This window comes from Cyanistes caeruleus, chromosome 8 (genome assembly GCF_971803275.1).
Source record: "Cyanistes caeruleus chromosome 8, bCyaCae1.hap1.1, whole genome shotgun sequence".
Classification (NCBI taxonomy): domain Eukaryota; kingdom Metazoa; phylum Chordata; class Aves; order Passeriformes; family Paridae; genus Cyanistes; species Cyanistes caeruleus.
The window spans coordinates 14,998,289-15,142,467 of NC_141708.1; the positions used below are offsets into that span (position 1 = coordinate 14,998,289).

A 144,179-nucleotide genomic window follows, 5' to 3' on the forward strand; every position below is an offset into this window, starting at 1 on the left:
ACCCCAGATGAAATATTCCCAGGCATACCAGTGAGAGAAATCTACCATTTGTCCTTAGAAGTCTTGTAGAGCCCACATGAGAAGAGCACTGGGTCCTGACAGCCGCCGTATCTGTAATTATCACATCCTGCCATGAATCACTGCACTGACATTCAGGGTGTCACACCGAGCTACAAGAGTGCCTAAGTTTTCAGTACATTTCTTGAAGCAGCAAGTATGTTTCTTATGGTTGTAAGGCTTACATACAAAGGCAGAACAATAAATATTTTGAAATGTGATTTGGAGAAATGGGTCCACTATGTTCTTAATACAAAACATGTCAGAAAAATCCATCCATTTTTCAATATAATACAACATACTGTGATTCTGAGTATAGTGAATTCTATAGAAAAAGACATCATTTCCCCTGAGAATTTAGATTTATTTTTCATCAGGTTTAGCTATCACGTCAATTGAATGCTGTAAAAATTTAATGTGATAGAAAAGAATTGAATGGAAGTAAAGTTGTGTCTCATATGAGCCCCATCTTACTGCAAGGTGAGGGGAAGATTTAACTGCAGATGCAGCACCTCTGCCCACCCAGGGTCGTTAAAGTTTTCAAGTTTCTCAAGCTGCCACCTCTTGCTAATGGGAACTACAATAGCCACATAACACCTTCCACACTTTTCCCATCTGTTCCAGGGTTTTGTGGTCCACAGATGCAGCTACTTTCATCTGAAGGGGGGAGGGGGTGGTGGTGCTAGTGCTGGGTTTAAATATCTCGCTAAACAGGTAATTCAGATTGGAGTCCAATAAAATAAGAAATCAGTTTTCATTGACTTTCAGCAAATAGTGGGGCATGCCAGCTGCTTCCCTGCATTCCCAGCCAAAGGAGAGGGAGAAAATGGCAGCAGCTCTTCAGGGTTAACAATAGTGCCCTTCTATAAGACACATAATGTATCTATGCAAACGCTGGTCTCTTTTGGCACAGCACTGAGTGGTCATCTCGTGCCTGGTTCAGTTTTGGTAGCTGGGGGTGAAGTGTCTCTCCTAGGGGGTAGTCCCGGGGTGTTTCCGTGTGCCTGGATGAGGGGCCTGCGGGGCATGGGGGACCCAAGGCTGCCTGCCTCGGCACAGATTTCTTCTTCTGGAGAAACGGTGGAGGAGGCTGCCCTGCTTCCAGCAGGGCACACGCTGCTTGCTGGGTAGGGATGTGCTCAGTTTAGGAGCTCCTGAATATCAGTGGCTTTCGTGTATTGTCTCTAAAGTTCTTTTTGGGAAGGTAGTCAGGCTCTGCAGACAGCACTCACTGCTTTACCGAGGACAACTTGCTGTGAATGAGTTTCTGCGTGGCAGAACATGAGTTTTTCTGCTTGGATTTGTCCACACATGGGTTTATTCAGAAATTGCCGTTCTAAAATAAGATCAGAGATAACACGTGCGGTTCCACACCTGATGAGTTTGCTTCAGAAAAAGAGGGACCGAACATAAGTGGGATAGCTCAGGAACAGTTATTAAATCCTAAAGTTATTATAATTAGTATGCTGGCTCTTAGTTTATTTGAGGAGCAGTGAGCGACCCATCCCTGCTTGACTGAAATGTGTCTAGGCTTTAAGTATTCGTGTTACAGTTGTTTTGGTTGGGTCAGGGGCACTCACAGGTATGCGGTTCTGATCCAGGGTGGGATCCAGCTGTATTCAGCTGAACATTTACATTGGCTCGTGCCTATCAGCCGAAATGACAGTCTTGTGGCAGCAGTAAGCCAAACTCCTTCAGTGGCTGTGCCTAGTACCCCTCATAGAGCAGGGCAATTTCTCTGTCGGGGCTGTGCCGAGGCAACAAGAGCCTTTCCCATCCCCGCCCTGAGGGGATGGTGTTGCAAGCAAAGATTCAGGAGGCATCCAGCTCTTGGGCTCTGTGGGCTGGGCAAGGTGTTTGCCTTGCTCAGGTGCCTGGGCTTTATCCCTCCCCAGGGCCAGTGTGGGGATAAGACTTGGTGGGATCGGGAGGGGTCGATAACCCTCTATCCATTCCCGATCCACGGAGTTACGGGAACACCTGAGACAATGAGAAATGAATAGCACGAATATGAGGGGGTTCTTCCAAATGATTTTTGTAATAAACTGGTGCGGTGGTTTAGTTTGGGTTAGGGTTTTGGTTTGGGGGTTAGGTTTTCTCTTTTAAGAGAAAAAAACCAACAAAACCCTCACACTGCCCATGTGTGTGGGAACCTAGATTACTGCTTTATTTTAGAAAGAAACAGGCCCTGTTAGACTCAGGTTTATGGTGTACACTCCTTGCAGTGATGCATGCGAGCAGTAACTGAGGATTTTGGAATCGTCGTTGAAATTGAGGTCCTATCAGTGCATTTATCCAGTTTGAGGGATCGGCTCTCTCTTCCATTCTCCTTTAAGAGAGGGTTAGAATGTGAGTTATTCAAATATCGCTACTGCCGGTGTGCTCGTGGTCGGTGTCGTATTTTTTAGTGGCATGACCAAAAGCCCGGTGAAGTTGAACAAAAGAAGAACCTGGAGACGGGCTGAGCTGCCGAGATGCCCCTTTCCCCCAGCCAAGCTGTGATGGGAGATGTCTTGGTATCCTCCGTGCATTACAAGGGCAGCGAGCGTCCTTCTCGGGAACAGGCATACGGATTGGGGTAGTATGAAGCTGATGAGGTGCGAGCTCCGCTGCTCACTCAGTGCTTTGATCACTAAACGATTGGGGAGATGGGTTTTCTGGCTAGACAGACGGCGCCAAGTTCAAGCTGAGACGGCCCGAGGCCCTGCTCACCCCAGCCCGGCTGTGGCCCGGGGAGTGCGGGCTGAGCCTCGTGGATGGGGACTTCTGGACATTGGCTCCCCATGGCTTTTCCCAGGGAGGGAAAAAGACGGCGGGGCTGGCAGGCTCTACCAGAGGTTCTTTAACCCTCATCCCGGCCCCGTGGGTGTGGGTTTCGGGCATCTGTGCAGTGTGGGACCCCGCGACTGAACAGGGAGCCAGGTGTCTTTAGAGCCCCGTTTGCGGGGCTGGGGCTGCCCGTGCCCTGCCCTCCAGGGGAGAGGGGCAGCTTTGCACTTCAAGGGGGTCTCCCCGGCCCCGCAGACGCGCTGGAGCCAAGGGCTGTAGACATTTGCCAGACGTGTGAACTCTCCTCCTCGCTGGTAGCTGTTATCTCTGCTCGATTCCCACTTTGATGTGCGTTCGCACTTACAAACGATCCCTCCCGGGACGGAGCGCCCATATAAGAGCGGCCGCGGCCCAGGGTCGCCCAGCCCCTCTCCGCCATGAATCGGACCGAGATCCCTTCGGCAGAGACCAAGCCCCACGGGGTCAGGCCCCACATCTGCTGTGCGCCCCCTCCCCGCGCCCCCACCTCTCTGGGCAGTCCCACGCTCCTGGTCAGAGCCAAGCCCCGACGGGGCAGCCCCGGGCCGGGCCGGGCCGCCGACAGCGAGCCCTGCGCGGAGGAGCGGAGCGGAGCGGATCCCCGGGACATCACCGACCCCTGCCCGTCGGAGCCAGGTGGGTGAGGAGGGAACAGGCACAGAGAAGAGGGGAGCGGGCTGGGCGCACGCCGCTACTCGGCCTTCCGCCTCTGCACCGGCCTGGCAGGGCTGAGGGGCGGCGGAGGCACTGCCCCGGCCGGGCGGGGGTCTCACCGCCGCTCCTCCTCCCCTGCAGCCCCCGACGGCGGCTGGCTCAGCGCAGACGAGTCCTCGGGCTACGAGAGCGAGAGCGCAGGAGGGGAGCGCGGCGGGGGCCGCGGGCGGCAGCGGCGGGCGCGCACCGCCTTCACCTCGGAGCAGGTCTGCCGCCTGGAGAAAACCTTCCAGCGCCACAAGTACCTGGGCGCCACGGAGAGGAGGAAGCTGGCGGCTGCCTTGCAGCTCTCGGAGATCCAGGTTAGTCCCGCGGGAAGCGGATCCTTCCCGGCCCCGTTTGGCAGGAGCAGCCAGGGTCGGAGGTTCCGCACCTGTCTTTCCTACGGTGAACAGACTCTTTAGTCTCGTAGGGGATGTGGGATCCCTCGGGGATTAATGAGTTACCACTCAGGGAAATTTGCGGCACTTTCTATCGCGAAGCTATCAAGGGTTTTTTATTTCTTAGTGAGATAAACTATCCTGCATATAGGGTGATCTGGGTGTAGACCTCGCAGAGCTCATATATGCTCTTAAAGACTCTGATTATTGTAAAATCCCCGAACACACCTACTATTCCCTCTACACCCCTCAGGTCCTCTGCCTTCTGCTAAGTAGGGCAAAAGAACCAGTCCAGCTGTGCCAATTCCATCTGAAGCGAAATGGCCAAAGCAGCTGAGATACGGCTGTTCACAGTTTGCACTTTATCTTTAGGCAAAGTCTCTGATTTGTCTCCTTCATTCCCCGCTTCTTCTTTTGTTGCTTAGATTAAGACCTGGTTTCAGAACCGGAGGATGAAACTGAAGAGACAGATACAGGACCACCAGCACAGCCTCGTGTCCCCTGTTCCAGTCCTCAGCTACGGCGCGGGGACCTCACCAGCTCTGTTTCAGGATGGTCTCCACTACCCCTTTGCTGCCCAGCACCAGAGACTCCTGCCTTTTACCCCGATGCCTGCTGTGCAGTTCAGCTTCTCCTTTCCCAGATATGACGCACCACAAAGCACCTACCACTTTATGGCAAATGAACTGCCCTACTACCATCAACACCTTCTTCCTCATCCTTCTTTCCATCCAGTTATGCAGAACAAAATGGACAGGCAATGCCACCCTGTATATGCATTATAGTGAAAAAAACAGTGTTTTATGCTCTAATGCAATTCATGCTCAGAATCTGTTGACCGATTTGGAAGAATATCTTTATTATTTAAAGTTAAATGTGGCCATTAATAATTTTATATTTGATAATTAATATTAAAATATTAATAAATCTAGTCTTAAAATGTGTTATGTTAATGGTTTTCACTGCCTCCCCCCAGTTTTTTCATAAACGTGTATACATATATATATATATAAAATATCAACAGTTATATGTGTATATGTGATAACATATGTATATGTTATCAACTCTATAAAAGGCTGCACTTATGCAATGCAAACTTCTGTGGTCACCTGTCCCCCCGTAGTGTATTTAATAGGCAGATACATTTTGTCTGACTTTCCTACCCTCCCACCGAGATTGTCTGTCTGTTGTTGAGCGTTTGGTAGCCTGGACAGAGGTGGCTGCATTCGGTTGCCCTGTGCTGTGCTTTGAGCTAAGTACATCCTCCAGAGGAAAGATAAGCTGTCAGTGAGTTTCTCTTCTGGATATAAATCAATAAATCTCATCTTCCATGTGAAAGCTGTAGAGATAATATTTATTAAGTCAGCATGCATTTAAACAGGAATTAACGGATCAGACCTTCATTATGGAATTTGAAAATTTACAATAACCAAAACAAATGCTAGGCAAAAAATTTTTTGGCATAATTGTTTCTGGTATTGTAATCTGAAAATCTGGCTTTTCTTTCGCCACTAGAAAACAATTATAATTGCGTACTTTGATCTATTCCCTTTAAACATGTAAAGTTTTGTTGTAGTAATCCTGAACAGTGTTAGGTTTTTTTAATTCCTCCTGGGATTGGCGTTCACTCCTAAATGCACTTAGTTAATGCTTATTTGTTAGTCTAGATTTTAATGGTTTCGTTAATTCACCTTTAAGGCCTTCTAAATACATTATCTGATTATTGCATTGTAGTCTGAATTTCCACCCTCCACCCTCTAATTCAGTGAGTCATCAAGAGTTTCGATGTAATAGCCTAAGGGCTCCTCACTTATAAAAAAATACCAGGAAGGTGTAAAGGGAATTTTCTTTAGAGTGTGCTCAAAGTGACCTAGAAAAGCACAGGATGTGGCTGCGGCTGCCTGGCAGTGTCAGGGATCAATGCTGCTCTGGTGGAGCACAGAGAAGGGGTGTGCTGCGGGAAATTCCTGCGGGTGTGTCCCAACTTCCCCTCCTCCCTGTTTCTACCAAACGGGACGGAGGGGGGAGCTGGGGGGAGGGTACCCGGACATGGAGGGAGAAGAGGGGAAAAGGAACAAAATCCATGGCACAAAGCTGTAGCAGGCCCCTTTTCTTGCCTTGTGAGCAGAGGAAGGGAGGGCTTGGGTTTTTTTCTTGGTGGTGATGGTGGTTTTTTATTTTGTTTTGTGTGAATTTTCACTCTCTTTACAACTGCAGAGTAGCCCAACCATCACCTAGCAAGCAAATTAGAGTGGTCTGGATTGGGGAAGGAGATGTAATCACACCTGGTGCAGCTGCTTCATCCTGATGGAAGGTCTTCTGGTTTCCCATTGTCTAAAGGCTTGGCTTTCCCACTTCCCATACAACTGGCTTTGTGACTCTTAGGAACAGCCCTAAGTGTTCCTAAGATCAAGCCCATAATAATTCTGCAGTTTAAAAATTAGGGAGGCTATCAAGTTACAGCTGCAACTTTTGGAAGTAAAAAGCAGAATATTTTCTTTTTGAATGTCCCATGAGACTTGAGTTGGTGAAAAATTCATTTTCATGAGCAGATTTAAATTTAAATTAAAATATGCTGGACATTGGCATGAACGTATATGCTTGCCAGTTAATTCCTTAGCTTTATCTATCTTTTAGTGCATAAATGCAACATGTCCATCAAAAAACAGGTGAGATCATTTGAATAATGGTACAGAGGATACACAAAAGGGAATACTGGGCATCATGCTCAGTTTTGTTTATAGCGTTTTTACCTTTAATAACATTTTGATTTAAATGCGCTTGGCTGTAGCTTACAAATCCTTCCTTAAAACCCCCCACTCAGGTAGAATGGACAAAGTTTTTGACAGCATTACCTATAAAGTAACATAGTTACTACACAAATTTCAGTGTAAACAGTACTCTACTTCTTTAGTGGAGATCTCCACACGATTAGAGGTTATTTTCTGAAAACTTTTAGATAAGAAAATTTATATAGAAATTTCCACACAACACGGTAAAGACTGTCAGACTAAAGAGAGGTTTCATGTCCTTCACTTCCACTCTCAGTATAACTTCTCAAATATGGGTAAATTATTTTCTCCTCTAATCAAACTTTTTTATGTTAAAGAAAATAATCCCAAGAATATTTAATATAACAAAATAAGTTAAATAGTTAGTCTTAAAAAGTTTGGTACTTTTTTTTAGGATTACACATAACCGTTTTGATTTTTAACACGAAGGAAGATCTTGTTGGAACCTCAGTGTTTTATGAATTCAGTGGTTAGAGTCACTGCTGGAAGCACAGAAGAGTAACAAGATAATCCTGGCCCGGGAGGCAATAGTAAAGCTGGACTTGGCAAAACTGGCTGAAGAGACTGAGCTGGAACAGAAGGTAACAAGGCAGGGTTTGGCACAGCTGGGTGAAGGGAAACAGCAGCGGTAGCAGAGACATTGACATCCACCCCATGAGGATAGCTGGATGTGGCCGTGTCTGAGTAATGATAGGGCAGAAACAAGCCCGAGAAAAGAGCTTCGATCCTGGCATCTTGAGTCTGGCGTTTGAACTTCATACGACGATTCTGAAACCATGTTTTTATCTGAGGACAAGAAAAAAGAGTCAAGAACCAAACCCTTTATCTCTTTTCAATATAGTAATACACCCTGAAGATAGACTTATTGTCAAAGTGACAAAATGCATTGACAGTAAAAGAGTGGGGCTAATAACGTTGCTCTGTATTTAATGCAGAGTAATTGTCTTGGCGTGATGAGGAGCAAAAGTGAGAACACACCACGATGCATGGCAAGCCAGTGCTCAGAAACGGGCCAGGGCTGTAACACAAGGCTTCTTCAGGGGGGCTAAAAGGGCCGGGTGGAGGTAGTTCTGTACAGAAATCCTGCGATGCACCTGCCAAACAGGTACATAGCTGTAATAAAGAATTAGCCTGAAAATGAGGTTCTGGAGACTGCAGAAGTACTTTTATTCCCGTTGAAGTTTCAGCTTTTGAACTTGCATGCACCATTTTCCATTTGCACCTTGTCCCTGGGGCTCTCGGGGCTGCGGGGGCCCGGCAGGGCTGGCAGTTCTCTCAAGCGCGCTTTGCTGCCAGCGGCCCGGGCCCGCACCTGCCGGAGCTGTCACCGTCCCTGTCCCTGTCACCGTCCCTGTCACTGTCCCTGTCACCGTCCCTGTCCCTGTCCCTGCCGCGTCCCCCGGTGACAGAGAGGTGCCTCCCATCCCCGCGGGGCCCGTGTCCCGCTCGGGGGAGGGCCAGGCCAAGCTCACCTGGCTCTGGGAGAGGTTCAGCACGGCGGCCAAGCGCCGTTTCTCCCCGGCTCCGATGTAGCGCTGCTCGCGGAAGCTGCGCTCCAGCTCCTGCAGCTGCGCTGCCGAGAACTTGGTGCGGGACCGCCCGGGCGCGGCCCCCGCCGCCCCCGCTCCGTGCCCGGGGCTGCGGAGCTCCGGCTCCCGGGGCAGCTCTGCGGGGACACATGGGGACGTCTGAAGTGGGGACCCTGCGGGGGACCCTTCCCTCGGCGGGCCCCGGGCCCCGCGGGCGGTGACACGGGGGTGGCCGCGCCCCGCCCGCGGTGACCGAAAGCGTGCGGGGGGACCCAGAGGGCACGGCCGGGACTCACCGGGCAGCTCCCTGGCTCCGCCGAGGCTGCTCTGGGCCAGCCACTCCACCGAGAAGGGTCCCTTCTCCATGTCCCCAGCCCTGCCGGCCCTCACTGGAGCCGCCCCGGCCGCCGGGGCAAACATTTAAAGCGCCTTCCCCGGCGGGGTTTGAAAAGTCCCAAAGCATCAAATGAGGCCCGGGACAAAGGACCTCATTGAGAGGCGCTTTAATCTCCCCTTTCGGGTGATTGTTACATCCGCCTAATCTCCGAGAGCAGTGGTTTGCAGAACTCCAGGCTGCCTGACCTGGCGCCGAGTTCAGCGCGGCCCCGTCTCACCACGCAGGTGCCGGGAGCTGCAGCACGGCCTGGGCTTCCCCGCGCTGCCAGAGCCCCCTCCGCCCCCGGGCTTTCCAATCTTTATCTCCTGCTATGAAGGACGAGGATTCAGAACGGACTGATAGCAAAGAAGGACAGGGAGAAGCCTCTTTTATGAGTCTTATACCCAAATTTTGAGCCCTTCTTGCCTGTTTGATGCAAGGCTTGAAAGAGTTCCCTTGCGTTTCTATCAGCAGAGAAAGTAGGGACGTGAGGTAGGAACAAGTAAGTCGTCCTCGTCAGATAGAAATCTTGAAGAAACACTTATACATATCTTATCAATATTCCTGTGAGGAACTCCGTGCTCTTTACTAAGTCTGGGTGGATAGAGGTTGTTTGAGCTTGGAGTTCTTTGGAAAGCACAGGGTTAAATATTTTTGGTGCTGTCCATGAGGCAGAGTGCTGCAGTCAGGACTCTTCTTCCTCTCAAGTCTTAGGTACACTCGTTGACTTCGGTTTATGTAGTATCAGAGATTTTAAGAAGTCTTCAGGGAGAGAGTGGTTGAAAGTAGACGACAGCGGTGTTTGTGTAGCAACCTGTGAGGTCATTTTCAGAAAACAGGCTGGGAAGTTTTGAATAATTGGAGTTCGTGCTTATGAATTTATTTAAGAACAAGATTAAGAAATGAGCAGTTATGTGTCAGGATATTGGACAGGATAGGAAACACTGAGGAAAATTACTAGTTTGCTTGAATTTGCTGTTCATGTCTTAAAGCGTTGTCTCCTTTCCTTGCATCCCAAGAAAGAAATGTGTGCATTTCAAAGTAAACAGTTCTGATGTTCTTATGAGGTAGATCAAAGAAGAGGAGTGTAAACTCTGTTCAGAGGCAGTCTGTTCAAGGATGATTCAGATAAGGGTGAGAAAAGAACCACTTTTACGGTCTGAAGTGGGCCTGGGATGGCACAGTCCTTATCCTCTGCAAACACAGGCTAACACATTTACAGGTTGTTTCAGTAAACAGCCACCGCTGCTTGAGTTTATATAGTCAGAGATAATGAAGCAGCTTCCACGCGGAGAGGAACATGTTTGAGACAATGTGCTAATTCTTAAACTTCAAAGAAATTCATGTCACCTTTTATGAAGGGTGATGTGTTTATGGTGAGATGGTACAAGTAAGATAATGCTACATTTGCAGCTTTCTCTCTCCGTAGGTTTTCTATATTTCTCAGGTAGGATTATTATTTTCTCCCATTAAGTGCAATGTAATTTTGTTAACTATGCTGAATCCTGACACACGGAAGAAATTTTTACGTTCTGACTTTGGATGTTCTTCATACATTCACCTGCTTTTATAAAGTCCTTTGTTCTTCTTGTAGTAAAAAGAAGAAAAAACAAACTCTTGAATATCTACCTGACCAGGTTTTTTGTTTGTTTGTTTTTTTAATAAACATGACATTTCTAGTAGGTGACTACATACGTTTGGAGGTAAAGCAATGACTTGGCCGACCTGACACTTCTGTTTTAAAGAAAATTTCTTCTAAGCTAACAGAGACAATGGTAGCATTGTCTTCATGTGCTTCTGGTTCCACCCACAGCAATTTGCAGGTCTTAAAAGCAATTAAGATGCAAGTTGAAAGTTACAGGTTTTCGTCTAAGTAAGAAACAATCCAAACCCACCACCACCCCCCGCCCTGAATTTCCGTAAAGTTATAGCAAAAATTAGTGGGAAATGATTCAGTGTTCAGGGCGATTTGTCTGGAATGGACCATTCCAAATAATGGACCATTAATTTTTAGTTAGCCTGTTTCCTAGTCCAATAACCTTTGAAATTAATCCTAGAGAAAGTAAAATTTGTCTGGAAAAATGAGTAAGCAGTAGACAGTTTCTGAAGTGAATCATTGTAATTTTAGCGTTACAGGTAATATCTAACCAGAATGATTAGCAAAATAGGATTCCTTTGTTGTATTAATGTTTGTAGTTGTTGATTATTATTGTGCTTATTTTAATAGATGAACCAATATCTTGAAACAACGAAATTTCTGTCACTACGATGGCAGTTTTTAAATTTGTATTTTAGTGTTAATGAAACTTGTTGGTTTGTGAGTATTTTGGTTCTTTATTCTGCGATCATGGATCGTGTTATTGTCTGACTATATTGGAATAATCGATTCCACAATTTCAGGAGAAAAGCCCTAATTTCAAAAGACACAGGAAGCTAATACAATATTTTATTTACCTCTAAGGAAAGCAGTTTTCCAGACTATGGTTTAGCTTGTGAGGTTTCCTTCCTACTTTTTTCATGCAGAAAACCATGTACAGACATACAGTGAAAAGTTACTCTGCTGGGTGCTTTAGACACTGGCTCTTTTATTATAAACAGAAGTAAATGATTAAATGACTAAACTTTCCTGTGCTTGTATGTGACTGCACAAAAATAGATGTATGGTGTCCTATTATGTTAGAAAATAAAGATGTATTTTATTTTGTTTTTAATGGGTTTTGGCCTTGTTAGTGTGATTATTTTCCCCTCTAAGATCTTTCTGTTATGTTTCCTTTGGTTGATATTTAAACTTTAGAGACTTCGGGTATTGTGGTGTGTGATTGATTGATTTTGGGGAGGCAGCGTCTTAATTAGCAGCAAATTTTGGTTTTGCCAATTGTCATTTGACCTGCAAGGTTAGAACTAAACAGGAAGCTCAACAAAGCTAGAAGTATCAGTGGCTATGAAGGTGGTAAACACCAGAAAAATATGCCTGAAATAATATTGTTTTTAAAATATGCTAACATTCATGCCGTTGAGTGTTATTGTGATGATTTACATAAGATACAGATCATGGCTTGAGGCAAAGCTCCCATTAAAGGGACTTTGATGGAGTGATTGGATCTCATAAGCGACCATCACATGAGAACAATTACAAGTCAAAGGTAATTGTCCTGTGTTTCTGGTTAGCAATTAACACTCGTCTGAACCTGTGATGACACATTTATCCCATTTTCCATTGATTATCAGCACTTTTTATGAACGTGGGGACTTCAAGATCTTTGAATGTAAATGGTAAGCTGTAATTAAGTATAGTGGAGGTGCAACTGACCCACATTGTACTGCGGTGATTTAATGTCAGCTTTTCTTGGCAGAGCCCTCAGTGAGAACATCTGGTGACACCTACAGGTGCGCTTTCTGTTGTCTATTTAAGCATCTTGAAATAACTTTACGATGTGTCTCATAGGTGTCAATGTTTTTGATCATTGTATCAGTGATCAAGATAATTTCCTGTAAAGCAACAATTATTCTTCTGGTGTTGGTTTGAGCATAGAAAATATTACTACACAAAAGATGTAGGATTTGTCAGTATGCTAGCAAAGAAGAACTCTGGAAACAGGTTATTCAGTTATTTTAACAATTATTAAGGACATTCATCAGATAAAAACGTTACAAACTAATTAATTAACTAATTAATTAATTTCTCTCTCATACAACGGACATGCCTATCTAAATGAAACCTGCTGAGTAGTACTACCAGCTCTGCTGTTGGAAGGAATTGATTCACTCCTCCTGCCTCCATCCTTCTGGCCGTGCTTTTCCCCATATGCTCTGAGTTTAGGTGACCCTCTGATCTATCAGGGAGTCCATTTAGGCTTCGAAGCCAGCAGGAAACGGCGGGGAAAGAAAAAAAAAAGAAAAGAAAATGGCTTTTTTTTTAACAATGTGGAGATACATCCACTCACTGAAAGATTGGACTAGCTCTTAACTTGCCATGCTTGAAGCATGGAAGGAAAGAGGAGGAACCAGGATCATTCATTCAGTAGTGATTAATTTGTTTTATATAAGTAAATGCAGGCGTCTCGACAGTCAGTGGGTCAGTATAATTCCTCACTTTCTCCAGAGAGAGAGACTAAGGTAGGACAAGGTGAGAACTGGATGGATGTGCAGATGGAGATGTAACTCACTAGTAAAGAAATACTGATTTTTGAATGCGACTTCTACTTTCAGGGCTTCCATTCTGCCATCGTTTCTAGCTGTTTGCCCTCTGCTCCAGCGGGGCTCCGGTGCTGCCGCAGCGCTGCTCCTGACACCTTCCATCCATCCCTCCATCCCTCCATCCCTCCATCCCTCCATCCCTCCATCCCTCCATCCCTCCATCCCTCCATCCCTCCATCCCTCCCTCCATCCCTCCATCCCTCCATCCCTCCGCCGGGCCGGGCTCGGTCACAGCGCCGGGCAGCGCCTCCCGCCGGGAAATGCCGCCCCTCCCTGGGTCGGGAAGGGCTTTTCTTCCTTGAATTATCCATATGATAATGGACATCATCCTCCCCCCTCGCTCCCTGTCAATGCAAAACAATTCTTAGTTTTTAGGAGAAAAATTTAAATGCTTAATCTTAACTTAACCCCCTCTACATATTATGCAGCATGAAAAGAATTAACAAAAAGAAGCGGGGAGATTTTGTTTAAAACCTTGACCTCTCCTGGAAAACTTGTTCCTGTTTGCTGTGTCACTAGCCTTCTTTCATTGTAAATTTTTTTTCTTTTATTTTTCCTTTCTTCACTTGATCTACTGCTTCTCTTACCTATAGCTGTGAGACCCTGGTCCTGCAGAATGGAGAAGGAGTATGGGGAAAAAAAAAGTTTATTGGACTGAAAATTCAGTCCACATTGTAAGGCATGTTTTATGATTAAGATGTAAGATTGAATAATGCCAGTATTCTTTTACTTTTAAGCCCATGGTTGTTTGTGTAATAGCTACAAAGATCACTCAGAAATAAAGAAACAAATCCACAGTGCGGATGCATATCAAAGTTAACTATCAACAATGGTAAAAGATACATTTTACTGACAGGAATAAGCATTGTAACCCCAAGTTCTGAAGGGGGTTGTATTATTAAAATGAATGGCTGAAATGAATGAATGAAAGGGAAGAGCTGGAGAAAAAAAGAAAAACCCTAAAGGCGCCAAATCCTTTCATCCTAGCAATAGATCTTGTCTTCCAATATACTCCATAAACATCGAGTCCTTCCGTCCCTTCATCTCTGCCTGTAAACCCTGGCTGCCCGCAGCTGCCTGTCCCCCTCTCCCTCGCTGCCGGGCGGGGGCAGCAGGGCCAGAGGACCGAAAGGCTCGGGGAGATGCTGAAATTCAGAGGAGGGAAAGGTTCGGGGAGATGCTGAAATTCAGCGGAGGGAAGGTTCGGGGAGATGCTGAAATTCAGCGGAGGGAAAGGCTCGGGGAGATGCTGAAATTCAGCGGAGGGAAGGCTCGGGGAGATGCTGAAATTCAGAGGAGGGAAAGGTTCGGGGAGATGCTGAAATTCAGCGGAGGGAAAGGCTCGGGGAGATGCTGAAATTCAGCGGGTCCTCTCTGGGGGCTGTGTGAAATCTGATTGTCTGCTCCTTCTATTGAGAGATGGAAGAATTAGAGCTCGTTAATTAAACTGATGTAACATTTGTTTACTAGAGCAAGAAACCCTCAGGTTAGCCCCAAGTTGAGTTATTTGAGGTTACATATCGAGTCAGGTTCTTTATTTTTTCCTTTCTCTATGCTCACATACTTGGTGTGTAAATTATCATAAATTTTATATTAATGTGTCATTTCTGTGACATATGAGAAACTAAGCTATAAGTGGGGGTTGTTTCTTGTTTAGTTATACTTGTGTTTGTTTTGTATGTCATTTTCCACATTTTCTGCAGTAATTCTGGGGGTTTCTTTTGACTTTAATGACTATTAATAGATTTATTTTTTATATATTAAAAAAACCCTTACAAGGTCTCTTTACCACAAGCTTTGATATGAAACCGGTGAATAAAGATATGGTTGTGGATGTAAGTTTTTTAATTACCTGTTCATTTTTGAAAAAAGTGATATGTAAATAGAATAGTCATTTGACACTATTACATTAGAGACAGATGAAAAGTAACTCCTAAAATATTCATTAATATTGAATAGTGTAGCATAACAACAACCACCGGGTAAAATGACTTTTAATTCACCTTGTTTTGCTCTTTCTGAGCTCGCAGCTTTATGACACTTGTTAGAAACTGTGATGCAATGTAACACAAACTTTTGATATATGACTGAAACATCAAATATTTATTTGACATGCATTATGTACAGTTACATTGTTTCATAAAACCAATATTTTCCCCCCAGAACTGATGTGACACATTGCTATTTAAAGTAATTGGACAAATACATAAAAATTGTGTTTAATGATTGTTTTTCTATTAAATAAAATGAGCAAAGAGAGGTTCTACTTCTACCTCCAAGACACCTGTGGATAAAAGAAAAGAAAATTAATATGTTTTTAATTTGATTTACCATTAACTGAGTTTTACAAGAGAAGACTTTGCAATCCCACACATGCATGCATCATGTAAAAGGTACTTAGAATCTGAAGGAACAGAATCCTGAGAATAATTGATATATTACAGACAACCCACTTGGGCAGCACTGGCATGACTGGGCTTTACCCAGGTGAGTGAGCATTACCTGGATTCTGGGGGGGCTGATCCCAGCACCTGTGAGACAGCGAGGAAGGGCAGAGTTCTGGGCATTTGTGTGGCTGCATCTCTGCTCTTTTCAATTGCACACTTATGGAATAAGGACCCACAGGAGCAACTTCTTAGCATGGTGTGTGTCTTACATTAGACCAAGTGATATATTTAATAATGTCATTGGAGACAAGCTTAAAACATTGCTCTTGTAATAAATCAGATTTTAAGAGGAAACCAACATTTAGATGTTAGATCACAGTAAATAGTGCCGGTATCTTTCTATGCAAGCTTTGAAGATTAATTGCGAGTTCCATAAATTTACCTTTCATTTCTTCTCCCGTCTGCTTTCTCCAAACATTTCTGCCGCTGCCTTCACGATGCTGCTTGAGATGAGTGGTGAAGTACCTCTGTTGCCCCATTTTCCCATGCCCTATACCTCTTTAGAAGCAATTCTCAAAGAAGTATATGCATAGGAAAAAGGAACAACGAGCCAGATCACGATCCACTCCACTTGCGGAGAGAGTAAACCTGGAATAGAAAAGCATATATTAGGGAGAATAAAAAATATTTGTATTCCTTACACAGTACCATTTCTTATGAACTGTAAGGCTGTTAAGAACTACTGCAGACTAAAACAGAGGTTGAAATATGGGATGACCAACATTAATGCATAGGATTCAACAGTACTTAGTATGTTAAAAGTTCACCAGTGCATATTTTTGAAATACATACAAGAAAGCGCAGAGTTCTCAGAAAAAATGAAGTGCAGCTCTGTAGACTTGACCTGAAAATTAATTACAAGTTAGTAACAATATCCCCTTCTCAGTATATTGCACTATTTTACAATATTTGACGCTTTTATATTTAAGACCTGAGAAAATACTTACTTGAATTACTGAACAAATGCAGGAGAGAAAAAAAGAAAAAGCCTATAAATTACAAAATACGGTAAAATCAGCACTATGAGCAACAGTAAGACTTACCTGCTTCGCTGTCTGATGCTTGAAGTGCAGTGACTTCGTTTTCATGAGAATTTATGCTTTGCTCAAGACCTTGAAGAAGTAGGAACTATACAGTGTTACTGTTTTCTTAAGTGATAATCGCTTTCCCCCTTGCCAAGGTATTTGCTGCACCTGCACATTGGGTACACAAAAAGTGCTGCTGAAAACATGGGAAGTATTGCTCATACGTTGGGGGAGTGCAACAGACAACAGAAGTGATAGGAATAATTAAAGTGATGTCTTGAAATGTGCGCTGAGAATGAGAATTTATCGTCTGTGTTTTCTTTCACATACATCAGTGGTGTTTGGAAAGTGCAAATCTGTGAGAGGACCTTTTGTTCTCAGGGCCTGTGCTGTGCTTTCAGTCTAACTCACCCCCCTTTTCCCCTGCACACTATTTTGAGAATCTCTATCAATGTCCTTCACTTGCAAATGCGACTTTACTGGGGAGATAGCAAGGTCTGTGTACAAGGCTTTCCTCTGCTTATCCAGGCACCAGCTCCGTGCTGGGTGCCAAGGCTGGGAAACATCTTTCACCATATTTAGTCCTATTTGCTAACAAATTCATTAACCATTTGCTTTCAAGTTGCTGTCTTTCTTTTAGGACATTTATTACACTATAAAACTGCATCTCATCTCCTAAGTAATCTGGTTTATGTATTAGAAGTCTGAAGTGATCAGCTAAAATTCTTTGAAGTGGTTCGAATTAATTCAGAGAACAGCAGTATCACAAGCAGTCAAAATACTAATTGTTACATGCTGTTGTTTATTCATAAGTTTGGACACTCCTGAAATTCACTCTATGTTCTTTCAGTGTCAGAAGACTTCAAAGTTTCTTTGATTTCCTAATTTTCTTTTTTTAACCTCGGGTTCAGTTTGTTCCTTTCTGTCATAAGAAACAGTCATTGCATTCTGATTTGTATACAGTACCTTGAATTTAAAAAAACCCTGTTTTTCAGTTTAGGATGAATGTTTCCCTAGATTTTTACAAAGATGAAATTGATTCTTTCAGCTTTTCTTCACGTTCTGTGCTTGTGAAGCCATCCCAGTAGCAACCTGAAGCAAGTAGTTAGTTTTGTGATTTTTAATATGTAATGCTTACTTCGATCCTGCTGGGCTTTCAATCAGACAGCTGTATCACCTGTAAAAAAAAAACCATGAATAAATATGCTGTTGTTAAACCAAACCAGAAAGTGTTCAGAGCTGTGAACACTTTCTGTGAACACATTTCAACAGCTTTTCATATAATAGCTGTGCCAGGGCAGTTGTCAGTTTTGGTTTTGCTGTGTGGTGTTCTGAGAGAGAGAGAGGGTTGTTTGTTTGGTTTTTGTTTGTTTTCCTGGGGGGCTGAACACAAAATTGCTGGGTTGGCAGCTGGAATATAGATGCTATTTAAGCTTTAGTCCTGGGCTCTAGGCAGGCCATCTAATGCCATGGGTGAAGCTCAGGTTAAGGGCTCTAGCCACAGAAAACCATAATGAAATCTGGTGTGGGGTCTGAGGGCTCTGATAAGGATCCTCACCAGGAGTAATAAAGTTGTTCCCTTGTGTGTGAAGGAGCAGTCTCTTGATTTTTGTGCTTTATATTTGCTGTTATTTATTTGTGGATTTGGAAAGTACCTGCTACAGCTGATTTGTAATGTATCTATCTTTCTTTAGGACTCAGTTAAAGCTGCTTTTGATTTGGATTGCAGAATCAAACCTTTATTAATCTGTGTTTTATTCAGAAATACAAACAGAGCAGGCAACTTTGAAATTTTAGAAAAAAAATTTAAAAGAACACACCAGTCAATCTTTTGCCTTTGATGTTGAATACAAAGTGGTGACCTAATCCTTTTTAACCTCCAGGTGTATTTTCTGAAATTTGCTCCATTCAGGCACTCCTCAGAAAGCCACAGAAAGTTGGTAGCCAGTGTAAAATAAATAGCCTGAAATTTTAATGGATTCAAAAATTGATGCTTCCAATATTTTATGTGTTGTATGTGTAATTTGATATTTAACAACCACTTCCTATAAAGACCATGACCAGAGAGGATAAAACAAAGTTTCTTACAAAGAAAAACAAAACCAACAACTCAGGCCACCCCCCCATCCCTCACCATCCCAGTGCACTTGTCATTAATTTACTGATTCCTGCTTTGGGGGAGAGACAGAGTTTGGCATTTTTAAACTGGTACTTAAAATCTAGTGGTTTAAGTAAAGAACATTTTTAATTGCCTGTAGCTGCCAACTTTTGAGCACTCTGTTTGAACAGCCCCTTTTGAATGTTAAAAGCTGTTCTAGACTGCTCCTCCAAATCACTTGGAACCTGTCCTTCCATGAAGGGTTGTTGCAGAGCAGATGCAGCCAGATGGGAAAACTGGGCTGTAACACAGAGATGTGAGTGAAAGCTCTAGATTTATCTTCCATCAGCTGCATGATTTATAATATTTGAATTGAGGATTTGAAAGAGAATAGGTTGGAATGCAGTTTGCTGGGCTTGTGTGGCAGCTTGGAAAAGTATGATTAGGCTGGAGGCACAGTTTTCAGGAAGTTGTAGTAGCAGTTTGAGAAGTCACTATTACAAGATACTGCTACTTATCAAATTAAGCTCAAATTTGTAGAATAGTATTTCTCAAAAAACTTTGGATATTGCAAAGTGAGGTCTTTTCTACTGAATTTCTCACACATTTTATATGTAGAAATGGGGCTTGTTAGATCTTCTACTGTAGCATCTGAATTAAAACTAGAAGACTCATAATTGCACAAAAGGAGGAAGATCAGAAATGGAATTACTGTTTGTGTATTGTGAATACAGACTGAAGAGAACTGTAAACTGTAAACAGCCTACACTGCAGGCTTTCAAAATGAAACATACACATGCACACTCTTGTATAAATGGTTATATATATATATATATATATATATAGTGGTTTCTTCTTACTTTTAAGTTTCTTTAGAGTCTTTTATTTTCTTTAGAGTTTATTTTCTTGGACCAATATACCTTTTCTAAACAACAACAGGATGATGATCATGCAATTTCAGACAGCTGACATGTAAGGGTGCTTGGTGTCCACAATGAATCTGATATTCTTGATGAGGGTATGGTTGGTGCATGTACATTACAGTGGTTATATGTATGAGTTCATTAGCTTTCTGTCTGTTAATTTTACTCTGTCATAGTGCTTATCATATGTGTTAAATGCACATTCTGAAAATAGCTTTAAAAACATTCTGAAGAATGGATGTTGCTATATTTCAAAAGGACTTTGGGTTGCAGTGGCCTGAATTTGGATTTTTCTCAGGACTAAGGCACAAGATCTTTGTGGTGTAGGGATATTTTTTTGCTTTCCAGGCCTTCCATACACAATCAGTCTCTTTTTATTCCCTATTGAGAAGGTGATTTGTACCTCTGCTTAACCAAGGATGACAACATTCATTGTTACTTTCTCAGATAAGAATCTTTTTCTTTTCACTCTACAAAAAGGTTTTGCTCATACATATGCAAAACTTTATTTGCTTTCTAGAATTCTTTTGTTAAAAATCACCTTTTGCCACAGTACCTATAAAAACTATCTTGATAGACAGGTTGCTGTGGAGCTGATCATATTGCTCATCGTGCTGACTAGTATGTCAGCACTAATTAGTGAGGCTCATTGTCTCATTGCTTTAACCCCCCCACCTCCCCATCTTTTGCTTTGTACTTCAGTGCACAGAGTAAAAATTATGTATTTTTTGTTCTGTGATGATTCAGGGCCTTTCTCTCTGAGTTTCATGATGCCCTGCTCTTAATGAAACTACAGCCCACATACCCTGTGTGATTCACCAAACAAAAATCAACACACAGCCTCTTGATAGGTGGCCAGGGAAGCTGAGGGGCTTTTCAGGCAAAACTGCTGAATTTAAAGTAGCCAGGTTATAAGTTTTTAATTTATTCTGTAATACAACACTTACCAGGACAAAGATATAATTAAATTGCTATTATTTGTAGCATTTGTGGTGAATGTTATAAAGGAAAGCATTGCTAAAAGACACTGACTATATAACATTTATATATAATGCTTTGGAAGTTTCATATAATAATGTTCTGCCCAAGTTCAGTTTATTTTGTGGATGGAAAGTGCTTCACTTTTGGTGCTTAAAGTCTTTGATGTTTAGCTTAAAAGTATGACCACTGCAAATTAATTTTGCAGGAAAATGTAGAGAATGCATAAAAACATCAGCATGTGTCCTTGCAAAAAATGCCCATTTGCACAAAATCCATCTATAGAGCATTACATAAGCAGAAGAGAATGAACATTCTTGTTTGCAAATGCCAAGATACAATTTTGTAATAAGATGAATTATTCTATTTTGTTTTATTTCTTTTTTTTTTTTTTTCTTTTAATTAAATTGTCTTAAAGTGAAGATGCATTAAATGAGAGCAGAGAGTTGAGGCATAAATTATAAAAAGTATGCTACTGTCAGGAATGGTAATGCTCAAAGCTGCTGGAAAGAAAGCTTGCATATTTTGTCTGAAAGAATGAAGCTAGCAAATATCTTAACTGCTAAAGGAACACAAGATACAGGAGTTGGCCTTCAAAAGTGTTTTTTCTGGGCTAAGCCATGTGAACAAAGTTGTTTTTTGCAAACTGCAGGAAGCAGCTTATGAAAATCAACTGGGAAAAACTGATATTCAGAGATCTGATTCACTGTTCACTGAAGTCAGCAAAAGATTGTCAGCAAAAACACTGGAACCTCAAAATCTTTGGGGTGTTTTTTTCTCCTTTTGTTCTGAGGGATATATGAAGGGCCGGTATTTTACACATCAAAGCTGAAACCCTGCTTAACTGTACAGATGCACCAGAATTCCAACATGACTAGCAGAATTATTTGTTTTTTAAATGAAGATATTTGATCTGATTATATTTAATTATATTATATTATTTATATTCCACTTGATATATGTTAACCCACACAAACATGTCTTAACCAACCTAAAAGATTTTCCTGTCCTTCCTGTCCTACCCAGCCTCTTGCTGTTCTTTTAAAGAAGAAAGGGCTCCTATTCTTTCCAATATTTGATTTGGGATCAATTTTTTTCTTCCCTGTGAGTGTGGCTTTCACTCTTTTTTTCTTCCCTTCAGGTACTGTTTAGCTCTGTGCTTGTGGGGTGATCCACTGGTGGAACTCGAACACACACCTCTCACTTTTGTAGAACAGAGCTGCCTTAAACTGCAGATCACTCTGGGCTGCCAAAAATGGTTTGAATTTTGCACATCAGGGCAGGCTGAATTTGAATAGTTTGTGTTGTGCCGATGCTGTCCCCTCTGTCCCTTGCAGGTGGTGTTTCTGAGCTAAAACGTGGTGCTCCATCACGCGTCTCTGAACTTCTCCATCTGGAGCGTGTGATAAAGGCTGCCAGGTGCTCTTGCACAAAGGTGTCTCCTCCAGGGTACCAGGGAGGAAACAAGCAGGACAGCTGGCAATTCCCTCCTGTCCTCTGCAGGACAAACATCTTGTTTTGCAGCTCCCTGGAAAGGATTGTTGAGTTTACAGTAGTGTTATGACCGGGGGATAAACTGCCCCAAGCCTTTTAATCTCTGCCAGATATGTGGAGTATAATGAATACTCCACAAAATGGTTTTGCATGTCTGGCTTCTGATATCTGAACTGTGTATTCCTGTATCACCTGAGTGGACCACTCCAATTATTTCAGCACTGTAGTATACTCTAAAATAATTTACATTTTAAGTCCCTGAAGACAGAGTGATTTTAAGGAAAAAAAGTTGTGTTTAAAATTGAGCATTGATAGAAGTATTTGAACCATTGTCACCTTGTTTTTCACTAGAAAGGAGTATATAGAGAGCAGTTTTTAAAATTCTTCTCAATTTATCAGTGCTTGCAGGTGACTTTGCTGTCTTGGTTCACTGTGCTTCATCAGTACACTAATTGAAGTACTAATGCATTCAGTACAGTACTGGGAATCCAGCATGATAGAACATAAAACTCTTGTTCATCTCTGTGGAAATATAGAGGAAGATATAGATTGCAGATAGGGTAATGAAGATAAAAACTGAGACAATTCTGAATCTTTTTAAACATTCTGTTTCTTGATATCAGCAGAGAAAATAGAGCACTGCTACCTCTTTGCTTTTCCACTGAGTCCCAGCCACATGCCTCTGCTGTTTGTTCAGTGCTGATTCTGGCTTTTTGTGTTCCTCTGTATACACCAGTTCAAGTCATTAGTTAGTTTTCAGTAGGGGATTAATAAAAAAAAAACAAGTGGAAATAGGTTTCCCATTTTCATAAAAACAAGAATACAAGATTTGCTGGCCTGACTGCAGCACCACATCTTCAAAGTATAAAAAGCCAGAGTTGCAGGAATTTTTCTGTGCCTTGGCTCAGAACAGTGGTGCTGCTTTGTGTGCCATTTACACACGTCAGGTTTTGTCTCTAATTTAAAATTGATAAAATTTTGTAAAAAGAATGCATTTCAGATGTGGAATAATACCTGCATGTTAATAAAATGTGAGGATTACTTTCACCTGTAAATACATGTATTAGCTCATAAGACTTCAAGTATGTCAAGTATTTTCCTGACTGATTAGTAAATGGCAGTAGCACCTCTGAACAACCTGTCAGCCTCAAGTGTAAAGTCTCTCCTGCATCTCTTGCAGACAAATCCCCAGATGATGTGAATGATTAAAGGTTTGTGGGGTGAAACTGTTGATTCATAGAAGCAGGCCTTAAAGTTTTTGTGCTGTTCATTGAACAAAATTCATATTTTGGTATTTAGAAACTTATTTTTTTAGTTTAAATCTGAATCTATTTGTTTTGTAAACAACTAAACTGACCGTAGCCAAAAGCTTCACAGGCCACAAATGAAACAATTTTACATGTTAACACTTAGAAGAATAGTCTTATTTCAGTAGAATTACCAATGTGAGTAATGCAAGGAATGGAACACTTTTTGAAGGCTATGATCTGAAAAATAAAGCTTTAACATTTATACAGTTAATTTATATCTTAATGCTGGACATTGTGACCATGAGATTTATATTTTTCCCCAATCTGTTATGCAGCCACAGGAGGAATGCTTTTGATTAGGTTCAAGCAAATCCTCTTCAATTTTAATTACTCAGAAATAGAAATGGAGAACAATAGAGCAGCTTGCCCTACAATGTTGTCACTGAAGGTATACATCATTCTCAGCAATCTCACTAACAAGAAGCAGACAATGTTTTTGCTACATCCTTTGAAGTATCAATATTACCTTTAGAAATGTAACAGGCAAATTCAAACAGCAGCCCTGGCAAAATATGGAAACTTCATTTAACATGAGTATAAGTTACTGATATCAAAGAAGCTGGGAAAGAAATTAGTGAGGAGACAGAATTATCTGCTTATCCTGCCAGAGGGAGTAACAGCAAAATTAACCTTGAAAACTGTTTGGAGAGCATTCTTGTGAAAACAGTATGACACAATGTTGAAGTTATGGATATGAAGAGGTCAACAGCTCTTAACTGATTGTCGGCAGTTAAATTTTATTTACTGTGGTTTTGAAGCAATGCTACAGCAGACCTGTTTGTTCTAAAATTTCTGAGTACAAATACAGTTTACCTGTATTTTCTCTAGTCTGACAGATTTTTTTCAGCTATTATATTGTTCACCCCTGTTCTAAAAGCAAGGTTCCATTCAGGCATTTAATTTGAGCATGACAAAAATACAGTATCCCCATCTTAGGCAATCCTTGCTTCAGGCTCAGTTTTGGATAATCAGCAAAATAAAATAATTAAATGGAGTAAGAATGAAATTCATATTTGTTCCATGTATTTGAAGACCTTTTTTCTACTTGTAGCTGAAACCTGCTGCAAACCTATCAAAGGTATTATGCTTACGGTGATTACAATTTATATTTTAGGACATCAGATTTTTTTTAGTATTATGTTTAGGTCATTAGGGAATATTAACTTGGACATACTTGCTGTAGACTCCTTGTTAATATTTGGTGCTTGTGATAAGCAGTCCTCTCACCTGCTTTTTAAGAACATTTTTTTTTTTTATATCTGTTCTTTCAGAAAGGGCATCATTTTGGTGCCCTCATGATATGTTTTCAGATCTTAGTTTAAATACAGTTTTGCAATAATTTATATATGCACTAGCATGGAATAATGGTTATACTAAAACTAATACTGGAAACATTGCATTTCTGCTTTTGAAATATAGAATTTGAACAAGTACTAGCTAAAGTGCATCCCAGAATTCCCTCAGTCATCAGTGACAGCCCCTCTTACCACATCTCTAGAGTGGATGGACAGCAGGATGGGGACTGTGGCAGAGAAGTGTTCCCTGCTGCTAGTAAAGACTGTGTTCTTGACCACTCGAGGAATGAGATGCATCCCAAAGTCCTGAGGGAATTGGGTGATGTAGCTGCCAATCCCCTCTCTGTGATATTCAAAAGGTCATAGCACTCCAGTGAAGACTCAGGTGACTGGAAAAGGGGAAACATTGTTCTCATCTTTAAAGGGGGTAGAAAGGAAGATCCTGGGACCAGTTGCCCTCTCAGCCTTCCCTCTGTGCCTGGGAAGATCATGGATCTTGATCTGGATCTAGAAGCTCTGCTAAGGCACATGGAGAACAGGGAGGAGATTTAGGACAGCCAGAACAGCTTCACCAAGGGTAAACCCTGCCTGCCCAACCCAGGGGCCTTCTGTGAGGGAGAGGCAGATACATCAGTGGGCAAGGGAAGGGTTTTGTCTGGACTTCTGTAAAGCCTTTGACATAGCCCCACATAACATCCTTCTCTTGAATTTGGAGAGAGATGTGTTTGAAAGCTGGACTGTTTGGTGGATGAGGAATTGGCTGGACAGTTGCACCCAGAGGGAACTGGTTAATGTCTGGGCCCCCAGTGCACATAAGTGACAAGTGGTGTTCCTCTGGGGCCTGTACTGGGACCAGTGCTATTTAATATCTTCATTAGTGACATAGATGAAGGGATCAAGGGCATCCTCGGCAAATTTGCAGCAGACACCAAGCTGAGTGCTGTGATTGACACCCCTGATGGATGGTCCAGAGGGACTTGGACAAGCTTGAGAAGTGGGCTATGGGAATCTTGTGGGGTTTAATAAGACCAGCAGCAAGGTGCTGCACCTGTGTTGGAACAATTCCCAGTATCACTCCAGGCTGGGGATGAGCAGAATGAGAGCAGCCCTGCCCAGAATGAGAGCAGCCCTGCCCTGAGGGTGCCTGGTGGATGAGGGGCTGGGCATGACCTAGCAATGAGCGCTGGCAGCACAGAAAACCAATTTTGTCCTGGGCTGCAGCCAGAGCAGTGTGGGCAGCAGGGAGTGAGTGTGGGGGGAATCTGTCCCTCTGCTCTGCTGAGACCCCACTGCAGGGCTGCATCCAGCCCTGGCTCCAGCACAGGAAGGATGTGGACCTGTTGGAAGAAATCCAGAGGAGGCCACAAAGATGACAAGAGGAACACCTCCCTGGAACATCTTTTCTATGAGGAATGGCTGAGAAAGTTCGGATTGTTCAGCCTAGAGAAGAGAAGGTTCCAGGGAAATCTTGCAGTCTTTCAGTACTTGAAGTAGCACCTACTTCAAGAAATACAAGGACAAACTTCTTAGCAGGACCTGTTGTGATAGGACAAGGGGTGACGGTTTTAAACTGAAGGAGTGCCATTTTTAGACCAGACATAAGAAATAGGCATTTGACAATGAAGGTGTTAAAACACTGGCCCAGGCTGCTCTGAGGGGTGGCAGAAGGCCCAGCCCTGGTAGCATTCAAAGTCAGGTAGGATGGGACTCTGAGCAACCTGGCCTGGATAAAGATGTCACTGCTCTCTGCAGGGGATGGGGACTAGATGGCCTGTACAGGGCCCCTTCCAGCTCAAACTCCTCTATGATTCTATGATTTTAATAGCCTTTATTAGGAAAGAATCATAGCAAAGAGTGTGCAAGTAGAAAGAGAAAAAAAAAGGAAACATAAAGCAAAGTGAAAATGTCTGGATTTTATATTTAACCAGGGGAGTATTAAATAACTAGAAGGTACTTTATACTGTCATGAAGGGGGCTGAGATGTGAAGTTGAAGAAGGGGAATATTTATTGATAACTGCATGAGAGTAAATGTATTTTATAAGGATTTGAACTTTCCTGTTGCTTTGAGACATATTCTGCCCCTTTGTATCAGCATGACCCCTACAGTGGCATGAGGTCCAAAATTTACTTTATTTAGGCCTTCAGGATTTGGTCTTGGTTTGCTGAAAATTTACAGAAAATTACATTCTGATTTAAAGATTCTCCTCACTTAATGAGAGAGTAATATAACAACTTCACCTTTTGACAAGGCAGGAAGCTGGCTTTATACACATGTAAATTAGATCACTTCATACAGGGTATGTGAAAGAAAGTTATGTACTAAGGGCAGATGGAAATGGATGGACATCAAGAAAAGGTTGTGCCTCTTGTGAAGGAAAATTAGTATTTCTAGTAGATCTAATGAGGCCAAGACATTGCTGAAGTTATCCAAATAGATCTATTCAGCTCTGATTTTACTATTTTTCCTTCACCTGAGTCTAAGATTCTCCTGACACTTCTGTAGCTATGTGTACAGATAATTTTTAATTTTGCTTTAGTGACTCCTCTAATTACTCCTGGGTAATGGCTGAAGTGTCCCAAAAGATTCATCCAGGGCAGGATTGCACAATGGTCTGTTCTTCTGTCAACAGATGAATTGTAACAGACTTCTATGCCTTTGTAGCAGAACCGTGAGCTCCTAAAACAAAGAAAGAAAACAAGAAAACTCTTTCAGACTGTGAACAAATGTAACCCATGTCTAGCAGTATCTCTAGCTGACATTATGTCCAAGCAGCCTCTGTACCATCTGCAACAACTTTGTTTTGGGAGAGACTGATAAACAGCAAAAAGGAAAATATTTTCCTTTTGTGCAGTAAGCATTCACTTCTTAAAAGTGGTTTCAAATCTTAACTCTTTATGCCAAGTTCTGAAGTACGTCAGGTGATGCAAGTGTGTCATAAACATATCAGAAAAACATTGAACACTATTTTGGCTAGTGAAAGTGTCCTGACAAGGACAGAAAGACAGAGAAACTATTAAAATGGTTTCCTGAATATAAGATTTTTTTTCAGTCTGTGTAGAGCTTAAAGGCCTTTCAATATTATGTCTTTTTTTTTTTTTTTTTTTTTGTGTATGTTTCCACCTAATTTACTTTGAAAATGGTTTATTCACAGAAAATGACATTCATTTTTAGTATATGTGTGTGTCTCTTAAAAAATACACTAATAAAAGCAAGGATTTGAAGCTTGTAATATGAACTAGAACTTTGATAACCCTGACATTTTATTTGTTGTGAAAAATTTTCCTTTTTTTTCAGAAAGAACTTATTATATGGAAAGTATTGATGTAAAGAATATCAAAAGCTATTTATGTTATGCCCTTCCTTCCTGGAAATTGCAAAACACTTATCAAATCAGGCTCTGAAATCAGGTGAAATTCAGGACTACACAAAAATCATCAGAATTGTTGTCTAAAAATTGGTCATTTCAATTATACTATTGACATTTTCATCCTCAAATTCGTAGACAGAAACTTCATCTTGCCAGAAAATGTAGGGAATAAATTTATATCTACTTGTTAGAATGAATTTTCTGTGCAGATGTTATACCTTAGGGAAAACCCTTCTTGGGATTAATCTGCTGTTCTCCCTCAGTTAAGAACTGGCTTAATACAGTTTCCTCTCCCCTATTATGACTACATTACAAAGTGTTCTGAAACTTATAAAGTATGATTTTTGTTTTGAAGCAAAACGTTGTAAATGAGAAGGAATTTCTGGATCTGGAGGCAACAAGATGCCCTAGAAGGTTTAATAGGAGGTGATCACTTAGGCTCTTATGTCTGCTCATCTCTGCTGTTGATCCTGCTGCTTTTTTCACTGTAGTTTGTCTTTTTCAAAAGATTACCTCATTTTGACTGAAATGTCAAAAGATGGGACCCTTATTTTTCTTGGTAATCCCTCTCCCCTCTCCCTCACCATGATTAATCACCTTGCATTTCTTTTTTCACTTCTCACTGTTGGTTCTTGTTAGTCTATTCCTTAGGAATGAGATAATTCTCTGTTATCTAGTATTTTCTTACCTTTGTATCACTCAGTGAGACTCAAGCCTAAACAGCTCCTCTGCAGCTGAGTTACAGCAAAAACACGTGAAACCCTGTTGGTCTCTGGTAGCTGCAAAGTTGAAACACAAACCACTATCAATATTTACTTTCAACATTTTCAGTATAAAACTTGGGTTTTTTTTTCTTTTCACAGTAGATTGCTTTTCCTTGAAAACATAAAGATTTCAGTATTTTATCCTACTTCAATAATAAGAAGTCCAATTGTCTATTTCTGACATTGTCTTATGTAATATATTTTCTAATAGAAATGAAATTATGAATTCAGAAATTATTAAGGTAGTAATTCTTAATACTATTTTCTTTTAACCAGTGCCACGGAGGGAAAAATAGACACTTAAGGAAGGCAATAATGTAGAGCTCTTTTTAACCAGTTATTTAGATAGGAACTTATTTAAATATAGATAGAATATCCTCTGAGTGCTTCGGCTTTTTAATTTGGGTCTTAGCCTGGTTTCCAGTGTTCAGAAGGAGTATTTGTGTGTAGTTAATTACAAAGGTATTAATTTCATCATTCATGTGAGCAATCTTCTAAGATTTTGATCCAGCTGGTTCGTTATATATTTTTTTCAGCTGCAATTTGCCAGGTGACCTTGCTCAGTGAAATAATTATGACCTGCTGTTTTCAGCCTTGTTTCATTTAGATGTACAGCCACCTGAATTTTAAGAGAAAACTGCCTTTATGGATGTTAGCTAAATTAGCAGCTGTCCAGAATTTCTCAATGTCTTAGGTCACCTCTCACAAAGAATACTAGATCAGAGGAAAAAAAAAAGAGTTAACAAGAAAAAAATCCTGCTTTTTTGGGTGATTTTGCTCTTAGAAATATAGGCAGAGAAATCATCAGTATTTCAAAGAGTATTTATAGAGTAGTGCTTCTCTTATTGTATCCCTTATGGCCAGTGTAAGAGAAGAGGCTTCTCTGCTGAACATACATTAACTTTTTAATTTATTTCACTTTTGCTAGAAATCAGACTTTAATATCTTTTTTACACCAAAATTCTCCATAGTCCTTTAGTGGTTTGTGATGCCCAGTAGTGTCTGACTGTACAAAGGGAATAGTTAAGCCATCCTGTTCCAGGGCAGGTTTGCATCAACAGTGGAGCAGGCTGCACAGAGAACTTGGACAGGCTCTGTCCTGGGACAGAGTTTTCAATAACTAAAGGGATAAAACTCCAGGTAATTTCATCTGACCTCAAAGCTGACCTTGCTTTGGGCAGAAAGACCTGGAATGTCTGTTCCACCTGGAAGCTGATCTTTGTTGGGGTGAGCTTGATGCATTTCATGGACATGTCAGTGACACTGAACTGCACCTGGAGGAAGACAAGGGCCCATCCTGAGATTGTTCCACCACAACGACCCCAGCTGGGTTGGCCAAATCACTTTCAACTGCACAGTGAGAACTGGTGAAGGTTTGGAGGAGAGTGAGCTCTGAATTGACCCAGAGATGGTCACTGCAGATCTGCTGTGCTCGGTATCTGATTGCTGCATGTCTCAGCTTCGTAGCTGAACAAACTGCAGCTCTGTTGTCGTTGCAAGCTCAAAATATTTCATTCCTTTAATCCCTTGCTATGTAAATATTTGCTTTAAAAATCATATTTATAACAACAAAAAAATTTCCTTATACCTTGTGTTACTTATTTTTCAATATATGAAGATATGTAGCCAACTGTCATAAGGCAAAATATTTATTTTGTTTTTAATTAATTTTTATGAAATATTATAAAGACTGTGATTATAGTGGATATGCTATTGCTGAATTTTATAATTTCTTATGCTGTTACTTTATAATTTCTGGCCTATTGGCTTTATAGGGACACAGTTATAATAGATTTGCCTTTATTACAGCAAATAATGAATCAGTTTAATGAGATTATACTATTTTTAAACTTGACATTTAACTCAGTCTTGGTTTTTCAATTAATCACAATATGGTAATCTTTTCCAGCTAGGTTTCTTCAATTATCATTAGAATGAAATAATTTTACATGCTGGTGACATCTACTATTGAAAAATTCAAGCTGTGAGCCTCAGATAATTTCCCAGTTGCAGGAAAGGTTAGGATTAGGGTGGACTAGTATTCCCCACTTACCTTCTAGTTGTCCTTCTTCCAAATGATGGCCCAGTTCTATCTTCCAGCTGCTCTGGTCTGTCATTCTGTACACAAATGAAGAAAGAAATGGAATGAGAAGTGGGACTACTGAGAGGAAAACAGGTTTTTCTAATTCTGAGGGAGACTGCAATTTAGTGGCAGGTTAAACCAGTATGATTGACTAGCCTGGCTTCTTGAAGTGCCCTGATCAAGCATCTCTGCCACTTTACTAGGTCAGGTTCAGCATAGCTTCTTTGACTTTTCTTTTCTTTTTTAAGCAATGCAACCCAGTAAAGTATGTCAGTGACAATGAGAAAATTAATGTATTTTACTCTTGGCGGCACCCTGGTTGAACAAGCACCAGAACTGAGACACAGCAGAGTGTAACACTGTGTAGGTGACATGGGATGGAGGATTTGGAAGCACAGACTGAGGATGAAGTTGCACTGAGGACTGATGAAATGTAGTGGCTGCTTCTTGTGAGAATGGGTGAATTATTCCTCAGCTGGGCTCAGCTGGGTGATCCCACCTCCCCCCTGACACCAGCTCTAGCACTCACTGGATAAATTGTTTCAGGAATTTAAATCACAGACAAATTTCTTTCCTTGTTAGGTTCATTTTCTTCTCTTTCAACAACTTGAATTGACTCATTTCAGGGTATGATGTGTGGGAGAGTCAGAATGGGAAGGCAGAAAGAGCAACGTTTACAGTCTGAAGGGGAACGATCCCCCGTTCTGGTCATGATTTAATTCAAGACCTGACATCAAACCATCTCAGGATGTTATTTTTTGCTACAGCCCAACAGTTGTTTTCAGAAAAAAAGAACTGTTATTTATTGTTTTTATTTAATTTCTAAGGTAAATGCTGAGTGTCTGTATTCCCTGGAGTAGTCCTGGGTAACACTGCTTTAAAAGCACCAGTCTGATCCATTTCACTGGCTCTGACAAGTTACAGAATTCTCTGTATGAGCAAGGCTTCTGCTTTCTATCCCAACTTGCATTTCTGACACTGGCAGATTGCTTCTTTAAAAGATAATTTGTACTGCATGTTTTTCCATCACTTGAAGTCATATCTTGCACTAGACATGTTGCGACTCATAAAATAGTGTAAATTAGAATTGTTAGTACTCCATCAGTTTAGTTAATTTAACAATGACCCATGAATGCAAGAAGTCATAAATTTTCTAGAGTGTAATCTGTCTATTTAATTAACAATGCTAAGACACCTCTGATTTCAGAAGCAGCATATTCTTTCTGTTTACTCATTGGGTTAGAAATGTGTATTTTGAATATCTCACTGTAATATGGTGGAGTATATATTTATTAATAGTGTCTAAATCTGAAGATATTCCAGGAAGAATGAAAACCCACTGTACAAAATACACTGTTTTGCATTTTCTTCTTTCCAATTTGCACAGTTAATTACCAGAGGTGCATTTGCCTGTTTGTATTGTCACCGTGAGATTTATCCAGATAGCATAAAGCTGTTAATCTAAGAACTAAGATTTCTGGGATTTTGGAGATGATTTTAATTAAGTAATCTAGAACTCAGGTTGCTGCTACATGTGACAATAGGATTACCTTTGTGTTAAATTATCAGTTTTATTTTGTGCAGGGAGTTAAATCTAAAATCAGAACTAAACGTATGTATTTGATTCAACACTGAGAACTGAAAAATACAGGAAGACATCTGGTATTTGGAAATATTAAAAGATAATATTCATCAGCTCACTCTGATAATGACAGTCAAAGTGTTTTTAATACAACTTTCTGCTGGAAAAAAGGACTCAAAGATTACTTAATGTCAACATTCCTTAGAATATCAAAGCTAGGGAAAATACCAAGGAAAGACGTCTGCAAAATGAGTATAAAAACATTCCCTAGAGGCCTGTGGAAGGAGAAACATCTCCAACATACTTGGAAAAACATCAGCCTGCAAAGAAAAAGCTAATAGAGCTCACTGTGCCTAAACCCTGTGCTTGGTCTGTGATCCAGACACCTCCAACAAGCTTGGAGAAAGTCTGAGCTGCTCCAGGGTAAAATTATGTGGGAAGACTTTTCATGAGCAATTCAACTAACAATCAAAAGCAAATTTGAACATGTTTGATGTGATAATGCCAAGTGCCAGATTTTGTTGTTATTATCTTTTTGTTCTGTGTGTATCTTGATTTGATCTCAGAAGCATCATGAATTGTCTGACCATGCAGGTAAGTGAGATGATCTGACTAAAAATGAATTGAGTGCACATAGCTACAGAAAATCACTAGTCTGCTGCTTAGGAATTAAAACCTCCTAAACCCCATCTGCCAATCTGAGCTCCAATGAATTCTTTAGAAAGATCAGCCCTGGTTTAAAGGCCTCAAATCACAGACAAAGAAGTGTTTAAAATAGTCAATTTACCTTCATGATTAAGGTTGTGTGCCCTATTTGCACACAGCCTCTGGTGGTATCTGAGGAGTCAGGTTAGGCTGGCAGGAGATTTGGGAAGTGATTACTCTTCAAATAAGAAGGGACACTTTCTGGTCTTTGAAAAGAGTAAGAGGTTAACTCTCTTTACCTGACCCCAAATATTTTCACAACTTATATTAATATAAATAATTATAAATAATTTATTAACAACCAGTGCAGTAGTATATAATGTGGCCATTTCAAGGGACATTTGCCAGAAGAGAAGCTGGCTACATTATCAACTCCTATGGCTCTGAAAAGTTTTCTTCTTGGGTAAGTATCTGGGTCTTCAAGTGCATTCTTATAGGGAAGACAGGAAAACCACCAACCTTCAAAACTGAATATGTATAGAATTGCATGCCAGCACGGGGCATTGCATCAGCAAGTAAAGGAAGCATAGATTTTTAGAATATACTCTGCACATTTCCAAATACTTTTGATGGACTATTATTTCTAAATGGGAAGTTTTGACTGTTGTAAATTGTATCACTAGATGGCAGTAATAGCCAAGGGAAATGAAACAGATGTGTAAAGATTCTCAGGGGTTTATTTTGAATTAAATTTCTTAGTATCAACTCTAGATACAAGTCCTTGGCATAGTTCTATGTCCAAACCCAGGCAAGACATAAATTATGATAATCTGTAGGTCTGTTGCACTGGATAAAAGATACTTCAAAAGGCCATTTTCAATGCTTTCTAGAACTTTGGAAGTCCTAATAGTCTTCTAACTGTTCAGTGGTGTTTGATTGGTGTTTAAAAAGACACAACAACAAAAACCCTCAGGACCCAATGCCCAGAGTGGTTGTTTCTGAGGTATTAAGACTCAGAGCCTAAAAGGCAGGAAATGAACAAGTGAATGTAAATTGTTATAAGCAGGAGGTAGATGGAGTTCCAGAATCTTACTGGGAGATATAAAATCAAAACATCCAAAATAGTGTCCATTTGTAGGATTTTGAAATTATTTAGCTGGTCTCAGCCAAGAAGACACTGAATCTAAACCAACAGCCCAATTTGTAAAGAATTTTTAATTGTGAGGCCTACAGGCTGGAGAATTGATAAAACAAATGCTTGATTTCTGGTCTCCCACAGAACAGATCCTCTGTGTGCTCAGTCACACACTACACCTCAAACTTTGTATTATTCATAATGCTTCAACACTGACATAGCCCCCTTTCTTCCCAGGCTCTATGCACAGTATCTCGGTGTGTGAGAGATGAAATAATATTACCACTGTCATTTCCACATGTAATTTAAAAGCACTGAAGGTGAGATAAGACTTAGTGCTGGCTTTTCCTGCCTGTATCTGAACAGGGCATTCTTCCACAAGCAGCAGTTTGAAAGGAACCAGCCAGGCTGAGTACAGGCAGTAAGATCAGCCCTTGAATTTCAGGGAGCAGCCGTTCTTCCCCAGGTGACTGCCCCAGGAGCAGATAAGTCAGAGCTGTTAAAACAGCCAAGCAGGACAGGGCAGAGATTCGGTCCCAAGAAAACCTGGAGTCAGCAAAATTCTGGGCTTTCCCCTGGGTTTTCTACAGAGCTGAGAGAGATATATTTTCCTTCTCCCCACACCCCCTTAAAAAAAGTCATATATAGCTGCAGAACAAGTTCTGCAGGAAGGTGTCATGCTGGCTTTAAACCAAATTTCAGACTGTTCTACTATTTCTCTTCTTTTCAAGAAATTTAGTGGGAGGATGCAATTGTTGTTTATAATGACATTTGTCAGTTTTGTTGTCCTCATTCTGAGGATTTTATAATCAAACCAGATAGGTCTTTTGTATTTAGTGTCCATATGTAAAAGCATGTGCATTAAAGTCAAGGAACATATGCTTCCTGGTATATAGAAGAATCAGTTTATTCAGTCCATCTGAGCAGCAGTCCTATTCAAATACTGTAATATTTATTACTCAAAAGAGAATTTAATTGTATTTTGCTCCAAAACATGTTTTACATTAATGTTATAGTGTGCAAAGTTTTTCTGCTTGTTGTAGGATCCTTGGAACATTAGGCTAATCTTTAAAAAATGTTTATATTGTCAGATCTCTGCTTTATGTGCATTCGCAGATCCGAGCTGAGCTGGAGAAGAGCTGAACTCAGCCAAGGAGCTGCTTTCATAAAGTTAACAAAACTGAAAGTGCAGCACAATAAGCTATTGTTCAGTGGACTTTTAAAAGCAGGAAGGCATTCTGCCAAGTTTAGGTAAGGAGGATCTGCACAAATATTTCTCCCTTCCCCCAACAAAACCCTGTGTGTAATTACCAGCACCGAATCCAGCAGCAGAAAGTAACATTTCCTTTTCAAACTGCAGCTTGATTAGACTTTCAGTGTCAAAATTAAAGCTGTGAGAGCCCAGGAAGATTTGCCAGCTCAGCAAACTCCTGGTTTGTTTGCTTGAAATAGGGTTTTTGCTACTCCTTTTGCCTTTATTATTCTGAATTTAATTAAAACAATGAAAAGATAGGACAGATTTAGGTTATCTTGAGGTCCTGATAAATTAAAACAGCACGAGATAAGTGAGAATAAAAAATAGATAAGAGGATTGCTTGCTTTTAGATTTAAAATGTATAAATAAAACTTTTTACACAAGAAGCTGGATGTCTAAGCCCCAGAACCCATACTACAATTATGATTTGTTTTGACATTGCAGTTTACTTCGAGGAAAGGATAATTTTTTCACATTTAAATATTAACAACTTGAAATAATATAAACTTGCCATGCATCTGTCACCATAGGGTCTTAAATTATTTTACTTATTACCATGATCTTTGTTATAAATTTTGATTTTTACTTAAAGTCAAACGGACTGTTTCATGTCTGCTCTAATTAGAATTACAGAATATCTGTTGCTTTCAGGTAACACAGATATGAAAAATTACGTATTATTTATTCAATCGTGGAATTCTCCACTGGCACAGAACTCACACTGCAAACAATAGTAAGATAAAGCCAGTTTGCATTACCTCTTATGTGGAAATTATTAATCTAGATGTGAATTATTTCCAAAGAAGCTGTTCAGAAGATTATGTAGTGGCATATTTTCATTAATATTTTCACCATCAACTCTGTATGAGTGGCTCAGATCTCAGAAGCAGAAGAGCTTTAGAAGCTGAGTGTTCTCAGTTTGGTTGCTTTGCTGACAAAGCAAGGTAAGTTGCTCAATGCAGAACAGTGTAGTAATTCATCACTACCACATTTGGCACCTGATTTAGCATGGATATATCAGGGTAATCTTGCATTCTTCCATGTAAGAAGACTCTCCTGATGTGGAAACAACAACTGACATTTTGCAGGTTGTTGTGCCACGAATGAGTGAAATCTTGGCAACAAAGAAATCAATACCAAAAATCTCGGTGGTCTTTCCTGTCAGCATGTTGCTACTAGATGCCAGTTTAATTTTGTTAGTGAGAAAGAACAAAGTGATGTTGAGTGGATGCTTTTTGAACTAGAGATAGGGTCACAGGCAGGGGAACACAAAGGAAATGAATGCTTGGGTGTTACAGTCCTGGAAAACTATGTTTCTTCATTGAAACTTCTGAGTTTAGGCACCCAAATTAGATACTTCATGTAATAACCCCTGTTAGTGTGAACACTGAAAATTAATTTTACATCTATCTAGTTTTTTGCTGGCCTGATGATTACACACATCAGCTATCTCTTATCTATTCTGCTTCTTTACACTGCCTTCTAGACTATGTAAAATGTTGTTTTCCTTTATGGAAAGACCTTCACTTTTTTCTGAGGCTGAAATGCCTTTAAATCAATCAAGCTGAAGGTCAGTCTCTTAGCTGTGGTTCAGAATCCTACAGGCTCTTCCTTACAGCTTTTAAATTTGCTGTCAAGTCCTTTATCACCCTGTTACCTTGGAATCTGCCTGCTGGGGCTCGGACTGTTCTTGCAGCAAATTTGCATGACAACTCCTTTTCCCAGGGACTTTATAATTTCTTTCGGTACTTTCAAGTAAGGCAAAAAATATTGAGAAGCTTTGTGCCAAGTTAGTTTTCCCAGGAGAAAGCTTCCTTACTCCCTACAAATACTGGTGACCAGCTGTTCCTGCAACTCAGATCTCTTTTTGCTGTTATCTTCATTTGTTTTGGTGTGGCTCATTTTCCTGGCCCAGACTGCAGAAAGAGACCATTACACTCTTGATGCCAAACTTTTGCATTGTCTGTCACCCCACTGAGAAAATAAGGATGGGCAGAACATAAGTCATTGAGAAATCTGAAATTTTCAAGGAAGTTGAAACTTGCAAGTGGGAGAAGGTATGAGTTTGGCTTAAACTGAGCCTGAGCAAGGGGGAAGAAAGATATTTCCATAAGTGTTCATTTAATCACTTATGCTTCCTCTTTCCTAATATTTGAATCAGTCTTTGTAAATTTACGTTAACTGGCAGTAAATTAAGTTAAAATAAATTCCCTGACTGTTAAGACTGGTTTGCCTGTGACAATATGTAATTTCTTTAGATCTTGAGTCAAATTCCACAAGGAAATGTGGACTCTTAAGTTCTGCTGTGTTTTGCTTTTGCTGCCTGCTTTGCCTGGGACATCCCAGTAGTACAGAGCTGGAGACAGCTGGGAGCAGCTATTCCTGGACGCTCATCTGTGAATAACTCCTGTCTAGTTTACATCCTCAGGCTAACCCAAACCTCTGTTCTCTTGCCAGGTTACAGAACTAAGTGTCTCAAATAACTTTATGTGTACTTTAGGAAGATGACCTTCCTTTCTGTAAGTGCATTATGAAATTCTAATCACCAGACAAAGTTCTCTGCCTTGAATCCTAATTCTCCACTGGTTTGCACCTCAGCTATTAATTTGCACATATGCAAAGTAAAATTAGGTGTTAAATGAAACCAGACCAGTTTGGTAACAGATTGCATACCTTCTGAATAGTTGTAAATTATTGTGATGAAATTTAAAGGAGTAGGGAATTGAATCCTTTGTGGCAATTTAAAGTGATTTTGTCTGATTGCTTTCATGTGATGTGGAAACTATGAAGCATTTTTTTTACCTGTCTTTAATAAAGCATCTATGTGTATCATCATACGAGAGCAGCCAATAATTTAGGACCTGAAATTATTGTCTTTCCTAAGATATTAACAACCATCATGGTATTAGTTCTACAAAGAAAATATTTGTATTTAAACAATGGGAGTTCAGTATGAGTACCAAGGTTTTTGTAAAAATAGCTTTTTTTTTTCTCTCTAAGATAATGATCATTGATTAGTAAATGGGAACAGTATTCTGTGGCTTCCAAAATTAAATTTGACTGTGTTCTGATGAGTAAGTTGCACTAAATGCTTAAATTTTTATGTACTGTTTTTAATAAAACTTTTAATATTGCTTTAGAAATCAATAGTTATTGAACAAAGCATTCACAGAGTCATGGAAATATTGGTTGGAGAAGATCTTTTGAGGGTCAGCTAGTCCAGTCTCTGTGATACATGAAGAGATGAGACCCACCAGCAGCAGAGTGAATCTGAGGTCTATTCAGAAGTGTTCAGTATGTGTATCTTGACTCCTAAGAGCTTTGTTTTGCTTACAGCCCACAGATGTAACCACAGTCCTACAAGAAATCTGTCCACTTGCCATTTTCCGTTGTTCTCTCCAAAGCCATGGTAAAGGAGAGTGAAGAGTGTGCAGTTCTGTGTGACACAGGAGTAGAAACCCCAGCTCTGTCTCAGGCCCTCGCTGTCCTGAGAGATGCAGCTGGTGCTCCCTGTTTAACTTTTCCTTACACCAACACCTGCTACCCCAACAAGCTTCCTGTTACCAGAGTATTGCCAACTCTAAATAGTCAGCAATGGCTTCTTAATGCAAGAAGAGGCCATATAGGAAGCAAGAACAGGTGCCAAAACTGCCACAGAAACATTGCTTAGGGATGAGAGCTCTAAAGCTGGAGCTAGCACCAGGTAAGGACATAATGAGAAAGCATCACTGATTCTACCACTACAGCAATAATGAAGAGATGAGACCCACCACTGAAGGTCTGCTGCTGAAAGGGTCCAGTCCTGTATTATGTTATTTCTCATTTGCCTGCAGTTGACTAAGCAATAGCATAAGCATTCTTTATGGCTAGATTCACAACGCAGGGCTGTATTAATGAATCAAAGAGAACAACAGTTGGTTTATCTAATTGTTTTACAATCTGCTTTTAATTTGTAATATCATGTCCTGTCTATGACAGTAGGACTGGAAATGGATTTATAAAATTTTGCTTTTTCCTCGTCCTTCTCTGCAACTAATTATACCTCAGGTTATAGTAACAGAGAGAAAAAAATTGTTGTCATTTATAAATGCTGCATGTTTTCTGTTGGTTCTAGGCAATAGCTCAGGGTTACAGCCAGCTCAGTTAGGACTATGTGCATTTCCATCAGGTGAGGATCAAGAAAACAAGGGATTTTTATTTAGACTTTCAGATATTTTATCATTAAAACAAATCAAAACAAAGTAGTTTTACAAAGTGCTCAGCATTCAATCTCTTATCTACTATTATAGGTCCTTCCTCTTCCTTAAAAAAGAAGCTATGCAAACATCCTCTTTAATACTCAGACCACATTCTCTTTCTCAATGTTTTTTGTGCCAAAAGAAGGTGAAGAGGCAAATTCTCTTGGAGTTGGGAAAGAAAGCCTTTCTCTTTGGCTTTATGCATGTTGCACTATCATTCCTTTGCTCCTGTGCTTGGAAATACTTGAATTTTCCAGTGATGGAAATACATTGGCAAATATGTTGAATTATTGTTAAAGCAGAACTGCAGTAGATATTTTTTTAAATAGCTACATTTTTTTATTGTGATATTGTTTCCATTGTTAGAGCTCAAGCCCATGGGAAATGATTTTCAGCGGTTTTTTTGTTCACATCTGCTCTCTTTCTCTGTCCTTGTGCTTGCTTGTGCTCTCTCTCTCTGACACACACGGTGTTAGCCTTAATTAGAGAAAAAAGCCTGGAAGCTTTGAAAAATAAATTATGGAAACTGGAACGTGCATTGGACAACAAAAATAACAGGCTCCTTAATTGATGGTTGGATTTCCCATGACGGCTGAGAGAGCTGGGCCATTCACCCTTGGAGAACATCAGCACCAAGTTTTGCACCCTTCAGTGCCTGGAGGGGGTCTACAAGAAAGCTGCAGAGGGACTCTTGCCAAGGGCATGTAGTGATAAGGGGAAGTAGCTTCAAAGAGAGTAGGTTTAGATTAGAAATTAGGAAAAAATTCTTTAGTGTGAGGCTGGTGAGATGCTGTTACAGGTTTCCCAGAGAAGTTGTGTCTGTTCCATCCCTTGGAGTGCTCAAAGCCAGACTGGATGGGGCTCTGAGCAACTGGTTCAGTGGAAGGGGTGGAACTAGACAATCTTTGGGTCACTTCCAACCCAAACCAGTCTGTGATTATATCTGGCCTTTATTAATAGATAAGGTGTCCTACTTATCTTTTAGATTTTGTGATCTGACTATTTAATGTATATGCTGTTTACCAAATGCCGTTTGGAATGATGCTCAGTCAGTTTGTGACTGAAATGCAAGCATGATTTCTTATATGTACGTCATGGAAATCACAGTTCACTTCTAATTTGTCCTAAAAATGGAAGGCCAAAATTATTTGAAACAAAGAAAATCAAAGATATAATGAACAAATGTCCTTTTGATTTGCAGGGAGGAAAGAAAATTAATTGGTAGAGCTACCAAAGGTGGACATTACAAGGAAATACCACTAGAAAAAGCCATCTGAGTTACTTTGTCTAAATATGTGGCCCATTACTTGTAAGACTAAGCTGCTATTAATATTTTAAAGTCTTCAAATGGATAATGGCCTGAACTTAAAAGATGCTTGAACTTGCAGGGTACTACTAAAGGAAATAATTTTAAAATTCAAAGCTAGAGTAATAAAAATTTTAGGACCACAGGTGTATTCATGCTAAAAATTCATGCATTTTGCTGTGACTTTCAGTGAAAACAGAATCAAGCATTTTTGTTTCTTCTGGTGATTGCTAAGTTGTTAGTACTGTAACACTGGTTAAGTTAATCCTGACAGTGCAACTCTCCTGCTTATATTGTTCTAAAACTACTTTCAATATGAATAAATGATTGAAGGAAAAAAATAGACAGGTATTTAGAGGGAAAATACTTTTGAAAAAGTGTATTATACCCAGTACCACAAAATCATGGACTTGGTGCAGCAAGTTTTCTGTCTGTCACCTGAAAGAATTTTGTTAGTTCCAGAGTCTGCCGTGACTAAGAGCTGTCATTCCTCATCGAGTCTATCTCTAAAACCCCAAAGCTCAGAAAAGACAAGGTGGCTGTCTTGTTAGAAAAGTCCCTGAGGGCTTTTGGGTGAATATCAAACTCTGAAGGGCAGCTTAGTTCTTCTAGAGGAGTAGTTTCTTTCAGGCCTGCTTTTCTAGGGTTTAGTCTGGATCTGCTTCACAGCAGATAAAAACATCCTTCCAAGAGTCAATCAGAGATTTTAAATAAAAACATGACAACACAATTTAGAGGAACTCCTGGCAGAATTTGGCAGTTTGGTGTCATTTGAGTATTTGAATGAAGATGTCAGCTGATGTGCAAGCAGAGCAGAAACTGCTGCCAAGACAAGGTTTGGAAACCTGCATAACCAAGGAAATCTCCTATAGGTATATTCTGCAAGGCATCTTCAGAGTGGGTAGTTGTGATTCATGAAGAGATGAGACCCACCAGCAGCAGAGAGTGAGATCTATTCAGAAGTGTTCAGTATGTATACACTCCTAAGAGCTTTGTTTTGCTTACAGCCCACAGATGTAACCACAGTCCTACAAGAAATCTGTCCTCTTTTCCGTTGTTCTCTCCAAAGCCATGGTAAAGGAGAGTGAAGAGTGTGCAGTTCTGTGTGACACAGGAGTAGAAACCCCAGCTCTGTCTCAGGCCCTTGCTGTCCTGAGAGATGCAGCTGGTGCTCCCTGTTTAACTTTTCCTTACACCAACACCTGCTACCCCAATAGATAATCTTTTCAAGTGGATTTAGACCTGGTGAAGAGGAAAGCAAAAAAAAGGAATGCATAAGACTTCTAGCCTGCAATAAATTCATATAGGAGATTGTGAAAGCAAGAGAAACAATGAAAACAGACACCTTAAAAATTGATACCTGTTCATTGTATAGGGTATAGGGTTGGAGGTTTGTTTTTTGTGGTGGTTTTTTTTTGTGTGTATGTTTTCTTTTTGCTGCCTACTTGAGGAGACAGGGCTTATGTGACAATGCTGTCCCTGCTTCTCTTCATCTGGTCATTGCACCCATAGTAACTTTTGAAATTATATCTATTTCCAAACAAATTTGGAATATACTTCAATTCCTATGAGATCTGTGGCACTCACATGCTGGAGATTTATTTAAAATAATGTTGCACTGAATGAAAAGCAGGCAGAATATACCTGGTTCATTGGAATAAGGGTGAGATTCTTGAGGTGAATAAAGCTTTGCAGAGGAGTGAAGGATAAAAGTTCTTAGGAAGGTTTCATTACTTTGGCTATTTATAAATCAATAATAAATCAATTTATTTTTCTTTGAAGACTTTCTTAAATACTGTGCAGCATCTGGGAAGGAAATATGTAAACTTGTAAGATCACATCCTTTATGTTGTAAAGAGATTCTCTTTTAAATACTTGGAAATATTTGATTTTCTGCAAATTAAATTTTAGTTTATAATCCTTACTGCCATGTTTGAAGATGGAAATTTCTTGAAATAAAATTTTGAGAAATACAAACTGAAGTGAACCATATTATTATTAAAGTCAAAAGGTGATTGAAGCTTTAATCCATTAACTAGTTCTAAATTGATTATAATATTTTTATAGCCTTAATACAAATTTATAGAAGCCATAGATATTTGTTGTCTAAAATACAGAATTACAGAATAGCCTATAGCAAAAAAGGACTTTGAAAGGTCATCTGGTCCAGCCTTTCATAGGAAAGGGAGCAGAGATGAGATTATTTCCAGCCTGTCCCACCACATCTTGAAAACCTCCAGTGATGGAGCCTTTCCCATGTCTCTGCTGAGGTGGGTTAGTGACTGATTGTTCTCACTGGCTTAAAACGTGAGATTACCTTCAATTATTAATTATGTGTTTTACATACCAAGAAGATCTTTCAAGGATTAATTTCTTCCCTCTAGTTAAAGAGTGATTAGCTAAGTCTAATTATTCCAGTTATTATAAAGTTTAATAAATCTGTTAAATCCACAGCAGTCTGCATTTATGATTCACTGAACTCAAAAGTATTATATGAAAAGTAATTTATTCCATGAATTGGGAGGTTTAAAGTTTCCTTAGAAAGGCTTGAAGAAAGCACAGAGGATTTGAAATTAAGACATGAAAAAATTGAATTTAAAATAGAGGCAGTTTTTGGTAATACAATTATGTTTACGCTGTAGGAATAGCTCATTGAAGAGATGTCATAATGACTGTTTCCAACAAGTGTAGAGTAATTGGCTTGAGTAGCCACTTGATGTCATCCTGGTGCAACAAAATTTGTCCAAAAAACTTTGATTCAAAGAGAATTATTGTTTTGGTGAACAGTTTTCTGCTAACCTTAACTTTTCTTAAAAATTAATTTATTCTTATTTTTCCTGCAGTCATGCAGAATCTGTTTAAGAAGCTTTATGACAAAATGCTTAGTACCTTCTTTTTCCTTTGAATTTAGATATCTGTAAATTTTCCAAGAAAATGTGACTCACTTGTCCCTCATGTAATTAGGTTGATATCAATAGTTAAGTTGATTTGGCCCAAATAATCTCTTGATGTTATATGAAAAATATATATGAAATCTTTCAAGACTCTGAGTGATGGTTTTACCTCCAAGATCATTCAGCTTTGTTTTGCCACCTCTGTCCTTTTTTCTAAACATCAATAAACTTTACAAAGGCAGTTATACTTTCGTCCACAAAAAGTTGTTCTTTAATGCTTTGTTCTTGGCATCCAGATTGATTTTAAGGAGCAAAAGGTCCCGTTTGATCATTGTGCATTTTTTTGGTGAGGAGGAGAGAGGGCAGAAGAGATAAACTTTAGATAAACTTCCAGGATCCAGAACAAAATTTTATATGGACTTAGAATTTCCTCTGATACTTTCACCAGATCCCTGATATCTCAGTGTCTTTCTCCTACCACCTAGGCATGTACCCTAGATCAACTAATATTTTACTATTTTTTAAATTTCCTATGACTTGTTCTTTCCTCTTGACTCTTTGTGATCTTTATACCTTCACTCAGCTCTGTGACTGCTTGGCCAGCAATTTCTATTATACAATACACAGTATTTTTCCACACTACTCCTCCGGAGCTGTAAAATATGAGCTTTGACAGACTGCCCCTATTTTCTTGTGACTGTATTATATTTACAAGAGTTTACAAGTTTGTGCTGTCATTTGAAACTTCCACAGATTCTGCAGCCTGTTGTGTGATATTATTTACAGCCTATAAACTGACACAAGAACAACTTGTTTTTCAGGTTGGAGGAATGAACAAGTGCAAGCTGGCTGCCAATCTGGGAAACCCTTGGTAAGAAACTGTTATCCAGTTTCTGGATGTGTTTGTGATCCCAGAGCCTTCTCTGGCAGCTGCCTCAGGAAGATAAAGCTGAGACTGAAAGCATCCAGGTAGGTGTAAAGGAGCTGATTAGGGGTGCAGTGGAACTTTTATAGGAACAAAGAGTTATTGAAAAGAGCAAGGATAATTCAGTCTGAATAAGGTGAATAACAGGGATTTGATTGAAGTGAGAAGATTAGTAAGAAATGACTACTGTCTTCCTTTAAGTTCTATCTCGGTGTGGGAAGCAAGGAGATAAAGGGAAATTAAAAGCCAAAGGAATTTTTTTTCCTGGGGTGTGATCATTCATTGACATTTGATGTTTCAGGAGGTCATTGAGGCAAGTCAGGGGCTGATGTAGCAGCTTTTAAGGGTTCATTAACAGCAATTAGTAATTTATTTTTTCCTTTGAGTAATTTGCAGAATGGATAAAACAGATGCAAGTTTAAAAGCGAGGACCCTGAGCACAATGGCGAATAAAAAATGGGCAGTATTTGAATTAAAGAGGATACATTCTACTTGAACTCCCACAATTATTTATGGCCACAGCAACATTTTTGGTTGCTAGAATGAGACAATATGGCCGTTTTCATCCAAGTTTATATATAAACCCTCTTCATTTGCTCTTCTCATTGATAAGAATTTGTAACTATTTAAGTTCATCTCCTTGAACTTAAACACTTTCAGTGCATATATTTGCAAATGTTAACTCTTATGTTTATTTCAGTGAATGGCAATAAACACCTTTAAGGCATAATTTATATTCTTTTGCATAGATGCCCAAAATAGGTCAGATGAACTGTGTTCTATAAGTGAGTATTTTTTCCCCTGCTGCATATTACTTCTAATTGAAAAAAAAATCAGACCATACTTATATGCAGGTAGCTACAGTATAGATTTAGGTGGAATGAATGCTATATTGATCAGTTTCTCACAAATGTATTTCATCTTTGTAGTCTTGCAAAATGTTGAGAGATTGTCTACAGCCTCTTCTGCTTCTAATTGATGTCTCCAGTCCATGAATTCTTTTATATTCCCTCCTGAGAAGGTGCTATTACAAAATTGTATACCTTTTATTATCCTTGCTGATGGGTTTTATCAGATATGTATGGAATCATTCCTCTATATTACAAAGTTTTAAAATGGGACTGTTTCTGGCCTGCTAAGATTGTTGTACACAAAACTTGGTTTTTTTGTGTTTTTCAGAATTAGGCAATAGTACATTTAAATGATGTAAAGTCTCTGTGTCCTTCCAGTTTCTGCTAATCCACATGGAGTTCTTATCTAATGATATTCTGTGTACTCTAACTGAATTCTATAAAATATACCTCTGCTCCCTCAGACAATACTTGTATCTTAAGAAGTTCATCGGTTAAGCACAAAAGTTTAAATAGTTGGCATGTGTAAACTTAGTTAGCTTAAGCATTTAACTTCAAATAGTCAAAATTTACATGTCCTGGATGAATAGAAATTTGAAATTAGATAAGATGTCTTAGTCATAAAAGAGAATGAAAGCAGAGAATGACAAATTGATGCATGAGAAGCAATATATGAGATGCAGCTGATAAATTATCTTCTGATATGTTAATGAATTCCAGATAGAGAAGTTCACAATATGATGACTTATTGAGATTTTAATAAAGTAAATTAAAAATTGAAAGGTGATCTGAATGAAAGAAGCTCCAGGAATCTTTGAAAAAATAATTAGGAATTTGAGCTTTTAGAAAGGCTTTTTATAGACTTTGACCTTTACACTCACATATACACATACTTGCATTTTAAATAGATAAATCTCAAAAATCTACTGATGCTACACTTATGTGGAAATAACAAATTCTATAATACCTACTTAGAAATATGCTCTGCATACTTGCATTCACTAAAAAAATCCATATTTATTGCCAGATTCTTTTTGGTCTCACAGAAAATCCTGCAGATCTGTTTTACAACGATAAGTAAAGATTGAAAGATGCAAAAAAAAACCCAAAACAAATAACATATTTATGATTAAGACTTTGTTTTAGTAAAAACAAAACAGGTGGGATTTCCTTAAGGAAAGCCGGTTCTGTAGTGCTCTTTTTTCTGTTTTGCTTCACAGAAGAAACAGAAGCAACTATGTAGGAAAAAAAACAAAATGGAACTGTTGCTGCGGCAGTAAAAAGTAATTGTAGCTGTCAGTTCTGCCTGCTAGTTTTCTAATTAACTGGGTGAAACTTATACAGCCAAGATATATCTTTAAAATCCAAGAACAGTCACCATGGCTTTATTTTTTCTGAAAAATGTTCTTAATGTCTCAGCATCTGATTCAACATGTTTGTATTATCATTTTCTATCATTACGGTATATTTTATAAAACAAATTTATTTGCGAGATCATTCCTATAATGCAGAATATTTCCAAAAGCATCAGTATTCTAACTACATTAAAGTGAGTATTTAAACACTCATTATTCTTGAGAGGTAAAAATCATCTGCTATATCTACAAACAACAATATAATGGATAAGATTGAAAACATGAAATAATATATTTGCATAAAATACATGAGAAACAGTCCTCCACTAAATTTAATCTAGCAAATGTTCTCATTGTATATGTAATTTTTTTCTTTACTGCTTAGTTCATTATTTCTTTTCTCTTTTAAAATTAAGATCTATTTAATGTTTGTTGATTCCCCCAGCATCAAAGTAAATCTGCATAATTTTAACCTCTTCAACATGAAATCTAGGCACCATTTTATATTCCACATGTATGACAGGAATGCTTTAAATGTTGACTTTTACTGTGGGGGTATGAAATTTCTCTCAATACAGAAATTTTGTTGAATGTCTGCTTTTGGAATAAAAAAATGCAAGACTTTTTCTGTCTCCTTTTTCAGACTTTCCCAGTACTGTGATATTTTACTCCTTACCCAATATTGAAAGATATGGATCCATTACATTTGAGAAATTTGGAAGAGGCTTTATTTTCTGTTCTGCTTTTCATTGTTGTGTGATAGCAGAAGGTCAGGTTGATAAACCAGCACTGGCACACCAGCACAGAGAAGTGTCCCTGTCCCTGGGGAGGTTTTTGCCCACAGCAGAGGTGTTGGCACAGGAGTGGCTGTTCTGCCTGCACAGTCCAGGAAGCTGCTTAGGGAGTAAGAGTCCTGGTGTCTGGAGCAGTTTTCTGCAGAATTCTATATATAAAGGATATTAATGACCATTCACATCAGTAGAGGCATTGCCTGCAAAACTAGTGTGGCTTTTTTATTCTTTACTTAAAATTCTTAAGCATGATGTAAAGAAATTGTTCCTGCAGTACTTGCCTTTGCTTTTTGCAATATTTTCCCGGGTTAAACATGCATCCAATTTAAGTATTAGGGAAGGAAGTCACAGTAAATTAGCAGCTGGCTGGTAAGCCTGGAGCTTTGGAGAGAAAAGTGCTCCTTCCTCTTTACAAAAAGCTTGGGGGAAAAAAACCCCAGTTTTATCTTCAGTTATTTGGTTGCAGTAGTTGAGGTCAGGGTAAACTGAAATAGATGAGAATTGAATGGAGGAGAGATTAGGATCTACAGGTAAACACTGCTGACTTCCAAAGAATACAAGGAAATCTCACACTGTTGTGTTTTACAAAGTGTCAGAATACAGGTATTTGGTTGAGGATGAAATAAAACAATCATCATGAAATTGTTGTTTCTCAGCTCATTAAAATAATTGATCTCTCATTTGTTATTTGGTTTATAAATGTAAATTCAATGTCATTCCTGTCCATAATAGAGCTGCTAAGTTCTAGGTATTATTCATCAAGAAAACACACCTATGACAGTTATCAAATCAAACATTTATTAAATTATGCAATTTATATTTCATTCCTGTACGCAGAACACCTGAAAGTATTGCAGCATTAATACAGCCCTAATGTGGTTTAACTGCTTTATTGCATGAACGTGTAACAAAGCTTCATGACTGAGCAATAGCAAAGTCCACATGAAATGTGCACAATCTAAAGAGCTCTATAGGGCAGAGTTTGAAAATTTGGAGTTTCTGTTTAAATGTGTTGAACATATCTCTTTAAATAACAGCATGGTACATTAGAAGAAAAAAAAAATAATGTAAGGACTATGTTGATTATTATCAACTAAAGAATATATTTCTTAGATAATAAAAAATTTTCTATTCACTGAGTTTGATCAAAATGTTGTAAATTCCTACCATGACCTAAATTCAGATTAAAGTAGCAGAAGAATCTGGCTTTGAATTATGCCATATAGCATAAAATAAAATGAGGATCTGATGAGTAAATGATGGCCCCTGAGGTTTATTGCTTTTTACCTGACCACTTTTCGCATTATCTCTCTCTGATACTGCAGATCCTGGTAATTCTCCAGGTGATAAACCAGAAATAGGAAGTGTGTGATCAATCTCTCTCCCACTTTGTCAGCTCCCATGTTTGAAGTGTCAAGGTAATTGCTCTTTTTTCCAGCTATTGGAATTTTGGGACTGTATTAGTGTAAGAACCTTGTCTTACTCTTTTTAAATTAAAGCATATGTTTATGTTTTCTAGTTATAGAGAGAGAAAAGCATGGAAATATGACACCAGAACACCCTGTAGGCTTAAACAATAGAGGGTTGTATCAAACTGATGAACATAAAGAAACCTATGATTTTTCTTTCAGTCTTGCATTTCTTTGGGAATTGTTTTATTTTCCTAAGCTACCTGAGATGGCAAGTGGAGCCAGAATATTTCTGAACCTAGCTATTTTCTTGCCTGTTTTTTGTATTGTGTCTCAGAGGGGTCTGGTTTGGTTCCTGTACTTATTTGAAAGCACAATCTGATTTATTGAGAGTTTGAAAGGAAGATGGCCTGAGTTACCATTAGCATAATTTATACCCAGTTGCAACTAAACAAGGCTCGCAATTGCCTTCCTTTTATAAGAATGAAGTATGTGATCAAAAGGTGAGATTAGCTAAAATGAACGCCTGCAGAATGAGTTTAGCATGGTGGGTTTGGGCAGGAGCTCTGGAGAAGGTGCTGTCCCAGAGGGCAGAGGGCTGTGCAGGCTCCGGGCAGCTGCTGACCAGAGGCTGCAGCACAAGGACCTGAAGTCAGCTGCTAAAGCCATTGAGGTGGAAATGAGAGCAGGCTGTGTTTGAATCCCATGATAAGAATCACCGTGCCCAGCTCTGTGAAATGGCAGGCAGATTAACAAAATTCGTGTGGCACGTTGGGCAACTTGCAGAGATGATCTGCTGCCTGCAGCTGGTTCCCTGTGTAGTCCCGTGTTATTGTCGCAAGGACAGATCAGCAGAAGGGAGTGTGACTCCTCACAATGTTTTGCTGTCTGTCTCGGCTGCCTGGGAGCACAAAGTTTAAGGGTTTTTTTGTGTTAATATTTTAAGTCCCAAGAGGATTGCATCCCAAGTGCATTTTTGAGTTTCTGATGCCCTGTATTCCATTTCAATCTTGATAGTTGGGAGGGAGAGATTTGGGGCCCGAGGGCTTTCTGAAATGAGCCAGCTGAGAGTATACAGTACCTTTTCCTCTGGAGTACTGGCTTTGTGGAATTTTTTTCCTCCAGAGCTCAAATGTGTGATAAATTTAGTATATTTAAAAATATATTTTCCATGTAAGCTTTGCATGACAATACTACCAGCTGTAATTATCTGTTAGTAGTTATAATTTAAACTATCAGATTAAGGAAGAAAGACTATGGGAATATCCTAGTCTTATTAGAGTCATCACTCTTTGCCTTGGACATTGGCTATGAAATATTATTAATTTGACATTTTCAGCTGACTTTCCAGTACTTTGGAGAATCTCTAAGAGGCTTTTATGATTGCTTATTTTAAATCATAAGACATTAAGTGCTTCAGACAAATAAGATTTTTATGCTCTTCACTTGTAAAATGCACAAAGGTCAGCTACTAAACATGCTGAGACTCTTGCTAGAGGTATCTTTATTATTCTGTCTGTATTTCATCTGCCTGTCATAACTACAAGAGCAGTAAATCCAAATTCACCCCCAGATGGGGGGCAAGAAAACAAGGAACACTGTAAGAGAACAGACTGCTTGGTTAAGAAGAACAAGGACTCGGTCAGGGAAGGAGAGATGTAACAAAGTTTCTAAAATGTAATAACAGGTAGCAGAAGCACAGTAGTTTGCAGAAAAATTTCTTATACAAGCACTTCTTTTAAGGAAAAAAAGCTGATGTGAATTTTGGGAACATGATTTCTTATACTATTGGTTCCCAGACACACGAGCAGTTACACTATTGGCTATCCAGGTGTGTGTTCTAATCTGACAGTGGAAATATTATAAAAGCTATATACACTTTTAATAAATGTTTTCTAGTTAAACCTGGGCTGGGGACCGTGCATCATTCATACACCACAAATGGCTCCCTGAACACACAAGCTCCTAGGTGATCCCAGACCTGTGGCATATCCTGACTGTACCAAAGGTGGGATTCAGGGGTTGCTGAGGATGTCCTTTCATCACTGGCTAAGGAACAGGTCAGCCTTGCAAGTGGTTGGGAAAATTTCTCCATAAAAATGGGCAGCAACATAAGTAAACTGGAAACTCTCCATAAAGACTGCTTATTGCATATTACAAAGGAACAAGGCTATAAAATACAAGAAAGAAAGCTTATACAACTCCTTATATGGGTGAATATATATGTCCTTGGTATCCCCCTGATGGCTCCTATGACCTTGATCACTGGAAGCGAGTGGGGGAGTCTCTAAAGTCTCATCAGTTAGGCAGTCATGAGGTTAATCCTGATGAATTTGTTACATGGCAGATTGTTTACTCTGCACTACAAGCTTTTCGCAATTGGGAAGAAATATTACACCCAGCCATAAATTCATCTGCAGACGCTTCCCAAGCACTCACAGCACCATTTTCACATCCTGATTTGGTTGTCTTGCAAGTGGAGAGAATTAGTGGGGAGGAACCAGAGGACGATCTTGTGAATCTAAGGGCTATTGATCTACGACGGGAATGTGATTTATACCCTGCTATAAAGCCACAGCCGCTGAAAGCTACGGCTGCATCACCATCTACTGACACAAAGGTGCTAAAACAGCAGACATGTCCCCCATCCTATGAGCCCTTAAGGCATCAGCATATGACTGATAATGAACTTCTGCTGTCCCCTGAGCCAAAGCGCTTTTTAGACACCTGCCAAAGATGAGCATTAGATCAAAGGGATGTTGAATTGCTCCATGCTATGCTCATAGTCCATCAAGGCAATCAGCCTTGTCATGATCAAATTTCTTATGAAATGGTTAAGTGTCCTGGGGTGACTTTAAGGAATTAAGGAATTAAGAAAATCTGTGAAAGAGAATGGTCTGCAATCTTCCTATACGATGAGACTTGTAGAAGCCATAGCAAAAAACTATGTTATGTTACCTGCTGACTGGAAAGTTTTATTTAAATTGATTATAACAACAAGAAAATATTCAATATGGTGGGCAGAATATGAAGAGTTATGTGAAAATCAAGCACGGGCTAACATGAACACTGGTAATTCTGGAATAACAAAGGACAACTTGGCAGAGACTGGAGCTCAGACAACCATAAGAGATCAGTTAAGAATGCCCCCAGAGATGTACAACCAAGTGAGGGGGCTGGCTGTAAGAGCTCTGAAAAGAGTGCCAGACACTAACAGAACAGAACCTGCCCTCTCCACCATAAGGCAAGGACCCAAAGAACCCTACATCACCTTTATTGATTGCTTGCAAACAGCTGTGAACAGGCAAATTGATTTACCAGCTGCAGCAGAAGTTTTATTGAAATCCTTAGCCTATGAAAATGCTAACACCGACTGTCATAAAGCACTTGATCAAATAAAAATCAAACCTGGTATTTCCTTAACTGACTTTATCAAAACTTGTGCACATATTGGTACAGAACAATACAAAGCAGATTTACTAGCAACTGCCTTAGCTCAGCAGCTACAAGTGGCTTAGGCAGCAATTAAATGCTTTGACTGTGGAGAGAAAGGTCATGTGAGAAAGCAGTGCTCAAAGAATAAGCAAGGGAATAAAAAAAACTAGTAAACTGTGTCCCAGATGCAAGAAAGGTTACCATTGGGGTAATGAATGCCATTCTAACTATGACAGAGATGGCAAACCTCTGCCACAATGGCAAAAATTGAAGGGCAGCGTGAAATCTGGTGCTCCACAACAAAACAGGATCCAGCTACAGCAAACCCACACAGCTCAAGTTACATCAGTGCCAGGCAGTGCCAGCTTGGACTTGGCAGTTTCCACCACAACCACAATAAATGGACATGACTGCTGTTTTAGCACCTTACACCTACAGGCTTAAATGGACCCCTGCTTTTTAAATGCCGAGCATTGCTACTTGGGAAATCATCATCCTCTAAAAGTGCACTTTTTATTTTACTAGGGATCATCATCTCTGATTCTAGAGGGTGAAATAAAGACCCTAGCTTGGACTTCTAACCCACCTTGTACTATCCCAGCAGGATCATGCATTGCTCAGCTGATACCACTCCCTGTATTGCCAGGCATGAACCTGATACCATCTGTCAGTGCTGACAGGGACACTGGAGGTTTTGGGAGTACAGGTGCTCCTAACATTTTTTGGTCTGAACTTACTTAAGTGCAACAACCTTTTCTAACCTGTATTATAGATGGCAAGTCTTTTACAGGATTAACAGATACTGGAGCAGAAATAACCATCATCAGCAGGGATGAATGGCCACCCACAGGCTCCTTAACAACTGCAGCAGCGATCGTTGAGGGCGTTGGAGGTCAGCAGATGCCAAAGAAGTCAGATATAGGACTCATGGTGTATGAGCCAGAAGGGAAACAAGTGCAGCTGAAACTGTATGTACTTTCTACTCCATGTAGACTGTGGGGAAGAGATCTGTTATCACAGTGGGAACTGACATTGACAACAAATTTTTAAAAGTGGCCACTGATGTGCAGGAGAGACTTAAACTCACATGGAACACATCTGTGCAGATTGATCAGTGGGCCCTCAGAGGGGAACACCTGCAATAAGCACAAAAACTGGCCAAAGAACAATTGGGTCTGGGAAAATACAGTTCCTTTCACTAGCCCATGGAACACTCCAATATTTGTGACTCCAAAAAAGGCGAATGGAGACTTACAAGATCTGGGAGCTATCAGTGCAGTAATAGCCCCAGTGAGTGCACAGCAACCCAGAATTCCTAATCCATCAATGATCTCTGAAACTTGGGAATTGTTAATTATTACCTAAAAGATTGTTTTTTCACAGTTGCATTACACCTGATGATGCACCTCATTTTTCTTTTATGACAATCCTTGAACAACAGTGGACCCATACAATGGTATCACTGGGTTCTGTGACCACGAGGGATGAGAAACAGTTCTACAATGTGCCAGCTTGTGGTCACAAGTGCTTTACAACCACTGCAGCAGCAATTTTCAACAGTTCCATTCTATCATTATATGGATGATATATTGCTAGCAGCAGATGACTGCTGTACTGCAAAACTGTTTTGTCTTTTTGGGTATTTTTCTTGACAAATTTGGTCTTTGTATTGCAGCAGACAAAGTTCAAACTGTCCCACCTCAGAAATACCTAGGGTTTCTATTATTTGAACAGAAAATTGTTCCTCAGCCCATTGTGCTGTGGACCTCTATTAAAACATTAAATGATTTACAAGAATTATTAGGAACTATTAATTGGCTCGGACCTACCCTTGGTATCTTCACTGAGCAATTGTCTCCCTTATTTAATTTACTTAAGGGAGACACAGATTTAACACCTCCTTGTGAACTTAATCAAGAAGCCTGTGAAGCATTGCAAATTGTGATAGATAAAATTCAGTCATCCTTTTTATCCAAACAACTAGCAGAGTTACCACTGGACTTTTTGTTATCATAGCTGAATTCCAACCATATGCATTAATAGCACAGTGGTATGATGATAAACAACAACTGTGGGTCTTAGAGTGGGTTTTTTTACCTCACACATTTTCAAAAACAGTAACCACCTTACTTGACATGATTGTTAGACTGGTTTCCACAGGACAAAAATGATACCAAACCCTAAGTGGGGAAGATCATTCTCATATCCACATTCCTTTTCCCGCAGACACTTTTTAAGGATATGTCCCAGGAGCCATTATCTTTACAGGCTGACTTTTTGGGAAACATTGTTAATTCTTTGCCACAAAGTAAACTTTTGCAATGTTTAAAAGATCTTTCTCGATAGTTGCATTTTCTAACATTGTCACAACCCCTGCCTGGAGCAAAGACAGTCTTCATCGATGGCTCTGGGAAAACTCAGAAAGCAGTTGTTGCTTGGAAAAATTCCACAGAGGATTGGGAAAAGTCTGTTATTTTTCAGCCAGGGTTGACACAGCTAGTAGAATTAGCAGCTGCTGTAGAGCTTTTTCAGTTTCAATTTTCAGTTGTTTTTTCCAGTTGTTTCAAATGAGCCTTTCAATTTAATATCATATTCCTTGTAAGTAGTTGTCGTATTAACCCATATTGAACATTTCTTTCCAAAGCAAGTGCACAAGAATTTGTTTATAGTGTTATCTACTCTGTATGGTTATGCTCGATGCAGATCTCATTGTTTTTAGGTCATGCATCTTTTAGGTCTCACTCATCTTTGCCTGGACCTCGTGGAAGGCAACGTAGTCATGGACACTCTACCAACAATGGAAACAGCTCCAAATCAAATTACACAGGCAAAGTTGTCATGTGAATTCTTTCATAAGAATGTGAAAGCTTTGAGTAAACAATTTAATCTTACTTTTTCTCAAGCTAGACAAATGGTTCATTCTCGCCCAGACTGTGCATGCTTAATGCCTTTACCTACCACAGTAGGCACAAATCCAGGAGGATTAGGTGTTCATGATGCCTGGCAGATGAATGTTACACACATTTCTTCTTTTAGCACTTTAAAATATGTGCATGCATCAGTTAGTATATTTCACATATTCAAAATTTTTTGTTTTCTCCTCTCATAAAGGGGAAAAGGCAAGAGATGTCATTAAGCGAGCTATTGCTACCTTAGGAGTTCCTGAGGTAGTGAAAACTGATAATGGTTCAAGCATATGTCTCACAGTCAATGAAAACCTTTTTTCACTCTTGGGATACACATCACTTAACTGGAATACCTCATTCCTTGAGGCCAAGCTGTTGTGGAATTCACAGACACCCTTTAAAGGAATATGCTTCTTAAACAAAAGACGGGTATAAACCCTTGGTACAACACCCCAGGAACAATTGGTCAGAGCAACATTTGTTTTAAATTTTAAAAATATTTTCAGATTTTATAACAAAACAGCAAGTTTCGTATTTTACAGCAAGTAAAATAAGGTTTTCCCATGATACCTTTAACAGGTTTTCCTGGTTTGAACCACCTGTCTATTATAAAGATTTGCAGAGTGGACAATGGCTAGGCCCTCTGCCTTTGCTAACATGGGGGCGTGGATATGGCTGTGTTTTTCTATCCACAGGTATCTTACTGGTTACCTGCAAAGAACATCAGACCCACTGCAGAAGAATGAAGACTTGAAGGCATCACAGTTTTAGTTTGGTTATTAGTTACAATGGATTTAGGCACAATTTATGCAGCCTTTTTTGTCATCCTCAGCAAATTCTTGAGGATTGTGAGTGAAGCATGGGTCTCACAACCAAAGACCAATGTTTGTCTCACATTAGCCAAAGCAATTAACCAATCTACACTTTGAAATGGATCACTTGGACTGGTCATATATATACACACCTGTGTGGTTGGCATTCTCTTAATGAAGGATGAATGGAACAAGTTATACAATCAAACAGTTACCCGTGATTGTACCACTCCAGGTAAGCCTAGATCGTCATGGTGGTGTTTGGGATCACAGCAGCCTAATGCTGGCCAGTCTGTGGGGTGGAATTTGGGCAGTGTTAGTACAGGCATGAGAAAAGTAAGTAACTTCCCTGCTCTCTCACTGCAGCCTCAAGAACTGGATGTACTAGGCTCTATAAAAGTTCCTGTATCTTTTTTATCTTAATTATTCTAACGATCCAAGCACAGACAACACAGGAGTCGATATAAGTGGCACAGGAATTTTCCAGAATGCCTCTGCCTGGTGCAATCTTACTACTCCCTCTAAAGTCACAAGAGGGACCAAAGCAATAAGCCTGCCCAATAATACATTTTTAATATGTGGCAACAGGGCATGGATAGGCATTCCAGGTAAAACAATGAGGGGTCCGTGTACTTTTGGTTGTTTAACCATGTCTTGAAGCACTAATTGGACACTATGACATAGGGGAAATATACGTTATTTGGCCCTGACTGTAACTCTGAGTTTGAATTCTGGAATACTGCAAAGAGAGTTCTTAGTTCTTTAGTTGCCTCTGTTGATACTGCACATGCCTTGAACATAGTTAATAAATTAGGCTGTTGGCTTGTGAAGGAAAGTAGTGTTACCACTAATGCTTTAACAGGATTGCTGGCAGATGTTGGCTCCGAACGTCATGCAACACTGCAAAATAGAACAGCAATAGACTCTTTATTGCTAGCCCAGGAATATAGATGTGAAGACTTCCATAGAATGTACTGTATGACTCTGAGTGACCACACTGAATTTATTCACAAAAGTATCCAGGAACTGAAGGAACTGTCTGGAGAACTGTAGAATGTCTATTTGTAGCAAAACCAGGGATGGAATCCTTCCAGCCTGTTCTCCTGGTTGGGAAGTTTAAATTTTGGACCTTGGGTTAAATGTGTAGTTGGTTTAGCTATAATGGGATGTACAGCACTTTTGGTTATGATATTACGTTTGCCATGTGTCTTTTCTTGTAGTCAATGGCTTATCAATCAGAACATAAAGCAGGTAATGCTTATGCAGACACACACTGTACTTGCTTTGCAACGCTTGGTAAATAAAAGGAGGGGAGATGCTTAGGAATAAGAGAACAAAGACTGCTTGGTTAGAAGAACTAGGACTTTTCAGTCAAGGAAGGAGAGATGTAACAAAGTTTCTAAAATGTAACATATAGCAGAACTGCATCAGTTTGCAGAAAAAATTATTATACAAGCGTTTGTTTTAAGGAAGAAATGTTGATGTGAATTTTAGAAGCATGATCCCTTATATTATTGGTTACCAGACACATAAGTAGTGTCTATTGGCTATCCAGATGTGTGTTGTGACAGTGAAAATATTATAAAAGCTATATACACTTTTAATAAATGTTTTCTATTTTAATAAATGTTTTTAGTTAAACCTGGACTGGGGACCATGCATCGTTCATATGCCACACCCACATCCTGTGAAATTCTGACAAGGTTTACTTGACTTAAAGTTGCTTTACTTAACTTGAGCAGAATATAACTGTACCTGAGCTCCTATTGAAGACACAGGTAGTATGAATAAAATATCAGAATGCAGGCACATCCAAATAAAGGGTCCAACATCAGCTCAGGTGTTGTGTCTGTAACAGATAGGATTTTTTTCTGGTCAAAGACACAGAATCAGGATCCCATTTGTTTTGTCAATTTTGATCTTCCTATCAATAAGGTAGCAGAAAAGCTTAAACATTTATTCAGACTTTTCTATTGCTCTTACTTTTGGCATTGTATTATTTTGTTATTGGTTATTGGTTATTGGTATTACACTACTATTGGTTAGTTATACTACTATTCGTTATAGGTTATAAGCTATAGTCTCATAAAATGTTTCAAGCACATACTTCCTTTAAGGCAATTATGTGGAGTTTGACAATTGTCCTTGCTCAGCTTATTACCACTAAAAGAGCACTGCTGCACTGTGTTTCTTTATTCAAAGATATCTAAATGATCATCAGTGAAGAGCAAAGAAATAGTGATTGAACACAACTTTGAATGAACAGGAATAAAAAAGAAATCTTTTAGTAATTCAGATAAAACATTTTCTAAAGTAAAACAAAACTGTTTAAAAGAATTTCTTTCTGTTATTATTAACATTGAAAATACTATATTTATTTTAAGAACTGGCGGCTTAATCAGCATTGAAGGCATGTTGCAAAGTGTTACAATATATTCTGTCATTTGGCTCAGCTTTAGGCAATTATACATGTAAATATAATTACTATGGTATTCTTTTTTTAAACATATTAGTCTCAAGTTTGTGATGAATGAATCTGCAACGTGTTTTCTTGACACCTTTTTGAAGTGAATTAATCCAATATTAATTTATTTTAGATGTGCCAGAAGCATCATCCTATTACTAATAAGTCGAAATAGACAGCAGGAAATGCAGGTCCCTTCCTAGCATTGCCAGAACGCATCTCTGTGTGTATCCAGCAATCTGGGTGATGTGTTGACAGAATGAGGCCAGCGATGCAAATAAAGGAATTCTCCCTCCTCCTCTCCTTGCAGTTTATTGCTTGTCATTGACTAACTCACTGACTAGAATTTCTACAGAAAAATCAAACTAGTAGTGAAGCAGCTTTCATATTAGCATTACTATCAAATGTTTAATTTGTGTACGAGGAGATAAGAGTATTTATGTTTCCAAAATTACAGCTATTTAATTTGGTTTATTGGCTGCCTAAGGCTGAAGTAGGATTCTCTAGGTATATAAATTTCAGGCTGGATTCTTAACATGAATTAGAGTAGTTTTACTGCAGTTGCTGTAGCGGACTGTCATCAGTGTCACTTTACATTAGTGAAACACATGAATCCAAATGCTTCTGTTAGATACCAAATAAATACTTATTTTTTAAAATGGAAGATGATTTTTTTAACCTATCTCCCCCTAAATATCTTTAATTATGCTTGCTGTATGTGTTAGGATTTGTTATTTTGTCTTAATCACTTGCAAGTTTTTAATCTGATTCCCTGACATATTAACACAGCAGAGAGACAAAATATATTTATTCTTGCAAATCATAGTGTATGTTTCAGCTTTTACTGTTCTCAGATCAGGAATGCTCAATTTAAGATAAAAACTATTTATTCCATAAAAGATAAAAGCCAGAATTCATTAACAAATGAAAAAATACCCCAACAACAACAAAATCAAACACAGAATTTATAGATAGAGAAAATCAAAGATAGTGGGTGACTGGAAGGAAAGTTGCATTTATATGAAATAAATATTCAGTGGTTTAGTATAAAGTGAAATAATGAAATCTTATTCCCTTTGATCAAAATATACAGATGATCAGGATAGGGAGTCATACCAGCATATACAGCTGTACTCAATTCTTATTTGATAAAAAGTAGTCATGGGCAAAGGACTCTAAGAAGACAGATAACAAGCTTCTGTATTTTCTGGCTCATTGTATCCAGTAGGTACAGAACGCCAGATTAGTATATTTTATTCATATTGATTTGAGTAGCTTTATTTATCTAGCATAGTTACCATCTGTGAAAAACAGTGCTTTGCACAAAAATAATGGAGAATCTAGTAAAAAAAAAAAAAAAAAGTGGCTTCCAAATTTAGTTTGCTGTTACCAATGGAATACATACTGCAATTTGGCAAAAATCTGTCTTGTGGGTGATTTGAGGAGTAAAAAGGCACCTGATAACTCATTTCCACACAGACACTCTACCAACTGGAAAAAGATTTTTCTTTGATTGAAGCCTGAACCTCTGTTTAATGGAAGGGGGAAACCACTCTTCCCAAGCTCTCAAAAGCTGTTGCAAGCAGACATTTAACTGCTGAAGCAGCCCTGCTCTCTCTAATCTGGGGCACACAGCTCAGCAGGTGCCCATTTTAAGTGACCATAATTATATTTCATTGCCCATTTTTCCCACTGGAAGTGTAAGACTTGGCTATCCCCATGCCTAATCTTTGTATTTTTAATGCAGGTGATGTATATTGTGAACAGTACCCATGTGATACTGAAATCACCTGGCAAAAAAAGGTACTTCCTGTGAAAACATGTTTTCAAGGTGGAGATGAGAGGGAGCAGTGCAAGGCATAAAAGAACTCAATGGGAAGTGAATGGTGTTGTAATGCTGCTAAAGATGTAGTAACTTTTGTATGCTAATACCTTATTTAGGACATTGAAACACAAGTATTTTTAAATTCTTGGATGCATTTGAATTTTAAAATTCCACATTTGTTATTAAAAATGTAGAGGAGGATTTTACACTTCCACACACATACACATACTCAATTAAAAGAAACTAAAACATAGATAAAGTTTGTTTTTTAGAAGTATGAAAGGCAGTTTGCTCAAACCCTGTTCTGGTGTGCTTCCTGTGCATAAGTAGGCCCTACATATATGATCAGCTGGCTGGTTTTTCCCCAGACAATCTGTGCATCTGTTTTATTCTTTTTGTCAGGTGTAACCTGACAAAGAACTTCAATCACTGGTTGTCAGGCAAACACCTAATTAATGTGACAAATAATAAGTTACAGATAGCTCATATCTAACTATTACCTCTGGCTTGGTATGCCTTCAACAGCATCACTTTAGTGCCCAGCTGTAGATTCTGCCTGTTTTTTACTCTGTTTTAGGCTCAGAGTATTTTGTAAGCTGTGTATGATGCATGCCTGTAACTACAGCATATGTTGTTTATGAGCCCTTAATCTTTCCTCACTTGAGGCAGCACTGCCCCCCTGCAGTTTGCAGAGTTCCATCTGCATCACTTGTCTTGAATTGTAGATTTGTATCATGGCAGAGTACAGAAAAGGTACCTTCAATCTTCCCATGACAGCTGCACAGCATTTTTCTAGGCTGGCAGTCCTTGTCAAACCAACAACAAACCTGCTGCATCTGGTGCTGCTGATTTTCCATAAGGCTTTTTAAAATGCCCAGCATTTAGTGAGGCCAGTTGTTACTTCCCCTCCAATTTACCCGGGTATCACTGCAGAATTTCACCCAAGGATAGGCATAATACACTCAACCTGTCCTACTGCACTGTAGGACTCTCTATTTAGATGAAATACAGAGTTTTGAAAATGCATATTCATGTATATTCCTCATAGACTAATGATCACAAAATTCATTTGGGCACGTAGAAGACCTAGGTAAATCCCTGAAACAGCATCTTAGTCCCATGCATTGTCTTACCAGGCCAATCACAATCTAAATTTGTAACTGTGCCACATTGGGTTAACAGTTATTTCACAGAAGAGGGCCCTCAGCTCAGGTTTTATCACGTTCTTATTGCCCTTGTCTTATTTTTTCCTATTGCAAGTTTTGCTGGTACATCCCTAACAGAAAGTTTATGATGGATCAAAAAGAAAACCTTATCCAACCCGAGTAGCAAAGGGAATGGCTCCTTAAATACCTGTGCTTCCTTTTAATTACTGCCACTTGATTTAAATCTGTAAGGCGGTGCTTTGGAGTGACAATGTGTTTAGTCTAACATTCATCAGAATAAGAAAAATTGGAATGTGGCTGTATTATGTCATGAGCAGAGAGAAAATACTGATATTGTTAAGCTATTATCTGTCCCTATATAGAAGTGGTTTTTACTGAGAACTGTAACAAATTGAAGTAATATTAATTCTGGCACGATAACGCTCTACTTTTATTGCAGGGTGACTCAAACCACCTTTTTATCTCAGAGAAAACAATATATGATAGAGAAATGGCTTTGAGAGAAAAACTGTACCCCAGTTGAGAGTTTATATGAAGGTATTTTTTTAAACACTTACTGAGAGGTTTTTGTAATGTCACTGAAAGAATACACAATGTAAAAGTGTAAAACTGTATTGACTCAGAAAAGAGACCCCACAGTACTTGTTACATGGGCTAATACAGGAGAGTCTGAGCTTTTTATCACACCTATTTTCACAGAAAACTCTTATTTTTCTCAGTCTCACTTAATCTGTTGTATTTTCCCTAGGCAGTAGATTCACCTTCAAGGACTAATTTATACAATGTAGTTCTGTTACTGTCTTGGTTTCCAAAATGTTTTCAGGAATTGTGGTAAGCTCATGTCACTGTTAATTAACCTTAAAGGCAAGACAATACAATTCCTCTGTAATCACAGAATGATACTGCAGAGTCTTTTTAGCCACTGTTGGTTCGAACTTGTAAATTAGTTTTAGAAGATAGCAAAACAATTTATAAAGTCACATTGAAACTTGAAATAATCGAAGTGGGAACTATTTGGCTACTAACTAAATATTGTTCATTAACTGCTGGTAATGATTAATGTGCTAGGCCAATTATTACTGATTTTATTTCCAATGTGTCTGCATACTTATGACAAAATTCAAGCTTTTAAAGGAAATGAAGACCAAATACGGAAAATAATCATCTACAGTAGTATACCACTTATTTTAACAATTTAAATATTCCTTTCTCTTCAGGGAAAAGTTGTTGTGCAATCCTCATTCTGAATCAAAATTTTTGGGGGTAAGTCTCTCTTTCTGTTTTTATTTTTTCAGTTAAATTGTGTAAGTAAACTGGTAAATCATATTTTTGGTTTTAACCACAAAGATTAAACAAGAAATTATAGGGATTATAAAGAATATTAAAATTTTTCTCCAACTCATGAAAATATCTGAATAAACAAAGGCAATAAGCACTAAAATTTGATAGAAACGATTTATTTTTTAGATTTTTCATTTGCATGAAGATAGAAAACTCTTTACGTGGATAAACTTCCCTACAGTAGTCAATCATTGTTCTTGAATGGATAATCTTTATAGGATTATCAGTCTTGTATCAAGAGGATAGCAAAGGAGCTGATGTGGAGCAGCATGCAATGATGTGTGTGCCCTCTGTAAAGTCCTCCACAATTAAAAATTGTCTCTGCTCTAACAGGTATCCTTTAGGAGGGACTCTAAATGCTAAACTTTCAAGGCTAAATTGTGAAAGACCAGAAGTCAAGGTCCAAAGTTTTTGAGCACCTGGACACAGGGGATACAATGGAGAAATCCAACCCTTTTCCTGGTAAAATAATGGGTTAAAGTGCAATGGAAGAACTTTGTTATTTCTTTCCCATTAGTTAAGTATGGGGGCAAAATCCTAGCTTTTAAGTTTCCTAGTAATTTCCTTTATGTTCTATAGATAAAATAAAAAAAAAAAAAAATCACAAAAAAAAAAGGAGGTTGTATTAGACTCATCTGGACATTAAATGTGTGCTGCTTACTGTGGTTAAACAGATCCAGCTGCTTGATATGGTTAATTCTCTGTAATACTAGATCAAAACAACTATAATGGCATTTTTCCTAAAAAAGGAAAGGAAGAGTATTTAAAGTGAAAGCTTAGTCTTTCTGGAATGTTAAACATCAAAAACTGGTCAAACCAGCATCAATTCTGCAGTAGTCTTGCACATGTAATTATATCACCTGTCCCAGATGCACCCAAAAATCTTTGAAACAACAGCATGACTTCTTCAAGTGGTCTTCCCACAAGAAATTTACTTTTGCAAACAACACTTGAGTATCAGATAATGAGATGAAATTTATTTGATGATCAATTTAGAGAAAAGTAATTTCTGCTTTACTATCAGTTGTGTAAAATCATGAGATATATGTAATTTCTTAAACGATGAACTGTCTCGTTAATAACACCTGCATACTGATTGTAAGCCTACAGGTCTTCCCAAAAAATTGGCTAGTTTTGAATTCCAAAGGTCAAAAATTGAGAACTTTTTATTTTACTGTTACTCAGCTGTGGCTCAGTAGAATGTCTATTTGGTTGATCTGATTCCCTCCCTGAGCATGAGGGAAGGAGGGTTTTCTTAAGGACTGCAACAATGGAAAAGATCAGGACGGCACAGAAGAGTATTTTTCAGTCCAAAAATGAGAAACTGATTGAAAGTTTGAAATGTAAAATTACAGTCTAATTTCTGTTTTGCAGAGGTTAAGGTGCATAGTTTTTGACCATTCACCAAAACAAAATTTTTTATGAGAATCATGGTTTACATAAAAGCAAACCAAACAAACTAACCCCTCACCCAGATTTTATTCATATACTTATTCATACTTAATTTACTTCTCATGATACAAGTAAACTCTAAAATAATCATGAAATACATTCCATCAACTCTGTTCTTCCCCAAAATGCTGAACAGGAATGAGGAGTGATAACAAATCAAATAGATATGTGCATCACTAATCCATACAGCTCAGCTCTCCTTGAAATGTAAATTCCAGAAAGGAACTTGGATTTTCAAAGATGCATACAGTTTCTGCTAGCTGGTGCTCCTGCATTCAGCTCATTTAAAGATTAGCTGTAAACTTCAGACAAGAAAGACTTGATGCCTGCAAGCATAAATATAGAAAGACATTAGAACATTTCTATATAGGGACAGATAATAGCTTAACAATATCAGTATTTTATCCATCCTCATGACATAATATAGCATTGTTCCAATTTTCTGATTTGGATGAAAGTTAGACAAAGAAAACACTGTTAGACTGCATACCTGCAGTTATTACAGTTTCAATATCCAGTGTCCTTCTAGAGAAAATAACCCTAACCTTAAACAAAACCCTAAACTTAACACCCTAACCCTTCTAGGGAAAATAACCCCAACCTTAAACAAAAAACTAACCCAAACCCAAACCCAAACCCAAACCCTAACCCAAACCCTAACCTAACCATAACCCTAACCCCTAACCCTAACCATAAATCCCTACCCCCCTAACCCTAACGCTTCCTTTTTCTTGCAAGACTTGAAATCTAATATGGCATATGGACATCTGAATTTTTCAATTACTAGCACCTTCCTTAAACTTTTGTTAAAGTATACGTTGTTTTCAAATTTGCTTCTTGTAAGAAAAATATTAAAGACAGGAAAAACAGATTTTCAGAATGTGTAAGAAACAGAAAGTTATATATTTTTGTCCAATATAAGTGGCATTTAGGTTGCTCCCTTTGATAATGTGTTTCTGAAATGAGTGGCCTGGAAGGGGTTTTGTTTATCACTGAGATTGCACTGGTCAGGAAGAACCAGCCATGCTAGAGAGTATTGGGAATTTGGATTTGGGTGTTCTGTTATCAGTGCTGTGCCCACAAAATTGAAAGAGTTATTCTGATATAGAATCATACTGTTAATTCAGAGTTCAGAAATATTCTGGTTTAACTTTTTACTTGACAAAAGATAAAGAACTGTAGAACTGTTAGAAAGAAAAGACTTGTTAGACTGCACAACTGTAGTTATTACAGTTTGCTTATCCAGTGTCCTTGTAGAGATGGTAGAAGAGCAGCATAAATATTCTGCTCTCTGACCAATACAAATATTTTTGTATTTCCACAGATTCTTATTTGACATTGTATTTCTTAGTGCCTACATCTGACCAATATTAATTATTAAGAAGCCACTATCTCAAAAAAGTGGCAGAAGTAAAAGAGAATTTGCACCATCTGTAGAAAATAGGGATGTAGTAAATATATTTCATAAACGTAATTTCAGAGACTAATTATATGCTAATGAAAATAATTTGCTTTCATATATACACTGTATTTTCTCTCATACATACATATACAAGTAGTAGAACAGATAAAAAATAAGATTTATTATAATATTTTTAACATTTAATATTTTTTTAGAGAATATTTGATGAAAGTTATTTCCACATAGTCTGATTCTATCCAGCTTCAGAAGAATACTGCTATATGTCTATGTAGACCTCTCATGAAGTATTAAAAGCTTAAAAATCAGCCCTGCAATACATACCTGTTATGGAAAGTGGAAGAATCCCATGGTAGGAACACACACTCCTTTAGGCTGAGCAGTGACTTAGGTGGAAGGACACAGATGCAGGACCCTCACCAGGGTCCAGTTTGGTTTGATGCTCAGAGTTGATTTTCCTCTTTGGTACTGATATGCAATAAAATGCTTATGCGAAAAAGCAGAAAAATCAGCACAATATACAGCACAATACTGTTAAAAAAAAACCCTGAAAATAAAATCTTGATGCAGGGTTAAAAATGGGTGTGGGTCTTACATATAATGTGAGTATGTCACGCTGAACACTGTGTCTGTGTGTGTCACACAACAAGAGGTTACTTTAATGTTGGGACTATCCCGTGATCTGCACCAGAAATGGCAAAATAAAACTACACCATGCTTCAGGGGGCAAGAAAAGAATATTTTTTTTTAAACAAGAGCCATTTGCCAATGGAGTTATATAAACCAAAATCAGGAGAACAATAGAATAACTAGTCACAGAGTACAAACATAATTCATATGGTAGTACTAAGAGCTTTTCCATTCAAGAGCAAAGTGACATAATTTATGCAATCAAGTATTTGTACAGTTGCTCATTAATTATTAATAATTTTTTGGTATTGATTTTTTTTTAGTGTATAGAGTATCAGTGTTCCTGGGATATTTTAGTTTCTTTACATTCAGAACTCTCACTTTAACTTTCTTCAAATAGTTCATATTCTTACTTCAAAAATTTTTTTTGCAAACCCAAGACAGTAAGAGTGTGGTTTAATACTCATGTTATACAGACAGGTAGCTTCTAGATCACCTATTCAAAATTACAGGTGAAATAGATTCCTTCTATTATTAATTAAGTACTTCAGCATATTAAAGATGATGATTTATTTCTTGGAGCTACTATGTGTGCCCCTATTTTAACATACAGTTTAAACTTACTTTATGAAAAGTTCTATAAATCAACACCACTATCATGTGGAATATAAAAAATAATAACAACAAAAAATACAGAACAGTTAGAATAATACTATTTCCAATATTTACATTTTTTTACAGTTAGATGTGTTTTTCCAAAAAAGCAGAACTCTTGTAGAGATAACTCTTTGCTAAGTCTGCTGAAGTTAATGTATTTGCATGTGAGAGAAAGAAGATCAGGATATGACTCCCAGTAATCATACAAATACATAAAGCTTATTTTTCCCAACATAAAGAGTGCCATTTCAATGAGTTAACAGATGTTATTCCAATGAAGCATGTAACCAGGATGTTAATTCTCATAATACAAGTCTTTACAGTTTAGAAAGATATGTCTGAAAGTTTGTCTCAGGCGCTTTTTAGGAAGCATTGACTCCAAATGCGTTAATGCCAGTCAAAGGAATGATTAACCATCCTGTAAAATTTTGCATTGTGCTCTCTGAAGTAAGAATACAATTGCTCTAAGACAGTGCTGTTAACAAGAGGATGAGGACGCCCTTTGGACTCATGTAGACATCTCTCCCTCCCATCACTTCTGATGCAGTAGAATCCCTTGGTTTGGTTAAAATAAAAATTAGAAGACATAATTCTGGAAGGAAGATTTAGAAATCTTTCAACTTTTTGTAACTCAGGAAGAGGGTCCTTGATCAAAGTATTGCCATCCACTATGTGAATCTGATCCAAACTGAAATGCTTAAGCCACTTTTCCATATGGACATCATATAGACTTCTCTGAATAGCTTTGTATTTGGTGTTAAGCACTCCATTCTTAATAACAATATCTTCAAAGAGCTGAACAGGCTTGTGACTTTCTACTCTGTTGTAATATACTTGGGTATAGTCAGATATAACTCTCTCAGTGGGATCTCTTAGAATGAGCAGCAGTTTAATGGAGCTATTCATGTCATGAATTCTTCCTGGAGCCTGTGGTGATGTAAAATAGCCTGGTGTTTTCTCAATTGTAATTTGATTTCCATAAGAAAATGGCATCAGATTTCTATACCAGTCTATTCCTTTCACATAATTTTCATCCCAGTCAAAGAAGTGGACTTCTGTAGCTGCCACCACAATGTTAGGGTGAATATCCAACATTTCCAGCAAAGCCCTGGTCCCTCCTTTACGAACTCCTATGATGATTGTCTGAGGTATTTGTCGGCTCGTGCCAGGAGGTCTCACCTGTGCTGAATAGTGTTCACTTTTATTGCTGAATAATCCCACTTGTGACTTCAGTGTTTCCAACAGTGCCCCATTCTCAACAGGAGCACCTCGAGCGTGAGTCAGCAGAAGATAAGCTGACACAAGTAGGAAGGCCATGTGGAGAGGAATAATTATTTCAAGATAATGTTTTGCTCAATTAATGAAAGAATAGGCGAGTCCCCTCTTGAGATGGTTGGCAGAACCTGTGGTAAGCACACAGCAAGCTTCTGAAGCATCTGCAAAATAAAGTAAGACAAGTCAGTGCTTCTAAGATCATCATCAGTTAAAAAATTCAACTCACAATTAGCTAATTCACAAAGCTAATCTGTGATCCCAATAGGAAAATAATAGGGAAGTTATTTGTTTGAAATGAAGCTGGCTTCATTTTAGAAGGACAGAAAAGTCCCATGTGTTGAGGTTTTTTTTCCTTACCATGAGTGACCAATGATGGATACCAGCCTTTCAACAACTTTTATTTCCTCTAAGCAGATTAGAATTATTTACCTGATTTTAAATCCTGACCCATTTGTTGCTTGCTTTTATTTTCCTAATATAATTCCATATATACCACATACTTCTCTTGTTATAAATACTGTACCCCACACAATAACAGTAATTCCAAAGAATACTTGAATGTCAACACCTTTCCTCAAATTCCCTGCTAGATTAGTATATTCTTCTATAAATAACAGACCAGGACAATGGTGCCACCATCTGGGTTCTACTGAGCTATGAATCATACAAAACCTATTCTCTTTACTTAGACACAGAAAACAAAACACAGATATAGGCAAAGTTTTGGTATCTGAGCCCTTTAGAGCAGAAAACTGACTGTGCCAAAGCAAGAGTAAAGTGACCAAGTTGGATCAGTGTGGGAAAAAATGCAGGGTGGATGGATTCTCTGCAATTATCCAAGCATTGTGATGCACAGTCATGTAAGTGTTGGAAAAGTTTTTGTAAAATCAGATCTTAAGATAATATTCTGCAGTTCCCCCAAAGCTCTGTATAAGAGATACCCAGGTGCTTTCTGGTCATCTGTTTAAAAAACAATAACCATTCCTGGAATAATTTTGAATTATGGCTCTTGTTTTAAAGTAGTCTCAAAAATTACAACCTTAGCTCCTTCTCCAGTGTTCACTGTCTCTTTTTTCTTCTGAACATATTGGTCACGGTACTTCATCTCTTAGAAACAACCTTAGAAAATACAGCCAATTCCCATTTGTCATGGCACTGAGGAACATTCAATATTTCTATTTAAAAATTGTTTACTTTGAGTTTTACTTTACAGGCTTGAAAATTTTAAATTTTTGATAATAACAGTCTAGGCAATGCAGCAGATTCATTAAATCTATTTTCTAAATTTTATTGAAACCTTCTCCAGCTTCTTGGATATCTAGGGAATGACTCCAGTCAGACTCAGTGAGCACTAAATTCACAGTTATATAGCAAATACTAACCCTAAAATTGTCATTTAAAAAATAAACTATGACCTTTAGTGAGGAAATCTGCAGAGAACATTCCCTGTTATGTCCAAGCAAGACTTAAAAGGAAACTGCTTCTTCAAAAAGAGCACAGTTTCAACTAGGAACAGTGAGTATACAATTACTAAATATTGGAAAAGCCTAAGTACAAATTAGCTTTGTGATGACAGACAGGAATGCTGTTCTTTAAAAACTTGAAAGGATGTTTCATCTTAAAGATCACAATTTCTTTACTAGGAACTTCACACTGAAGTTCTGTTTGAAGTTCCCTAGAGCAAAGAATGCAAGAATTTCTATGGCAATCACAGGAGGGAAGAACAGGTATGTTTATACCAAAATCATTTATAGTTACTATTCCTTTGGATGGCAAGTTTGGAAAATGGTAACCATGCTGTTTAGTGCTGCTGAGGGATTAAAATGCATTTTACAATAATGGCAGCTAATGTTGGTTTTGGAAAGCTCCTCAAGATGCATTTGAAGCATCACAACCCAGGTGATTCCTGGAAAGCCAGCTTTCAAAGGAGGGAATCTGTTTTAATGATTTCAAGCCAAATTTTTCACAATTCTCAAGGTTCCTGAAGAGTTCAATCTGAGGAAAGGCACAGCTATGCATAAGATGGTTTCAGGAGTAGCAGCATATGACAGCATGGCATCTTTCCATACCTGTGGTGCCAGCAGCATGATTTGGGAGCAGGGGCCAAGGGAGAAGTTAATCATTCTTTTAACCTGTTCTGAAATCCCAGTGTTAGTTTGCATCCTATTCATCTTCATTGCTAAATTAAATTTCTTTCAGTAAGACTGAGGAATTGTTTTCATAAAAATCTTCCAATTTTTCTCAGTTTACCTCTTTCATGATAAGACAACACATTATGCATTATAAATGCACTTACACATCTATACATTAGATTACAAGTACTTTGAACTAAGGGAAGACCAGCCTGAATGTCTGCCAAGCAAGGGATTACTTATAAATACCAAGGTGGAGACATACAGTTCATTACCTTATTTAAATTCTGGAACTATCCCATTTTGAAACAGTTTCATGAACTGATTCTTGACAGGTACATTAGGCAATTTTATTTAACTTGAAAGAAAACTATTTTTATATTTCTTGAGACTAACTAGGTTAGTAGCTTAAATTGAAAAAATAGAAAGGAAGAGGGGGGAAAAAGCAGGAATTTCTCTGAAATAAACTAAAACCAGAGTAAAAAAAAACCAAGTATTTGATACTGGGACTGTGCAGTGGTATAGACAGAGATGTTCTCTTCCTAGACCTGGGGACAGGTGAAAAAATTCTCAAGTTCTCTTTTTTATTTTGTTTAAAAAACTCAAAACACTAACACTATTTCATCCCTAACTAACTGAGTTTTCTGGTTTCATCACCTAAGAATCAGGTGCAAATACTGAAACCCAAAGAAGACTGTAAGCTGAATGAGAAAGTCATACTTATCACCGAGGAAAGATTGGTCTTCCAAAATACTCTCAGGTTTACTTCTGACGTGAGTGAGAGTCTGCTTAATTTACCATCTGAAATCAGCAGTTCTCTGTAAAACATAGTCAGACAGCAAGAAGCAGAAGGGATTCTTCATATTCTGTGGGCTGAAGTATTGTTTGAAAAATAATTCAACATAATTATTAGCCATTTTAACCAGTTTTCAAAATAATTAGTTGTTTTACAAATTTCTTAGAATCACTGCTAGAAAAAACCTTACTCAGGAAATACTACAGAAAAAATGAAATTCAAAATGTACTGTAAATCTGGTTCCTAAATAGATCAAAATTGCCTTTGGGAGCAATTCTATCAAAACAACATTTCAGCTTTGGCCTAAGACATTTGATGGATTTCAGTGAAGCTCTAAGAAGTTAGATTCTGTGGTTAGGTTATAATTGCTACATAAATGTAAAGGTTTTAAAGAAGATTTATCATGTAATTGGAATGTTATTTGAATAAATTTTTGTTGTTGCTTTTATGCCTTTATGCAATTGTATTTTTAGAAGATATTAACTGCTTTTTATAATGAAAACAATATATTTTACACTGGTGCACTGCACCAATGAAGAATTTGAAAGTATTCTTATGAAACTAACCCCATGACACATGACCAGAATTACAATGCCTTATTACCATTTTTCCCTATTATTTGGTAGTGTTGGTGCTGTTTAGTACATAAGGAACATCAACAGACATGATACTTAATACGCAGAAAAGTAGTTCAGAAATAAATTCATGCTGCAGAAAGGACTAATTAAGTAAATAATACCTTGGGCTGCTGTTTGTTTTATTTTTTTAAAACCTTAGACTAGACTTGAGAAGCTGCTATGCTGGCTGAAAAATCTTTTTAATATTACAAAAATGTACTAAAGACCCTTAACTGCTGCACTCTACTCTGAAAAAACTTCTAAGTGTCTTATGATTTATCTTGCTTTGGGGTAAAGTACAAAATCATAGGGTAAACCTAAAGATATTATTATTACTAATTCGTAACATTATTAGTTCCTAATAATACATCCTGTATTACATTGTCTGTAATGCTTTTCATTGCAGAACTCTGCAGCACTCTGAGTTAATGAACTGCCTGCACCTTATTAAGGCATCATTCTCACCTTGCAGGAAATTGCAACTGACCAATGTATAGATCCAGTTCAGGAGTGCAAATGCTTTGGAAAGTCAGGTTAATCCGATCTGCTCAAGGTCACAGAGCAGGTTTATAGTCCAACCAAGAATAAAAACCCCAGGGCTTCTAATTCTCCATCCAATTCCCCTTCCAATTCCAACTTTGTGTCATTCCATAGCAGCCTCTCACAATCCTGATGATAACTTATAGCTGGATTACATGCTGAACTGAAAAGCGAAGAGGTTCTTTGATGTTTCAGCATAAAACTCAAATTTTGGGTTTTTTTTTTTGGAATAAAGCTGCTTCTTTCCACTTGTTCCTCGCAAAAAAAAAAATAAAAAAAAAATAATAGTAATCAAGTACAAACTTGGGATTTTAGTGTTCCAAGGCATTTGTGCAGAAATACTTGTGTTGGTGACTGAAAACTGCAGCAAGGGGAGGTGGCCAGAGCAAGTATAACAAAACACCAGTTTTTGTCTTGATTTTTAAAGATTTATTCCTGTTACATTCCTAGTTAACCCCTATTAGATACAAACTCATCCCAACAAAAAGATCAATCCCTGAGAAGAGTGCAATGCAAACATGTCAAGGTTTACTGGCACACAAACTTGTAACAGCTCAGTTATATCTCTATAATTAAGAACATCTCTAATACTGACAATATGAGAAAAGAATTCCAGACCAACTGCATTCACAACCAAAGCTCATATAGGGTGAACAGTTTCAGAAATTTTTTGAAGGACAATCACACTGTGATGTCAGTTAGACCCATGTAAAGTATCCCTATACAAACTGGCTTATGTAATAAATAATTCTAAGCAACAAAATAATACTAAAAGTTTTGGAATATCTGAAATTAGGCCAGTGATTTTCTTTCAGTAAAACTGGAATTAGTTACATAGCATAATGAATGCAAATCTGCTCTCAATATGGCTTATGCATTTTTTCAAAACAGGCAAATGAATTATCCAGTGCATATAGGACACAGTGCTCAATAGAATGCAGTATCAATGTATTCAAATCCAATAATGTAATGACTAATTCTATTAATTCTAAGCATTAAATATTAGAAGCAATACTATCATCAAAAGTCCTCTGCATAATACCTTAATTCTGATTATAATATAACTTGTGAAATAATGGGCATTTGAAAATACTTGGCACATGTCCAGTGGTTGAGCAGAAAGGTATCCTCTTTAATATTAATTGGAAGGAAACAGTTCAGCTACTTCTATCCACACATGTGAGATGCCTGGGCAGAGTTCAGGAGACAATGAGAGCACATTTCTGAGAGTGAAAAATGTTAAAAATTTTGGAAAAGTGTAAAGACAATTGTGAGTCTTAATTTTATTACAAGTAGAGCAATTTAGGTTTATATTGAAATGAGATCAATCAGGTGCAATTGAATAATTTTAGAGCTGTGCCCTAGAAATGAGATTTGATTCAGAAGGATCCCAAATTACCTATTCTGTGAGACTAAAGACTATGTGGGAAAGGACAGTTATCCCAGAGAGATAACCCTTTATAGGGCATGAAACTTTCCTGCCTCGCTTTTATGCTGTGCTCCGTTCCCAGTAGTAACCAAATAACGTTTGCATTGTCATTACTGGGCTTTATCAGACTCAGGTAGGAGAGGTCAGTCAGTTCCCAGAAATACAGAGTGGGACATGAAGAACATCTCCCACCTGTAACCATGGAAAATGTCTGCTGCCAGCTGGAGAAAGCAAAAGGGTGAGAGAGTAAAATACGACACTGGAGTTTTGTAACAGAGCTGCAAGTTGAGCTCAGAGATGTTTTTTCTTACAAGGAGCAGGGGACTAAGTACAAAAAAGACCACAGACCCAAAGTCAAATAAATATTGCAGCTGTTCCTATTGCTGATAAAGAATGCTGTAGATACCCAAGAATTTTGTTCACTTTCATTCTACTCAAATTATGGACATATTTTTGTTAAAGAGATGCACTAAGGATTCTTAAATGAGGTAGTACCTAAAAACCCATGATCCCACAGACTGTCCAGAAATGCTGCTTTGCTGTTGTAACACCTCTTTGGGTAATGAAAAAGCTTAAAGGTTTCTCTTTAAGCATCAATACAATAATATATGTTAGCACAAAGAAACACAAAGACATTAACATTTTAAAGTCGCAATCTCAGCAGTGAATTTATTTGTGTGAACCTTTTCCAATGAGATTGCAGTTTTATAGCAGCCAACAGTTACTACCTTACAGGAATTAAAAAAAAGGGAATAAAAGAAGGAAATAGCTACTTGGTGAGTAAAGGTAGGTGCTACAAAGCAACAGAAATCAGCTCCAGGCTTCTACCGAGTACACAGACTATAATGGATAAAGAGGAAAGCTAAGAAATGTTAGCATAAACTATAAACACCATTAAATCATTGGCAGGTGATATTAGCAGATAGGAGTTTTGAAAAAAGTTTGCTTCCCTGAGGCTAGCATTACATTTCCTAATTCCCTTTTCTGATAGAAAATTGCCTGATGTTAATATGACTGCAAATATGTAACAGTACAGTAATATATACAGTATAAACACCCTAACAATAATTTCTGAGCTAAATAAACCTTCCACACACTTATATTTTATGGAATCTTTGAAAAATACCATACTCAAACCATCCACATAAAAGTCACTGAATTGCAATTTCATAAAGATCCTTAAGAAGTTTAGCCCATAAAGCCAGGTACATTCTAAGGATGCTTCTAAATAGACATAAATAAAAAATTCTGTTCCTATTAAGATGCAAAGAGTGGATAGTGGTCAGATTAGCACAGATGAGAAGGCAGATTTTACTTATCACATTGGCTTATTTGAAATGGAATTGCATTACCATTTTGTTGAGTTAAACTTACACCTCTAATTGTTAATTAAGCATCTGAATTAATATAAATTGAAGTAACAAAGATTCTGTGCCACTTCTTCAGACAAACAAGCAATAGTCATGTAATTATAAAGAGGCAAGATGTAATGATGCATGGCTGATAAGTAGCTTTTGTGTTTATTTCTACAGTACAGAAAAAAGATTAAACTTCAACCTCTCTACCTCTGGTATAATTAATTGAATATTATTAATTTTCCCACACTCATTTTCACAAAGAACACCTTAATACTCATAGATATTTAGGAAATAAAATTAGAATTAGATGCAGAGGATTTATGAGAGTCCTGTCTTTTAAAGGAAAAAATTCCTCTGAGGGTCAGAGATGGCAAGAAAAGCATTCAAGGGAGATGAGTTAACTCTGTGGTACAAACCAGTGAATTCCTACAGGACATCCATGTCAAGTAATAGACACTAAAACCTTTTATTCTTTTGTAAAGAGCACAGATTTCTGGTGTTAAAAAAAAACAACCCCAAAAAATCACATACACAAGCCCTTCCATCAAATCCTACCCCTGCCAAAAGAACCCTAACCAAAACTGAAAACCCTACCAAAAGCCAAAGAAAAACCATACACGCATGCTGGTTTTAAGATGTTACTCCAAGGACTCCAAAAAGGGATCTGAGAGCTTTTCTGGGCAGCACTTGTCAACATTACACCTTTTGTTTCCAGCACTGCCCCAGTGCAGGGGAGGAGCAGTCTGGAAAAGCTCATCAGACCATGGCAGTGGCTTGGGGATCACCCTGAGCCAGCCAGGAGTGACACGTGGGGAACAGCCAGGGGCTGGCCAGGGGGAGCAGCCAGGCTTGTCTTGCAGGCAGGAAGGTTTCTTTATCCCCACCTTGAAATCTGTCCAGCAGTGGGACATCTCAGATGAGGTGGATGAGCCAAGGTCAGAATCCTACCCTTTGTTTATATCCTTCTGAATAACTTCTCCAGGGCTGTGGCATTAGTGCTCTGATGCTTTCTGAGCAGAGCTGCTCTACTGGGTCCCATCTAGCTGTTGTCTATCCCCATCATACAAGGCATGAAAGAAACTGATCCTTCCCTTGGTAATGAGTCCTGCTATCCAACAACCACCAGTCTGAGACCTTCTAATGTCAAATGCCAGCAGTAAGGGAAGAATCCAGCTTCTTGGCTCAGGGTTACAGTGTAAAGCACAGATGTAAATCAAGCAGGGAATTCACCCAGAGTAAGAAAAAAGCAGCTGAAAGGCCCATGAGAGTTCAAATCTTTTGGCCTTGTAAAGGATGAGTGAACAAAATTTAAGAAAAAATAATAGCTCAGGAGGAATTTTTTTTTAAAAGAGTGATTATAGAACAGGGGATGTGAGAGGATATGAAGAAGCTGAAATAATAAATCAATGACGGACTTAAGATTGAAAATTTAATTTTGAAATTTTGAATACTGGCTCAGGCCCTGATAAGAGACAAGATCAAGATAAAGGTCAGAGAAAAACAGTGTGAGTATGAATGTTTGATAGAATAATGGGAGTTACAAAACCAAGAAACATATTAAATTTACGCTGAGTTTAAGTATGCTGAGAGACTTTGGGCATCAAAGAATCAAAAATTATATAGAAAGGAGTTCACAGTCCATCTTTTCTTAAAGTAAACAAACAAGTACCACTTGAAGAGACCACAGAAAGTAACTGCATAGTAATTCTTAACACTGATTAATAAATAAATTAGTAAAATACATAAAAATATATTAGTAAAATAAATATATTAGTCAAAACTCTGTCTTCCACTGGTAAACAAATCCTTGCTAATAAAGAAGGCAAATACACTGCAATACAGAAGAGGCAAACATATTAGAAAAGAAACAAATTGATAAAATATCCCTTGAATAGAAGCTCAATGCCTACAACACATATCCATCATCAATCTGTGTGCATATCCAGCCCAGCAGACAGCTGTAGAGCTACAGGAATGGAGGCAGTTTAGGGAACATTTGAACATGTCTGGAAACTGGAGTACAACACGTGAAACAGCCCTCAGTACGACACTCCCGTGTCTCTCACACTGCTCCTCAGGCTGATACTGGGAGGCTGAGATGACAGGCTGCAAACATGGAGTAAGTAAAAGGCAGATTATTTTCTGGCTGCTATGGAAAATCAGAAATCAGATCCTTCCTCCTTACCAAACCCGTTTCAACTGCCAAAGTAGCACATTAAAATACAGTGAGAGGATACTCACTACTCTTATGAGTCTGAGAGCAGATAACTAATACCACACAATTCTAATGATTTTCTCCAGGGCTTCTGAGATTTAGTAGGGTCCTATCTGACTGTCTTTTCCATTTTTAGTTAGGAAAGACAGAACCTAGGAAAGCTTCTATGCAGCCCAAATTTTTCAAACTTTGATGTACAGCCTGAACCCACAGGTATGTCAGTAGTACAACCAAAGATGTAGGTACACATGTCAAAAACTCCTACACTTCAGTGGAAAACAAAGCAATTCTCTTTCCTTTTTCTGCCCAGTCCAGACTGTTATGACAACTTCCCTGTGCAAAAATGTCCTTTGCATCTACAGGTTTCAGGTGTCCTCACAAAAGCACTTTCTGTTGTTACAGCCCTGCATTACACAGCACGGTTAATTCAAGCGGAACCTGCTCCTCACCACGCAGCATCGCTTCTGCCCCACAGCTCCGTGCCATGCTGCACCCAAACAAGTCTTCCACACTATTCCTTTAATGCTGCTTCGCTTCAAATCACTTACAGCTTCTCAGAAAGGCCCTTTGATGGCTGAGAGTGCCTACAGCAGTTTTTTGGCACCTTTAAGCTCTGTCAATTTCCACCTAAGTCTTTAAGGTAAAATCATATTTAGGAGCCATCACATACATTCAGGATGTGGACTTAAAGACTTCAGATTTGTGAGACTTGTGACAAATTGTGAGGATTTGGCACATTAAAAACTCTAACTATAAAGAGCTACAATAGATGCGTTTGGAGGCAAAATAAGAACATGGTAAGAGTAGCTCTCAGATTCAATACTGTGTACAATGTTTATGATAATAATATTTATTAGTAGCAATTTTTATTTGAAACTGAAATTTGGAAAACATCAGTTGCACCTGGGTATTTTATAATGACCTTTTCATATTTTCTCCTTAAATCTGAATGGTCTTATCAGTATTCAGAAAATTGATAAGGTGCTAGGAACACCTATAGCAGAGAAAGAGGCAGAGGTAGGGAAGGGCTCTGACATATTCTCATAATTAACTGCATATTAATTAGAGCAGTAAAGAGTTTGAATGTTCAAAGCCATTCTCTTAAGACTGGGTAGGCTGTACAACAAATGTACTTTAATTGTCTCTAAATCCCCTGATTTCAGCTACTCAAGCAGACAGTATGACAGCAGATTGGTCTCATAGTGCCACAACAACTGGATGTTTCCTGAAGGACCAATACTTCAACACAGCATAGAGGAGAGAGGTACCTCCATTATCTTACATTTTCTCTTTCAGTCTCTTTTCTTCCCAAATAAAAGAGAAAAACCCTTAAAGCACAAAATTTTGCTATTTTAGTTCCAAACTGGCAAAAAAACTTTTTTTTTTTTGTCAGAGGTGGCGATCAATTTTGTGATCCTAGATCCATGTTCTAGCTGCAATTAATTTTTTCTTCTTACTATGAATTGCAATTAATGCAATTAATATACAATTAATATTACCTTCTTACTTCTTAGCTCATGATCCACATATTCCATACTGTTGTAGTCTACTTACTTTTTTCCTCAGGAAATTAAAAAAAAAAAGGCTGATGATCACTACTCATTTCTCTTTTTTCTGTTCTCTATTACCAGTAAAACACTGTTATATAAAGCAAAGACGTAGGTGTTAGTATCTGGTGGTTTTAAACATGAAATACACTTCTGACCCTTGTTTCTTTGCCCCATGAATACCCTCAGCAGTCCCTGTGGATGGTGCAATTTTAAAGAAAATCATTATCTCACTGTACCTTTTACTTCTGAATCCATTTTTTCTGCTGTGAATGCATTCGGGGTTTTTCCAGTGCTAACAGGATATTATCAGCAGTTTTTTTGCAACATCCTTCGTTGGTGTCTTAGCAGTTACTTTAAACATTTTGAAGAACAAATGTCAACATGTGAATATCAGTTAATTTACAAGTCTAGTGGGATTCATAGATAAAAAAAGAAAGTAAAGCACCAAACCAACACTTTCAAATCAGACTGCTGAAAACCACATAAAATCAGAACGATGTTCTGCTGCCATTTACCATGGAGAATAGGAGTTTACTCCTGTAATAAAATGGAGATGGAGTTGGACAGTGCTGAAACTGAGACTAGAGAATCTTAATTCACTGCATAAATTGTGGTACAATTTTTAAAGGTTGTGGACACCTGAGGTTCTCTTGCATTTTAGGGGGGCTGACAGCTCCACTGAAGGTTGTTGTGTTCAGGCACTGATACAACAATTTTCCAACTGAGCAACATGGAAGAAACATATGCCAGTATGTGTAAAGATTCTCTAGCAGACATCTGCAGCCTCCCTCTTGGCAGCTGATGATGTGCCCAAACCTTGTACCTGCTCAAAAGAACTTTATTGTTTTGAAAAAGCCTCACATTCGCACAGTAGTTCAGAAAGATTAATATGAAATTTAGTTAGGGAAAGAGGATCTCTGGTGGAATTTCCAATTTACTTACACAACCTATCCATCCTCTTGCTCTCAGGGTTTAGTATCTCAGTGTTTGGCCATTGCCACATGTAGTGGTTTGACAATACAATCATAATACTATTCCCCCTAAGCCCAGTTTGTGAGAAATGTGTAAGTCTATTTAAAGCAATATAATGTTTAATTTTGTGACAGTAAATGATTTTTTTCTGCATTCTGAGTGTTCATTCCTCTTACCTTAAAATATGCGCTCACAAGGGAAAATAAATCTGGATTTGAAATTTAATTTGTAACTATAAAATATAGAATAGTTATTTCTGTCTATAGCGTACTAAAAAAGTTAGTGCAAATACACAGTTTAAGCTACTGGTTATTGATGCCAGTTCTGTTTTAAAGCAATAATAGCTTTTCCTCTCAAGGGAGGACAGTATTTCTTCTACAAACTATAAATTGTATTTATTTCACATTTTTAATGCTGAATTTTCATCTTAGATTGGTAGTTTGACATTTCTTAGCTAAAATATTTTCACATTCATGTCCCACTTATTCTTAATGGTATCTATCAATTTCAAGCAAAAGGAACATTTATATTAAGAGATGGTTAAATTTCTCCCAGAAGGTTTTTTGTCCAGGGAGGTGATATGGATACACTTGGAAAATTATTACAACTACTGATACCCTAAGAGGAATTACAGTCAACAGAAAAAGTGACTTTGAGTTTATAGATAATAAACAGTTCAGAGCAAATTTTTGAGATCAGAATCAAGATGCTGGGATCAAACAATATTTGTCAGTGTGTGAAAAATAAAGGATTCAATTACTGAATGTGAAAGAATCATGATTCCTATACTATGGAACTTACCAAAATTATATAAGAATTAGGGCACAGCATGTCAAAAAAGTAATAAAATAAAGCTGTTTCCTCTAACATTCAAAAAACGTAGCTGATATAAATGTCGTTCAGAGATTGGAAATATTTCAGTCGAATATAAAAGTACCAGGAGAAATAAATCACAAAGTCCAACCTATTTCATAAAACATCATGATCTACTGTGTGTGTATGAGTATGCAAGAGAAATTGAATGTGAAGTACCTTAAATTATAACACATAACCATCTTCCACTAAATGCACCATAAAGCCAGTAGTGAAAGAGGAAAGGATTGGAGAAAGCAAGGGAAGTGATGAAAAGCAAAAAATTGAGCATTTGTAGGAAAAACCAGGTTGTTAATAATTTAAGCAAGCACAGTTAGGTTCTGTACTTGTGCAAATACACACACATATATATAGCACACAGAGAAATATAGAACAGACAGTAATAGAAAATAATAGAGGCAGATTAAATCATTTAAATTATGTGGGTCTATGAGCAATGCAGCTGATGCTGATAAATGTAGATTATAAAAGTGAATTGCAAATAGCTAAATGTGTGTACACTGGAAACATGTTCGGGATCAAATATACAAGTGCAGAAGAATTCAGATTTGTTACAACATATCAAACCTTAAGAAAATTTAGATTCTACTATGGTGCAGGTACAAAGGGTTGAAGGATGGTATTGTGGTAGATTCTAGTGGAAATTGAATCAATTGAAGTTCAGGTTTCACATTTCCTTGTGGGAACCCAATCAAAGACACCTTGTGCAGTTATGCCATAACAAAGTGAGATGGAGTTTGAATTTACAGTTGATTACATACCTTCCAAAGAGAGCAACTTACACAAACTCTGTTTATTCGCATGGGGAGTTAATGTTTAGCAGCTAATGTGTTTTATAATTTACACCTCAGATTTCTCACAGCAATTTCCTCTTGAAGACAAGCCTGAGAGTGAAATTTTTCAGAACCATTTATGCTAGTCTCCACAGAAGTCAGTAATAGTATTATTTAATTAGTAGCAAAGTTATGAAAATTTTGAAAGATTCCCCTCTCTTCCTCACCTTGTTCTTTTCAGAATTGTATTTCTCACCTTTTAGTGATATTCCAATGGCAAATGCAAACACCTTGAATGTCCAGGTGACAGAAGAATGGGCAAAACCATGAAATGAATTCCTTAAGGTTGAAATGCTGAGTTGCATTGCTACAGCTGAACAATAAAGGAAATATTTAATCGCTATGCATGTTTAGAAATACCTCCAGGTGTTCTGGAGAGATTTTAAATCACAGAGCTGAAAATCTGCCAAGCAATATCAGCCCACATATTGAAAGATATTTTAAACCTATGAACAATACTAAAAATATCATGGTCATTCATGTAAATTGAGAAAAATTGCACTGAAATTAGTGAGAAAATGGAAAGGAGTGATGATATGCTAAAATTAAATAAATTTGTTTAGATTATGTCTCCCTCCCATACAAACAAACACGTATCCTACTTTGCTGAGCAAAATTTTTACACAGTTTTTGGATTCCATTGGTCATGGAAGCTAAATAGCATAGGGTGAAAAACAAAGTTTATTTGGCCTTCTGACAAAGTACTTCACTATTGGTTTCAGGGTAAAAAAGCTTCAATGTGGATTAAAAAAATAGCTCAGAAAGCAAAGTGTAGGAATGCACAGGAAATCCTCAGCATGCAGTTAATTCACATCCTTGCACCAGACAGCCCTTTAGGAAAAGGTACTGGCTAAGAGTTTCAGAGTCCAAGGATCTCCAGTTGCTGATGCATTTGAAATCTGATTTTCAATTTAGAGATGGACACCTAGATCCCTTAGACTTCCTGGAAATCCTTACCCTTAGGATTCTTTATGAAGCACTCAAAAATCTCAATGAAAACTTCAGTTGGATGCACAGCAGAGGACAAAGCCAGCACATTTTTAGTATGCAAGAGCAGTAAGAGAAAATGACAGTACAGTTTAAATGCATTTTGGTAAACTAATGGTTCAGAGTGACTAGAGCAGAGTGTTTCATTCTGGTCAATCATTCTCAAAAGGAAGAGGGAGTTCAGAGGTGGCTGTCAACAAAAGATTGCAAGCATAAATAATTTGTCAATATAAGGAGATAGTAAAAATATGCAGAGTTTGTACTTTGCTGGCTGCATTAGATAAATGAACTAAGATAACCCTTGCTTGTTCCCTCACAAGTTCACAAAACATATTTCAGAGACATAAAAAGACAACAAAATTAAAACTGACGAAGTTATATGCTCTGAAGAATTCATCTAAGAGTGTCATTGTCACTGAATGTTACTGCAGACCTATATAACATAAACAAAAAGACAACTGCTGACAAAGAAAAATGACATTTTAAGTTGTATTTCAAAACAAAGTATTAAATTTTTTAAATAAAAATATACTATAAAAGTAGATTTTACAAGAGCTCCAGGTGAAACAGAGATCAATTTGAGAAAAACTGCATTTCTAGCTTCATGATAACTAGGAGGTATGTCATACAGAAATATGTAGCAACTTACTAAAGATACTTCCAAAGAAATTTCATATAAATAAAGTCTAAATATTTTTAAATTCATTTGGATGTGTTTGTTTATTGAGTTCTCTGGAAAGAGGGAGAGAGAAAAAAAATCTCTATTTCTGACTAAATGACCATAGTTTCCACTTATCTCTCAAAGCCCAACTTTTGCCTTTCACTAATTTAGTAAAGACTATAAAATACACAATTAGAGCATACATAGTCTGACATTGATATTGAAAGTAGAAGCAAATTTGGATCTGCAGAAAACATGGAAAACCAGAGCAGCATGCCAAATTGGAGTCACATTCCAGAGGGGAAAAGGCTGCAAATATAAAAAATGAAGCACTCTAACAGAGAAAGTTAGGAACACAGATGTTTTATGTTTCACAGATGCCAGGGCACAAAGTAACATGATTAAATTATTAAACTTAAGAGGATGTGTGATAACAACAGTTCATTTAATTTCAGATTGTGAGTCATGTTCTAGACTCTGACCATTCTCACTGATCTCTAAATTTTCTGTTCATATCCATTCAAGACACCAAATTCTAGGCCTTTTTTACTCAAATCACACCTCACTAACACAGAGAATAACATGATTATGATCCATGTAAATAATCCTTACATTCTTCCTGCTTTTTTGCTTGGAGATGGCATCAATTCTCAGAGAGTTTCTAATTCATCAAATCACATGAAATTCTTCAGGGCAGAACTCTTATCTAGCCAAAAGCTCCACACCTGGGATTTGTACAGTTAAACATTTATCTTCTTTTTTCTACTTATACTTGTTTCTATTAAACTGCAGCCTATTTTATGCACACCATTTCTTGGAGATAGGAAGAGCATTTTGACACCCAGTCCTGTTCTCCAGTATGCTTGAGCCCTTCCTGTCTTAAAGCCACCCTTGTCTCCCCCATAATCCAAGTAATTAATAAAAGATACCACCTACTGGGCTTTTCTATGCTTTAAAACTGTGCAGTCCAATGTGGCTTTTTGCCAATGAACACTGAACTCCTCAGCACAACTTTCATTCAAAATGTATTAAAAAGAAAGTACAGGGATTAAATACAAGGCAAGAGTTGATATGTGATTAAACGAAGAAAAAGAGATATGAATATATGCAGTGAGCAAGTTAAAATATAATTAGCCATGAAAGGAACATAATTTCATGTGACAAACAACAAACATCTAGAAATTCTATCCCATTCATCTCAATGGAGATGTTAATTTTAGATTAAGTAAAATTAAAACAAATATAGAAGAGACAAAGTCAGCTCTCCCTCTCTGAAGCTACAAGCAAATCAAAGCATGCTTACATCTTAGCAGTGTTTTTAACTGAAACATATGTTAAGCTTCATCTGAGAAAGGCTATCTTTGACTGAACCAAGCATTTCCTTGTCTTGTATCCCCTCTCCAGCAGTGGCCCACCAGGGACACTTGAGGGAGTGTACAAACCCAAGGCATTTTGCAAGAAGCTTTCCTAGGCTGTGGTGATTCTGAGCTTCAGTGGCTCTCTGGAACAGAATTAAGAGCTTTATAGTCCTTAATGGACAATATCAGTAATTCTGTAAATATTACTACTTTTTGAATCATTGTTAACACAGTTTGTGTCAAGGAGTTCCATGGTGTAACTGTGTGAAACTGAAACAACACTTCCTTTGGTTTAACTTAAACACAGCACCTGCTAGTTCCACCTGATGCCCAATGTCCCTGCAGTATGAAGCCAGTGAACAATCACTAATTACCTGTTTGCTCACCACTCAAGTTAATAAACTTGTCATAGCCTCCTTCAATTTTCTTCTTCCCAGACTGCAAGATTGTAGTTCTACCTGTTCTTTGTTTAAAAGATTTATTTAATCATCTTTTACTCATCCTACCTATTCTTCTCTTTACCTGTTCAAGATGCAGGTGCAGTGCTGTGACACTGCTTGTAACCATGATGTTCTCTAATTTATTCTATTTTGTTCTAAAAATAATATTAAATTTGTCTTTTTTTTTTCTGCTACTATTTTATGGTTCAGAGTGAAAATCTCACAGTGAAGTTATTCAACAATAATTGTCAGTTTGAAGCCCATTCTTGTGCACAAATTTCTAATTTTTTACCCTTTAAGAACCACTTTGTATTTATTTACATTGAATTTCACTTGCCACTTTATCATTCAGTATCACTGAGGTACTTCTTTGCAGTTTGCTTTCATTTCTTCTATTCTAAATAATTTACTATCTGCTGCAAATTTTCCTGTATAAATTTTCCTGCTCTAATGCATTTGAAATAATGCTGGTCTTATGTCTTTAACAAGTTGCTTTGTAAGTTCTTGTGTAGTCTACACTATTGTGGTTTAATTATTGTTGTATTTTTTGGCTTTCTGTTATTCTTGGATAATGGAGTAACAGGCGTGCCTTAATTACTTACATACTGATTTCTTGGTGCCTCGTAAGGAGGCTTAGCCAAAATCTCCTTTTAGAGAGATATTTAGAATAGACTAAATGAATCTCAAAGAGATATAACAAAAGTAGCTGAAGAAAGCTATTTATTATATATTATACAATGAACTAAGAATAAGTCAATTGAAATTTTTGCATTCAAGAGGTTCTTAATTTGTTACTGAAGTCCAAGACTAAAACCAAACGCACAGTTCAATATGCCAATACACTGCTTTGGAAGAGGCCTGGATGTAATCATCACTTCACTTGGCTGAGATCTGCTGATGTTTCTGCAATAAACCTCCTCTACAATGACTATAAAATACAAACCCCACCTGTCTGTGAGAATTAGTTGTACTCAGTTTAATAGCTTTGGAACAGTTCATAAGAATGGGTTAAATGTTAATAAACCAATAATGTTTTTACACCTGATATTTTATTATTTGGTTAAGGCTATGCAACCTCTCTGACACTGACCAATTATTTCTTGAAGATCAGTTGTCAGTGTCTCAACTAAATTTAAGAACTGTATTTTCATTTTTCTCTCTATTCAAATCATGACTGAACAGAGGTATCCAATAAAGCTCTCAGTCATGTTCTTGAATTTAGGCACACATTAGAATTCCTTGGGGTAAAAAAAGCCATATTTCAGTCTAAAATATTTCAGTCTAAAATATTTCAGTCTAAATAATAACATTATTTTATAATCAAAGAAAACCAGGCTATATATATATGTGTGTGTATATACACACACACACACACACACATATATATATATATATATATATATATATAATATTCCCCCTCCTCCCCACCCCCAATATCATGCTGCAATTTCTCATGCAACGTCTCCTTCAGCTGGCACATCTTCCACATCAGATCCTGGAATATTTTACCTAGATTGTTGTATCTGGTACTTGAACTTCACTTCAACAAGAGTAAATCTTAAAGTTCATGTAAATAGCTCCCTTTCTAAATTCATTGGAATTGCTCACACATTCTTAAATACTTGATTAAATGTGACAAATGAGCAAGGAGATCAAAAACAACAAACTAAAAAAAAAATGCTCAAACTAGTCATTTCCTGTAAAAATTAGATTCTGACTCACAACATTTCAAGACTCCATAGACATGGAAACATAGGTCAACTTTTTTTAGAAGTTTTCAGTAAATTTTAATGCATCCCTTTTGAATTAAGATTAAAATGCATCCCTCCTAAATAAGGAACCTTTAATATACAAGATTTCCAAATACAAGACTGTAACAAATACAGCCCATATAAACAAGGACAGCCAGGTACATATCACCTGATAACTACACCAAGCAGCTAAGAATAAAATCATATCTAATTAATAAGTACTTTAAAATATATATGTGAAATATTTTTCAAGGCAAGAGAAAATATTTTCTCCCACTGTTTTCTTTTGAAGTGGATATTTGCACATGTGCTTACATTATAAGAACTTATTATTTTAATATCTACTCAGAGTAAGAAAATTCACTGTGCATGTCCATCTGAGGTAAATAACAGCTTACATTACCTTCATGTTACCAGTTTTTAATCTTACTGATGAAAAACTTTAAGTACTTTGGCAAATAAAGGCAATGCTTTAGTCCCAGGCTGCAGGGACTTTCACTGACCTCTTAACTATTCCTGTTCTAAATTGCTGCTTCATTTTTAATGAGTGTTCTATAAATGGAGTAGCTGTTTGTATTCTGAATCTGCAAATGTTGCAAAAATTTCTAAAAATGGGTCAGCCTATTATTATATAGTAGTAAAAACTAATACCTTGGAGTCTATTATTATATAGTAGTATTTAAAGAACATTCTCAAGAGCTGATGTTTAATAGTAGACATATTTTTTAATGACAGAAATATAAAATAACAATATCAAATAATGTTGACTTTAAAAAAAAACTCAGAAATATTAAGCCCCAAATAAAACCAACTAAATAAATTAAAACAAATGTCTTCAACTGAACAACAAAGAGCAAACACTGACATGAATATGCATAGATATAAATTGTTATTAAGCTTGAAGGATGACTTAACCATTAGTCATTGTTCAAGACTCAAGAAACCTCAATTCTGTTCTACCCCTAAAACTACTGCTTCACTTCCATAAGAGATTTAATTTCAGTTATTTCTAGCAAGCTTAGTTTGGACTGTAATAAAAAAGCCACATTGTGTTTCTCATAACATCTAAGCTGGATTGATTGTACCTACAACACGTGCTGGAGATCACTACTGAAAGGCCATTTGCATTCCAAAGTTTCTTAATTGGTGTTCCTTCTGCAGAACACCAAATCTGAAACACTTAAATATTTAACAAAAGTGGTGTGTCATTAAGATGTGTTTGAAGGGCTGCTGTTAGGACACTAGTTTGGGCTCTAAGAGGACATTCAAGTACTTGATCAGTCTGACTGAGATCTAATTTGCCATTATTAGACCAGACCACTTCAAGATCAACACTTTTGTCCTCTCCTCCTTACCCAGCTCTTCTATCCAATATACTTTTTCAACTTCAGTTTAATTGACACCTCCCTTTGGAATTTCAGTTTTTGAGATTGGGAAGTTGATAATAAATTGCAGGCATAGCTGCAGAGACATGAACACTGTTGTTGCCATCTGTTGGAATCTTTAGTCTTGAAGAGTCCTGGAGGTAACTGGACCCTCATTCCATTAACAGGATGATCTCAGTCCTGTTGACAACAGACAGTGAGAGGCTACAAATGCACATTTTGAACTGCACAGAACAGTCTGAATTAGCATGTGGTTTGTATCACTTGTTAATAAAGGCTAACAGCTCTGCAAAACATACCGTCATTTAAATAAGAAAGGTTGCTTTAGCAAATTCCAGGTCTTGATCTGTGCTGCCTTGCTTTTGTTTTCTTTTCATTAAGTCTCAAGGTAGATCTCAAAATAAACAATCCAATTAAATTGCAAAAATTTCCATAATTAATTAGGAATCAGTCTCCTTTGTTTTCTATTTATACACATAAGTGCCCGAACCTTAAGAAATAGGAGTGGAATAGAATAGTAGAAATAAACTTTCCTAAGTGAGTAACTTCTAAATACATATCTACAATATGTGGCATCACAATGCCACAGAGCCACAGAACACTGAGGTGGAAGAGACCTCAAGAGGTCACTGAGTTTGTCACTCTGCCCCAAGGCTCAATCAACAATACTGAAACAATGCTTGACAGATGTTTGTCTAACCTGATCTTATAAAATTTCCAGTGATGGAAAACCCATCGTTTCCTTAGGCAATCTACAAAAATACTGTTAAAAATTGCAGCTATTATTCGAGATAGCAAAAGTCCTTTCTGACACTGGTCTGCAAGATTAATTCTTTCCAGTTTTAATCCACAACACGGTGCTCTTGAACTCATGCAGATAATGTCTGTGCACATACATCTCCGTGACTAGGCATACAAAATGTACATTGGTTTCCAATTATATAAAAAGAGAAATTCTGCATAACTGGTCACAAACGCTCTTAAATTAGTAAATTACAGAGAATTTCACAACTTACCGAGGTACAAATGCATTGAATTCTCTGATTCTCCAATTGTGTATTTTAACTAAATTTATCTTACTTTCATATTATTTTGGTACAGAAGGACACACATTTTCATGTACATATATATAAATATGCACACACATCCCCTGTGGGTAGACTGTGGTTTAATACAAATTTCTAATGCAAAGTATTCCCTGGTGTCTAGGTCTGTTGAAGCCAAATGTTCTAATGATAAAGAAATTAGCACCTTCACAAATGAGGACTCTATGGTCAGGCCAAGCCAGATGGCTCTTGACACCTGTCCACATCCTGACTTGCACTGAAGGGTCAATATTACCTTTTATTCACAAGCAGGAGCTGGGAATCCCTGTTGGTCGCAATAAGGATGAAGAATAAATTCTGTGCTAACAACATAAAACCCAGCAGGATTTTGCTTGCAAAGGCAACAACTCTTTCCAGAATTTAATACACATTAGCTAAAGCTTCTTATTTTTTTCTCCAACTTTGTCTTTTTTTCTCCTTTATGAGAATAATTTTCAAGACAAATTAAAATTTTCGTGGTGGTAGAGAGCAACAGATCTTGCAGTTATGGGAAAAGGACAGCTTTAAGGCTTTAGTCCCAATACCTGGAAGAAAAAGAGTAACAAAAATAGATCAAAAACAATTTTGAAAAGTGGAAAAATGGACAATCTCTCTTTTGATTTTATATCCGCTAGAAGAAAAGTTTTTAACTTACTGAGTTAAATATTGACAACATTCTACCAATAAGTGTGTGGGGACCTTTTTGAACAGCTGGAACGTTATAGATTTTTGCAAGTTCACAAGCCCTGTGCTCACATTTCCAGTAAAAGCTGCTGTCTAATACAAAGCTAAATGCCCCAGGGACCTTGAAGTGAACATATTTTTCTGCTGGTTTAAGCACACCAGCAGTCACTTGTAGAGTTTACATGGCTTTCTTGTCAATACCTGCTGGTCACAGCTGGTGAAGAAGCAGTTTCACTTATGATCTACTTGCTAATTAAACATGGCAAAAGCCATTCAGAGTGAAATTTTCAACAACCTGACACACAAAAGGAAAGAATCAGATGTATGTTTGGAAGACTTCAATCTTTAAATCATTTGGATTCTGTAGTTACTGGAACGGAAAGATAACAGAAATTACTTTGTCGGATTAACATGTAACTCTTCTGATAAACTATAACATACTGTATGTAGAATGAATGCCTTAACCCTGATATTCTACAACATAATTCTTTAAGAGAAGGAAAGTTAAAAGCCAAAATTCTATGTATTCTTCTGCTTCTCCTCATTTGCTTCAGTGGTTCATAATCTATCCTTTTCTGTTGACATCTTTCAGCATCTAGCTGTACTTTATGTCTGGTGCTCATTGCTTTACTTGCAGGAGGATTGCAAAGTTGGTGTTCTTCTGCACACAAAACATCCTAGAAAGTATCAGCAAAGCCACATCTTTGCTGTTTCAAATTATTTGCTTCCTTGGCCTTCAAAAGCCGGTTTCTTCTTTGCTGAATGATTATCATCTAACACCTTACTGCTGCCTTATATTACTCCTCCTCCTTGGTTTGTATCCATGTGCTGTCCCTTAGTTCATGCTTACATTACAAACTCAGAGGCAGCAGACTTTGACATTTGTACAGCCCCACCCAGTGGTCCCAGGCTTGAATTCCAAGTCACATTGCAATACAGTAAATAAAATAATCCCTAAAATATTCGTTTCCTTGAGATCTCACTATTCTGTTATGTCCCTTGTCCGCAGGGAGGACAAATCTGGAGAGGCTGGTAACTAAACCTTGTAATAAAATAGAACACACCAGTAAAAGTGAAGCTTTTCTGAGAGAAACCTTAAGATGGCAAAAGCATTAGTGCAACTACCAGAGGTGAGTGGAAGGCCTCTTCCCACAGAGCAAAACCCACTCCACAGGGCACACTATCACATCCAAGCATATTTTTGAGCATTTACAAGCCATGCTCAAATTAATAAATATACAATAATTATAAATAAGTTAAAATGCAATAAACGTTTAATGATATCCAGTTTGCAATTGCAGCTTTTCAGTTCTTGTCCACCTATGCTTTATATTCATCTTCTCTAAAAATGGATATCTGATGTAATTGAAAAAAAAAAAAGAAATGCCTTTTGCAATTTTGTCGTGTTCCAAAAGGAGTGTTCCTGGTGAGGAGCCAGAGCAGGCAGAGATGCCCCTAGCCTGGAGCAGGCAGTTTTTGGGCAGTGACTGTGGTGGCCCTGTCCCTGTGGATATTGCAGGGGGCAGAAGCTCTCCTGCCTGGACACTCCACAGTGCTGTTCAGGTTGACTCTGCCCAGCATAAGTTCTGTAATAAACTTCTGCGAGGGAAAACATCTGAGCGTGTTATTGCAAGCCTGGTTTTAAAGAAAATACTTTGAAAACTACACTAAAATTTTGAAGTCCTTCTTATTTTATTAGAAGCAAACTGAAGATCCTCAGATAGATAGTAGGGGGAAAAAAAAAAGGCTTCAGGAATATACATGTGTATAAGATCTCATTTTAATGACTGATATTATTTCCTTGACCTCTGGCCATTTTCCTTTTAGTTTCATAATAGCAAATGAGGTTGAGCTATTAAACTCACTGGAGATAATTCACAAAAGAGATAAATAAATAATCAAAATTGAAGCACAGTGGAAAATACATTAGAAAAACAAACTACCAACATTTTTAAATAAAGTAGGCCAAAGAATTAGAAAGCCTTTAAATTTCAGTTTCATGATATTGTACTGAAAAGTCATCCCCTAGTCCTGATAATTTTTCTGGTTTTCTTGTTTTGTTGGGTTTTTGGGGTTTTTTTTTGTGTTGTGGTTTGTTTTTTATCACTTCATTGGAATCTGTTCTTTGAAGTGTAGTTCTTGACTGAGATTTTGGCTGCACCTATAATGAAATTTTCTGCTATGGAATACTTACAAAATGCTGCCAATAATCACTAATAATCAGAAAATGCCACAGCAGGCAGTGCTGTCGGTGCATGAGTAGCCTCACACATGAAATTCTGCATTGGAGAACAAAGAATAAAAAGTCTTTGTGCTTCTTTCAACATCAACTGCTACTTACTAAATATCAGGATTTTACTATGCATGCCTTTAGGAAATACTTCAATGGAAAAAAGGTCACAAGAAAGCCACTTGTACCATTTCTTTTCTCCAGCTGGAGACTTTTGCGCAAACGTTACTCCTCTGCAAAAAAACCCAATTCAGTTTATGATGATGCAAGGATGACACAGTATTTTCTGTGAAGCTAGTTTTGCCCTGAGTAAGAACTTTCTGGCATCAAACTAGATTAAAAAGAACAGATGGTTGCAGAAACATAATTAAGAAAAAGAAAAGGAAGAAGAATCAGAGATAAAAACATCACTGTTTCTTTCCCTGAATTTTCCCTGAAAGAAGGAGAAAGAAAGTTTTAAAAAGGTTGGATCATCTAATCCACGTAAGATTCAATCCAAAAATTAATATATCAAACAGCTGAATCATAAAGAAGAGCCAGATTCTCAACATGAACTTGGACACTGCTAAATGGTCACTGTAGACATTCTCAAGAACTGAATAGAATTAAACAGAAAAAGACTTTACAGGTAGTTATAAATTATCATATTCTTATTCATTAGCATAGAATTAATCAAGCACAGGTTGGCTTTAGGTCTCACCTTGTTCTGTATCTGCCTTGAAGACATGACATTCCTTGTATTTGATTAAAGAGTGAACTTTTCTGGAGCATTAAGAAAACCCAAACCAACCCCCCAAAAAACTCCAGACAAAACCAAATCCAAAAACAACTGCTAGCCGAAAGACAAAAAGTATTAACAATGAGCATAAAAACAAATGTATTTTTTAAAAAACAAAATACCTCCAGTTTTTCAAGAGCTGTTTTTGTACAGTTGTCAGAGAGCAGTGCCTCCGGGGAGAGCTTGGGATTACACTTCCCTTCTACTCTTGGCTTGTTGAAAGCTGACATCTTCTGCTAGTGTAAGATATGGTTTATAAACAAAACATCTCTCTAGGAGTTAGACCTACAGTCACAGCAATGTAGGCAGATACACATGAAGTTCCCACATCTTCTCACAAGGAGCTACAAAGTGCACCAGCATCCTCTTCAGTGCTTCCTACACATGAATCTCTGTGTGTGAAGGTTCTTTCCTGCAGTTTAATAATGAGTTGTTCCATATGCACACTCTAATCATGAAGGTTATGCTTAGTATTCTGCAGTAAAACAACATTTAAATTAAGTTATAAGAATATAAATTTCATTCTAGTCTTTGATGCTCTTAGAAACAATTATAAAGCAGCAAGAATTTCAGAAAACAAGTGTTAGTGTTATTTAAATTTAATCAGAGATCAAAGTTATGAGAGCAGGTAAAAGGATCAGAAGTTTCTCAGAACAGCTGAAAACCTCTGCATCTGACTCATTAAAAATACAGCACTCTACAACTCTAACAGTGTGTAATATGGATAACTCCAGGAAAAGAATAGCTATAGCATATAATCTATTCTGTGGCACATATTCAGGGGTTCAAAACAACAAACAAGAGGTACAGGTGTGAGAGAAAATGCTAATTATTAAAAACAATAACTCTTGTTGCTTTATAATAAGAAATGTCAGTATTTAAAATTATTGTTGCTTTATAAATTTATTATAATCTGTAATAACTACCTTTAAAGTCCACTTGTGCCACAGTAGTGTCTGTACAGTCACCACAGATGGGAGGAAACCAAGAAGAGGAAAACTTGTAGACTGGGATTGAAGAATGTGCAATTAGAGCACATGTAACCTTTTTGCTAGGCCTGCTCTGAGCCACTGCAAAAGACCAGTCTGTGGTGAAACCAATGTACTCATCAAGTTCTGTCAACTAGATTTTAATTTGAAAATTGAAGGTGTATATATAAATATAAGATTACTGTGTAGTGTCTAAAGGGTAGCCTTGTTTATTGAAACAATAAGCATAGCTCTTTAACACCACTGATATTAAATCTTCTTAGCATCAATGCTTTTGTTCATAATTAGCTTTGTGCCTGAAGTTATAAATTGTTGCCTTTTTCTAAGTAAAATACTACAAAACAGATCACTTAGTGAAGCAGCTCAGAAACTGACGTGCTTGTGACACCTTTAATGTAGCTAATTTTTCTGAAGAATAAAGAAAAAACCCCCAAATTTCAGAATATTTATAAATTTCTATTTATCAGACAGGGAAAAAGAGCCTAAGTACATTACATTCAGGAGCAGGAAGCTTATATATTTATTTACTTGTAGAACTGGTAGGGATCACTGTCTGTCACAATTACAGCCACCACACTTCAATCCTGACAGGACTTTACCGTGTCTCTGTTAGCCCACAGCGCGTCTGTGGGACTCATGGTTATCAATCTGATAAATCTCAGTGTGCTGTGTCAGTTTTAAGCACCACCAACTGCTCAAGCACATAAACATCAGCAGCTACCAGGTGCTCTGCAGTACTTTGTATCTGTGCCCTACACTGTCCTTCCTGATTTTCATTTTTAGAAACCCATTTTAAGTTTCATTGCTCCGGTACCAATAATCAAATGGTAAAAGGTGTTGCTTGAAGCTGGATCCAGTGTCCCAAAAAGATAATCTGAAGAAAATAGGGCTGAACTAAAACCAATATAAGATATCAAAAGACATTTTTTATAATATATTTGAAACAGAAGGCAATATGACAAAATTTTACACAGTGTTAATAAGAAGGAAGATATATCTGTTATATGAGTTTATATGTGTTTTTTTCTTCAGTTTTACTGAAAACAAATCCTAAAATTTAAAATAATAAATTATGACTCCAGGAGAGACTTTAAATTTGGTATTTTTAAAGTGAAAGATGAAATAGAATTAAAGCATTCTTTAGACCTAGCTGCAAGTACAGTAATAATTAAGCCAGATGATAAGATACAGGGAAAACTGAATTAATGATTTTTTTCTACTAATGGATTTTTTGTTTGTTTTTTTGTTTCTTATTTGTTTGGTTTTTGTTGTTGTTGTTTCTAAAAATATGTTTACAAAACAAAATTGAAAGAAAGATGCAGAGAGTGTTTCCACAGCAGTGACTTTAGGGTGGTGACAGTATCTTTTTCTTCTCTCTTTGAAAAAACTGTTACAAGAATCACCTATCAACAAAATCATTTTAGAAATGCAGCAATTCAAATTTGAGTTAAAGACATTTCCTCTAGAAACCTACCTCTATGTATATCTATCTCTAAAACCTCATTTGCCTTTGCAGTCAAGTTTCTGGTAAACGCATCAAAACCAAGAAGCCTCAACAAAATTTCATTTCAATTTACATTTAATGCCCCAACAGCAAAGCTTTAAAACTTAGTAAGTGAAGTGATCAGCAAGGGATTTCTCAGCAAAATTTATCAATACAGGAAAAACCTCACCTAACACAGTCACCATTGATCGATAATAAGAGAACAAAAGTGAAAATTCACTTTCAACTAAAAGAATGCTTTTAAAATCTGAAGTCAATCTTCTATTTAAAAGAATGATTATCACTTTCATCCTTGAAAGAGAAAACTTGATAGTACCAGAAATGCTTCTGAGCATGACTTGTTCTTATTCAAAGATTGTTTAAAAAAATCCAAACAAAACACCTTTATCAGATCACTCTAGATACAGATTCTGGTGCCTCTTTAGGTGTCTAAGTCCCCAAAGGTAGACCCTTCCAACCAAGAGTTTCACAGCTAAAATATGATGTAGGCTACTAAAACATGTAATGCCTCATTTTCAGAACTTTCAGTAAAACTGAAGAGTATTGTTATATAGAAAATTTATATAAGCAATTGTGAAGACAGTGTGAAGTTCATTCAGATATCACCGAGTGCTAGGCAGACACACACAGGCTGAGAAAACAGGCCGAGAGATGGGGCGGACTAGCTGGAGAAGACTTTGGGGAGACATTATGCACCTTCCTGTACCTAAAGGGGCCTGCAAGAGGGCTGGAGGGGGACTTCTTCCAAGGGCTTGCAGTGAGAGGACAAGGGGGAATGGCTTTAAACTGACAGAGGGTAGATTTATATGGGACATGTGGAGGAAACGCCTCACTTTGACGGGGGTGAGGCACTGGGACAGGTTGCCCAGAGAAGCTGTGGATGCCCCATCCCTGGCAGTGGTCAAGGCTGTTTGGTGCTTTGAGCAGCCTGGTTAGTGGAAGGTGTCCCCATTCCTGACAGGGACTAAAATCCCTTTCAAGCCAACCCATTCTATAATTACTGCTTGGGCAGGGGAAGCATATAGGATAAGCACACTGAATTCTCAGGGTTTTATTACCCAAGGAGAAAACCAGAACAGAGATATAATTCTTAATGGTACTAGTGGATTAGCTGCCACTTTGGAAGGATTAGAGGTTTAGCTTTTGAAAGAAAGTTTGTTTCCAGTTTTCAGTATTCTCAAAATAAAATCCTCATAAAACCCTGCCATCCAATCTACTGGAGACATATTTTCTAATGGAAAAAATGGAAGCCTGACAATCATTGCTTGAAAACTTCCATGACAGACATGAAACAATGGGAAAAAACTCAGCGTGTGTTTTTCTCTATGTGGCTGATGTATTTATATTGAATTACAGAATTTCCCTAGGACTACTTCACAGGTGGGGAAGTGATGTCCAAGCAGAGGAAAGCTGGTCTCAAGGAATATTTTGTAATCAGAGTTTTGCCTTAGGACAAAATTGCTACATATTTTTAATATATTTTAATTAGACAATAATACGGAACAGCTGCTGTAAAGAAAAATTAAAATATTGACATAGATTTCTCTTTCAGGCTTCTTAGATGACAATAGCTAATATAACCACTGTGGGTGGCACAGGGATCAATTTTCAATGAAACCATTTTCAGCTTTACACTCAGATGTTCTATATACTTGTACAGCTAGAGAGACAGCAACAGCTGATCTGTGGGGTAAAAAAAAATCATGTTTAAAAAACCTCAATCAAACACCAAGACAAGGTCCACAGTCTACTGAAAACTATTTTCCTTTCCAAGTTATGTGAAGGAGGAGTCAGGTAAAGATGGGGATAGAATAAACGTTCCCTTTCCCCTAAAGACATAATTTAATTAAATAGTGGTTCTTTAGGTTTGCATGAAATGAGGATCCTTTGTGAAATCAATGCAGATTGTGCTCCCAACTTAGACAGTTGAATTAGTCTCTGAATCCACCACTGACTTTGTAGAGTCTAGAATCCTAATTTTAGCTTTATTAGGTGCCAAAATTCTAGGGCATGAAGAGGGATGTGTGCGTAATCACATGATGCAAACAGCTTTGCCTGACATTCTGAATTATGGAGCAGCATTACCTAAATATGGCCCTTGGCATCATCAGCTCCAAATAATTCTAGAGAGATGCAAGTGATTATTGCATGAAATACAATTCCCCAAGTGTACTTGCCCTAATAAGCAAAGAATGCAGATATTTCAGTATACATACTTATCTGCAAATAAAGGTCTTAAATACCATCTCAGAAATGTTTGGCAATGTCTCAATATACACTCTTTTCCAATTTTGCTAATAATCTGTAATTCTGAATATCTCCAGTTACAAGCCACTAATCTTAAAAAGCCTCTACAAATTTTCAAGTTTGTCCTCTGGAAAATTTAATTCAGAATTATATTAAACAGCTACCTTAAACAACAAGTTTGTTCTGGTTCGTGCACCTAGCAGAATGAATTTCTATTAATGTTACTTCCTTTATAAAATGTGAAATAATAAAAATCAAAAACTTTTTTTTTGTTATAGAGTGAGTCAGAATACTTTGTCTTTTTTTTCCTACTGGAACAATAGAAATTGATTGGAGACATAACCCACAACTTTTACTAACATGCTTAACATTACTGCAGCAAATAGAGACAATGCCTTCACAGATGGAAAAAAAAATCAAGATATTTTATTCTCATTTCAGCAGATCTATGCCTCTGAATAAAAGGCAATTAAGAACATAGCATTAAAACAATTGTTTCTCAGAAAAATATTTTAGCTGTTGTTCAGTTGGCTTCCTTTAACTTCCATCTCATCTTTCCATTATCTTATAAAACTTCTACATGAGATTATTTTTATTATCTCCAGATAATAATAAATAAACCAAACCCAAATCCAAACACTTCTGCTCCAAACCTCCCCTACATTAAAAAAACTTTTTCTTATGTTCATATGGAATTCATGTGCTTCAGTTTATGCCCATTATCTCTTCTTCTGCCACTGGGCACCACGGAGAAGAGCAGGGGCTCATCTTCGCACTCTCCAATTAGATATTTATAAACACTGATAAAGTCTTTCTGAGCCTTCTCTTTAAGCACCCACATCTTTTACAGAGAAGATAAGACACACAGGACAAATTGCCTCCAATACCTTTTTGATATCAGAACCACAAAAAAGGAAGTGAATCTTCTAAGTGAGGCAGAGCACTCTAACATCTATAAAACTATTAACAGCCTACAAGGAGGTCACCACAAGAACAAAGCCAGGGTGTTGCTCGGTGGGAGGACACAAGATGTGAGCTGGGACACAGGATTCCAAATGCTGATAAAGAAAAGTGGTTTTGGTCCAAGGACAGTCAGGCATGGGAACAGGTTGCCCCAGGAGGTGGTACTGTCTCTGTCCTTAGATGTTTTCCAGATCAAACTGAGAAAACCCTGAGTAACCCAGCCTGACTTGAACACTTTTTGAGCAGAGGACTGGACCAAGATACCTCCAGATGTATCTACCACCCTGAATTTGTTGTGTGAGCCTAAAATCTATGAGAGAAATATTCACAATTCATTTTTAAGGAACAGAATAAGGCTATAATAATAATAAGAGCTAGCTCTACCACTGTTAGACAAAATATAAAATCCAACCAAAACACCATCTATACAGAAGTACAGACAATATGACCACAAATTACACACTGTATGGGAATAAGAAAAACTGTCCTTAAGTAGAGGTAGGCAAGAGAAAGAGATGTTAAATGCTAATTGTGTAACAAGCTTTACACATAGAGCAAGAGACAAAATGGTGCAGGAAATAACATTTTTGGTAGACTCCATCATCTTGCACACTGCATATGCTGCAGATTACAGGTTCTCATGCTTTTAAGCAAGTATGGATAAAAGGAACCCGCATTACCCACAATATAAAAAAAGTCAACATTCCATTCTGGAAGAATTAATCTCTTCCCAGCTTCAACATGACTAGGTTTGGGTTCAACAATTATAGTTCTTGTTGCTCAACAGTTAACAAGTCAGGGGCAAGAAGGGTGCTCAGACCACTCCTCAGACCCTGTCTGGCTTCTAAGCCATTTCAGTGGAAGCAGGTTCAAGTCTTTCAAAAGTGAGTTAGAGTGCACTGTGTAGATTTAATAACTGCTTCCCCAGCTAGAAGAATAAGTGCTCTAAGAAAAATAAATTAGAAAAAATGGTGTCCCCAGGGAATCCCTTGGTCCAGTTACACAGATTGGAGATTGAATGATTCAAAGCATGATGGACCTGTCTTTTCCATTCTTATCTTGATTATTTAGCATGTAAAGAGTTGATTCTTGCTAAAGGCAGAATCAGCTCAACTACAGCTGACCTAGACAGCTACATAAAATTCCAAGTTTTTTTTATTAAGAAAAGAAAAACAGATGATGGAACTTGCTGTCTGGTGTAGTCTTGCTTATTTAGAGTCATATCCAAGAATTGCACTGACTTGATCCATTTCTACTTTTTACTCTGAAGGTGCAAGCAGTGAAAATTATGACCACTCTTCTGTGACTCTCCTGTTAAATGAAACTGTTCCTTTGTTAGCTTTCCAAAGAGATAAATTTATCCTCCAGTGGGATCCTACTCTCATGTCAAATTCAAACACACTGTACAATGAAGGAATAGAGGTCCTTTCTAGAGTGACAAGAACTAGCTCACACAATCCTGTGCCGCGCTAATGCACTCACATTAATCTTTCTGACAGATGGAGGGGAAAGACAGCATATACACCAAGATTATATGGAAAAAACATAAAACCAAAGGTTTCAATTTAAGAATTAGGATGACTGGGTGATATTTAAGGCTTGCAGACTGTCTTCCTTTAAAAACATTCACAATGCTTTGGGGAAAAACATATCAAAGCGAAAAGATAAAGAGAGGGATAGAAGTGAACTAGTTATTTTATAAAAGCAAATAGCAAGAAATTGAAACTGAACAAATGTTATTTCTTAACAGTAGCTTCAGAAATGACTGAACACAGAATTCGTATCAGATGATCACAAACTAAGTGCAGGGAAAAAGATGAGCCACAGCAAAGACCCTCTTGTTCCTACAGTTAAAGAACTGAGTATGATAAGCATGCAAGATTAACTTCAAGGTTAATTTCAGGTATCTTATATTTTATGATGCCAGAGACAAAATTTCTCCTTTGCACCATGGACATTTTTCAATCCCTTTTCTTCAGCTTACACTGTTCTCAAAATAAGACTGTCGGGGTAGGTAGACAACATCTATTTAAACTACCATTTAGCCAAGCTCCTGGGACTAAAATCTTGGCTTAAGGCTCTGTCCTTCCCCCTGACTTCTAGTGCTGGTTCAACAGCAACACCACAGCATTATCACATTCTTGTAGCATCCATGGTTTTCTCCAGGAATTGGCTATAACTGCTAGAGATGGTTAATTTCTAACCTGAGCGATCTGTTAACACATGGCTGCAGATGGGTTTCAGACACCAATTATATGGATGATGAAACACTGGCTTTTCACAACAAGGCTCTACAGTTGAGCCCTTTCCACACACAGCTGCTGGCCAACTGTTGATTATTCACAGCAGAAAGCTCAGCTTTTGCACTGACAGCCAATCTGAGCCCCATCTATAAAGTCAAGCCCAGTAGATCAAAACAGACTCAGTTCTTGAGTTTTCTGTGCCGAATGAAGAATCCGATGAAGGGCAAAGAAGGTTGCACTTAGAAATGCAGTGCAGTGTACAATCACTTTCTGGTCTGTGAAAGAGATGAGCAAGGAAATAGATGGCACTGGTCTCTGCAGGCAAAGACAGTTCCCTTTTACACTGGTGTCATATGGAGAAATTGGATTACCACACAATAACAAGTCCAATAAACACAGATTATGAGTGTAGGCTAGAAAGTAATTTACCACTAGATTAATCCCAGGCATTCCTCTTACCTAGACTGCATTAAAACAGGAGCATCTATCTTTCCAGCCTATTGTTCAACGTGTTTCATATTCTTTGCTCCCCCCAGAAAGAACAGTACATGAATTCTTTTATTATATTCTATTTACTCTTTACCAGCCTCTCCAAAATAACAGTTTCACATGCAGCAGATTAAATCTATTTGGCAAGAAGGTACATCGGTATTTTTAACTTGTCTGCATTTTCACTGGGAGATAACGTGGATCTATGACTTGAGCACATGAAGTAGCTACTCTCAGACAATCACACAGAGCACACCTTAATTTGTCAGCTAGGATCTGAGGTCACAACAATATAAGAAAACTCTGGAATATTAGTCCAAATTAAATTTAAAATATTGATCTATGTGTACAGGTACTTCTTAGGAAATCTAATGGCTATTCAGTGAAATGCAGTGAATGGAGAGAAAAGTGTTACAGATGTATTGAATTAATAAGATTTAAATAAAAATTATTAATTCAGTTTAACTTCAAAAGGATTGTCTAGATACCTTGGAGGAAAACCATTTATAGCTCCTCCCATTTCACTCAGCCCTCCTAAACTCATTCTATTGACATTAAATAAGAAGCTAATGTATAAAACTTCAAATGGGGAAAATGTTTTCCTTATGACCTTAACAATTAGATGGTAATATTCACTTTTCAGAGCCATTCCACATTAAGCAGGAATGTATTAAAGCTAAGTAGGTATTTACTCAGAAGCAAAATTCAAATAAGTTAGATATTAAAAGGTCAAGATTAAATTATTTCGTACTTGGATACTTATCTAACTAACTGGAAGGTAGAATTTATATTCTGAGGAATCCTAAAGCTCCAGTAGTACAATAAATTAGTTCACTTAGGAAGCAAAATTCCTCGGATAATTTGTAGAAGGGGAAAGAAGCTTTTCCCTAGGTCTTTGTTACAAAAGAAAAAAAAGAAAAAAGAAAAAAGATTTTTCATTAAGCTAGGTGAAACAAACTCTGTTACTTATACAACTCAGTTATACAACTGCAAGAGAACTTGCAGTTCTCTTAAAGTTAGGAGTAGAAAAACAGTAATTCTATTAAACATAATCAATTTTAATTATTATCAATTATTATTATTAATTATTATCAATTCTATTAATCATAATCATTTTCTCAGGTAATATTATGTTGAAATACTGTATGGACAGATATTCCCTCCAAAAGTTTCTCATTAACCCTATGCCAATACCTAAAATTTCTTCATGCCTTACAGAAATACATTTTAAAGTGCTAAGAAGAAATTCACCTCAGTTACACACCACAATACATTTAAACCACTGTACATGAGGCAAATTCTCATAGTAAAAATGTTTCATTCAATAGCTACAAACCCAAAACCTAATTCTGAATCTTACCCAAATCTTCCTGTATAACAACTCACAGTACATGCTTGGTTGTTCCACCTGTTTAAAAAATAAGATTATAACAAGACTGAAAAAATAAATTTAATCTTATTATCCACAACAAAAAAAATCAACAAAAGAAAAATTATAAAGTAACTAATGCTATAAATAGCTATACAATATAACAATTAACACATTTTGTGGGACCAGGATCAACAGCACATGGCTGAACAGACAATGTGTCAAAATACTAATGCACATAGAATACACCATATGCAGTGACAACTGATACTTTTTGATTCATACTTTTTAAAAATTACTCTGTAATTTTAACTTTCTTCTTTTTTTGAACCTTTTTAGCAAGGAACCATTTATAGATAAATGCAAAATAATCTTGATTGAAACAATACTTTCAGTGTAAGAACTATCTAATTTTTTCCCTCCCCATATATATATAAAAATTATTATTTTCATTTAATAAATGAGAATATTCCAGGATCACAAAAAGTAAAGTAGAAGCAACAGAGTAGGCCATATTTTTTATTTATACTAGAAAGTAATATGATCAGCTTGTACAGGAATAAACATGTTAAAACATGTATGGTATTCCACAATTGTCTGAACAGTTAATTGCCTTAATCAGAATATATGGTATATACTTTATGGCAGTTTTACACACTGAATATTAGAGTTTTACAGAAACAAAACAAAATGCTTTAGCAGCATTTCCTTCTAGTGCAAGCTAGCACAAATTTAAATATCTCCCAGCAGGCAAGAGAGAGCCCTGCTCGATGCTCGTGTGTTTCCATTGGCTCCCATTTGATTAAAGGAAAGTGTTTCACTATAGAAGCAAAGTAGAACAATTCCTGGGAGTATTACAGCACCATGTTCTGTGAGTGTGACCACACAAGGATTCAAAAGAAGAATGATACAGTGTTCTTTTCAGAATAGCAGATGATTTAACTTTGAGTAATGACTATTTAGTGAAGATTTGTATTATTTCCATTTTCTAAAGCTCTATGCATAATTATCATAACAGTTCTCTTTTCGAGATAAATTTAGTTTTGAAACTTCAGTTTTCTATCACTGGCAATACTTATACTCTCAGGATACAGGAGATAAAATGCAAGCATAAAAAGCCAGCCATGAACCATTTAAATAAGTTTAACCTTTTACTAAGTTTAATGTCTTAAACTTCCATAATTTTGCAGAGGGGGGATTAAGAACAAAGTGAAGGCAGCACAAGTGTTCAGCTCTCTGACTTGTTAAAGGGTCCTAAGCTCTCAGGAGTGTTTGCAGTGTATAGCCATGAATCTTAGTTTAGGATCCAGAAATTTGGAGCTAAGATAAGAATGCAGCAGAGTATGAAAATAACGAGCCTTTTGTTCTTCATTCTCCAGTGCACATATCAGATTTTGAATTTAGAAAACCCTAAAAGCACAAAAGAGCCTACGCATAGTAAGGATATTTCTTTACTCTACTATAGGGCAGGAGGGAAAATACCATAGCCAGGAAATCAGTGATACAAAGGTTGCCAAAACTACAGGAAGACATCACAGAATATAGTACAGAATAAAATCAAAGCCATAAAATGAAATTCTGTAAATTAAGTAGATTTAAAAAGCTCAACAAAACACCATCTGAGTAAACTGAACTATTTATTTACAGAATAAACTAAAGGTAGCATGTGGTGCAAAGGAAGCAGAGTCCTAATTTGTGAGACTGAAATAGCCTAATGTTTGGGGATTAGGTCTAAAAGGTTTCTGGCCGTGGCAATCTAGAAAAAGAAACCCCTTAAATGTTTATTTTCATATTACATCTCAAAAATCTAGCACTAGAAAGTGTCAAAGCTGACAATTGCAAATTATTTTACATCTTAAGTTTGATTGTATTTACCTTTATAAATGGTACAATGGTAAAACATGGTGCTGTGAGAATTAATGTGAGCCAAGTCTGGGAGATACTCAAGAATCTGGATGTTATAAGACACAAACTTCTTTCATCCTGAGAATTACCTGTATGTCCTTCATATATGACAAGGTCACAAAATGAAATATTTCACTATATATCTGTGAAAGGCTTATTTTAAAGAACTAGAATATCTAGAAAATATAAATAACAAATTCTGAAGTTCCAGTAAAAATTAAATTTTTTAAAATTTTGTGTTACACACTATCATTTTCAAGGCTCGACAGCCTTTATTTAATAAGGTGTGCTTACTGTATAAAATGCAATGAACAGCTTAGCTGAGTAATATGGCATTTTTGTGGCTATGATTTTAACTAGTTAAGCCATGCAAATAGATGACAGCTACTTTATTTTTAATCTTACTGTTGGAGAAAAGCTGTAAACTTTTTCCTTCTAGAAATAATCCACAAACTGATTGCTGTCAACTGCTTGCTGGAGGGAAAGCCTGTCAACCAAGGAGGGTGGAGACAGGAGAGACAAACTCCCTCTTTCCACGTGTAAATACCTTTTTCACAAAAAAATGAAGCTAAATCTTATAGAATCTTCGTAAATTAAAGATATATTCTAAGTGAACCTTTAAAAAATGTTCTTCACAGTATCCAACACTTTTTTTCAGGAAAAACTATGACTAGATTTTGTTATCAAAGAGACCTGATGTTATTCAAGTGTTCTGAATGAAAACCTGTATCTTTGTTCCTTAAAAATGAAAGCATATCTTGTAAGAGCTGGTTCTGGATTCTAAGGGATACAGTCTGCCCTTTACAAACTTCAAACACATTTATACCAAAATTCAAACTCTTAGCAGACTTATAGGTCTAAAAATATTGGTCCTATACCATTAATTTGCAGAACACCTACCTGCTTTCAGAGGGTATAATGAAGATCATTAGTATCTATAAGGTTTTTTTACCTTGTAAACACTACATAAATGCTAAATTATGACAAGGATAGAAGTAGCCTAGTTTATCTCCATCCAAAAGTTAAAATGTTATGCTTGTATTTGAATGACCTCATTAATTAATGTCTAAAACCCAGTACCTCTGCAGCTGATACTTTGCCATTTGTCAAAATTATCTATATCCCTAATATATAATTTTATTTTTTTTTTAAATATCCATTAAGATCCCATTGTAAATAAATACAATAATCTCAGAAAACATTTTTCTATTGTCAATTTCTAGGAAAAAAAAGTCTATTGTTTGCAGTTTACAAAATATTTAAATTCAACATCTTTTTTACCTCTCTGAAACTTAAATCGTTGGTTAGCAATCTGGAGAATTGTAGTAGAAAAATAATATTAAATAATTTTTCCATTGTTCTGCAGGTAATGTGTAACATTTTACTTAATATCTACTTAATAACACCTTTTATAACCTCGGTTGAAAAGGATTTGCTCTGGCTTTCCAAGTTAAGCAGATGTACAGTGTTAACAGGAAATTTCAGACAACAATAAAAAGAAATAAAAACAAGAGCAATTATTTTTCTGAAATTCAGATGATGAGCATATGTACATTTATATTGATTTTGGAAATAAAAGTAAAGCTAGAGCTGCATACTTGCACAGGTGTCCATTCACAGTTTTTCAATTCCCACCTGTTCAAGGCAGCTTAGATGCCAAGAGTCATTTCTCTCCAAATTCTGGAGGCATCCTGAGAGGCCTTTGCATCACACAGAGAAGCAAAATTCTCCCATTTTTCTGTTGGAGTTACTACAGAACATGAGTTTATACACATACAGAATGTGAATTCAGAATCAAACTGCAAAGACTAGATTGCTTCTCAAAATCAGTGTCAAGGTATTAGGTTGAATGTACAATTAGCTCATCACTGTCCTTAGGACACTATATCCTCATTTCAAGGCAGAGAAAAAAGAGAATCATCATTATCAGTATTTGAAGTGTTATCTTTGCAGTATTCTGTAAATGGAAAGCAACCTGATTAAAAGGTTCCTCTTCATCACTCTTCTCTGTACACACACAAACAAAACCCATCTTTTTTAGCTGAAAGAAAAGTATCAGTCACTTGCTAAAGAAACAGAAAACTCCTTCTCTTCAATACTTAATAGATTTTTCTGCAGCTAAACAGCTTGATCCTAGACCAAACTTAAATAATTTGAGCTTAAACACAAAGCACTGAGTCTCACCCTAGAAATCTTAAGCACTGCTTGCAATGAGAGTAGTTCAGTATATTTTCTCACTGCTGCTGGCAAAGCAGGTGAGTGTGACTAGCAAGAGAAAATATGGAATACAGAAGCAATTTTTCTCAAAAATTTTTTTTGCTATTTGAAGGAAGCATAAAAAAGCCCTTGAATTTTTTAACATAAGGTACACAATTGCTTCATGTGAATGAAAGGCCATTTGGCTTCAAAAACTTCAGTTATAGAGCAATTAATTCACCTGTGTTTTGCAATCTATTTCAAGATTACATATTTCAGATTCCCCATAACTATAACAAGCCCAGAGGTTCATTTGCCCTGCAAAAATGAGGCAGAGCAATAAATTTAATGCAAAAAAAAATAAAAATGCAGTGCCTGTACACCATGTAATAGAGTATCTTCCGTGTGTCAAACATATGGCATGAGTAATTCACAGTCATACACTCAAACACAAAAAGGCAACTGTCAGCTGGTGCATTTGTGTACACACACGTGCCAGGGCTGTAAAACCAGAGCAAGGAAAGATGGTGAAGAGATATTTTTACCTGTTAATTTTTCTGGTCACACGGCAGTAGTAAAATTATTACTGATGTTACTGTTATTACTAACAATTACAATATTATTAATGAAGCATGAAAGTGAGGCGAAATGGAAAGTAGTGGAATTGCTGGGCTCGGAGGATTGTGATCAGTGCCACAAAATTCAGCTGGGAATGTTACTAATTGTGCACCCCTGTTGATATTGGGGCCATTTTCCTTAAAGAGCAGAATAACAGGACTGAGGGCACCCTCAGCGAGTTGGCTGAGAATATGAAATAAGGAGCAGAGTTGCTGCCATTAAGTGGGTCCTCAACAGGCTGGAGAAATAAAGTTCAGCAAAAAGAAATACACTTTCTTCACCCAGGGAGAAAGAACTCTGTGCACTGGTTAAAGTCTTGGGACCAACCACAGGGGAAGAATGGGCATTGAAGGATGGTGAGCAAGAAGATGAACATGAGTCAGCGAAGCGCCCGTGCAGCAATGAAAATCAACACTTTCTGTGTTAGGAAGAACAGTGCCAGCAGGCTGAGAGAGATGGTCCTTCCCCTCAGCCAGTGAGGTCACATCTGGAATACTGCCTCATGTTCTGGGCTCCCCAGTACAGAAGGGACAGGGACATATTGGAGTACATCCACTATGTACATCCAGGACACAGAGAAGATGTGGGTCTTGGAGCACCTGTCACATGAAGAAAGGCAGGAAGAGCTGAATTACTTTACCTTGGAGAAGGCTCAGGCGGGATCTTAATCAGTATTTATAAATGCTTGGTGGGAGAGAGAAGCCAATCCTTTTATAAAAGCAAATATTATGAAAAAGGAAATTCAGAATCCACTGTCTCCAGATTTAAGTAAAGAATGTGATATGGTATCACCCAGCAATTATTTACTGAGTAGGAAATAAAAGCATAACACGAAATTGCTATAAGGGTGACTAGTGGTAACATATTGAATGGACTTCTTTAAAATCATTCTTCACACTCATCTTATTACATGTCTGTAAACGTGGTGAAAAGCAGAGGTTTTTTGATAAAAAGTGATTATAGGGAGCCCTCTTGATATAGGGGAGGTTCTTGCTAACTTACAGAAGAAATGGGAGCATTTGCACAGGCATATTAGAAATGGCAAAACCTTTAGCAATTCTTCAAAGCCACCTAATTATGAATATCAGAATCTCTGTGATTATTTCTGTGATGGGCTCTTGCCATTTGAGAGCAACACAAAAAGATAAATCACACACCCATGTTTACTATTAACAGATTAAAACAATCTGGCCTATCTGTAAAACAAACTTGATACTCACCACTGTCTGACAAAGTGTTTTCAAAAGGCTGGGTGGAGTGTTAGCACTCTTATTCAAGACTTTGAGCAAACACTTCAGGTACAAGGTTCAGAATTCAGGAGAATCAAGTTACTTGTCTCTGTACCTTTCTATTTATTCTGCTTTGCCAGGCAGACTAAAAGGTGCTTGCTCTGCTTGTTTGATCCTAGCACATAAAAGCTAAGGAAGACACATGATCGATGTTTATAATTTATTGAGGGCTACACACTGAGGAAGGAATTGGTTTTAAATAACAATATTGAGAGATTAAAAATTAAAAATTAGGAATCAAAGAATATATTTAGGCTGAAAGTTCAAAGAAAGCTCTGAGCATTAGGAGAAAGGTTTTGAAACATCTTTGCACAAAGACCAACAGGGCAATGTACTTAGACTGTGATGAGTTTGTGACTGAAATTAGATAAGATTGTTATCTAACTCAGAAAGATCTTTTCTTCAGCCCTGAATTACTACAGTGATCAACTACTCCCTGTTCTGCTCCCCTTCTTCCCAGACTTCTTGCTCACACTCTTCCCACTAAAGTTCAACAAGGGCTATGAGAGGACTTCACACAATTTTTTGTCCAAAAGAGAAAACAATCTTAAGACTTCAACTCCTACCTCTCTAGTTTAAATGGTTTTATAGAATACTGCATCAAAGCAGATGACTAGAAGATCTTGAGATCAGCAGATTTAATCAGCAGCTAAACAGAGCAGTGCACTACAAACATACAGAAATTATATTGCCTCTTTGGGCCTTCATTAAATATTTGTCCTCCTTGGCAGTTTAATGGATTCCTGCATACTATATAAACAGTCAAGAGGGAATTTGATTGCATTCAAAGCAAGGACACCTCAAACACTGTCACTGTTCAGAATCATGTAATTTAACCTGTCTGTTAACACATACAACTATCCTCCACCCTTCATAACCTGGTACTTCTGTGTTAATCATTGAACAACCCATTCAGAAGTTTTCCATGGCAGTGGGTAAAGCAAAAACAGCTACAGAAAATAGAGAGGGCATATTCACATGACTACAGCTACTGGCCAGTTGTCACGTAGTTATTAGTATAGCAGTAAGTGAACATTGAGCAACACTGCAGACAACAGCTCTTCTCCATTCAGCTCCTTTCAAAGCTGTGTCCATCAATAAGCAAGCAACTCTGTGGTTTCTTGACCCAAAAACCATGCTCAAAAAACTTGCTGCAAATGTTCAAAATGTAGGCAGGTCTGTCATTCACCGACCCCACAATCCCTTGTATCAAACACTTTGGTGGCCACTATTGTGAGGCCAATAAAGTCTGGTGAGTGTGAACACATTTCCCCACCTCCCTCTGGCTGACAAATGACTTTTTTCATTTTGCTTCAGAAAATAAGTATATGTTTTTCCAATATAAGTCAATCCAACGCTTGACAGCCAAAAAAATGTACTCTAGACTGAAATTTACACAGTGACTTCTATTGTTCAAACCCCAAATCAGAACTCCCATATTTAATTTACGACTTACAAGGCCAAAGCACTGGCCAGAAGAATGCCAGTTACACAGAAAAAATAAAAAGTGTTTCTATTGTAATGGTGTCTCAGAGCAATAAACGTTCACTAATTAATAAATTGTGGTCACTTTGTAGACTGGTGTCCATGACAGAGTTTCCAGTTAGAGACAGAAGATTTGGAAAAGAACACAAATTATTCTCCTGTTCCAAGTTCAAAGATGAACTCCACTTTTATTGACAATCATTTGACCTTTACCATCTGGTGTCAAACCAAATTCCTAACAACTGAACCTCTTTTAATTGGTTGGTTATAGTCTAGACCAAGCCTTCCACCTTAAATGCCGTAAAAATGCTGTATATCTGACTTTGATTTCATTTAACAATGACCTGCAGTCTTGGATTTGACAGAAAGACTTGATTTCCACCTGACCAGTCTCCTTTTAAGTTTTTGTCTTTTTATTTCTGTCTTGTGCTTATTTTTGTCTCCCTTATTTTGTTGCTATAGAACAGTGATATGAAAACTTCTGCATCCAGGCTTGCTTTCAAAGTAAGCATATTGAATGGTTAGCCTGGCTCATATGTTCTTGCTTACCTCACAGATTTCTGTGTTATTATTAGTTTCTTCTACTAGCATAGCATCTTTTGCCACACACATGCACACACTTTTACAATAAGCTCACAACTTATGAAACTTGCAAATCACACGTGCTATCAAAACACACAAACTCCTTAATTCCCTCATTCTGATGCAATGTACAGGATCCATCTATAAAACATAACATCTTTTTTAATCAAAAAGCAATATTTTTATGTAAGTGGAACAAAGGAATAATATTTGCCATTTACAGTTGTGTCAAAAATGCTAGGCTGCCAAAGCAATTAACCTTAATCAAAATTAGTTCCATTTGAAATTACAAAACCTCAGCCTGCTTTTATCAGCAACAAACCTAGTGAAATACATGAAAATTCACAAAACTAAAGTATGAATAATGTCTACAACATGAAACTATTATCTCATCAGAAAAGAGCTGTCATTTTGTATTTTATGGTGAAATACCTGGCACACAAATAACACAAACATCTTACTGAACTGTAGGTCTCTCCAGTTCAGTTCATTTAGCAGGCAAGTGTCAAGAACTATTACAATATCGCCTTAGAGGAAGTAAGTGAAATTCTTGGAAGTAGCTTATGATATTTTTTAAAGCTTTTTTTTCAAAGGTTTGAAATAATCAAAGCAGACATCACACAGATTTTAGTTGCTGCGGTTGAGAAAGTCAACATTTTCAATGGAAGTTATGCTATCCCTGGTCCAAGTTTTCCCCATCCTGTATCACAGAAAATATGAGTTTGTACACACTAAAAACAGAAGGTTAAAAACAGCCTGGTTATTCTCAGCCTTTCATGTGTGGCAAAAATAAGAGGACATACATGATTATAAAGCACTGTCCTTACATTCCACCACCTCCAACTCTGCAAGAGATTTCAGGCTGTAATGTGTAAATCATTACTACATGCTCTAACAGTACTTTCTATTTAATCAGGAGAGAAGAAAAATCCCCTCTAGAATCACAACAAATAACTACAGTTTTTGTTTTAAATTAAATGATGTAGTTTATATCTGACCTGAGTTTCAGTCTTTTCCTAGTGGGAAATATAAACGCAGCATTTGGATACATAATCCTACAGCTCTCAGAAGAAGCCGGCTCCACCGCGAACACTTTACATGATTTATAGCTCTCCTCCACATTCAGATGACAAGTCTCGGCGGAGCAGGTGCAACGGGGTTTATTTTCCTTCCTTCAGACATCGTTCCCTCGTATGTAAATTAATTAGCAAGTCTTCCTCACTTTGGCGTAAGCGGGGAAGATGAAGCTAATGGAACATCAGCGTTTGGTTTCTCACGAGGAGCGGGCGACCCGGCGGAGGGAGGGAAGGAGGGAGGGAGGGAGGCAGGGAGGGGGCTCGCTGTTGTTACTGCTGGAGCCACAGCGATTTTGACAGCGTCAGCGGCGATAAAGTGAGCCTGGCTGCCGCGCACTTATGCCAAGAGAGCGATTTTTAAACCGCTGGCAGGATTGGGGGGAACGGCGGGGACGCGGAGCGAACACATCCCGCGCACCTCCCGCGGCAAGCCGAGCCTTCCCGTCCCCCCTGCCGGCAAGCTGGAGCTGCCCTGTCCGCGCCCCGCCTGCCCTGCCCCTTCCCTGGCTGCCGGGGGAACGGGGAGCGCGTCCCGACTCCCATTACCTCCTCCGGAGCCATGGAGAGGAGAGCCGCGGCTCGCCCGGCGGAGCGGAGCGGAGGGGCCGGCGCTCCCCGCGCTCCCTCAGCCGCCGCGCCGCCAGCCGCCGGCACGGCCCGCTCCACATAAATGCATTAACAGCAGCCACATCATGATTAATTCATCAGTCCCGGTGACCAGGGGAGGAGGCAGGCGCGGGGGCTGCGGAGAGGCAGGGCGCACGGGACGGTCCCTTCTCCCGGAGCTCGCCTCCCGCACAGGGCTCCGCCAGCGCGGAGGGAGGGATGCAGGGAGGGATGCAGGGATGGAGGGATGCAGGGATGGAGGGATGGAGGGATGCAGGGATGGAGGGATGCAGGGAGGGGTGGATGCCGCGGCAGCGCTCGGCTTCCCGCGGGTGCCCGTGCGCTGCCCGGTGTGAGGGAGGGCGGCGTCTCCCCGGACAGGTCCCGGCCGGCGGGAGCGCGCTGGGAGCCGGCCGGGGAAGAGCGAGGTAAGCGAGCGAAGTTGGGAGGGCTCCGCTTCACGAAGCGGGCAGCAGGCACCGCTCAGCTGGACGCTGGAGCATCCTCGGCTCCACGGGCTGCGGGCGGCAGCTGCAGCCCCGCCGTGTGTCCCGGCTGCCAGCGGCCCGGAGCCCCGAGCTGCCGGCACGGAGGAGCCAGCCGGGCAGTACAGGCATCCCGGCCATCCGTGGGGTCGTGATCGCGCTAGCAGGACTAAGCTCACTTGCACAAATGTGTCCCAAACCCCTCCTCAGCCTCGGTGAAAACGCCTGCTCGGCCCCGCGCCAGTCGCTGGAGCCAGGATTTTCCATGGAACACATCATTGGTGTCCATGGGAGCTTGCCTTGGTCCGCTGAGACAGCGACACCGGCTCCATCCCCAGCCCTCCTGCACAGAGCTTTGCTGCCCTCTCTTCTGAGGGCAGCGCTGATTTCTTCAAATACCATTTTTTAAGCTAGCGGTACGCTGGACTTTGAGTTTCTTCACAGAAGGGGCAAAAGACTTTAAGTGTTTCAGAACAGCTGTTAAGTGCAGGAAACTCTTTGCACTTCTCTGCCATCATTTTCCACTCCAAATATAGGCAGAAGTCCTGTGAGTTCACCATCCCCCTCCAATATTTAATACAAGGTGTACTTTACAACACCGAGCAAGACACCACCTTACCTTCTTAGGTAAGTGGGCTCATCATCCCTAGTTGGGGATGAAATTTGTGTAGAACAAATGATTTACCTACTTATTCATCTATAAAACCAGGTTTGCCTACCTATTGTCATACTCTGAGGGAATGTATTTGAATAGGATATTACTGTGGTATTTCTTATTGATCATGTTCCAGGAGCAAAAAATCACCTCTTGTAGATTTTAGATTATCAAAGAATCTTCAAGCTGACACAGCAATATATAGAGATTTCCAAGTACCAGACTGAGTTCATAAGATTTACATAGAAAGATCCCCATATTGTCACAAGCCCTAAGACAGGTGATCACAGGCAAAGGGGTTTAAAGCTGTGAAAGGATGAAGAAGAAAATAAATTTAAAAAGTAGAGCAGTTTTGCCCGAAAAATTCATTCAGATGACACATTAACTTTCCTTTTGTGATATGCTGTAGATTTGTGTTACTCATACACAAGAGTAATTAACTCCACAGTTAAGGCTGTGTTGTGGTTTGCACTTATAGAGGTACTAAAAACGTCTAGGGTCAAATACTTGAATGCTGCATTTAGACTACACAGCACAATAGCACATAAGAATTGCAGCTGAATTTTCTTTCAAAAAATAAAACTTACTTGCCTTCTTGCCTGTAGAGAAAAATCTTAATTGTCCTCTTTTTCCAGATTTTCCCATTTTCATCTGTGAATTCTGGAGGTTTCTGTGTATATTAGAAGCCATTCTTACTGTAGGAAAAGAACAGAAATAAAGCTGTTTTTGAACATTTAAAGTTAAGCAGAAATAGGGAACACAGACTGTATCCACCATATTACTTCATTGCACTTGGTACTGGTGTTCCAAGATAATTACAGAACAGTAGATTGAATTGTTCTACCTATTTTTTTTTTTTAAAGAAGTATTTTATCAGAATCAAACGTTTCCTGCAAAACCGAATGTAGGCATCTGAAAAAGTAAAAAACTGGAACTTTATTAAAAGCTCTGAATCACCAATCCAAAACTCTGCTTTTGAGTTGACATTACCTAATATCTTCTGTAATCCAGTGCTTCATTTTAAAATCAGTTCATTTCGCTCTTCCTAGTGAAGGCAGTGCTTGAACATGCACTGGCTCCTCTGATTAGAAATTGTCCCATTTGTTTCTCTCCCCAGAATCCTAAGTATTATTCTCTTCTGTTCACCTAGTGATATATTTATGTACAACACTCACATTTCCTTCAACTGAAACAGATCCTCTTTCAACCTCTTTCCATAGATCAAGTTCTGGATTTCCTTGATGATGTCTATGACCTATCACAGTTTGAACTATCAATTTTTAAACTGGCAGACATACAAAGTTTTATACATGGCATTCCAGTAAGCTCTTACAAGTAATGCCCACAATGGTCTTTTCACACCCATTTAAACACTGATAAATGTGGGCTTTGCCTCACTTTCTTTCTTGACTTTCCTATGTAGATAGGTTTCAGTTTTTCCTGTGCTCAATACCAACAAAGCCTTCTCATGCCATACAACTTTTGACTCACAAATTACTGGATTATACCAAAAGTTTTTATCAGGCCCTGGTGCATAATCTTGAATGTTGTTATCCTACAATACAGTGGCGTTTCTTGGCTCCAGTGTTTTGTGTGTTATTATTATTGACAAGCTGCGAGTCAACAGCAAATTACTCATTTTCTTATTTTCTAAGATTATTAATGACTTTATTAATGGATACAGAAATAAGAACTGAGTCTTAACAAACCTAGCAAATTCCATTTATTGGTCTCTTTTCAGCATAAACTCTCTTCCTTTACAGGTCCTTCACAATTTTTATACAGGTTTTCTTGTCTTCCATTTCAGTAGTTGCCCACACACAGATGATTGCTTCCAGGTTACTAACATTAAACTCTGAAGGAAGCAAAGGTGTTAATGAGATGGTGTATGAGGTGTCTGCTGTTACAGAGTTTGGGATAAAGATGTAGTATAATTAAAAATGAAGGAGAAAAACAGTAATGAGTAGCCTGGTAAAAGTCCAGTCTATCTGCTATGCTACATTTCCAAGTTAAAAATGGCCAGCTACTACAATCCAAAGAAAAATCACCATGGCTAGTGAGGGAGAGAGTGGACCTATTTTCTGTGCTTTTCAGTCTTTTCTTCTATTTTTGGAAATTCTCCAGGTTCCTTATTACAGAACTCTATTGCCTGGGCAATTTTATTCATGTATTTTCTCAGCAAGAGTGGTAGAACTACATAACTACCAAAGTATGCAAAACTTCAAAGCCTGGTTTTCTTATATTATTGTTATTTATTGAAGTACAACTTTATGTTTCTACAAAATGGTTAATATCTTTGCTGATACCTTATTGGTATGAAAAGATGGATGCATAGTTTCACTACTGCAACATCTGAAGTTATATGGACACAGATTCATTAAAAATATTTCAAGTAATTTTTTTTTTCTTATATTGTGAATCAAGTTTCAGTGCTGCCACATCTACATGTTTGGTCTTGGTGTATCTCTGTCTAAGACTTGAGATGAAATCTCAATCACACAAAAATCAAAGAAATTCTGCTAGTTAATTCATCAGAGCTAGGATTGCATTCACTGAATTTTCTCTGAGGCTTCACTTGACATGAAATATCTAATTACAGTAGTTTATATTAAATATAAACATACATGTGTCTAGGTTTATTTCTAGAAAATAAATTATATTGAAGGAAGAATACTGCATGATAGAATCAATCCTGGTTTAGTAAAACTAAAAGCAAATGATAATAGTAAATCTATATGAAATATCCCTGGCCTGAAGGCCATATGACATTTTCTTGATTCAAGGCTTAATATTCAAAGCTTGGTCACAGTTATTCATCGGTTAAGGTTCATGAAGTTGGTCTGATTTATGGCTAATTCTGGCTACTACATGGAAACTGTGATTTCAGATGAATTATGATTATTTTTTTTCAGTCTGAGGCACTGACTTAAACTCAAGGCATGAAGAGTGTCTTTTGCCTCGATTTTTAACTAATTTTCAGTGAATTAGATATCTGGCAAGTAAGGGGGCAAGTCTGCCTCTTGGTACTCAAAGCATTAGTGTTAATTAAAAGTGAGTTTGACTCAACTTTCCGCATTCTCCAAAGAACTTTTCTTCTCAGCTTTATAAAAGTCAGATTATCTAGACAAATGTCTATGGGAACTATATCATATAAAATCTCAGGGCTTGACATGGACAGCTTCCATTATTCAGTACAGTAACAACCTCTGAAATATTCCAAAGAAGTGCATCTTCTCTCATGTTTATCTGGTCATTGGGCATTGTAATTTCTGTAATTTTCATGAAAGACTTTTTCTTACTGAAGCCAGAAATCCTTATTAACAATAAAGCAATAGAAACAAATTACTCAGAGGACATCAATGATGTTGAAAGATGATAGACTTATTTTCTGAAAGGGGGGAAATTCTGTCATTCTTGAAGGGTTACTGAGCCTTTCCAAACAAGTGTAGATAATTCTTGAAACTGAAACGATTCGCTATATACATTATTTCTGATTTTTAAATTGCCCTCAGTTTTAAATACCTTCACTCATAAGTCAATTGTGTTACCTTAATTTGTGTCACCAGAGGCAGTGAACTGAAGAGAGAAAATAGGAAGGATGACAGAAAAATCACAGCAAGAAATAAGATGATCCAAAAAAAACCATATTACTCCAAATTGCTAGTCCAGCTGAGTTGTACCTTCTGCAGACTCAGAGCAGATTGTAACTAAAGTGCAATTGCTTTTGTAGTTCTCTCACCCTGAAAACAGTCCAAAATGATCCATACAAAGCTAGGGCCAATTGCAGACAAGGCTGGTGCATCTGAAATCTCTGAGCATCCTCCTGAAGCTGTGCAATTTGCTGAAGAGTAAAGCATATTGCAGGCTTGCCCTTCAGAACCTCAGTGCATTTCCTGCTTCTGGAGAAACAGGCATATGAGATCACTGGAAGAAAATCTCACTACACCACAATACTGAACCAAGACCATTATTGTTTTGCTAGCCCTGATGTTTCAGCTGACATGTGGTTTATAATGCTGTAAAATTATGGGTCAGGTAAACCTCATTGCAGCTCTTGGGTATAGCTGTCCCTCTTCATTTAAGATAGATGTAAGAAGTCATTATGCTCCTTTGCTGAAACAAGTAACTGAAATGACTTTAGTCTCTAAACCCCAAACACAATTACACATCTCTGTGCAAAACAAAAGCTTGAAAAAGCCAGGTCAGAATGTGAATGAAGTGGGTGGATGGTTTTGCTGTTTTTTTAAGAAGGATACAAATAAAAGTGACACAATGTATGTAGGTTATGCATAAATAAGGAGAAAGAGGAAATATGTAGAACCTCATGTCAAATTAATGCCAAAGAACAGGTACCAAGGAATAAACCTAGACAGATTTTGGGCTGCTGGCACAAACTGACATGGGCTGAATCTCTGAAAAATAAAAAGCTTTTTCAATATGTATAATTTCTGCTCTTTCTGTATAATTTTATGCATAAAGAAAGAAGATTTTTAATGTTGCTTCTTAGAAATAGGAATGCACTGAAAAATGATCAATCTCTATTAACAGCTCCCCCATCTAATGGGAATAATCGACAAACCTCCAAATTTTGAGCAGCCATTTGGCACAGTAACAAAGCTGTGTGACAGAGGGATAGACCTCAGATGTAAATATACATGTTATTATTAAAGATATAAACATCAGCTAGAAATATACTTATCATTATTAATTGATTTACAGAATTCCCACCCCATATTTTCAGAGGTGTTCCCTCCCTCAGGTTCCCTAAGAATCATTTTTGCTTTGGGACCTTGAACTGCTGTATCTAGCTACCTTTCAAATTCCCCAAGGACCTGCTAAATCAGAAAGACATTACTATACAGGAGAAAAATATTTTAATTCTCAACTTTATATAAAGATTTCGATGTCTGTAACCTCCCAATACATCTACATCCCCTCTCCAGCAAATCCAGGAAAAAAATAAAGAGAATGTAGGCGTGTATCTTTTGACTGCCCCCAGGTGCCTTGAAAGAAGCTTATTAAAGGAGAGAGTCTTTTGGGGTAGTGGGCTGAAAGTGGCTTGGAGCAAGGAGTGAAGAAATACTCCAGTGCCTTGTTCAAGGAAATAGGATTTTGTAGTTTCTTGTAAACAAACGGCAACATCTCAAAGAAACAGCCATGCATGAGGCCTGAGCTTTACAAAAGCCATCAAGCTTTAACCTACTGTTAAACTCATCAAAGTATAAGTACATTCCTGACTTATACAGACCAGGAAACAGTTATCTCAAATTATCTTTCCCAAAGGAAATTGTGAGAGTAATCCAGATAGTGCAAGCGATTCATTTTCTCAGTGCACACGTAACTGCTGCCTTCATTATTAAACAGTGGCTTTTTTCCACACCTGTAGAACTTATGTGGAAGATGCAGCACACTCATGAATGAAGCAAAAATATTTAAAATGTCTACCTCTGAGCTTTCTAAATCTCACAGTATTAGTCAGGACTCACAAAATCCTTAAGGTTAACATCCAAGAATGGAAAGCAATTTTTTCACTTTGCTAAATAAATGCACAGCACAGTGTAAAATGGTCACATAAGGACAGTTTAAAATAAACACACTCTGCATATCATATGCAAAAGCAAAAAGGAGACATCTTTCAGAAGACAACAGTGATTGCTCAAGTGCTCAATACACAAAAATTGAATATTTCACATGCTGGAACTGATCAAAAATCTAGTATTCTGTCTCTGGTGTACAGTTCATCTACTTTCCTGTCCTTGGCCAGATGGTTAAAGGCTGTAAATGAATGTGTGGACAAAGTGGTCCTTTCAGAACATCCTGCTACCTTCTGGCAGTATTAAAGTATTAAAAGTATTATTTTCTGAAACAGATTTTCTGCACAGACCTGTCATGTTTCATAGCCACTCATGGATTCAATGAAGGAAAAACAACACAAGCGATGATTTACCCTTTCTGAAGGGGAACCGTCACAGCTCCTGCATCTCCTGTGCACCACGTACAGCACCCTGGGCTTTCCTGAGAGGTCTCCTATCTAATTACCCACCGAGTTCAACCTGCTTAGCTCATGAGATCTGACAAAGTCACAGCCTGATGTGGAGCAGCTGGGATTTAACTTTCATTTATAAAATTTAATTGGGAGATTTTTTTCTTTCCATTTTTTCCACTTCTTCGCCTTAAAATCACATACCATCCACATATGTACATACAAACACACAAAACAAAGAGTCAAAGCAAACCACAACAATCAGTGAAGTTACTTGCTATAGAAATAGCAGTGCTGGTATTAGCACTTCAAAGGGAAAGGCTATTTTAAAATTTAACTGCCTGGCAGATGCAGCAGATATAGGACAGGGACCAAAGAGAGGTAAGGAGGAAGGGAGGGTAGGAAGAGTAGAAAATAAGTGGGGAAGGGTACAGATGAATGGTACATTAATTAAAGGTAAAAATAGCCAAACTCTATACTGGCAGTGAAATTTTGGCAATGTGGAATCCAGTAGCAAAATTCCAATTGACTGCAGGGAAATATGTTTTTCACCCTGTATCAGTAGTTTTACTCTCATGTACTGCAATGTGTCAACACAATTCCTCAATGTATTTATTTCCTATTAGTTCATTCTCGCCAATAATTTATTCTACAATGATTCTACAAATGTTGTAAAGGCAAGAAGGAAACTAACCCTGACAACTGAGTTTTCAATATTACATTGGAAAATCAAGATAGTTAGAAACCTGTTAGTTTCTATGGCACAAATTGCTATTCACACAGGTGGTATTATACGAACCATAAATAGTCATTCATCATATATTAGACTCTTGTATAGCTACAAAATTTCATCCCCATCATTCCTGGGATTTGTTATCATCTTCTACACTGCTGAACTCCAGAGGCCACAATGATTTCAAAGGGAGGGATTTGTTTAGTCTGCAGTGCAGGATATATGGGACAGTTAGTCAGTCTACATTGATGCATAACTGATTATTCTTGAGGTTCAAAAAATATTCATTGAAAAATGTTTTATATACAGTCAGTCTGATTGCTGTGAATAACCTGAGCTGGCTCATTAAATCCATCCATGATAGAATTTTTTCTGTTTCAGTTCTTTAACAACAGTAGTAATAATCATATAGATAAGTCATTAGTCTATTACAATTCTTTAATTTGCTCTTAGATCTGTTCTGAACAGAGTTCAAGCAGCACAGTTAAAAAGTTACTACCCCTGCCAGTGTTAGTCCAGGAGATTTTTCTGATAAAGGGCATGACAGCAAATATAAAGAAATATACCCAGATCAAAATAATTTACAGGACCACCTTTGCCTTGATATCAGCAGTCCATTGTGTAAGCACTGTGTGACACCACTTCACGGGAAGCTTTGAAGGAAAGGAGATGGATCCTTTCTCAGGGCTCCTGAAACAACTGAGGCAGATGCAAACATTTTACAATAGGGAATCAGACTCCATGAATCCATGTAAAATTCTCTTGGCATATGGGCATATAGCATCAGAAACAAGCTCATAACTCCAAATGTACGATCCTGTGGAGAATCTCTGGATACAGGGAATAGCAAAGGTTAGCACATAAACTTATGGGATCATAGCTGAAGGACTGTGCACTTTACAAGGACTGTCAAAAGATGAGAGCACAATTCCAGGTTAGGGTTTTTTTGCAGATTCTTTTGTGTCTCTTTGATAAACAGAAAAATGAGAACATTTTAGTATATTAGGAAATAAGAACTTCCTTACCAACTTAGTGTGTTTGTTTTTCTGAAAGTTGCTTTAAACTCAGTTTTCTTCCTGTAGGTGCACAAAAATGTTTCATGGGGATTTTATTAATCCAAACAATATGGAGTGGTTAGTATCTTCTTAACAGGATAAAAACTGACTATGGCTTTAGACAGTAAAAGATACAGAAGGGATTAATACAAAGAACTGAGGAAATCTACAGTTTTCAAGCGTGTAGTCTTACCAATCAGCCATGAAACAGATTGAAATACAATTACATTTAAAGTAATCATAGAATCATACCTTTACCTTATTCACTCCATCCTTTGTGTTTTCTCTTACTTACTTCTCCATGTTTGTTAAAGATCAGACCATTTAAAGTTCCTTTATGTCTGGGTTAACAGTTCTTTCATTTAATTTTTAAAAAATCAGTGGTTTTGCTTCATGGCCTCAAATGTTGAATTCCTTGGCTGAAAAAAAAAGCTTTGTAGCAGATAAGTTTAATGGAAAAAAAATTAAACAAAATGCTCATGATTAAAAATAAAGAAATTTCTCTAAATAGCTGATTTTATGTATAAAATAATTTGGCCTTCTTTTTCATATACGTAGCTGTAATCATTCTGGATTAAATAAATCTGAATGAATTTAGAAAGTTCTAAACATAAAATTATGAAAAGAATAATACTTGCAATACTTTTAAATGATGTACTTGCACTTTGTTCAGCTCTCAAACTCCTTTATAGGCTTAGTCCATTTAATGGTAGCCAAGAGACTGAATCTACCCCATCTCTTCAAACACACTGCAGATTCAAAGTTAAGAGTTCTCAACTCTTGAAGTCCTTCTTTCCCATTGAAAACATTTTCATTTGTTTACATGCATATCACATCTCTGTCTACATTTGTAGAAGTCAGCTGAGACTTTTTCATTGGACACTGGAGGTGAATGAGGAAGTACACACATTTTTATTAAGGAAATGACAGTAGTTTTTAAAACATGGCCCTTGACTTCATTTAGGTTTTGATATTATATCTTTTTGCAATTGTTTTTATGTCGTTTTTGATATTTCAGTTAGATTTTTTTTCTTGGTAAGTACATACAGTAATTGGGTCATTTTAACACTTCAGAGCACTATGGAATATTTTAACTAAAGAGAATCCACCTCTCTTGAACTCTAAACCACCAAAGAAGTTTACTCATTATGATTTTAGTCTTTAAAAGAACAGGTTAGCCTTAAAAAAACAACTCACCATACTTTTCAAAGAAAAAGAAATCACTTGAAACAAGAAAATAATGGTATCTGTATTCTTCTGATGTTAATTACATGCTTTGTTGTTGATTCTACTCTCAAATAATAAAGATAATCCTCTATAGAGCAACCTGGCCTTCAGTTTGGGGTACATAACTCATGTCACAGTCAATTCTTTCACAGCTGTGCCTGTAACAGTGGAGACCTGCTTAATTAGACCCCCCTCCAAAAACCACAAAGAATAATTGCATTCACAGGTTTTTAGGTACCACATAGTGTTCTGAACAAAAACTAAAGGCATAGGAGCAAATAAACCCTCCACTAATAATATTTCATGGGCAAAGGCTACCATGCAGGTTAACACAGAAAATAATGGATCTCTTTGCCTCAGATTTTTTTTTGCAGACAGACTTAATTGCTTATTAACTCTACAAGTAGAGATAATTACAAAGATTTAAACATATGCCTTCAATTTTGACATGTCCAACCTATGCAAAACCGAGGCCTGATTTTTCAGAGTGGTTTGTGCTTCAAAGCTGATGTTAAAGGGATAACTGTAGGTACTCATCCCCTGAAAATAATATTATTATACTAAATATAAGGATATAACAAATACATTAACTAATTATAAGAATAATATTATTATACTAAGATATTTTAACTGTATTAAGCACACGTAAAAAGCATAAATATGAGGAGTAAAGTTTTAATTTTATTTTCCTTTTTTTGTTTGTGGTTATTTTTTTCTCTGGGTGCTTGAGAGTTTTGGATACACAAGGTTGTCCTATGTATCAAGAGGGCCCTGTATGAAAAATCTCCAACAAAAGAAGTAGAAATCTCGTTTGAACTAACTAAAAGACTGAGTCCAGGCCTAATGAATGGCACACTAAATCAGATTATGTTGACAGAGGATATATCAACACTGTGTTTTACCAACAGACTCAGTCTCATATGTTTTGAGCTGAATAGAGGGAAGCTTCTTCCAAAGAGGAGCGGTGAACTGCTGTGATTCAGGGTGCTGGAGCCACACTCAGTGCTGTACTGCTGAAGCTCTGCAGCTGCCTGATGGCTCATGTTTGGCTCATGTTGCTTCAGAAAAAGGGCAGGCAAAAATCATGTTTCCCTTTAAAAGCTCACATTAATTTACCTAACAGTGGAAGAGCTGACCTCAGAATTTTTGCTGAATATGAATGACCAAAGCTTATTTTTCTTATGTTTTTTTTAAAAAATATTGTGTACCTTATTTTTCTGTCTGCTAGGGAAGCTGATGTTTTGTTCAAGTTGTGATGTGGGTAATTTAGCTCAAGTTATTCACAGAAGTTTATTTCATGACACTTGCAAAATCATTATCTAAAGCAATATCTAATAGATAATTAATATAGAAAATTTTTAAAAGTAGATTCCTCCTCTACCCCAAAATTATCCAAGTTAGCAAAGGATAAACTGATTATTTCTCTTTGAGATGATATATAATTTATGATGCCAAGCACATATGCCCCTGGCTTGACAATGACTAGCAATATGACATTTTCAGGAATATAGCAGCAGTTAGACTATTACCAAGATGGGTTGAATACAATGGGCAATTATGGCAATTATGTGGCTAATCACAGAAAACAAGGTGTACTGAAGATGCATTGGTCATTTCATTTATGTACTTAGAATCTCAACAATTTAGAAGAACTCTTGTCTATTTAGAAAAAGGGAAAAGATTCTCAATGCATATTTTAGAACAATGTTTCAAATGTGTTTGAACATGAAGGAAAAAGGGAAGTGCTTCCAAATATTTGCACTCCACATTCTATAAACAAATGTCTTTAAATTTTCATTGTTTCTTCATAAGTGCAGTATCTTTCAATAGGATAGAATATGATTTATGGGGCTGCAATTCACATAATAAGACAAAAGGAACCAAGACAGAGGATGCTGGAGTAAAGCATCTAAACTGAATACACAAGGCCACTGAAGTCATGACAAAAATTGTTTCTTTTACAAGGAAGCACCAAGGCTGCTTCTGGACCAAGGGGCCTATCAATAACAAATTAAAGCTCTTGAGTTTCCACATGCATATGTATTCCATATATTTTTCATAGCGCTTTTGATTTTTAAATTTTTCGTAACCTTGAAATAACTCCTTCTTACGCATATTTGATGTGAAAGAAAACCTCTAATAGAATAGTTGACATAAATTAATAAGTCCCTTTAGATATTTTTTGATTTTGCTGTGTCTAGAAGTTGCAAAGTACAAATTAGGTGCATTTAGAAGAGAAGAGTGGACATCTTAAAGCAATAATAAACATTTCTAAAGTTTATGTGGAAGAAGGAGAGATTTTTTTAAGTATTTATTTATATTTCTGTGGTTCAGTGAACTAAAGAATTCAGGTCCCAAGGCTGAAGTCTTTTTCTGTTGTTTGGGTTTTCTGGGTTTTTTAAGACTCCTGGGATCTCTGGGAGGGATCTGCACAATAAAACCTTGCTCATTTCTCAAGGACAGCTTTAAGAAGTCAAAGTTCTCAAATACTGGTAATGTTATTCTGTGTTCAAGAAACTCAGAAAAAAGCCTTGTTTGGAGGACAAGTTCCTCTTTTTGATGGTCTAACCCTGTGGCAAGACCTCCTTGTCAGCACCTTCTCTGTAGCAGGTGGTGTCAGAAAACACATTCTCTGCCTTTCCTTTCTTCACCTGGCTTGAGTACCTTGTCAAAACTAGTTATTTCAACTAGGTTGTCAGGGTAGCATCTTGGGCCAGCTGATAATGAAGGAAGTGAGATAAAAGTTCATGAGGAAGGCCAAGGAAATTCCCAATACCTTTTATGATATACCATATCAAAGCTCTGTTCACATGGTGTTTCAGGAATCTGTCACAAAGCACTCACCCACTGCAGGTTTTCAGTTACCTTCAGGTACTGTCCTGGCACAAAAGCTTAGAGTAAAATAGAACTTTTGCAGCAATTATTTTCTGTTTTGTAGAAACAACACCTCAGAAATACTCCCAAGAGTGAGCTGATGATTGTGTGGCCTTTTTTTGTTGAAGTCAGTCTCAACATTTTAAAGTTTTTAATAAGCATTTTAGCATAGGTTGCTAGCATGGAAGCTGCTCATTATGAACTAATTGTTTCAAAGAGTTGCTGAAAGTGCTTAAATGTTAAATACATGCTACTGTAAGCAAATATTCACAAGTCTTTCAAAACAGATGTTTGAAAAATAGTAGGCTGTCTGCTCATGGTAGCAGTACACAAAGGACATGAAGAAGTGGGAGTTAATAATAAATATGCTCACAGCTACATGGATGCTAATCCACAGTGGGGTTTTTTAAAATTTTCAATTAAATGTATAAGCCAGCAGTAACCCAAATACTTTTTGTAAGCAAGTTTACTGCAAACACCAGTAATTCTTGGCTTTTCTCTGTTCTCCCATTCATTCCTCTCCACTGCTTTCCTCACTACCCTGTCTGTGCATGGCCCTCCCAGTCCCAGCACCCACTCACAGCCCTGATTTTCTTCTGTCAGCTGGGGCTCTGCCTATTTTCAGTCTGTGCACACACCCTTTGTCTTTCCTTTTTCCTTTCTCTTCCTTCCTTCCTTTTTCCTTCCTTTTTCTATGTCTCACTCTCTTTATCTCTTTATTTCTGTCCTCCTTTCTTTCTCTGATAATAATTTTGGTGTCAAGATGTCTTAAATTATACAACACAGAGTGGCAAGGTTGGATAGGAAGGCATTTAGTGTGCTATTCATTACAAACTACAGAAATATTAAACCTGCCAAAACACACATGGCACATTCTGCAAAATACATGGCAAAAGCTCTGTTGTCCTCTCTTTAATGCTTTTTGTTCTTGTTTCACATCATATGCCCCAAATCAATAGCATATGGTGACTGATTCTTAGAATATTCCCTGGTATTGACTGGCTGGGACATTCAGCACACACTACATTCCAAAAAACAAACAAAGAAAAGGATGTTATTACATTGTTAAATTGGCCTTACAAACTTTAGGAGCTGGTATTTCTTACGCTCCTGTTTTTACTTTTTATTCTTATGGTTCTCAATTTGTTTTACCTTGCATACAGACGGTTTCATCCAACAGTCTGATATCTGAATACATATGATTTTATGATATGTTATGGTTTTTTTTGTGGTGGGTACATTTGCTGATATTGAGTCATGTAGCACACCATAGTACTTGGTGGTCACTGAAGTGTCTCAGTGAGAGCTCTGCACTACTGAGCTCAAAACAATCAACTGCCACGTGAGAGTGATATTTTACTCATCAAACAGAGGGGTCTCTGATCTTAAAGAACTGAACTCCAGACTGAAACAGAACCAATTGTTGTATTCAGATCTACGACTAAGTCATGCTACAAAATTAAAAAAAAATACATTACTAAATAAATGCATTAATCCAGCATTAAACTTATCCTGAACTTATTTTTCTACTTGCTGAACCCGGAGTAGTTTGGTTGGTTGGTTGAGGCTTGTTTTGATTCGTTTGTATTTGTGGATTTTGTTGTTGTTTGTCTGGAGGGGGGCTGTTTTGATTTCATTTTTTTTTACAGATAATTTCTTATTTCTTCTTTCTCTCTCCTCAGAATGTTTCTCGGCCTTTTACTATATTGAATTGGAGCTAAGATAATCTTCTGATCTTGTTCCAAGAGTGAATTGGGAGGGCAGCTCCGCACTGACAAGCAAAACCTGACCTCCAGTCTCCCTCAGCTGTTTTTCTGTATTTCTACATTTTAACCAGAATCACTCATTTGCTATAACCTCCTATAGCTTTTGATGCATAGAACTTTTAGCTTGTCTTCACAAATTCTTCCTGAGTCTCTACTTCTATTCACCAGTGTACCACTATAATTTTTCTATTATTATTCCTCTTCTCATACTGAACCATCTACAAACTATGTCAGAAGCTCGAAACAGGAACGGGAATTTGCTGAATCAGCAAATGCCTTGAAAAATATTATTGAAAAATACTTTGCTGCTAGGGCAACAAAGGACAAAAGAGTTTCTTCCTTGCCTGAATGTCCAAATTATACTCCTTTGCTTCCTTTTAATATGAGGGCATTCACACACTAGTTTTCTCTGTTTAATACTTATATTAAAGTACATTTTGATTAAACACGCCTTCATTTAACTCTTCCTGGTGTCTTTAGAAGATGGGATTGAACTGTTACAACTTAATCCTATATCTGATGATTTGTCTGCTGTAAGCTGCAGAAAATATGAGTCACCTTTTGCAGGCAGAATTTTACCCATCACCATGGCATAGGGACTCTTTTTTCTTAAATTTGAAAATACCAGCCTTCAAAGCACAGTTTGACTAGAAGAGATGAATCAGAAACACCAGTCATTTTCTCCCTATGGGCCTGATTCCATTAGGAACTCGGCAAAAATTTCTGCATCTCCAGGCCTGAACCCTTAAAACTATTTACTGTTTTATAGAGACACCACGGAAAAGAGAAGAGACCATTGAAGAAAAAAATCTCTAATCCTTGCTTACTTCATCAACCTGGTCTGCCACAAGAGGGCAGAGGCTTCTGTCACTCAGCTTCATCTACTGTCACATGAGAATGTCAGGGATCTTCAATAGAAAACTTTATCATGTTTAAATACCAGGGTGAAAAATGAAATTCCATTAACTATTTTTAAATGGCTTTAGGCCAAAAAGCCAAATGCAGTAACCAAATCCTGTCATTTCTGTTGCAGTGACTACAACTGCCATGGTTTGTTTATAAGGCATAAATTACTGTGCATTAATTAATTATGCAAAATGCAAAAAAAAATTACACATACACACACATGTATAGAAAAATACTTATATGCAGCAAGGCTTTGCTAGTTTGAAAATTGTTTCAAGCCAAGGTACTGAAACCTTTGTGTAATTGCTCATTGTAGTAAATGGGTAGATTTTGAAGTGGGAAAGTGTTAGAAATCCAAAACTATTATGCCAGTCTTAGAATAGTTTAAACTCTCTGTATCTGCTGAGCAAAAATGAGTGAATCTGCTACAAAGGGCATACATAGGCTTTCTTTTAGGAGAGACAGTAAAAGAAACAATGGCCACATGATGCTGTGACCTGCCATCATTGCAGCACACTGCTGGCTTGGTGATGAATGGGTAGCAGAGAAACTCAAATCAATAATGTGTTATATTCTGCACCAGTACAATGGTTTTGATGGAAAAGTGAGGAAATTAAAAAATCCAGCTCAGTTTTTACACTGGGGTAATTTACATTGTATACACTGACTTCCACTGCCTTAAAATTTCTTTTAAATTGAAGTTGGTGGAACTATGACTTAAGAGTGGGCTGAGATTCTGACAAATCCCATTTCTGTTTCCTACTGGTCAGAATTGCTTATAATTATATTTATACTTTAAAAAAAGTTCTCATAGTTTATCAGCTGATTCAACTGCTGGAATGAAACCTTCAATACACTCATCGATGCATTTGTCATTAACAGAAGCTGCCTAAAAAAACCAGGAGTTTCTTTTTCTTCTTGCTAATATCGCAGCTATAAACCAAGAGCACTTCTTGTCCCTGTCAGACTTTTTTTACTGAGCACCAGCTTAGTAAAAACTACATTACAGAAGCAAGAGAGGAAAAGATAATGCTCTTTTCAATTTTTGTTAAAGCATATTTTAACAAAATGCAGACTTCTGTATAGTGAGGCTGCTACCATGCTCTTTGTTCAATGCCTTCTTAAAGATGCTGTTAGACACAATCAGTGGGAGGAGATACAGCAAAAATCCCTGCACATTTTCAAGCTTACAAAACTGATGGTGATGATTGTAATTATAAAGGACAGCATGAAGGAGGTAGTTACAAAATTCTGATAAGATAACTTGGCTAGCTCAGTGCTTTGGCAAAAATGAAAACCTATGTATTACTGGGGTGAAAAACCCAACAACTTTTCCTCCACCCTCAAGAATTTTGGGAAAAAAACAAAATAAAAATCCACTTGAGAAAAAACCCCCACAATTCTCCTATAGGTAAAGATATTTCATATACCAGAATCTGAAATATACCCATTTAAAAATATTTTAGGTTGCAAAAAGTACTCCCATTTAAAACTGCTAGGGACTTGCGTATTAACAAATGTAGCAATAGATAGTGAGAAAATAATTTCCTGAAAATCAAGTGTATTAACTAAGGATAAAAATAAGGGACCAAAGTATATCCAATTTAAGCAGCAGCAAAAACTTAGGTGGCTGATTCTACTAGGCTGATCCAAGGAGTTGTAAGGTGGTCCAGAGAAGTTAGGTACTCAGGTTCCCCTCAGAAGTAAATAAAGACAGAAAAATCCTCAGTAGACCAGCAGACAAAAAACCATTCTGTGGGGGGAGGTGGGGGGTGAAGAGACCCATTTCTAGCCAATGAACCACTGTGAGAGCAGCAATGAGCCAAAAATGCCACCAAATGTACCAGTGACAGTGTAGCACATTAAGGACCTTCACACATTCATCCTCTGCACACTGGAATAATTATCTGAAGACAGGCACTTAATTAGTTGGGACTCCCTTCTTCTGAAGATTAGCTGGCTGATGATACCTGCCTTTTTCAAAACAACTCATAAATTAGGCTAATCTGTTCAAAAGCATAAAAACTGTGGGGTTTTTTCTCCTTAGCCACTGCAAATTCAAATCTAAGCCTCCCACTTCCCAAGCACACATCCTTGGAAGTGGAGTGTGGGAAAGCTGCTTACAGCAGGAACAAAAATCAGCTCAGTATACGTTAGTTTTGTTAGAATACATCAGGAAGTCTATTTGCATACTTTCCAAAAATAAAACTGTACAGACACCTTAAGCTCTTCAGTCAGTCTTTTTCCCATGTCAGGAGATGGCACATTTTGCTGAGTTAAAATCAATTGTAAATTCCCACAGATTTCAACTGAGACATGTTATCATTGCAAAGCAGTAATGCCAAAGACAAAGAAACGATATAATGTGTTTTCCTTTTATAACTGGATTAATCTTTACTTTTAAATATTTTTAAATGTCATTTCTATATTCAGAAGGTCAGCTATCATTCTCATACCCTTTAGAATAAGACAGCTGTGAAGGGGACTGATTAAAAAAAGCTGTCATTTTAATGAAGTTTCCATTCTCAATTGGTTTCCTTAAAGAAACTTGCACATGCATAAAACCTTACAGCCAGACCTGACTCATAGCCATTAGTTCTGCCAAGTGTAAAAGACATCCATAATCCTTCCCAACAACGTATAGAACACATTTCTGCTGAACAAACTTTGCCAATGTTATTAATCTTTTTGCTACTTAATATGCCTTTATGTTAGATATCTACTTCTCACACCATGCTCTTCATTATTTCTAATTTCTTTGGACCATTTTCAACAATCTAAATTGGAATGTTCTTCCCCAAATATTTATTATCAGTGAATCTGTAAACACAGAGAAGGACCTGAAAGGACTCACCTGATGCAAATTTAGGACATTACCTCTACCACAGCCACCAGATCATTCAGTGAATTATGAAAGTGCTAAAAAAAAAAGATTAAATTGTTATAGCAGTAATTTAGATAAGAGTCAAGTGAAATTCACAAGAGGAGCTTGGCCTTGTTGGGAAAGGAGAAAAATGTGATTAGTAAAGGGATATCTGTGATTAGCCTACATCCACATTTTCAAATATGTATATGACATTGCCAATTAATGGTTTGATGAGAAAATCAGAAGTCATTTGGTGAAGGAAACTGAGCAAGTTGTTACCCTTTCACAGGTAATGCAGGACTTGTGAGAGGAAGAGTGTGGCTGATCCTCATCAGTTTCAATGCAAAGGGATATAGGTTCACTGGAGCTTAAGCAAAGAAAGAACATGGAAAACACAGACTTCACTGGTGAATCTCAGCTGAGCCACCAATAATTCCCAGCCAAGGGACTGAGAGGCAGTAAAATTGCAAGGCTTTTGCTGTTCCCATTCATCAAGCAATACCCTGAACTTATGTTTAAAATAGAAACCTGAAGATGTCTGTATCACACAGTAAAAAATTATGTGAAAGTGTCTGAAATAGCCCTTAGCACCCCGTTTTTCTGGAAGAAGTGTGTTCCTGCAGTGGCCTGATGGCTACAGACTGTTTGCACTGATCTTCCCCAGCACTAGGCTCCAAAATCTCGCAGGTAACCTGGGTCTGCAGTAGCTGTGATCTTCCTTTTGCAGGGGAGTCTAGAGTTGACCAATTTGAGCTAAAGACTGGCCAGAATTGACTGAGGCTAAAAAGGTCAGAGAACATTCTTCTAGAATACTTCTGGATAATACTCTCCATTTGCTGCTTCTTCTGCATTCCTGGACTTCAATAGAGAAATCCTCCCCTTTAAGATACAACCCAAAACCCAAAAATATGCTGATAGCAGTTACACCTTTCCTAAGTGTTCCATGGGGTTTGCACAAGGCAGGTGGTATTCCTTCAGTCTTAGGACTATCTGATTCCAAACTGATATCAAAGATATCAAATTTTCAGATTCTGCTGTGAGAAAATGTACAATGTCATGGCTGTCTCTGTCTCGCTAAAAATAACTACAGCAATATTACAAATTAGCTCATTTGAGAATATGTTGCTTAAGTAGGTTTGAGAGCTCAGATCTGATACATATAAATGTAAACAAGTAATAAATTGAATTAATAAAATGTCTGGTACTCTCCAATACAGAGCTTCTCTTTAAGGGAAATGATGATTTTATACAGTGTTTTTTATTTCACAGTAAACTGAACCAGTTGAAATAACTTAATTTTTGAGAAGTTCCTTTCAAAGCTGTCTTTGAAAGCACTGTCCTTTCAAAGTCTGTGCACTTGCAAATTCTGACCCGATATAATTGTCCTTTCTTGTCATGCTTTTAGTTGCACTAAGAGGATCATACCTGTATGTTTCTGTGTTGGATGAATTTTAAAAACTATTTTCAGAGTTGTTGTCTTAAAGCTCTTCCATAGCTTCAAAACAAAGATATTTTAACCTCTTGTACTAAACCTTTTTTATCTGGTAACACTGATTTCAGTATTTGCTCATGTGTGAGGCGCTCTAAAAACTCTACGTTAATTAGCACAGCTCACACATTTCACCATGGACATTGTTTTTTCCATTTATGGTAGTACATCCTCAAGTAAAAAATAGTTAACTGCAAAATACAATTAAAACAAAATAAACTATTTTAATATGTACTACTTCATGTAGTAGCATAGAAACCTATACAACTAGAACAATAATTGAGAAAAGTTTTTAATATTTTTCAGACTTGATCTGACCTAACTTGTGGAAACAGTTTTAAAAGAAAGTATATCTAGTGTGTTAATTTAAGTTCAACAAGGAAAAGAATTTACTTTTTGTAGACAGATTTATTTAATTTCAAAAGATACAGTGAGAAATAACACTGTAAGCACAACATATTAATGACTAGCACATTGAACATTTTAGAGAGCACTGAGAGTATTCCATGTATTTTCCCCTTTTAATAATTTTTGCAACTAAGAATTAACCAGAAATGTAATTTGGTCAATATTGGTCTATGTATTTGGTCAATGTAAACAAAGGTTCTTGACTGAGAATAATAAGAAATCATTGATGTTCAGACTACTACCCTTTCAAACCATCTGAAAAAGGGAGCAATTTGAGATTGCAGTACAACTCCAGTGATAAATCCTTAGTTTACAAGACTTTCTCCAGGAAATCTGGGAAATGTTTACCTATTACAGCTCTGAGTTTTGGGCATCAGGAGTCTGTGGTACAATAGTAATGTGATCTAATTTTTTTAAAGAATCAATGATAATGCTATAGACCAGCAATGAAAATGATTTTACCAAGAACCAAAAATAGTTGGGAGATGCTGTGCAACATTAAAAGATGATAATTATATGGCAAATGTCACAAAGAGACAATAAAAGCAAGACACAAGAGATTTCACCCATCACTGAATTAATTAAAAAACCCCACAAACCCAATGAATCATTACAACAACTATGCAGTACAGTTCAGAGGGTTATGTTTCAGCAGCATGTGTACTTGTCACCCTCATTATAAATCTCCTTGTAAGGATACGACCTTCATTTAAGGTTACTATGCTCGTGCTCCTAATCACATAAATTCACATTTCCATTCACACTGAGCTTTTAGCCTTCTAGCTGTCATTTCAGGCAAAGACACAAATTTGGTTATATTGCCTGAACTCTGAGCTGAAACCACAGCATCCCTGATATTACAAATAAAGATATACCAGAGTGATTTTATCAAAACAGAATTCACTATGAAAGAGTAAAGTGGGACCAAATCTATATTCTCCTGCAAGATTTAAGAATAATTTACCTCTGCATGCAATGTAATACATCATCAAAGACAAGATTAAATATTTCACAGGGCATCTCTGAATGCCTGACAATAGAGATTTAGGCCCAGTGAAATGTGTTACTGCATTTAGAATATACTTAAGTATACAGACAGTAGTTTGTGTTTTAAGAACAGCATAATCACAATTGAGTGCTGAGGCTGAGGACAGTATATTATACTGCTGCTTTCTTCCTGGAATAGAAATGATATTTAAGAGACTTCTGTCACCCATGATGACTGGTTCAGAACAAGCAGAGATATATAATAAGCCTTGCATTGTGCTGTGTGACTCATGTAAAATTACTCACTCACCTATACATTGCCAAGAAGGAAGCTTTCAATTGACCAGCAGAAATACCAGTGTGGGATGCTTCCTTAGAGAATGAAAATAGAATTGAATGGAAATGGTGAGAACACCACCACCACAACAAAACCCAAAACATGTCAGGGTTTCTTATTTTAGAGGAGAGAGTGATGGGATGGAAAACAAAAGCTGGTAAGTACATTACCTTTCACCTGGGCTTTCAGCACATCGTCCTGTGACTTCTGCTATATTGTTATATATATTATAGGATCTGTAACATCCCAGCAACTCAATCTTTATTTAAAATTCTCTATGCCTTCTTGCTGTAAGAACTATTGAATTTTTTTTTTCCTTACAGAATTGACAGGAATCTTACAGAAAACAACAGCTACTGATTTATCCCAGCTACTTTGACTGTAATTTTTTGGCCCAGTCTAATTACCCAAAGTCCACAGACCTGCTGCAGAAACCCAGGAAGGATTCAGGGCAAGGATGCCCTAGACTCCAAATAGGAAAAGTTATCAGTCATTCTGCCAGCCTTCTCCTATACCAGCTTCTAATATAAAGTTACTTCATCATTTATTCCTAGTCTCACCAGAAGCTGGGGAATGCCAGAAGAGTTGTATCTACAGCCTCTTGGCAAAACTTTGGTCAGCTAAGGATGTGGGCACTCAGTTTCTTTTCTGTTGCCAGAACAGTGAAAAAGGTACAGAATCAATCCTGTTCTCTTCATATTTCTTCTAGAAGTGCTTCCAGGAATGATCAGAAAACTGATAATTCAGGAGATTCCCCCAGTGGGAGATGGAAATGCACATACTTAGTCCTGTAATGTCCATACTGCCTGTAGCCCTCTCTTCTGGAACAGGGAGTGTCTTCATCATCTCAGCTTCCTATTTCATCTTCTTTGATTCAGTTAAAAGTGGAAAGGGAAAAAAGCCCCAGTGAACTCTACTGTCTCCCTCCAACATAGTTTTTCTCCTTTCACAGGATAAACACACAGTTCCAGCAAATAAAGTGGATTTTGTTATTGTTTTGCTCTCAAAAATGGTTCCAAATGAAAGTGCAAGTGTGATCAATAAAAAGTAGTTCAGCTTAAAGATAACATTTATAGAAACCCTAAACACAGCTCTATTTGAAATACTGTCACATTCCTTTTACCACTCATATAACAATCATCATGGTTTAAATTCAAAAATTTTAACAGCATTTGCAAGATGAGATTTAATTCTCAAAATAATGATGAATCATCATGATTGCAAATGAATACAATAGCCAGTGTTGAGATAAGAGTGCTCATTTCTGCATTTCTCCACTTTTACCAAAGCATTTACATTCACAGACTCTACTTTTCCCCTCATCTTATTTAGACTTCTGTAATTATAGCTGTATAGATAAAGGGAACCTTTCACTGTGAAAGCATTTTTACAGCAGTTACAGGATGGAATTTGTTAGAAACCTGGGTTCATATTAAAAATACAAACAAATTCATTTGCATTTTCCTTATGGAAAAGAAAGCAGTCTATGAATTTCTACAACAGAGTTCTTGGGGTTTTCTCAGTTGTGTTAGATACCTAATAGCAATTCCTACCTTTGAAACTCTACCTCTAAATCCTTAAGTAATCTGCCTAGAGACCAGGTATCATATGTAAACAGGTGGAGGAAGTAATTTAGTTATCATCTCTCCATCTCTGTATGAAAAACAAAGCACACTAACAACTCTGGAGAAAGAAAGAAGGAAACTAAAGATGTTGGGATTAAATTCAGCTTAGTTTACAAAATTATAGCACACTTCATGAAATATGAACAGATCTACCAAATGTATAAATCCTAATATTTTATTACAAATATTTATACTTGGCTGCTTTAACTAAACAGGCAATAATAATTTACAAAAACTTGAATCTCATTCCATGTAGTTTTCAAATATGTACTTAGATGAAAGTAATCATCTTAACTTTTTGAGGTTGTGTGCAGCAGTTACCCTTCTCCAAATGCAAATCAAAATCCAAACCTGCCTGAATCAAATGGACAGAAGGTCACATCTCTCTTACCTGATGCAGTCATGTCAAATGTCACATGGCTCCCTCATGTCCTTTCTCAAAACTCAGGAGAGAGCAAAGTAGGGAAAAGGATCAGCACAGAAGCACTCCTCAGGACAGAGTGAAAGAATATTTTGCTCTGTATGACTTTGAAGTGATGCTAAGCAATAGAAGAAAAACATTCTCCTAATGAAGTTACTTCCTTCCAGCTTCCTGACATAAAAACCCTCAACACTTCAGGTATTTGCCTAGTGCTGGGGAAAAATCTTCACTGATATTAATGGTTTATCAGACATAAATAATTCAGAATCTGAAACATTGTACCATTTACCTAAATACTGCCCTTATACCAGTGTCCAGGCCCAAACTAATGGAATAACATAAACATAACTATTGTATTATTAAGAATTTGAATTTTAAAGTTTTTATTTCTCCAAGCTGACTTATTATTATAGACTAGAGCTCTTTATCCTTGATGTATCATTAAGGAATCTTGGGACTAATGTTAAATTCCTTCTAGCTATATCAATTGTCTATATGTGTTTGACTGACAATACAAATAAAAAAAAATCAGAGCTGGCATATTGGGTCAGATGTTGTTTATGTAGCTATAAAAAGTATCAGTCAGTGATTATTTATTAGACATTTCTTGTTTACTACTACTGAACAATGGAAATGCTGACCATTTTTTCTCACATTTCATACAAGACTATATATACACACACAGGAGATCCATCCATCCATCCATCCATCCATCCATCCATCCATCCATCCATCCATCATTCCATCCATCCTTCCATCCAACCCAAAGAGAATTTCAGTAATGAAATAACCAATATTATATGCATTGTGTGGTCCAGCAGCAAAATTCCTCTTTAGAAGGAGACAAGGGAGTCTTGGTTTCTTTGTTTCCTCTTGCTGTAAGGTCTAACACACAGTGCAGTGGATGGCAGTGAATGCTGCAGGGTGCTTCATTCCTTGTGATGCTTATGCTTATTCATAATTGTCAAGGCTGCCCAGGGCTCATCACAGGCTGGGCATAAGCACCTCTTCATCTATTTGTATGAATCTAAATAATGCATAGCTCTCACAAGTCTGTGTCTCTGCACTATCCCAAGAATTTCTGCCTGCTGTCCTTTATGAAATGTGAATTCTTGTAAGCATAACTCAGGATTATTTTGCCTGTGTGCCTTTGTTTGCACTCTGCAGCAGTCTGTCAATTTAACTTAGTTCTGAAGATGTCTTTACTTAAGAGAACATGAGATATTATATAGAGTATTATTTACACAATGTCTCCATGGCTTATTTGGGGCTATATTCTCTGAGGTAAGATGAGAAACTGTGAGGAACATTAAAGAAAATGGAATAAGATAGTGCCTCTGATTTTACCTACATACATGTCATTTCCTATGGTGGAACTATTGAAATCAGGTTACTCCAGAGATTCTTATATCTCTACAGAAATGAAGGAAAACTAAGGACATGTTATTTTCCAGACCAAAACCAGCATTTTTTTTTTCTTTCAATCAATTTTAAATTAGTTGTATAGATATTCAAATTATGAAAGAGATCCTGATAACTTTCTGTGTGGTGCTCAGAGAAGCAAAGTCCTGTTGCAAAACATAATTGATCACAGCCCAGCAGAGAGTTCTCTGCCCTATGAAGCTATCCAATACAACAGAGCAAAAAACCTTCTTGTAATGAACATTTTGGAAGAAGCAGTTCAGTGTTGAAACAGAGTGGTGGGGAAGTTTGCATACATTTCTTTCTGATTCATTGACATTTCATTTTTATTCAGCTATGAGTTATTACATTTACTGGTTCCAACATTTCAGACTAATTGAGTGCAATGGGCTCATTGCACACCTAATATGTTTATGGAGAAGGAGAACAATGGAGAGCAGACTTCTACAGAGAATGTAAACAATGAATGAAGATTCAGATCATTCTCTGTAGGATTATAGCACAATAAGAAGAGCTTAAATAGAAGTGTAAAAAAAAGTATAAAAGCTTAAAACACATCTCAATCAAAATTAAAATCTATTAGCAGCTTAGATGATGAAAGTTTGTTTCTGTTTAATTTTTATATAGATCAAGCAAATGAGATATAAAAGATAATTAAATTGTGTGTCTGTTTACTTAAAAAAAAAAATCCCCACAAAAATTAAAATTCACACAGTCTGTTGTTTTGAAGTTGGGTATTTCAACGATTGCCTTCCTTTTGGGGGCATATGCCCTTGAGTATCACCTAAGAGCTCTGCAATAAGGCCTAGAGCAATAAATGAAAAGAAAAGCAGTGTAGGAAGAGACTGCAACTAATAAATATTTGATCAGATACACAAATTCACACAGTTTGATAATGCCTTGAGGAATTTGCCACAATTTATTAACTCCTGCAATGTAAACATGTGGTATTATGTTCCTTAAGAAACAGCAAGCCAATAAAAAGCTATTAATTTTTTCAATCTGTTTTTTTCCAGAAGTATATACATCTGAAATATTATAGACTTATATTTGTGTGAATAAAAAATGAAAACAATAAAACATAAAGAAAGGTGTCCCTGAAGCATAGAAGCTGTAGAGTCATTTCCACTTTTCTGAAGAATGATACAATTTTAATATGGGAATTAAAGATATTTTTAACAATTAAATTGCCTCAGGAAAAAAAAATAATATAAAAGTCCTAAAGTAAAAAATATCTGGAACAGAAACACCTCTTGACACTTATCTTGGCTATTTAAATCCCAAATGTTACTTCAACAAAACACATTTGGGATAGGTTTTACATTTAACTCAGGAGTAGCTGCAAGAGCATCACAGAATCAGACTGTACAGCACAAAATACAGTTCTCATAGTTACTTTTACAGTGCAAAGATATTCCTGTAGTGACAGAATCTTTGTACAGCTTCTGTTCCTGTGGTCAGGTACTGCTCCTGCACATCTTGCTGCAAGGCAGTGATCACACTGAGATATATGGACCTGCTAAGGTGGCAAAAGCGCTCCTTACCGTTCTTAGAGAAAGAGCAGCGCGGTATTTGTGATACAGACACATCACTGCAGCGCTAACGACAGATGGTGGAAAATGTGCCAGCTGCTAGGCAGCAGGGTGAGCTTAAAGAAAGAATTTCCCATTACTGTTTCAATGGAAATGGAAGGAAAATACTTCAGTTGTTCTCAGGATGGATTAGAACTTCAGAGTTCTCACCACCAAATACAGCTACTGGGTATTCTAGGTAGTCCTGATCTTTTATGTGGATTTTTCTGTATGCCTTTGGAGATGTTCAGCAGTCACACATACAGGGATATTTATTAAACATATCATGCCACCCTTTGACCTTGCAATTATTCAGTTGGGGGGGGGGCTTTTAAAAGGAAAGGTCTTTCTTTTTCATCACACTAAAATGAAATCATGAAGTGAAATGCATTTCAGAATAAATTAATCTGAAACCAACCATGAACAGCACATAAAAAACATTCATCATCCTCACATTTCTGCACCATATACTTTCCTGCCTATGAACTCTGTACAGTTCATGTCTGCAGGAAGTAACATGGAAAATGTTCTGCTTCTGCAAAACTAAAAATGCTGTACATAGATGGACTTTTTACAAATCAAATATCACAGGGAAATCCTAAATGCTATTAGGAAGAGCTGTCTGTATGAACTGTTCTACGTACTAGAGAGTTTTCATGCATTTAAAGTTTGTGCTAATTGATCCTAGTGAATTACATAACATTGTTTAAGAAAAAGATGGGGTAACGTTTTCTCCACGGTGTCTTAGCCACTGAAGCTGTCAAGAGGAGCATTGTAGTCTGTTAATTTACAGTCTGTGTATTTACAGGAACATACTGAGTTCCTCAATTAATTATATGCAGGTTTTTTCTCCAAATTTCATTTTTATAAAACAAAAAATATTAGCACAGGAAACCTTAAGGTTATTCTGTTTCATTTTATGGAGGACAAGTATTTAGGGATTAATAATAACAAAAGCAAATTGTAAACACTTGAAACAACTCTATTCCTATTAAAATTGCAATAAAAATCTGTCTATCCATGATGGAATAAAACTCCCACAAATCTGGTTTGATCGATTGTCATGCACAAAGCTAAGGAAGCATTAATATAGATAAAACATTCTTACTTGAGCCATGTGAGTTTCTTAAACACTAATTCTCACAGGTATTTATGTTGGGCTGTTTGGGATGCAAGTAACCCAAATGTTCCATTCATTTTTCCTTTGTTTTAAATACGAAGTCTTCATATTGTGTCTGAGATAAAAGTTTTTGCAATCATATTCCATTTAAACTTTACTTGATTTCATGAATTTGGAGGAGTCTGTAATTTTTGATAAGCAAGTTTTAGGTTAAGGAATCCATCTCAAGCAGTAATCTCTGTTATAAAAAGGAATGATTCAATGTTTGAAATCTATGGTAATTTCAGTTTTGCAGAAACTAGGCAAATAGGAAGCCAGTTTAAACTAGTTGGAAAATGCTCATCAACTCCTTGTTAGTATTTTATACAAATAAAATATATATGAACATTTAATTTTCCTAAAAGTATAAATTTCAATAATAAAGACCTCATCATGTGTTGATATTTAATTCCTAAATTTATCAAAAGCACAGGAAAGATTCTGTGAATGAAGAACTCAGCTACCATTGAATTTCAGTATCTACTATGTACTCCTTTTATTCCCAGTGAAGATTCCTTCAGAACTAAATATATATTTCAGTATTTTATACACAGAGACAAAACCAATATGATAGCTTGAATCTTCATGCAAAATTTGGTCCTACAAGTTAATATTCAGCACTAGAAGAGGCCATCCAAGAGGTTTCTAAGGAAATACTACATGAAGGGGCTAGTATCTTTGAAATTCATGTAAAAGATGTCATTACAAGACAGAGATTTGGCTTGTATGAGTAATAAAAATATTATTGTTTAGAGAGGAGATCTTTTCACCTGAATATGGGTGGTGCAATTTTTTCTGTGTACACAGAGGAATTAGTCAAGATGGGGGAAAGGGGGGAGGGGAGGTTTGTTGGTAGTTTGTTTGTTTGTTTGTTGTTTGTTTGTTGTTTGTTGTTTCTTCTTTATATATGTGTTTTCTAACTTAAAAATCATACAAGACCAAAATTAAACAGGTGATAGGCAGTGACACAACAAATGGATTAAGCACTTTTTAAAGGTTAGTAGCAGTCTCGAGGCTCTAAAAACACTCTTTAAAAGTCACCGTACATGATGTGCAATTAGATGGCTGAGATTCTGTAAAATTTGGCATATGTCAGAGATAAGGTTCCCTGCAGAGTTCCTCTGACTGCAAAATAGATGTGACCTTTTTGGGTCATAAAAAACAATAGTAGAGTTAAAAATCATGCATTCCCAAGCATTTAAAAAAAGTTCTAAATGCTTCAAAACATAGAAATACACTGTCCCTACAGTCAATCAAGTTTAGACCAGAGAAAAACCCCACAGAACTAAAACCCCACAGATCTAAACTCACCTTGTGGGGTCTGGTCTTGCAAGGTCTCCAGGGCCCTTTATCTACCCTTTAAACTGGACAGGACAAGGCAATCCTGTACTTCCTTCTGACTGAGCTTTCAATGTTTTTTACTTTGGCTAACTGGAATTCTAAAAAGAAAGAGATAATATAAGAAATTAATCATGTCCTGCAAAATTCTTTATTTCTTCCCTGAACTTGAGCAAAGGGCACCAAAAAGAGTGGGTTTAAATTAGCATAAGGTGTTGTACAAATATTAAGTTAATTTGCTGCCTTCATTTGCTTGTCTGATGAACTGGTAGATCTTCAGAGTGAAAATATTTTTTTGATTGAGAATACACAGTACAGGTCAAATGAGCTTTTGTAGGATTTGACCACAGACATTTCTCTGTTTTGTTTCCAATATATTTCTTTGTATTAGAATAACTTGGTGAAAGGCACATAAGTGACTGGAGAGACTGGCTGTTGACAATGAAAGCCCACCAAAGATGATTACAGCCCTTCCACTGACTTTAATGGGCTTAGGATCACACACCTAGGAAGAGAAAAACATGATGGCACTGGCTGAAAATCTCATAGCAAACATGGACAACCTTAAAACTGGGCACTGCAGACAAAGCCAGAGCAGTTTCAGCAGGGACTCTGTACCTGGGATACGCTGTAAGAATTGCTGTGTTGGGCTGGAGGATCAGTAGGAAGGTACTGAAATTTTCAAAACAGTGAAATACCAATGAGATAGTCACAAGTGAGGAAATCAGTTTCCATCTGCTATCCTATATGGTCTTAGTTGCACAATAAAGTAAACAGAGCACATCAAACATGATGCTTTTTATGGTTACTTACAGAGTATGAGAGTTCCTTTTGCAGGGTTGGCCACTTCTGTCAGGCAACTAATGACAGGACCAGGGAAAATGGCCTCAAGCTGCACCAGGGGAGGTTTAGGTGGGACAGCAGGAGGAATTTCACCACAGAAAAGGTGATTAAACACTGGAATGGACAGCCTAGGAGGTGCAAAGTCACGGCCCCTGGAGGTGTTTAAGGCTGGGCATGTCACATAGTGCCATGGTCTAATTTACAAGGTGGCATTCAGCCATAGGTGTGACTTGATGGTCTCAGAGGTCTTCTGAAACATTATTGATTCTGAATTGCTTCACTTATTTTTGGCTGCAGAGTAGGTTGATAATTATTACAACAACACTGAGAAAACAAATGCACTGCCTTTCCTACCCTACTAATGAGATGTGAATGAACAGTGAAAAGGATTGCCATGAGGTGGGCACATTGATCATCTCTACACATCTACACTCTACACATAAAGATAGTGACAAGCAGAGGGAAAATTAGAGGAACTGGGGAGCTTCAGAAAATGCATTAACATCTTCACTGCTGCTTTGGAAAAGATATCATTCTCTTAAAAGGCACATTAAAACTAAGGAAGTGACAAGACATAGAAGGTATGTTTGGCCTCAGGGCAAATACCATCTGGCACTCTTGTTTAAAATGAGAGTGAAGCGGTTAGAGAGCTTTGGAAGTGAATGTAGTGACAGGAAAAAGTGTGATATGTTTCAATAAAAGGTCTAAGAGTGAGAAATTTTAGAGTTTTTTTCTTGTTTTGTTTTAAACCCTGTGTACATTTTTTAAAAGGTTAGTGAATGATTTCCAAATATCACTGCACATCCATGCATCAGTGCATTGTTTCATAAGCCCTGGTCTCTTTCACTGTTTTAGTGACCTATCAGTGCTGGGAATCTCCATCTTCAGAGGTTTCTGAACTGATCTGAACTATAAGTAATTGAAATGCCTCTGAAAATTACCTCATGAAGGAGAGAGGATATGTGTTCAACTTTGGGAAAGATTTTCTAGCAGTGAAAGTATGGAAATTTTGCAGTTAATTGTGAAACCAGTGTGAAGCAGAAAGCTTAAGTCTGTGGTCACATTCTTGTGAGATGATTCAACCAGCTAAGAGGGAGCTAAATGAGGAATGTTATGAAGTAAGGAAGCAAACAGAATGCAATCCCATTTTCAGGTGATCTCAGATAATATCTGAGTATATTAACCTAAGCTGAATTTTATGCTGTAGCAGCTTGACAGATGTTGACACCCAAGATAGCTCATTTACAGCTAGCTTGGTTATCACTGTACTAGATTTAAATCTTCACCCTCATGAATAAACTGAACTGATATGAAAAAAAAACCCAAAACGCACAAAGCAAAAGATGACATTTTTCAGTCGCTATTGTACAAATCCTATGAGACTTC

At 37.6% G+C, this 144,179-nt stretch overlaps 3 protein-coding genes and 4 long non-coding RNA genes across 13 annotated transcripts; 3 read left to right on the forward strand and 4 right to left on the reverse strand.

Moving 5' to 3' along the window:
• The first annotated feature begins 3,104 nt into the window (after window positions 1-3,104).
• LOC111930927 (homeobox protein vent1-like) lies at window positions 3,105-4,893 on the forward strand. The gene is made up of 3 exons (XM_086899907.1): window positions 3,105-3,501; window positions 3,661-3,881; window positions 4,385-4,893. Exons 1-3 carry the CDS (start codon window positions 3,264-3,266, stop codon window positions 4,742-4,744), a joined length of 819 nt encoding a protein of 272 aa, XP_086756033.1. The 5' UTR covers window positions 3,105-3,263; the 3' UTR covers window positions 4,745-4,893.
• Window positions 4,894-5,292: 399 nt separating this feature from the next.
• Window positions 5,293-8,728, reverse strand: LOC111930926 (homeobox protein VENTX-like). Its single transcript, XM_086899908.1, has 2 exons — window positions 8,224-8,728; window positions 5,293-7,537 (listed from the first exon to the last, which is right to left on the reverse strand). The coding sequence occupies exons 1-2, from the start codon at window positions 8,698-8,700 to the stop codon at window positions 7,199-7,201; spliced, it is 816 nt and encodes a 271-aa protein (XP_086756034.1). The 5' UTR covers window positions 8,701-8,728; the 3' UTR covers window positions 5,293-7,198.
• Window positions 8,729-11,918: 3,190 nt separating this feature from the next.
• Window positions 11,919-47,449, forward strand: LOC147651884 (uncharacterized). 2 transcript variants are annotated; one of them, XR_015289729.1, is made up of 4 exons: window positions 11,919-12,043; window positions 35,118-35,252; window positions 44,516-44,663; window positions 45,549-47,449. It is a non-coding gene; the product is annotated as an uncharacterized LOC147651884 (long non-coding RNA). The 2 variants fall into 2 exon arrangements; XR_015289730.1 differs by lacking the exon at window positions 35,118-35,252.
• LOC147651885 (uncharacterized) lies at window positions 13,390-16,264 on the forward strand. Its single transcript, XR_015289731.1, has 2 exons — window positions 13,390-14,020; window positions 14,124-16,264. It is a non-coding gene; the product is annotated as an uncharacterized LOC147651885 (long non-coding RNA).
• On the reverse strand, window positions 14,936-16,572 carry LOC111931214 (uncharacterized). The gene is made up of 4 exons (XR_015289727.1): window positions 16,344-16,572; window positions 16,093-16,144; window positions 15,683-15,888; window positions 14,936-15,137 (listed from the first exon to the last, which is right to left on the reverse strand). It is a non-coding gene; the product is annotated as an uncharacterized LOC111931214 (long non-coding RNA).
• On the reverse strand, window positions 23,846-31,147 carry LOC147651886 (uncharacterized). The gene is made up of 4 exons (XR_015289728.1): window positions 30,796-31,147; window positions 30,610-30,674; window positions 28,481-28,571; window positions 23,846-27,101 (listed from the first exon to the last, which is right to left on the reverse strand). It is a non-coding gene; the product is annotated as an uncharacterized LOC147651886 (long non-coding RNA).
• Window positions 47,450-63,074: 15,625 nt separating the features above from the next.
• LOC111931213 (heparan sulfate glucosamine 3-O-sulfotransferase 1-like) lies at window positions 63,075-119,838 on the reverse strand. Of its 6 annotated transcripts, XM_086899383.1 has the most exons (6): window positions 119,731-119,811; window positions 114,371-114,478; window positions 71,261-71,358; window positions 69,448-69,527; window positions 66,171-68,569; window positions 63,075-64,752 (listed from the first exon to the last, which is right to left on the reverse strand). In XM_086899383.1, the coding sequence occupies exon 5, from the start codon at window positions 68,448-68,450 to the stop codon at window positions 67,521-67,523; it is 930 nt and encodes a 309-aa protein (XP_086755509.1). In that variant the 5' UTR covers window positions 68,451-68,569; window positions 69,448-69,527; window positions 71,261-71,358; window positions 114,371-114,478; window positions 119,731-119,811; the 3' UTR covers window positions 63,075-64,752; window positions 66,171-67,520. The 6 variants fall into 6 exon arrangements, with proteins under 6 accessions (XP_086755509.1, XP_086755511.1, XP_086755510.1 ...); XM_086899385.1 differs by lacking the exon at window positions 69,448-69,527 and having other exon boundaries at window positions 119,731-119,800; XM_086899384.1 differs by lacking the exons at window positions 69,448-69,527; window positions 71,261-71,358 and having other exon boundaries at window positions 119,731-119,838.
• Between the last annotated feature and the right edge of the window lie 24,341 nt (window positions 119,839-144,179).

What these genes read in the sequence shown, in the direction of transcription:
- LOC111931213 (XM_086899384.1), bottom strand. Translation starts at nt 68,450, where the DNA reads ATGGCCTTCCTACTTGTGTCAGCTTATCTTCTGCTGACTCACGCTCGA.
- LOC111930926 (XM_086899908.1), bottom strand. Translation starts at nt 8,700, where the DNA reads ATGTTTGCCCCGGCGGCCGGGGCGGCTCCAGTGAGGGCCGGCAGGGCT. An exon ending in TGAACCTCTCCCAGAGCCAG is followed by an intron (nt 7,538 to 8,223) that starts GTGAGCTTGGCC and finishes TCTTGTCCTCAG; the next exon opens with ATAAAAACATGGTTTCAGAA.
- LOC111930927 (XM_086899907.1), top strand. Translation starts at nt 3,264, where the DNA reads ATGAATCGGACCGAGATCCCTTCGGCAGAGACCAAGCCCCACGGGGTC. An exon ending in CCCCTGCCCGTCGGAGCCAG is followed by an intron (nt 3,502 to 3,660) that starts GTGGGTGAGGAG and finishes CCTCCCCTGCAG; the next exon opens with CCCCCGACGGCGGCTGGCTC. An exon ending in TGCAGCTCTCGGAGATCCAG is followed by an intron (nt 3,882 to 4,384) that starts GTTAGTCCCGCG and finishes TTTGTTGCTTAG; the next exon opens with ATTAAGACCTGGTTTCAGAA.